Raw genomic sequence first — 144179 nt, forward strand, 5'->3', positions numbered from 1 at the left:
CTATGTCACGGACGAGTAAGACTACGTTCACACGATGCTTGGGGCGGAGCGCACAGCAGCCGTAAGAAAGTTCCTGAAAACTGAAAAAGAGTAATATTCGTTATTTTCTTTGGTACGAGTATCTGCTTCGCTATATTTTAAATGGGTAAAAAGTAGGTATATGTATGTGCTTTTACCAAATTAAATCAATAAATTTATGCCTATAGTTTTTCTTGAGGGAGATTTTCAGGCGCTTTTAGTCCATACACCGTTACTTTTCCTGTAAGTTCAGATGTTGATCACTTTGATTTGGACTTTATTTTTCAACTTTGACTTAAAAGTTTGCATTCGAACTCGGTAGAAAAGCTATTCAAAATCAAAATATTTTTCAGTTAACCCTTACAATATACTACTTATATGTGAAAAATTATTTATCAAAGAAAAATTTAAATAATGCTTAGTTCGACTTCTGAATATTCTAAGAAGCAGTCGAGGATATTATGCGTTGCACCACCATTAGATGACAATAAACCACTCCGATTATGGATTTCTAGTAAAATAGACGTGTAGTCTATAATAATTAGGAAAACTTTGTCTTATCGACAAATTATCAATGACACCTTAACATGTTATATGATTAATATTCAATCTTCCTGGTAGCATTATTGCAGTAACTATTTATAATAAACCATTGTTTTTATACGTAAAGTTATTCATTTTCCTGTGCGATAGGTGAGAAAGCCTACCTACTTATTTTAATTTTAAAGGGATGGAGTAATTTAAAGACTTAATTAACACACAATAAAGAAAAAAGTTATGACGACGAGGCTTTTCTAGTTGAACTTAGTACATCGATTGTTTTACTCTTTAGACTTTGATACAACCTCGCAAAAAGTGGTCCTGAAAAATCAAGGATCGTGGGAAAAATTCCGATATTTTTCTATTAGGTCATGCTTACAGGATAAAATTTCACCCGGGAATTCTGTTGCGAATAGTGATCTTTGTTTTTGTAATAATTTCAGCGATGACATAGCAAATAATTGAATGACGTTGATGACATTGGAAGCTAAGAGAGATTTGTATTAGATGATTTGTAGGACAATTTCCAACTTTGTATGATAGAAAAAGATAATTATGCATAAGGTCTATATCGACGCCTTAGAGTGAAAACCTCTTAAGTGTAAAAGAAGTATTTTTTCAGGCTTTTTATCCAGAATTGTTATATTCTGTACGATTGATCAAAATGCTGATGCATACTTAAATACGAGAAAAAAAAGCATTCCCAAGGTTTATATTCTAAGGCGATGATAATTGTTAAAATTAAAAAACGTAAAAGGTTAACTGGCAGAGAATGCTCAATGGTATTAAGTTCGCCTTATGTACCAGTTGGTATACCCATAATTAAAAATAAAAACACCCTGGGTTTTTTTTTAATGTTGTAATTACCCATAATATGTTATTGAAATATTATGAATTCATGATTCAATTTGAAAATTTTGGCAATTTCATTGGTAATCAATCATACTATTAAGTAATCATGACAGGGGTTTTTCAGGAAAAATTGTCAAGAGATTACTCTGCTCGTTTGTCGCATGCGCACGGTAATTAAGTCTGCGACATTTTTCACTCGGCATTGTTTGCAATTGCAGTATAATTGCTAATTGATTGCTTCATTTCGAACAAAATTTTGCAGAATCTTTGGTTCTGTTGATTTTAGTAGACTAAAGACCCAGGTATATGTTAACTATTATATCTCAACTAGCTGGTTAGGGAATGGATAAAATGTTTATAAATTTGAAACACCATAATCAAACATGAAACATTCCTAAATGTGGCTAATTTGTATCTAATATGACAAATTTCTCATATCTAATTAACGATTGGGTAAACTTTAATATTACATATGAATATTCCCTAATATGGTCGGTATAAGGTAGTAATTGCATATTCTCTACCTATGTGTCAGGCAGTATAATCATGTAACGCCGAATTATAATTAGCCTAACTATGTAATATGTCCATAAACGATGCAAGACATGACTTAATTAGATATGTTGACGTAGATACTATAATAGGATTCTAAATATCCTTATATGTAGAGGTAGATATGCATGTATATCAACATGCTACGCGTTGGGAAATACATATAGGTAATTACCTATTTGGGTACTTAAATCAATCGGGACTACACTTTTTCATAATAGTGGTCAGTATTATGACCGTTCATCAAGTGTTACCGATAATACCTAATTGAATAAAGAAATAGTTTTGTGTTCCATGGAAATGGTAGGAAAAGCGGACCTTTTTACTGTTTGCAAAAGTGTTGCATTTGTTCTAAGTGAAAAAGTACTTTATGCTAAAGACTTAACCGTTAGGCAAATCGTGCATAAATGATACGTGCACTTGCACGCAAAGCTACCCGCGGGGGTGTGCTTGTCTATACCACACTAATAAATGGGAAAACTGTTATAATGTCGTAAAAGCTTTTACAACTTTGTAATAACTAGAGAGTGATATAAAGCTTATATATATTATTTTGCATGTTTTGAACTGAATTTCAGTTTTTTCAATTAACATTGTTTTGTAGACTCCTAAATTAATTTTACTTGCAAAACTAACACAACCCTGATTCTTTGAAACAAATTTTTAAAAACTTATTACTCATCCGATGTGGAATATTATAATTGGATCCGCAGGTAACCATAGTACTTATGCTTATATAAATCAAAAGTTCTGACGAAAAGAGTTGTGAATTCAAAGTAGCACAGTAATCCTGCGGCGCGACTTCAGCCAAAAGCTCTGTTAAGTGCTTGGGGTGTCGTCGGAGGCTCGGCGTCCGCGGGGGGTGCCGGCGGCCGGTATTATAACGGAGGCGCGAGGCGCGGGCCCACACTCGCTCTGACACCCGGCCTGCGGTAGGTCGTGCCTCCGCGGCACAACGATCGCAGACAAACGCGTACTCGCACGTTTTCTTTGAAAATTCGCGCAATTGCAAAGAAAAAAGTGAACGGGACCAAGTGATCTACGTGTGCTGTGATTCATGTTACCACATCGGACACTCTATTTTTTTATCAATACACCGGTAATGCTAGTAGAGATACGTGATCGCACTAGTGGAACTTACGTTTCAAGTAGTAAGGATTGCGTGAACCGAAAACGGGACCAGTAGTTCAGGCAAGTTGATAAGATTCTTTATCATGAGATAATTTAATTAAAAACCTAGTTCATAGAATCTACTTTATGTTAAGTGTCATTGATAACTTTAGTTCGTAAGCTATCGAATTACCCGGTAAACACTAACATAAACTTTAAGCTAAATACTAACTATAGGATGGTAGAGTCTATGAATTAAAGTTACTTGATACAATAAATTACACGCTATAATTTATAATAAATATTTGTCATTAAAAATCATCACTTATTCATCTTTCAATTCAGAAAACAAACTAATTTCGTAAACTAACATGGACTCTACCACCATCACAACATTGAATAAAAACATAACGTCACGAGGTAATTAACCCAATGGATTTTCATGGAAGTATGCGTGGATGACCTACATTTCATATTAATATTTTTAACAAACATCTTTGACCTCTAGAACTAACTTCATAAAACTAAGAATAATTTAAAAAAAGTTACATTATGAGACAAAATTCCGATTGGTTAAATCAAACTCGTCACTATAACCATAATGGATGAATACTTAACTTTTTGTTGATGTCAATTTCGTGTGTTTGATTAAGTAGGTAGGTGCACAAAACATTTTCCTGTGTATTGTTATCATGCTTTGGGGAAACTCAGATTACAATAAAAAACACATCACAACATAGTGATTTTATAGTTAACTTATTAACTTACAGCTACTTCATGTCAGTATTTTAGATTTAATACGATGAAGGGCACATACGAGTACATACTAAAATCAAAACAAACATCATTTTGGTAGTGTTAACAACACATCCTATTTATTTGAACTACAGAACGTGTTATAGTAGATTCCAAATACATTATGAATATGTATGTATATAGAAATTCGTGATATGACGTCAATTTTCTTGACTAATAAACGTAGGTATCATCAAGATGAATACAAGTTATTCCATCAGAATGCGAAATTGATTTTTTCATACGATCAATGAAATATTGTATACGATCTATACTTATCTTAAAGTTTGAGAGCTTTAGAAATGGAAATATAAAGTTCATACTTAACCAACACCTGAGTTTTAACCGTAAGTATGCAATTAAACAATGCCCTGTAAAACTTTTCGTACAAAAGGTTTACAAAGCCAGCTGAAGTAACGACGTGTTATCAGATAGCTCTATGGATAAGGACGTCATATTATCTTGCTGATAACAGCCAGCAACTGATCTTACACATATTTAAAATGAGTTCATTCAGAAGTTTCATAGTGTGCTATCGTTTACTTTACGGTTCTAACTATTTAGCGAAAATAATAGTTTCATGAAAGTTATTGACAAATTTTTGGTAACACAACTGAATAGAGTCTGTTTTTGTGTAGTGTTTGTGTAAACATTTGTAACGTAAAGTTAAGGCGTTTTGGGGTAACACGTAATGTTGTCACAAATAAATTATCGTGATTGCCTTGCTCTTAGGATTGCTTCAATTAGCTGGTGAGTACACAGAAATGCGTATCATTCAAGTTATACTTTATCTTGACAAAAAATACTACACTCTCTCTCTCAGAAATAATTTAACTGAGCTTCAAACACAATTACTATAATGCAATCTAAGGTTCATACTTCTTAGTATTAGCTCATCATATATGTACATTCCACTGTTCAGCATCTTTGGAAGGACCTACAAAAACCCTTTATCTTTACAAGACGTACGTTCGTTGGCATAAAGGCTAACGCGGACTATGTGTCACACGCTTTCAAATAAATTGTGTCAATAAAGTAGAGCTCAAAGTAAATAAACAAATTAATGCTGTTTACTCTAACCACAAAGTACGCGATGATGTGACTCATTTATTCTACAAAAGGTGGCAAACTTGACCAATTTGACCATTGAAATATTATGAAGATGGATCAATAGCTTCAGATACACTACATTTTGATTCTTCATAGTTTGAACACTTTAATTCATAATTTGAAGGAAATACTTAAAAATATAGACTTAACATCATAAGAATATCAGCTAGGCTTTCAATTGAAAGGTAGTAATGTATTATAAACCTATGCCCGTACGTCAATCATCACCGTCAATGTAAAGGTTACGGCATTACTCATTCAAGAGACAAATACGGAAAAGTGGTTCATTTAATAGTAGCTCTAATGGTATTAAATATTAATTATTAAATGTTATCTTAATTGGCGATGATTGTGAATGTTATTTAAATTGCCAATTATTAATTATTTATTTACACTAATAAAACCTATGTGCTATGTAACTTGATAACTTACGAAAATCTAGACATACGGTTTTGAATTCGTATACGTGTATAGTCCTGAAAGTGTACGTATAGTCTTGTCTTTAAATTGTATTCATCTCAGTCAAAAACGGATGGATGACATAAACAGGAGGTCACAAGTGGCCACTTATTTATTTAAGCTTTACGAGAACTGGGTAATAACTTCAGCAGTAAAGAAATAGTAATAACCAATAACGAATAGGATATCACATTCGCAATAAACAAATACATATATTCATCACGGAACAGTTTCACAGGGTTAGAAACTTTTTTATCATATATATCGAATAAAGAACTTATTTTTGCAAATTATCAAAGAATAGAACTTCGAAGCTGTGTTATTTATGTTTGAACTTATGGTAAATACCTATGTATTTACTGATCTTTTACCCTGAGTATAAAATGTAGAGACGTATAAAATCAAAAGACGAATAATTATACTAGACAAGATGATGCTGAAATCGAGTTATTAGTATTGTCGCCGAAGATCCGGAAGCAGGAAGGGCCTCCAGGGTCGTGTCGATGCGTCGCGTCATCCCAGAGGGAGCCACTTGCGATGCTGAGCATACGACGCGTGCGCATTCAAATGCACACGACGGGTGATCAGTAATCGTAACGTTATGGGTGTTATGCGTGAGACGTGTGTACACTGTACATGGTGTTATACATTGTCATGATAATTAAAATAGATCGGTAGAAAACATGCTAGATGATATTAAAATAGTCTTTAATTAAATCTGTTTTTCTTAGAGTTCAAAAAAGTTAAATAGAGTCGAGTTTTACGTTCTAGGGAAAAATATTTGTTGGCCTTACAAAACTAGCAGTATCATGTAGTAACAAACTTAAAAGAACTGATTTTTCTGGAACTTTTGGAGTATTTATTGTATTTTTCTATTATATTGGAGGCTTACATGTAATGTGTGACTGATAGAGACATTCTTTGAAATTGTAATATAGTATTTTTATTTTCTAGCTATCTTCTGTTAACTAACTTTTGCATGAAACATGGAAGCTTTGTGTCCAAAATGTAGAACAAGAATGCGTCCGATGCACCAATGGTTTTTAGGTGACCTCGATCCTTTTGATGACTCAAACCCTAAAAACCTGTCTGAGATTCCTAACATCAGTTTATCGTGGTTTTATACAGCATCGTTTATTGAGAAGCTCGTAATTAATATCTTCAGGGAAATTGAAAAAATAACATAGGTACTTAGGCGTTTTAATGCATTTTACTACTGGGCAAAGATTGCCTGAAAGATCTTGTTTTTCAATAATTAAGAGTATATTATAACTTTTTATAATTTCAATAGTAACGGAACATCCTTCATGTCAAAATATGTTGTACCTGTATCTCCTCAAAATACTTATGAAACATTACTGTTCAAATCCACTATTACAACCGGTCACCTCACAATTTTTGCTATTTATAAACATAACGTTAGTGACATCATAACCATATTTGTGCGGAGATTTAATCTCACAAGCTATGGCGCGGAAGACGTCGCTGATAATCTGGAGGTTAAGCCATAAAGTTGCTATCACACCCATGGCTGGCTTCGAGGAAAATTTGCGTGCGATAAACTTTGAAAAACATTGTTTCTTGTTTATGCACAGAGGTCCATCTCAATAATAATCTTTTTTTCTTGGGATTGTTTAACTGAGTTCAATGCCCTTATAAGAATAGAATTCGTAATTAAATTGAATAACATTTCATAGTTAGATAGTAGCATATTGAAATTGTGACTCTCTCAGGCAGATTTTAAAGCAAAGCTACTTAAATATTGCACTCATTAAACGAATTGGGCATCATAAAATATAAGTCACAATAAACAAATGAAATAGCAGTAATATTTTGACAACAAAAACTCACGTTTACGGTTATTAACATTTTCTTTGCATAAAATTGGTATTATAAAGAGATAACAGTCTTTCGCATTCATGTCAGGTTTACTTAAATAATAATGTTTTACTCGTACTTACAAGCCGTCAAATAGTTTGAGATAATCGGTCATGCAAATAAGTTAAGTTGAAACAAAGAAATCAAACAAAACCGCTATTCACTTCGTGGTTAATTAGGTAGGTTACAACTATAGTGATGTTATACTCGAAAATTAGCTATGACCAAACCTTGTAAGTTGTATTAAAGAGATCTGTAATAATTGATTTGAAGATTCGATTAAAAATTAATCAATTTCGCGTCACCGAATAATCAGTGCTAAAATTTGCATTGCAATCGGTGGTTGGTTTGGGTAAAGAGTGCTATGGAAAAAATGTTTTGGTAAATGGAGTTAGGTAACAAAGTCCAATGTCGGTGAAACTGGTCACCTCCAGCGACACGCTTCAGCGAGCGCAACATTGCTGGCGACACCTCTGGTGGTCGCTTTCAGTTTCGGTGCACTAATGAGACAGAGTGATCATAACCTTGTTTGACTGTCATACTGAATTGTTGACCTAGCCAATTATGATTGCGAAATTCCCATGACATGAAAATTGATAAGCAAGCTAACATGTTAGAATTTTATTTTACTTCCTAGATAAAATTTACATTATAGTCTTCATTCAGTGATATTTTATCTCTATTTAAGAACAATACCTTTAAACAACATAAAATTAATGATTGCTTCTTAAAAGTTTCACCAAAAGTTGACATTTGTAGCTTATTGCATTTTGGGCTTTTAAAAAGTCATAGAGCTCTTTAAACTGATTTAAACAAACTTTTATCCAAAAATATTGTAAAATGCTGCACTGAAAAAATGTTTCAGTATCTAAGACTATTGTTCGTGAGCACTTGCTGCGGAACGGTTTATCTTTTTGATGATAATAGCGTTTGTTGACAAGCCCACCGTGTCTCACATTGTGTATGTAGGTCGCCGTGATTAGCCGCGATCATCATATTGACGGAACTTATCACTGCCGTCAGAATGCCACAATAAATATTTGTTTGCTTGACAGTTAGATTGCGCATTGTACAGTCGCGGAATGAAAAGGTTCGTCACCTTAGTGTCGGTTTTCGCTTGCACTAGGTACTGTAAGAGTCAAACCTGCCAACATAACAGTGCAAGAAACAGTACTGCTAACATTTAAATAAATATGACGTTTGCTAACGAATAAGGTTTTGCTTGTTTATTTTTCTATCCCATCAGTGCAATGCAGTGATGACATTGACCAATTGACAATAGTTTTTTTTATTTAATATAAATAATAATGGCAGGTTGAACCAACAAGAAGGTTTCAATCAATCATGACAATCTTCTTGACAAGATAAATCGTCAAACAACTTTGATCTGAATAATTTTGAACTTTACTTACGAACAGTTAAAGATTATTTTCTCTAACTCGAGATTATTCTGTAACATAGTTTCAAAAGGTAATATGTGCTCGCGATTCGTTGAAGGAATCAATTTGAAAACTGACGAACCTTTTCATTCCGTGACTGTACTTACTAAAAAGTTTAATTCATCTCTACCTGAATTTATTCATAGAAATTCCATTATGACCGGTTTATTATCGACTTTAAATTCATCTCGTACTTTTGATCTTGAATAAATTCCGGCATCAAACATGAGTCATCAGACATGACTAATCGAAGGATCATGACCTCTATATCTTAATACTTGCCACCTCTTGTTTATAGGTTCATGTGACGCGTGTATTAACGTCTCTTTCTTTGTTTCAGATAGAGTCACGACATATCAACGATAGCAATAAATGTAGAGTTTGAAAATCTGTAGCCATATTTGGTTAAGAGATATTTTTAATGACATATCCGTCCGTTTCGAGAAGATATTTTTGATAAAGATAGTTTAAGATATAAATGATTTTTAATAGAGAAGCCAGTATATCATTGAATATGGCTTTTGTAAGTGTGAGGATGAGTTTGAGGTTGCTGTGGACGGTGGTGGTGGCGCTGGTGTGCTTGACGAGGAGCAGCGCGGCGCCGGCCTTCGGGGGAACTGATAAAGCCATGGTGAGTACTTTATCTTTCCAATAGCGATATCTGTGGAATGTACGTTGCGTCACCTGTGTTAAGTAGTTGGACATTCGCAAATGTTTTCATAGCAAATTAATGTCAGCTGATACGAACTTACGAGTCGCATGGATTTCCAACCTCGCCAAAAAATAAAATGAAAATTGCTTTCTATGCGTTGAAACTCAATCAGCGCTAATAATATTATATAACCGGAAGTGACATAAAATGACGTGAATACAATATAGTTACTACAAATTTTCCGAAGACTGGAAGTACAATCTAATCACAAGCCGATTACTTGGCCGGTTAATCACCTATCGTAGGTATCATTCATCAGCCATTATCTCAGAAACGGAATCGGAAATGACTTGTGCTGTGGTGGGGCAATCTGCCTGACTCAACGATTCTCAGAAATCACCGGGCGCCTCCAAAACTAATTGAAAACACTCTTGTAGTAGGTAGTAACAGTATCCATTCATAAGATGCGAGACACCCGGCGGAATGATGTAGACCACCTTTTGCAACGACTCAAGAACGCTGATAATTCTCCTCTCACCGCTCACCTTATACACTTCATGAATCATTCTCACTATAGAACATGTGTGGCGGGCTTGGTCATTAGACTTTGTCAATGGGCCTTGCGTCATAGGTGTAGTATTTGTAAAATACGATAAAATGAAGCTGTTTACTTATGAATCAATGGCTACAAACCAATCGAACAGGATCCTTGGATTGTATCATAGATTGAATGTATTTGTTGGGATAAAAATATAATATAGTCATGTTGCTTTGATCCACCAGATAAACTTTATGACCAGGTTGTATACGGAAAGTTAACAGTCCTGTGATAATCTTAAAAATTTAAATGGTCTTGGTGGAAAGTTAATAACCAGTTGTGTCGGCACAGACAAAAAGGACGTCGACATGTGATAGGTTTAAGGTGAAATCATTGGAAACCGCTTGCGTGCATACGATTAATAAATGAATTTACGGGCGTGGTGGACTGACGTATGTCTATGGGTAGTGGATAAAACGATCCATCTATCCGAAGGTATAGCCATTAATTTCCAATGAAAACTAATCGCGGTTATTTATGAGATCAATTTGTTAAAAAAAATTAGGTTTAATATAAGTATCTCTACATTAAAATTTGTTTACGTTAAACATTTTAAAAACTACTAAATTCAATAAGATCCTGAACTGGAGGAAAATGTCTAAAGGCATTAAGTCCGCCTTATGTACACTTTTCTATGAGCATATAAGTTTGAATAAATAAATAAATAAGATCACTCAACTTGAGTTTAAACTATATTCATTTGTTTTGTAGCGTAAATGTATGTTTATGTAAATAAAGTTTATTTCATATGTTATTTATTACATAAACATATTTCCGTAGTCCTGTGTGAGTCAGCAGTTGACAGTTATGGGCTTCTAGAGGAAACGACAATAAAATCTCATAGTTTCTTGGAAACCGTCGTTGCGGTGAGTCAGAACCAGTCGCTCGCCGCAAGTTCTAGGTCATACGGCACCGGCTACATACGAATACATTGCGATCAGCATGTAGCTATTTACATAGGCGTATCATTATTTCTATACATTCTGCTTTTCCTGTACTTAACAAACTATTAAAGTATGTTAGTAACACAAGTTGGAATAAGAAGCTTGTTTTTCAATTTTCTGAATCAGTCAAAAAGTATAGAAGAAATGAAATCTGTGTAGCAGTAAATATTACTGAGGTTGTGCTTCCGAATCAATTTTACATGCTAGTTAAAGATAAATTGTACCGTATAAATAATACTCGGGTCAATTTGAAAGCTGCTATTTGCTAACTGTTGATATTGTAACGAAAATGAAATTGATTAACTTTTTTATGAGACTTAAGCGAACTGTGGGCGATGTCAAGGCAATAACTTGTTCTACTAACCTGCTTGCGTAGCGAATCTTTAATAAATCGATTTAAAAATGTATACGAGCATATTCATAATGAATCGACGTGAATTCTTCAATTAAAATCAATTAATTATGCAAATCCTTCTATGGCGTTATTGAACGAGTGAATGCTTCTATGATGTTTTTATCTTTGACACAATATAAGGGAGAGTCCGGTAATTTGGACCAGTTTTTTTCAATCCTATTTTAAACATAGTTTTCTTTTGTTTTTGCTAATGTTCATGGTATATAATAAAAGAGAAATTATTCAACTTACCATTTCATAGGTATGAATCAACATGATTGTTGTATATTTAGCACAAATCAGCAAAATAAGACTTCAGAGCTTCGGTCCAATTTAGCCAACCGGTTCGATAATTTGTACCACAGGGTTACTAAATTGGATTTCAATAAATTTCAAGCCTATAAAAAAACTATGGCAAAATATTATACGATACATTCTTAACAAATTAGGTAACGAAAAGGAACAGTAATTAATAACATAGACAATCGATATTGTTTTACACGTTATCACGATTTTGAGTAAAAATTTTGTAATTCCAATTATCGTAACGCACACTTGTACCTAATCTACTTTGCCAGTCTTTTGCTTTCATTTATTGTTAGTCAAACATAACTACGCTATTATAACTTCAAAATATGATTTACTAAAAAAAATTTCAAAATCCTTTGGTAAATTTCCATACAACTTGATGTGGTACAATTTAGCCGACTAGGTGATAGTGCTTTTGAAAAATCGGTAAAAAATATAGTTTAAAAATACCGAAAAATGTTTCAAATAATGGTAATCCGCACTAATTTACGCTTCTAAATAATATATTAGAAACACCCTGTGATTAAATTTAACAAAATTACAAACTAAACATGCATTGTCAAAAGTTACTTGAAAACAATGAAAAAATACTTTTCAAAATAAAACACACGTGTTTGTTGTCACGGCAAAAACCACATGGCCGATATTAATTGAATTTAGTTGTGTATCGCTGAGTGTTGCAATTACAGACATTCAATAAATACTTTACGAACTATGAGGGTGGTACAATTTACCCGGCGGTACAATATACCGAACTCTCCCCTAACTCTTCTTAGACGACGGAATTTCGAGATTTAAACTACTTATAATTACTTAAAGCAAAAATATATACAAATTATTAAATTATATTTTTAGTTCTGCTCACAGATCTGTCATTAAGCTTGATCTTTGAACATCGTTTCCAGAAACAGTAGTAATAATACGTAAATCCCCCTCAATTCAAAACAACTAAATTATGTGTCTAATTGAACTTTGAACACATATAATTTGAGTTTACTTTGCAGGTTTTTGCTCTCAGATTTACGTCCAAGGATATTATTATATCCATCATTAGTTAGAAAACAGGTTTAAGACCCTATGATTAACACTGTTCTTTGGTTTAATGGATGACTACTGTAGGAAAATCCTTCCTAGTAGGTAATAGTTAGCTAGTTGTTAACGCAAACTTATTCATACGCTTAATACATTTCTCACTTATGTATTAAAAATACATGTACTAGGTAGGTACGTTTCTGATTAATGAAACTGAAGCGTGTTTAACTGAAACGTACCCTGTACAATACAAAATCAGTGATACAATAAGTATTGAAATGCAGAAATCGTTACTAGGATACGGTTCAGTGCAGACGAATGTCGTGCGTAGCCCATTCCATTGGTCTCGGTCACGAAAATGTACCTATTTATAGGCACTATAACTTCGTTGCAACTTTGCGTTTCTTTTTTCTTAAAATAATAGGTCAATGCACCAATAGCCACCACGTGAGCGCTTTGTTTTGACTCTCATTCGCACATTGTCATGGGCAAGGTATTTCCTGTCATTTTCAATAGGTACTGTTATGATCAACCTGCCCTTATAAAGAGGGTCATTATCCTGACAGAGCTCGTGCGGAGAACAATGCCCTAGCCAGAAAGTGCCAAGAACCCGCGATGCTTTGTCCAGCATTCCTGCCTGACTCGATAATGCGAAATAAAAATTCGACTCATGCCTCACTGGGCGGACATTTCGCGTAAAATTTCCTATAGCTATGTTTAGAAGAACAATGAACTTAGAATAAAACATGTGTATACGCTTTGAACGAACCCATTTGTGTTGAACTTTGCGCATAACATAATATCATGGGTAGCATAGCATGGTGTACCTATTTAAGGTGGGGGCTAAGTTATGCTGCACGCGGCGCGCATACCTAACAGTAGCCAGGTGTCGGTCGGCTCCTTGTTATGCGTTTTGGGAAGCGTATATCTTGGTATCTCACGATCAGCCAGGGCGACAGCCTCAGATGAACGTGATGAAAAGCAAAATATTTTAAGCTCGCAAAGTCTTTAACCCTAGTCACGAATCACGATCCTGGGAAATATTTTTTTCGGATTTCAAAGAAGATTGCAGAAGCGGCGATAACTGTGGCATTGTCGGATGTCAAAATCGTGATTGTTATATTTCCGAGAGCCGAGGAGGAAAACAACATGTTCCGTAAAGTAACCTAATGCGCAATGAAAGTCTGGTCTCATTGCGCGATTATCTTGTTGTGTGGCTAGATAATGCCGATGGCTCGAGTGGAGATGGCGCGCTGTTGGACAAATAGCACGTAGCCCCGAACCGGTGGAGACAAAAAGCGACCCGGTCACCTCTCTAATACCGTAATCCGAATGAAGCTCTCGAAAATAACGGCTTCCGTTTGTCAATGCAAGTGTTAGGTAAGTGTGTATTGAAACAATCATATCGATGCCACACATACTCGTAACTAGTGTCGTGACACACTTAGTTCTTGTTAGGTTTATGTAGGTAGATAGAGCGGTTTGTTTTTCGGGAAGAATTGAATTTTAATTATCTTAAGACTTTGTGCAAAAGTTACTTTGTCTACAAGTACAGTTTGTCTACCAACAACCTATGCTTTGAAACTGGCCAAAAAGCTGCAAGTTTTTCCATTCAATAAAAAAGCAATCGTAATTAAGATAGACAACGTGATTTAGAGATCTGTCACTGGGTGTCGTCGCGCATGCGCGTCACGCGCGCAGGAAGCGCCGGCGACCTTCGGCGTCACGGCCCCGCTGATCGCGCGCATTGTCAGCCTGATTGGTCGCTGGTGTCTCGTGCTGCGGTGAACGACTTCGCCATTTCGGGCACGGTAGCAACAATGAACATCCACTGATATAACCACATTGTCCACTTCGCTGTAGACAATGTAACGCCATTCCGATGCGATTTTGACGCTCGAATGTCAAGTGCTTATTACTTACTTTACATGCTTATTTTGATTAGGTACTTTTCGTAATCGTAGATATTAAATCCTAATTTTGGGTGTAAAATAAGATGTTTTTCTTCAATCCTATTGAATCAATCCTAATACATAAACGGGACTATTCCCAAATCTCGTTCCCACCACTGCAACTCCTGTGTAGCCAGGATCTACAGCTTGACCGCCACAAAAACCCAACCAATGAAGGTCAAGTTTGTCCCGGGGGAAAGTTAAACTGTCATTGGACCCGCAACGAAATTAATCAGAAGAACATAGGAGGAATTCGAAATTAAGGTTATAATACTAATACATAGTGGCTACTACACGCAGCATCAAACTAACGACTCTGTAGGATCTTCTACCGTGCGATCCAAAATATCACAGCTGCATAATCCCTACCAGTACCTACACGTGTAGGGAACAGATGATTGGCAAGCAATCATTGGCGCAAAGTCTCAAAAGCAAGACAATGTACAGCTACACGTGACAAACGTGAGTGCGCCGGACAAAGGCTGCAGTTGCTCTGCTCGTCTCGATAAAAAAATAATTTTCTACATTCTACCGCGGAAAAGTGGTGGTTCACACGCGATAAATTCTATTTTAATCTTTTGACAATCGCCACGTAATTGAAACTAATTAAGGGGGCAATTATCCATTGCGCGTGCGGTGAATAAGCGCGGTCAAGCGGCGCGGGCGCAGACTGCCGCGCCTGTTCGTACTTGTCGCCCGTTCAGGGGACGCAAGTCGCAAGTGGACATTGAAAAAGACAATATGACAAAGTTATACAGTGGTATTCTACGGCAAAGTTACATTCGTGACTATTCAATTTCACGATTGCTTCGCGGAGCTTTGTAGCTACGATAAAACTGTCATGATTTCTTGACTTCTTGTAAAAAATGAAGCAATACAAAAAAATATACAGCCACTGATTTCAGGGTGGATTAATATTTTGTACTTACCATCACAAACTATTATAATTCTCATGCTACTAAATTGCGTTTTATATGTATAGGTAGGTAATTTTTTTGCGAAATTTGGCACAAAAAATATGTTATTATTTGACAAACTTCACGGTTTGTTGAACTCTGTTTGTGTAGGTAGAGCTATAAAACCTGGCTTGGGCTTGGGCAGGAGTGTTCTTTGAATTAAAAAAAAAATCCGCAATTATAATTTGAGATTGATTAAAATGTTAAAGACTTCTTATTGCATTGACATAAAAAGGAGATACACGACATAACAAACAACATGAGGATCGACAGATAATTAAACATTCATGTAATGTTCTATTGCGGACATTTAACTACGATTTATTTTTATATCGAAGATCCTACGATTCTATTAACATCCCATTAAACTGACATTCCTGAAACGGCTCACGTTCGAGTAAATAAAATAATGTTTGTATCATCCTATAATTATTGCGAAGGGACAAAGAGACCGACCTATTATAACTATTCTCTCATACATGAAGCAAACACGTTACATATTAAATAGTGTACAACAACACATCGTCTTTTATAAATATTCAACTGGTCAATAAATAACTTGATACGCATCTTTATATAAATCATGATTAGCATTGTGGTCATCCTTTTTTGTTAATGTAAATTGTCTACCTATAATACAGTACATAATATTACATTAAAGCTCCTTTACTAATAAAAGTTCCACGGGCATTGAAACCTAGTTTAAAGTGACGATTAGTAGGTATAATGTCATTTTAAACATTATTCAACGCGCGTGTAACTTTTTTATTACTGAAAGGGTTAATCTTTTATTTCCTTTAAAACTAAATACGCCACTTACATCACTTAGTAGGTAAATAGCTCCAATTAATTAAGAAAAAATACGACGCATTCCATCACCTGCACATGTATCAATTTCTAGTGTTTACATAAACAAACGCGCAGATCATGATCTTCAATAACATCATTAACAATCCAATAAATTATTAACATGTGGCCTAATTATGCCACACTTTGTTAATAGTCCACGAGTTGGCCCGACCCAGTTATGCGCAGGGACCATCACGGTATTCACCTACATGTGGACATAAATTGCAGGTTTTATGCAACTGCGTGATAAGTTTAAGTAATTGTAACTACTTTACATAACCGTATTGTTTACAAATAGTATAATTGTGATTGATTTAATAGACAGGTGCTTAGTTATTGATCTCAAATGGCAGCTTGGAATGTACAAATTATGTTTTTATTAAGTGGGAATTATTAGGTATCGGTTACTTAGTTTCAACTACATAGAGTTTTAATTTGCGTCATATTCGTCATTATGTCACAATTTTTTAACTCGCAGAACTGCAATTTAAGTTAAGGAAATTTTCCATGATAAAAAGTAAAAAAATAAAGCCACATTAGTTATTACAAATGTTTTATGTAGTTTTTATATTGCTAACGAAGGGATGTTTTTTGCATATTGGGTCAAGATTAATTACTTGTTTATTTTTAATTAGAAATAAAGTTGGTAAGTTTTTATCTAGACAAGTGTATGATAATGGTATCGTAATTGCAGATATAAACTGGATGATCTGCGGTTGCGTGGGTGCTTAGGTCATTAACTGGCTTAATGCACTCGTTATTTATTGCACTATACACAGGCCACTTAATATGGGGTTGACATTACGTTGTCACTTAATTGAAATAATTGACGGCTTTTGTTTACTTTTGAATTTGTTTGATCAAGTGTTATTCGAAGATAACAAGTTCACGTTTAGATTTTCAGGAACTAGAGTTAAGATTACAAACAAATAAATAAGCCAAACCGCATAGGCATGTTAACATTATTAATATTAATCAACTATAAATAAATAACTTAAATGATTAGGAAAAAAAATTCAAACTCAATATTTTTTTTTATAATATGTATAACCCGTATCTATTGGAAATTATAAAACTCATTTTGAGGTATTTTTTCATTTCCGTCGCGTATCTTAATGACTCCAAAAAGTTTCAGAGTAATTAAAAAGCTTATTAAAGCTCTACCTTATAAGTCACGAGGAAGTTATACACGTGTAGCATCTGTTCTCCTAGGCATATCGGTGTATCACTGCAGATGCACTTCCTAGAACGATGTTGCGTGCGCCCGCGCATCATATTTAACAACAACGCTTATTAGGGCTGTGTTTACTGATACAGAGCACCGTGACGTAGTCAGAAAAAAACTACAATAACATTATATTCCACTGTCATAATAACCATTATTTTCTATGGAATCGTAGGTACTTTTTATTCAAAGTAGCGTTACCGTTGATTCATAGTGTTGGTATTCGATAAATTGAGATGGCTGGTGATATAATTGATTGATTATTCACTATTTTACATCACATTAGTCAGAGATTTATAGCCACAAATGGAGCCAAAAAGATACTTTTTTTGCTTCATCAATCAAATCATTGTAATCAAATAAGTATGATGATATATCTAGTAAAATATCGAATATTATATAAAATATAATATATATAAATATTATAAAATATTCAGTAGTATAGAGTTGATCGATATGACTACACTCTCAGCTGAAAATTTCATAGCAAAAACTGTAGCCAAAAAAGTAAAGTTCAAGGGAAACTCAAAAAAATTGACCGCGTAAAATAACCTTCGGAACTTTATAAACCTGAATCGCCTGCCATACCAACCATTCAAACTACAATGTCAGTTATTCAACAATAACGACGTACGCAATCATAAACGGCGTCATTAAGTACCCTCATGGCTTACACGTAATCGTGTAGATAATCGTTGTGATGTGCCACATGTGTATTGTATATGCAGCAGTACAATAGAAAAACAGAATTAAAAGGAAAAATCTAGAATCAGTCATGATTGATGAACTTTTAATAACATAGTACGAAAGACTAAAAAGTTCCATTTAAGCTCATGTTATTGATGTATTTAACACCTTTGCTGCGGCAGTAACTTTCTAATACTTTCCATTCCTTCGGTACAAGGTCAGTAAACCTGGTATTAAAACTTACATTGTGGCGGCACAAGGCTTAAAGACCTTGTAACATTTAAGATATATTAATTTTATTTTTGGCTTCATGTTAATAGATATTGTGTTTTTTTTCTTTGAATATTAATAATAATGCATTTATTGACATACACCTGAAGGCGTTCGTGAATAACTTGTTTAGTATAAAAAATATAGCTATATTCAAAATACAAGGCATATGCACCCTGTGCCGCACTGAAGTAGGGAAGTCTGGTGGGTATTCTAGGGATGTGAAATACAAATATCGATAGTTTTAATTAAGTTTTAATAAAATTTTTAAAAAGTAACAAACAAAGATGTTTTAATAATTTAGTCTAAATATTTTACAAATAAGACAAACGTGCATAAATACTTAAATAAGCTATATTTAAAGAAAACATATTATTTAATAACATTTAGTTACAATTTCAAATGTTTGTCACGAAAAACTATTTAAATTAGCAATAAATCGTGTAGCAAATTAAATTATAATCAATTTGCAGTTTTGATTTTGTTTGTTTCTCTTATAATTATTTTCGTCTTTAATTTCAAGAAATCCACATTGAAATACGAAAGGGAAAAGGTTTTTACATTGCATAAGATAAATAATTTTTACCTGTTAGGTGTTTAATAACGTGCTATTCACACAAAAGGGGCTATAAACACAAATTTCGCAAATCAGTCCGAGTAGAGTCAATGCACTAATTTAAGGAATTTGTGAAGTTATTGTTGTTATTTAAACAAGATTAGTGTACCGTTTAAATGGGGATAGACTAGAGAAGTTTTGATAAAATCCGAAGATCGCTATCTCTTTTATTAATTTTTTTATAGCTATGTAAACTTAAATGTTCAGTGCATTTTTAACTTTTCGGAAAATTTCAAAGCTGAATTTAAAAAAAACTAGATGATATTTGTCAGTAAATTAAGATTTGATGCAACCCTACATCAATGCACGCCAAAACAAAATATTTACTTTGAGGCTACGCCTTGTAGTTTTTTTTTAAATCGAAATTAAATGATGCGATTTGGGTATTTTGGTGAAATTACTAAAAAAAATAATATAAAAGTAGCCGCCTGGTATGGAACGTGTTATGGGGGCTGAAAATATAGGAAATGACCCATTCTATCCACCAAATCATTTTGGCACACGATGCGCCAAACACCCTGTATATTCATCACATTCCTACACCGGACCCAATTGAAGTTATGCCTTTCGCACGACAAGGAAGACTATAATTTTCTTAGCCGCACGGTAAGCGAGACGTACACAAGGTCTATAGACCTGGTTTCGCACTCAACGTGTTAAACCGCATCTATACGCTACGGCAGGTTATACAGAAGACCGAAGAGTCTAACTTGCCTATATGCTTGGCGTTCTTAGACTATGAGAAGGTCTTTGAGCCTGGTTGAACACGAGGGCGATTCCTCTGCGATTCCTCTGCAGCGAGCTGTGAGGCAGGGAGATGTAATAATATGTCGAATTCAACTCGGCTGGGCAGCGTTCGGGAAACTACATAACATCTTTTCGACCAAAACACTTCAGTGCCTAAAGACGAAAGTCTACAATCAGTGTGTGTTACCAGTAGTGATAACACACGGTTCGGAAACGTGGCCTCTTACTATAAGGCCTTATAATAAGCTCAAAGTTGCACACCATGGTGAGAGTGCTATGCTCGGTGTTTCTTTTCGAGATCGAACCAGAAATGAGGAGATTCGGAAACGAACTAAAGTTGCCTGACATTTATAGCGATCGGATTACCAAGCTAAAAACCCAACTACGACAAAAAACGACGCTGAAAAAGTATAAAACAAGATTTTCAGAATACTGAACTGAACAAAGTTGCTAATGTAGTTGCATAGTAATTTTCACGTTTGGAAAGGCGTAGTCACACGTTGTAAAAGTGCTACGGTAGGTAGGTATATGTAACGTGTGACTACGCCTTTCCAAACGTGAAAATTACTATGCAACTACATTAGCAACTTTGTTCAGTTCAGTATTCTGAAAATCTTGTTTTATACTTTTTCAGCGTCGTTTTTTGTCGTAGTTGGGTTTTTAGCTTGGTAATCCGATCGCTATAAATGTCAGGCAACTTTAGTTCGTTTCCGAATCTCCTCATTTCTGGTTCGATCTCGAAAAGAAACACCGAGCNTATATTCATCACTTTCCTACTCCGGACCCAATTGAAGTTATGCCTTTCGCACGACAAGGAAGACTATAATTTTCTTAGCCGCACGGTAAGCGAGACGTACACAAGGTCTATAGACCTGGTTTCGCACTCAACGTGTTAAGTAATACTGATTAATATTACATCTGCAGATTAGCTAAGTAATTGCTTCATTGTTACGATTGTGCTTTAAGAAATACTTAAGACTCTTTTATACCTACTACGAAAATCTCTACAGAAAAAGAAGACCAATTAGTGTCATCATCGGTTACATCGTTAATGGATTGATTTCGATAATCTGACTAAGATCTCTGATGAATGATTGACAAATGCTTAATAGTCTTCTAATTACCTCGATAATTGCTCATCATTCTGGGATTTTCAATCATTCTATTTTCCTGATCACGCTGCAACATGAATAAGTTGTTATTATGATTTTTACCTTTATGCAGAAAACTGCATTCACAGACTATGGCGTCTACATAATAAAGAACCTGCTAGTTAAAATATGTGATGTTGTAACATTGAATATGGTTAGGATGGGTAATAAATTGTTTTTTATAAGAAAACTGGGTACAGTGAACAAACAAGGCATTTTTTCTTAGCAATGATTGGCTGTAACTTTAACTAAGGAGTATTTTAATAACATAAACATTGAAATAAAAGCTTCAGATATTGTTTCCATACAAGTACACAACTCTACATTTTTCTACAGCCAAAACCACAGATAATGATTGGTGTACACATAACAATACTACTATGTGTGTATATACTAGAAAAAAATCGCAGGATGTACGGCAATAAAACGAAGACCAATGAGTCATATTCACACTTGGACTAATTTACTTTGTTTTACTATCTCTCGATACGTAAGGTGGACACTGATTCAGCCACTTACGCACAAAGTAAACAAATGTGTGTCGTCCGGAAATTATTTACTTAGCCAGGAAGTAATATGATAAAGACCGCGATTAAAATTAATAGGCGAGGAGGATGTTATTGACATATTTTTGTTTACATTTAATTAGGGTATCGGAGAATAATAGAGTATTGAGTCAACCGCAAAATATATTATGTACCTTCATCTAAAATAGCTGAGTACCTACCTATTTACTATTTAGCCAACCACAAAACATATTTCCTTCAACTGAAATAGCTACATTTCAAAGGTATAACATATCTTTGAAATAGCAAAATCCCGATCCTTACTTTCTTCATTATTAGGAACCGTTTAATGAGGATCATTTCGATTTTTAGCTGTGAATGCAGATTTATAGGGCTAAGAAATCCTTAATACACAGTCCAAAAATTTTTGTTCTACGACAAAAATTGACGAAGTTATGGCCAAATTACTAAAAAGTTCACTGACCGCCCGGCGCGGGACCGTTGACGTCACTGTATCCGATTCGAACGCTGCCGGCGTACTGCGTGGATAGAAAATATTTTTTTCTAGCCAAACTATCAGTTTGAGAGAAAAACTTGTAATGACATATATTCATCAGAATAAAGTAAGCTATCGATAGGTAATTTTAAAAATAGAAATTGTGAAAAATAACGCAAAAAATCCATACGCTCATACGATTCAATGGAACGCAGAGACGCGATTGGGGTCTCCGCGGTGGTATATTTGGCGATTTATTCAAATAAAGTGTTCATAAGTGTTGTTAGAGTCACATCTTCTTCCAAGTAAAATATAAAAATGTATAAGTATTAATTTATTTACTTCTAACAATAAGGTATAGCTGAGGCAGATACACTCTGCTTCACAATTTTTATTTTTTAAAATTACTGGTCGATAGGTTACTTTATTTTGATGCATAAATGTTATTAAAAGTTTTTTTCTAAAACTGATGGTTTAGCTGGAAAAAAATATTTTCCATCCCAATAGTACGCCGGCTGCGCTCGATTCGGATATAATGACGTCACGCGGCCCTGCGTACGTTGACTTTTAGCGGCAAAAACGGCCTATGTTTATTACTTAATATCTTCGTAAGTAATGGTCCGATTTGGATAATTCAAAAAGATATATCTTTCTTATGTCTTAAAGATTAACGTAGATACTAGTTTTATTGAATTTTCTACAACAGTACTGATCCTCATTAGATGTTAACTAGACCTTCTTGTATATAAATTGTTCATTATAAAAAAAAAACCCAAGTGAAAAATCTCAACAACCGAAATTGTAAACTGATTACAGATGAAAGTAAACTTAAAACTTAAGTATTCACAGAAACAACTTACTTATTAACTGACACAGAAACGCTGTACAACTGTTGACCGTGTTCCGAGCAGATTTATTTTCGCCTTCCTCGAATTATAGGATAACCGATGCGAGTACTTTTGCCAATTAGCGCCGTCTGTTAGCTTTGATGTATGGACGTGAGTGTGTCTCGAGGCGAAATTTACATGCAAGTGGGTCTGTAGGACGACACAGGCGCAGGCTCCGACCGTTATGGGGGCACACTGACCCCGATATGGGTACGTCTTTGTTATACAATTGGGGAATCATTTGAGGCATTTTGGCAATTGTTTCGAATATTTTGAGTCATAATCTTGTAATGTTATGGAAGTTTCTTAGGAATATTTTATTTACAATGTTGGTAGAGCAATTGTTTTACAAAATATCGTTGTATTAACTACTTTTCAAGGAATTTCAGCCATTATAACGATTTTGCCACTTCCATGCTACTTTTAATATTGATCAGCGATCGCCGGCTTTGCATGTCACTGTTACATAAAAAAATACGCATTTTATGAACAAGCGTAGAGAGCAAGTGAAATAAGTTAAAAAAGTTATTTCAGTTGAACTTACTAATTATTAGGTGTTTATATTGTGACGATAATATGTACTTAGGTGCTGTATGCGTGTAACGCACTTTGCTTTTGGGGTCAACGGCCCCAAACACATTAAAAGGTACAAAATGAGGCACCTGTGAATCATCTAACAGTCATTTGAAATTAAAAGGTCGTTTGACAATCAAGCATTAAGAGTTTGCCGTTGGATGTAAACAGATGGGCAATCAAAGTAGTATACAACAACAACTAAGTTGTAGAAACTTGATTAAAGTTCTACTTAAATATAATTGGGTCCGCCTAAGAAAACAATTAAAGTCAGTATGAAACATTTCTATGGTATTATTTTAATATTATTAAATCATGTACTTTCATGGAAAATGTGAGAGAATTTGCATTTAAATGGTATTAAATATGGAGAACGATGATTCAAAAAGTTCTATCAAGTTTTTAATGACAATCGTGATCACGGTCCACGCCTTCAGAATATGATCCTTCGAATTGAAATAATTTTAACTTGAGTAGGTATTATGAGTCATGATTGCGTGCAATAATAATCTTGTGTGTGCTTTCTTGACGACTAAACGACATTAGCAGTTCGTCAGAACTGCTGTTGTGACCCATTTGTTTTTCAGACTGGATATTTTTAGCTCATTATCATCAAAATAGAATCAGATCGTTTGCTGCACAAATAGATAAATCTTTTAGTTTGTTAGCATTCACTCGGCATCGGCAAACAATAATAAAGGTGGGCTTTTGGGGGTATTGACTGAGGTGTTGTCACGTTATTGTGAATATTCCCCGGAGGGAGAACAAAGAGTTGTCTATACCAGGCGGAGATGCGTGCGCATTGTGATGCGGCGCACGCGCCGACTCCGCCTGCCACCTCCCAAGGCCGTTTATGTCTCCTTTTCTTGAGCACTTTGTGACTATATACCATCACTAGCTTTCCGCCCGCGGCTTCGCCCGCGTGGAATTTTGTCTGTCACAGAAAAACTTTATCGCGCGCGTCCCTGTTTCAAAAACCGGGATAAAAACTATCCTATGTTCTTTCCCGGGACTCAAACTATCTCTATGCCAAATTTCATCAAAATCGGTTGCGAGGTTTAAGCGGGAAAGCGTAACAGACAGACAGACAGACAGACAGACAGACAGACAGACAGACAGAGATACTTTCGCATTTATAATATTAGTTGGGATATCAACCACTTATGACTCATTTTTGGCTTTATGAAACTACCTACACTAACCATTAACTTTCTTCCTCAACCTTAACGATTACTCAAACCATCCGAGATAAAACAAAGAACGCATAAACCAGCTCGTATTTATAATGGTCCTAATAAACATTGACATGCCGTCGCCTGCGCTTGCGACGCCTAACTAGTTATCTTTATCAACCAATAGACAATGGTTGAGTGACCTTGCGATGTCAAGTGATAATTATCATGTAAGCACTACATCGGAGATAAACGAGATCTGTGCAAGCAAATTAGCGAGTTGGAAATCCATGTCGTAAAGGATGAGATTAGCTTAGTTAAAATTACCGTAATACCAACTGTAATTAAGAACGATGACTAAATGAAAACTTTCAAAACTCAAGTCAGACTTGCAAAATATTGTTCTTCAGCAGATAAGACAATTTCATCGTAACTGTTCTTATTTTGCTGTTCACGACTCACTGAATATTGTTTACGTATTAAATCGTAATAGACTTTGACTGTCATTTGGTAGAGTCGCGCCCTAGTTTCAGAGAAAATTTACTGCTTTCTATTTGATTCCATGTCCGCATAAAATGTAGTGATACCTTTGTAGTTTAAGTTAAACACGTAGTTGCACCTAGTTGCTTTACGCACCTGCACGGATCTGTGTGCATAAGACAACAGGAGCCCAAATCCATCATGGATGCGGCAGTTTGACGACGACGCGTATTTCCAGATGTACCTGGCGCAGTACGGGTACCTTAGCCCGTCGGTACGGAACCCCTCGAGTGGACACATCATGGACGAGAGTTCGTGGCGACGAGCCATCGCCGAGTTCCAGAGCTTCGCTGGTTTGAATGCTACAGGTAAGTTTTACATATCACCACTACATAGTGTTAACTTATGATTAGTCACAGTATTATCTTATTAGGATTATCCACATGAACAGCATGTGGATAGTTCGCAAGAAAATATTTAAATCTGATGAATCAGTTTTTACAGTAAAATCTTACATAGCTAAAGAGGAAATACAAAAACCATTGCCGAAAATTTTTAGACCGGATGAAATTAAAGAAATACCTAGGATAATTTTTGTAGATAGTTACATAGTAGAAGAACAAACTTTTTATTTTGGTAATCAGGTTTGATTTAATCGGAAAAACCCACAAACTTATTAAATCAAATAACTATAATTTATATTATAACTTCGATGGGAAATGCCAGTTTCGTTAATGTACCTAGATACTCACGATATCATTCCACTGTAACTTGATCTGATAGATTCAATCGAGTACAATTTTCTGCCAATCTCGGTCAGCGAAAGCGACCATAAACTTAAATCGATTTGATTTGCATAGTTACAAAACTATCAGTAGGTATCTATTGTTAGGTTCATTTACAGAAAGAGATTGAGCGTTACTCAATCGTTATTGATCGATTCTATTTCAACTGTTTGGGTTTTCATTTAGAATCTATGCCATGATAAGTTACATTGGCACTCAATCGAAACCTAATAGGTAAAGAAGTAGTTTCAGCTAATGCCTTTGTACCACAGCTTTGTTCATTTTTCGTATTCCAATCTACGTGACTTGTACCGCAAAATACATCTTCTGATTAATTACCGTCTAGTCAACCATTATGTAATTATAGTAACACACTGGTGTTCGCATAGCAATGCCACATGTCAACGTCGGAACATGACCGTGCGTTTCTTGGGTTGCGAGGGTTTACGTAATAATTAGCCCACATCCGTGGGGCCTTGACCTTGCATGCTCTCCGAGTACCAGCTCGGAAGACCGCTCGTTACTCCAGCTCTGCAATTGAGTGGCCATGGAAATTCTCGTGTTGCTGTAAGACACGCATGCGATGCGCATATGTAAAGTGCTATGGGACATCTAGGTATAAGATAATACCTAGCCTAATGCCAATATGACCAATATTATTCTACCTCCGACTTCTGTTTCCGCACGTTACCTATTTTCCTCACTTTGTTATGAAGCGTAATTCTCGATGCGAATAGTTAATGAATTTACTATCCAGGATCAGAAATTAGACTTATTTTAAAGATCATAAAAAAAATTGTAAGAATTCTTGAGCAGCGTCACGGTCATATTAAGTACCTTTTTAGTTTTTGGATAGAGGTATTATAACGTCGTTATAAATCCTAAAAACGACTAAATTGTGTACCTAGTGTGACTATTAGCATATAGACAGTGGCATTAAGTGGGCTGGACTCGTGTCGCTCAGTGCGCGTTTACGTGCCTTGACACGAGAAGTAGCATACATGAGTCCACGGGGCGTTGTTATGTAAGCAAATAACGCACATATACATAATTCAACACTGGTCATTGCACGAGTTTGACGGTATGCTACGGACTGCGCTATGAGTCGTTAACAATAAAGCATCTTTAACGAAGGCATTAGTGTCAATAGCACCTGCATTATGCATCGATTTGTAATAGTTTGCATGAGAAACATAATTATTTGATTGCGATCGTTTGCCATGTTCAAGTCAAGCTGAAATTGAGGAAACTGCTTCCATTGTCACCGGCTTTCGACATATTTCAAGTTCAAAAGTACCTTGATGACATTCTAGGTACCTACCTGATTGATTCATAATTTATTATGGTTATTTACCCGTGCCAATTAAGCTTTATTACTCATAGTGGCCTACCGATTTGCGTCAACATAATGAGTGTATGGAATATATTCGTTAAAATTAATGAAGATGCTTTAATTTTCCTGTCTTGCCTACGCAAGCATATCTATGAGGTGTTCCCACATTTGTAGCATTGTTTTGACGTATGAGTATTTATAAATTGGTCACAGATCAGAACTAGAAGCATCGGACCGGCGTCAATTGGCGTTGTTCCTGTTTGCTCACCGTTTTCCGCCTGTGGTTTGTTATTTATTTGATGTGGTCGTGTAATTACTTCCGCGTCATCTGTTGTGATAAAAACTTTGGGTTTTGTCCCTTGCGTTTGCAGATTTGCACCTTTTTACGCGTGTTGTGAGTCTAAAATTAAGCAGGCAGAAATAAATTGCGGACAACCGGTAAATTAACTATTAGTAGTTTTCCTCTAGGGTGGCATACAAGACAATAGATAAAGGTACATTATTAGGTTATGTTGAAAATAGGTACTTCTTGTTTAATTTACATGCTTTTGAAATATCGAAGATGTTAGGCATTCGATTAGATTACTTAAGCTTGTAAGAAATAGATAAAATTAACTCGAGCTTTTCGACACGACTTTACTAATTTAAAATGAGGAATATAAATCCTTAGAAACGTAGGTAGGTACTCTTACTTATTTCTCTACTTGATCAGGTATCTAAATAATAAGTGTTATTTACAGGTGAATTGGATGAAGAGACGACAAAAGTGATGTCCCTGCCCCGTTGCGGTGTTCGAGACAAAGTCGGCTTCGGGGAGAGCCGTGCCAAAAGATACGCCCTTCAAGGTCAGTAGCCACCCTTGTGACACTCCAAAGCTCTCACTTGACCGATTAAAAGTTTGGCCGTAAGCTATTAAGGTTTGAAAGTTAACGTTTTTGTTGCCAGCTGTAAAATAAAGATAAAAACTTCAGGTCTTATAACGGAAAATCGTTAATTGTAAAGAAACGATTACTTTAATACAATTCAACAACACGAAGTAGGGATCGATAAAGACGTCTTACCTCCTTCGTCTAAAATATGAGAATAGTATCCTTGAAAGGCGAATACAAAATAGAAAGCTTATCAACCTACAATCGCGAAAAACCTTGTCACTATTATGACCCATTTGCTTTACATTCCATGGACAAAGTATTTAAAAGGAAACAGAATACAAATATGTTCCCTTGAGTTATCAAAGAAACTTACAATTTAAATTCACGTGAATAGTTTATCTCTAAAAGAATAAAGAAGTGTGAGAAAATTATCCTTGAATAAGTAGGCGTTAGATTTAACAGATTGTGATACATACCTTACCTAAGCTACATTCCAATTACATTAAAAATTTTTCTTATTAAATATGAAACTATCACTCGTAATCTGGGAATAACGATTTATCATGATAGACAAGTCACAGTATTCTTTGATCATATTGATATTGTGACAGGTGTCAATGACAGCACCTTAGTCACATAATAATCGGGAGAATAGGGATTCGAATGTTAGAGGTATTTCGACCTAGTTGTATAGTCATTATACAAAAAAGGAAGGTCACAGTTTGTGATGGTTATTGGAAAAATTGTGACCATTCACAAAATGAATTCTAAGAATGTTTGAATTATAACCTCACACTCACTGCCGACCAACGAAAACTCAAGGACTCGCCCTTGGTAACAAGGGTTGTTAATTTTAATACTCTACATTTGCTTACTTTTACTTAAGTAAGTACTGTGTAAGAGTTTGTGAAAAGTGTGTTTTTAAAATATGTAATTATTTTTTTCTAGGTTCAAGGTGGCGTGTGAAGAATTTGACTTACAAAATTTCCAAGTACCCTTCAAGACTGAACAGGGCCGAGGTGGATGCTGAGCTGGCGAAGGCTTTCTCCGTGTGGTCGGACTATACAGACCTCACCTTTACACAGAAGAGGTCCGGACAGGTCCACATTGAAATTAGGTGAGTGATTTTACACGTTTTACAGATTTAGTCTGGATGCAAAATAAATATTCTACAGGAGTCAGGAGATAGAGTCTTGAAATATTTAAATTCCAATCGTTACGTCTTACGTTTATTTTGACCTGTAATAAAAGTTATATTTTGCTCGTCAAGAGGATGCACCCAAACTCACTCCATCTTTTTAACCGACTTCAACAAAAGTAGGAGTTTCTCAATTCGGTTGGTATACATTTTTTTTCTATGTTATTAGATACGCTGACGTATCTGAATAAAGTTTTTCTTCTTTTCTTTACAAAATCGAATCATTTTCCTTTAGCATAATATGTAAAAGGCACTATACCCAGTTCCCAAGCCACTAAAGAAGGATGCGTGTGATACGAACATAAAGTATGTTTAGGTCACCGCACAAAATGGTCATAAGCCAGATTCATGAGATAACAAAATCAGAATACGCAATGGCAGCAAATGCTACAATTGTATGGACGTTGTTATTGAATCGGTAATAATACGTTTTTCGTCACAATCCGCGGTAATCTGCGTTGAGTTACGCAACATAAATGGTTGTCATTGAGTTCCAGTAGGTACTTATACCATACCACTCGTACTTACCAAGTACAGGCTAGTTGTATGGGGTTTTCATTACGTCTTCTATAACGTACTTATGCAGAGGATTTACAAATCTGATAGTTACCACTATTTAAAAAAAGGCTTTTAGCACATTGACTATTTAAAGCGCAAGTCCGTATTTTACAATACTATTTAGGAGCTTATAGGTACAAGCGAAAAGTGAAAAATTTACTCATTTAAAACTAAACAACTACGAATATTGATTACCTAATTAGGGTTTTATAGTTTTGCTACGAATCATTTTGTTTTTAACCAGTTGTCATGAAATATATGTTTGTTTTATTGCAGATTTGAAAAAGGAGAGCACGGCGATGGTGATCCATTCGACGGGCCCGGTGGCACCCTCGCTCATGCATACTTCCCTGTAAGTAATTATTTATAATTGATATTCCATTAAAAGATAACATCTTTACTGCTAAATAGAAATAGAAAAAACAACGTGTATATTTTGTAATCGTGTATTTGTATAACGTACTTAAATGTGTTAAAAAACTCGTTAACTCTAATTGTACTTGACAGTAAACCATTTAAATTCGATATTTTTGTATTTACGCATGCGGAAGTAACGCATTATAGTTAAAATGGTGAAAGCGGTGTTATTTTATTAGAATAATGGAGTGTTTTGAATTGCATTTTATTGTACAGAAATAAATGACCATTTGTGTGTTACAACACTTATTTAACATTGCCTTTTGTTCAGGTCTACGGTGGTGACGCTCATTTCGACGACGCGGAGATGTGGACCATCAACTCTAGGAGAGGAACCAATCTCTTCCAAGTAATTATTTTACCATCCCTTATTTATTATTTTGTCAATCCTTAAAATGTTAGTCAAACTATTTTTTACACTATGGCTTACTTTATAAAATGTAGCTTAAAATATACAATTAAATATATAACTGTTTTATTGTAACTTTGTAGTTTAGATGATTTTGTAGATAGTCGTAGATTCTTGAATCGGTACTTGAAAATGAAGCATATATATATTTATAAATGGCGTTTATTATCGAGTTCAAATGTGCTTATACCTATTCACTAATAAATTATGTTCGTCCGGTAAGCTCATGTTCCTATCAAACATGACTAACACATTCGTGTGAATTTTTCAGGTGGCTGCGCACGAGTTCGGTCACTCACTCGGTCTTTCGCACAGTGACGTCAGATCAGCCCTCATGGCTCCCTTCTACAGAGGATACGACCCTGCCTTCCAGCTTGACCAGGACGACATCCAGGGTATTCAGGTTAGCAACGAACTCTTGAAGAAATCTTACTTATTACGCGAATATTCTTTGTGAGAATGTCTTTAGTTCAACATGAAATAGTTGGATGTTTGCTGCTGTACATTAATATTGTACAAATAAGCAGGTTGCCAATCAATTAAATAACGTAGGCTTATTGCTTTTAGATAAGATTATTTCTATAAGGTCGATAACCTCCAGCAAGAATAATTCCTTAAAAACTTACTTTTATTTACGTAATAGTTCCCTGTGAAATGACTCAATTAGTATCTGAAAACAATAATTCTGGAATGTAATTTTAGTTTTCCCTTTATTTTTAAACAAGGAATAGGCAGTGTTACTTAATTTCTTTCTTTACAGGCTCTCTACGGTCACAAAACGCAAACTGACATCGGTGGGGGCGTAGCTCCCAACCAGCCCACTGGCCCCCGCGTGACCACCCAGCAACCATCGGCCGAGGACCCCGCTCTCTGTTCGGACCCCAAGTTCGATACCATCTTCAACTCGGCTGATGGAGGCACTTTCATCTTCAAGGGTAAATTAAATTCGAAATTCGAATTATGAAAATGAACTGATACTTACTGGCCACTAAAAAAGAAAATTAAAAACTTTGAGGATTTGGATTTTCATTTGTAATTTCGACTGCATTCGAAATTTAAATTATTAGAACGATTTGGTACTGGCCGCTAAAAATAAAACAAAAACACTTTTGAAGATTTGGGTTCCAATTTCTAATTACAAAACAAATGAATGAGTGTCCCATGGAAAATGCTACGCTAGATCGTGGATAGATGCTTGTAGGTTAATTGAAGGTTCGACTCCTGCTGGGGACAAAATATATTGATGTGATAATCATAGGGCGAGGAAATTCAAAGATCTGTCATCTGGATTATATTACCAAGTGTATACCATTATTTGGTGCATAAACATAGTATGTTAAAACAAACTGACAAATAAAAATTACTTCACAAATCTCTCATATTTCTCCAGGCGAACACTATTGGCGGTTGACTGAAGACGGTGTAGCAGCCGGCTACCCTCGGTTGATCTCACGCGCCTGGCCCGGCCTGCCCGGTAATATTGACGCTGCCTTCACGTATAAGAACGGAAAGACCTACTTCTTCAAGGGCTCTAAGTACTGGAGGTATAATGGGCAGAAGATCGATGGAGACTATCCTAAAGAAATTAGCGAAGGTAAGTTTGTATTTACAAAAAAACAAAATGATAGATATAGTTATGTATAATCCTCTTTTGCTGTCCTGAAAGAAGTACCTTTTTAGACAAGAATAATTGACCCCGTTCCAAGAGTTGAACAACAAAAAGTCAACTCAAATTATGTAAATTCTAGACTTTCACAGTGACAGCTTTTTAAAACTTTACTCCGTATTTTCCAGGTTTCACTGGAATCCCTGATAACCTAGACGCTGCATTAGTGTGGTCGGGCAACGGCAAGATCTACTTCTACAAGGGCTCGAAGTTCTGGAGGTTCGACCCTGCCCAGAGGCCACCGGTCAAGGCCACCTACCCCAAACCTCTGTCCAACTGGGAGGGAATCCCTGATGGCATTGATGCTGCATTGCAATATACCAATGGATACACTTACTTCTTCAAGGGTGGATCTTACTGGCGGTTTAACGACAGAACTTTCAGTGTAAGTAATTTTCCAAAAGTTCGCTTAGTTATCTACTTATTTTTGGGAAACCAAGTTCCCTTATGTGTCATACTCACCTGAAAAACTCGATGAATTCGCTGAATTCGAGCTCACAACAAAATTGTAGATATACTTAATGTTTTTACTTATCCTATGAGATTTTATCTCACACGGAATGTTTGTTACTTAGTGTTTTATAAACAAAAAATTGAAGACGAATAACTCAATAATGATTCGGGAGGAAGCCTGTGGGAGAAGATGGGAATACCCCTAACTTATGAAAAAAAAAATCTTCTTAGGCTTTCATTATGGTAGCGTCTTTTGAACACACTTAGACTAACGTTAGTGGAGCGTTTTTTGACCACACCTTTTTAATATCACAAACACTCTTTCAACCTTCAGGTGGACTCAGACAACCCAGCGTTCCCGCGGTCGACCGCCTTCTGGTGGTTAGGCTGCAGCAGCGCGCCCCGAGGCACCGTCGGAGGTAACGCGAAACTGACGCACAGCGGCGAGGGACCGTCTGAGGATGATGTCGGGGACATCCTCTTCGACGCAGGTTGGTTCAGGGCCCAGGACGCCGGGAAATGACGAGGATGTACTGCTTGTGCCTAATGCAAAAGATTAGAAAAGTGATGCGATAGTTTAGATCAGGGATGCACAGATATTATGGGGCAAGGGGCCACTCGGGCAGATTATGAGCTGAAAGTGGGAAAGAAAATAAACACAACTGAATAAAGGTTCAGATTGTTAAAATTTTGTGCATCCTTGGTTTAGATGTAAGAAAAACGATGTAAATGTAATTTATTTTTATCAACAAGGGATAGGAGAAAGGAATATTGGTTAATTTGAAACAGCTTTTGTAGGCTTTTTGAGAATTAAAGGCTGAAGGAGACAATTAGCTACTTTGTAATTATTTGAGATATTGATTTAGATTAGATTTTGACAGAGAAGTTGTTTGGCATATATTTAAGTACTCTTACCTTGTAATATTAAAAAGTATTTTGTGATATTCATCAAAGCAGCTTTAATTTACATAATCGCAAAAAATATAACGAAATAGCTGAAAAATTAGGCACAAGCATTACTTTATACAAATTCCTTTAGTCCCCTAAATAAAAATATCTCCATTTGATAATATTCTAGAGGGACAACACCGACTCCACTGTTAAATGTACGCTCTATTTGTTATTTGTTTGTGATTGTCTATTAGTTTTTGTGTTTCCTCTTCTAGTAGTTATCATAATATTCTTTTCAACATTAGACTTTTTAGTTTAAGCTACATCCTATACTCAGTTACCATTTCTAAGTTTCTTGTTTTTCAATTCTATACCTATCTGTTTACTTGACTTTGTGTATGTTACTTCTATTCCTACTTTTAATATTGCGTTCTAATTCATTATCATCAGTAACTTTGTTATATTATTTTTAATACTAATCAACATATGAGTGCATTAACAGTTGAAGCAATAACCTACTAACTGACCTTTTATTTTTACTAACATACTAAAATTACTAATTGCAAAATAATTTATATATTCGATTCAGTTGGCAAAGCTGTTTCTGACGGTGGCATGCTCATGACGTCAATTTTTACGAAGTTCAGGCTTCTGACTAACTGGTATTGGTTTGATTTGACAATAATTGACATGTCAAAGTTAATTAATGCTTGCTGAATGGATTGGATATTGCTATTGGTGGAGCAGCAGTGGGAGACGGTGATCCTAATTCAAAGATGGCGGAGCGGCTTCTGGGCACCGCGAACCTACCTGCAGTATCTTGTCTGAAGTTTGGGGCTTAAAAACGACGTGATCGTCTGAAAAAAACGAATAAACAGGCTCCAGATTTCACTCACGACATTTTGCAATCCAGAACACACAAATATTTATTTAATGTCTATAAAATGCACAATTTAAGTGTTGTGTCAATAGTAAAGCACTATGATTTGTTTGTTGATCCACATTAAATAGAATATTTATCTCACTTGCACAATTTCACAATGTTTGTAATATGATATGCCTTGTTGAAATGTTGGCCGTAATCGATTCCGAAACACTCGTGTGGTCATTTTAAGTCACAGTGAATTTAAATTGTTAAGAGTAAAGTTAATTTGACGCCGATAAAAAATATAAGTATGAATCGTAAGTTGGAATCGACTTGTCTAACATTTGTAAAGGCGCTTTAACTGTGTTATCACAGAAGTTACTGATGTGATGTGTTATCAATGCACTGTGTGACGTCACAAGTCTCACTCACCTCGAGACATTTCAATGTTTCATTGTGATCAAAGGTGTTTGGGATGTTCACGTTTCGATATGTGCGTTTGTGTGTTTTTTTCTAGGTGTAAAATCATCCGCTCCCAGATCATTCTTCTGGTTCAGGAAATAGCCTCGGTGGAGAGTTCCTGAACATTGTACATAGAGAAATTGCATAAAGAACAAAGACTCAATTAGTAACTAGGAGAATATATGCGAATACCAGTGAGATTATAGACATAAGCGGTGATTTTAGAACCAGCGAGCTTGTCACACGCTGCCTGTACGTTTTTCTTCATTTCACTAAGCCTGTTTTTACGCTTGTAGCATGTTTGGGCTGACTTGGTGGGTCATGCAGATGCTTGCATGGGTGCATGACTTTAGATTTAAGATGCTTTGCTTTTCTATAAGTTTTCACCAAACTTCATCACGGAAATAAAAATCAAATTTTTTTTTTGGGTGGAATCTTATTACTTTAGTAAACGCACTTCATTCTTTTATATTTTCCCTTTTATTTAAATACTTTTGATTTATTTCATTCGTCAAAATCTGATTTTATTTTAATCACGCCGTCTGTAGGTTTTATTCAATACTTAAATAACTATACTGTCATTATTTTTACGGTTGCGGTTACGGGTTTGAGGGGTAGTGTGTGTTTGCATAGTGTAGAAGTAGTAGTAAATAATTATTTTGGTTTAAAGACTCTAATAATATATTCCGACTGCTCGGTTTCTAGATGTACTGAAGCATAAGATAAAGGTTTTCGTGTTGAATGTTTAACGACACTCGACGGGCGTCCTCCATGTAAGAGATGAAAAGAGTTTTCAAATGAATTAACTTGAGCACTCCCATGTTTTGTTTTATGGACACAAAATACTGACCATTAATGGAATGGAATCATATGACTTAAATAATAAGCATGTAGAAAATTAAACGTTGAGATGCATTAGTATTGTAACTAACATAGTGGTGTAAGACAATTTTAATTTATTTTATTTAAGTTTGGAAAATAATGTGTAAAAGGTTAATGAATTAACTCTTTACCTTAAAAACTTTTTGAAAGTATGAATTAACTATAGAATGACTGACTGACGACAAAATGCATGTAAATATGTGTGCGTAGATTAATAATGTACATTTGAAGTACTATAGTGTAGTTTGCACAGGGGGACCTGGTTGTGGTTGACTAAAGGATCCATCCTAAACCCAGTGAATGTTTCAGTGGTCAGCGTTCAGTCAGGCGGGGCTAGACTGTAATTGTCCTTGAGACGTGGCTCCGGCCGCTACTTATTAGGAGGTCACTACATCCTCCGCCGCGACATCACTCACCCGCATCTGTAGGTTTATTTTAATTTCATTTGTTTATCCGAAAATTCCTATTAACATTTTCATAACCAAACGGAATTTTCGGACGATTTTTGTTTTCGATTCACGCTTGGTGAACATTCATCACATTTGTCATTTGTTTTGTTTTCAAAATTATGTTCTAATCACCTGAATTGTTAAATACTGTTTGTGAATCACAATACGCACTGTGCACTTACACGTAATGAATGAAAACATTTTGTGTTAACATTTGTGAATACAATTTTCGCAGATACAGAAGAAAGTTCTGGCGGTAGAAGCGGTAATAACAGCGCGAATAGTGTTCAGATGTCGTTTGCGCTCGCGCTGGTAACGGCGTTTGTCGCGAGGATATCGGCGCGCGCCTAGCGACGCCCGACGCGTGCAGCGATGTCCGCGCGGGATGCGCGTTCAGTGTCTCGGTTGCGAGCTAGCGCTGGGCTGACGTCACATGGACGGTTCACGGATTCTATGTTATGTCCCAGCGCTACTCGTGCGGCCCCCGGGCTCCAGCCCTCTGTGTCACCGACTGTGATCGTGTGTTGTGTGCCTGTCCGCGTTCGGTATATTGTGTATAGCGAACGCTGTGCTGTGATGACGAATGAGTCCTTTTTATACGCGAGAACGATAATTTAATGCGAAGTCATAGTTTTTATACTTAATATAAATAGATGATGTAAGATCGAGTGTGATATTGACGTAAGCGAACATTTTTGTATTAAAATATTTAAACAAACGGAACATGTTTTTTTATTTATTTTCTTCATTATTTACTGGGCTGGGTTAATAATAAAACGAAACACTTGTATTTTAATCGGTTTATTTAACGTTTTTCTGGTTCTCCAATAATTCTTCTTAAGTTAGTAATTACAAGTTTATATGACAATATTTTTCGTTTTTATTCCATTTTCATAAACGTATTTTTTTAATAAACATCTCCACAATTCATCATAACACGGTCGTGCGACCTACTGTCTCAATCGTTCTAACTCTTAGGAAAATGCAAATAATATTAAATTTCAAAATCTGTCTACGATTATTCGAACGTGATTAATCTCGATGCTACATGCGGCGGAGCGCGGGCGCGGCTACGAGGGACACGCGCCCGCCCTGCCGCGCCGTAGCGGCTACGGCATAGCAGCGCAGGCGCGGCCCGGTTTGTCAACCGCCGGCCCGCGGCCCCGCGCGGCACACTAACAGATTTATAATCATTTAGAAGGCGTAACATAAGACTTATTACACGATCACTACTCGAGAAACACCTACGACACATCCTAGATCATATCAATATATCGGAGCCCCGCGTGCTGTGGCAGTGTCCGCCGGCGCCGCAACCCGCGTCGCCGACTTGTGCTTACCCTTGTAATTTTTTATGAGATAAGATTTACCCTACGCTACCTCTCTCACTATGAAATAGGCAACTTTAATGATATTATTTATAGCGATTATTAATTATGTCCAAGCGGTCCTCTGGACGTTTGACAATATTTTAATATTAATGTCCTGATTAGTGCAATGTATTCGATTGAAATGATATTCAAATTAAAGACTTCAAGTAGAATGCCTTTAAAGTCCTCTTAATCATATATTTATATGATCTAGAACTCATTAGGAATAATGGTATTAATGTGATGTTGGAGGAACATCGTTCTATTAAAAATAAAATCGTCAACAACGCCACTCACACTGGACTTCATGAAAGTATGTGTGAAATTAAAGAAATGAATAAAACATGTTTGGCTACGGTTTTTCTAGGTCCAACATAATACTATCAAAATAACACAAAACATTTATATTTAAATGGAAACGACACTAATTACATACATTATATTTATACTAATTTATGAACAGCCATGCAAACGAATGATTTTTATGCATAGTTTGAGATTTTCCGTTATTTAGCTAAGCTAACATTTTTATACTTAAGTTTCGGAATAAAACATCGACACAGCCTATTATTTATTATTGCGTTCACAGGTAATCAAGCGAGTGTGTTTACCAAAGAACTTTGTTATTTTGATGCGGGAAGCCTAGTTAAATAAAGGAATTCTCTAACTATTAACGAAAAGTAACTACAATACCAAACGAAACATCTATCAATTACAAAGTATACGAAACGCGTATTAAAATGACAAATACGAAAAACAAAGAGACATTAAAAGAGAAACTTTCGGGGCTGAAGAACATGGACCTTAACTCGCTTACTTATGTGCCGGTTAAAATAACGTACGAATTAGTATACCTATTAATTTAATATTTGATTCTTCATAAGACTTTTAATACATATCAATTGTATCTTATGTTACTAACCACCTTCATCTAAATATTGAAAAATAGAAGGCCATGTGTTTCTATTGTATTTAAGTACTTATCTCACTCAGACATCGTCACATACTAAGTGCACACTCAAGTATAAAGGGTTTCGACTGAACACTAAGATGACAGTCAAAGTTAAGTCTCTTATCGTCTGTCACTGTCACAACATCAGCGACGTGACCCTAGGCACAGTGAAGTATCTAATTAAACTGTGATAGTATTTGTAGTCACAATTGTGTCTTTTCTCTCTTCCTAGATTACAATATTCTAATAGGGTCAAATAGGCGCCATGTGACAGTGACAGCCGATGATAGAGCCCTAAATCTGAACATCGTTTTAATATTCGGACGCTATAAGCCTTGAGCAGTTATGTCTTAAAGACATACCCCAGACATAAAAGAAATATTACATGATAAAAGGATAAAAGCCTTGCTTAATAGCTCCTTTCAGAAAAAGATAGAACCCATTGTAATTCTTCACAAAACGTTCCAACAAAGCTGTAATGTAATTGTTCTTTCTCCTCCAGAAAAGCTTTATCACAATTTAAAGTTACACAGCAATAAAGGTTACTTTGCAATTTTGCATCAAAAAGTATTACTAATCTGAATTTACACTCTCAAATATTAATTTGGAAATGATATATTATATGCTACATAGCATAAAATAGACCAAATCAAAAATACAAGTTCAAACTATTGAGATCCATATTACGAAACGAAGCTTAGATTCTATCTTAAGATTGACCTAAATATTGAAATTCAATCCAACAAAAGCTTGAATGTGTGTTTAAAATTTAGTCGAGTGAGTCTGAGTTATTTTATACCTAGTGTACACTTAGCAAAATAATTGCAAAGAATCGAAGTAACAAATACACGAGTAACATGAAAGGATAATGCAGCCCACTCATTCACTTGAAGTCCCATTGCATTTGGTCACATTGTTTCATTCCAGAATGTATTTCAAGTGCCAACTTAATTTCCATCAAACCAGCATATATAAAAAATGTATTAACATCTTGTTCGTTGTCATAAGAACAGGGAGCTGTCTTCTCAAGGACTGACCACAGCCATATGTTCTATATTACATTGTACTTTTGCCGTTAAAGCAACATTAATAAATCCCAGTACACATCAACTTCCATAACGCTCTGTCATTGTATAGAAAAAAGAACAGAAGTCAGTCGTTTAACAGCCGCGTATTTACACAATAGTAAGGCCGTATACGTATAAAATAATTAATATATGTATTGTACAAACTATCAACATCAACATGATTGCGGACATGCTTCGGTTTCGATAATTAATTATATACTTTTGTCGTTATGTAAAAGGCTATCATTTGGTGTTTTCCTTACATATTATATTCTATATTGATTAGGACATTACTGTATCTACAACGATTCGAATTATTAACTGACACGTTGTCAGACGACCCCGAAAGCGAACTCTGTTTGTGCGTGCGTGACAGTCCGGTTGCTGCGTAACCTAACGTGAACCGCTTAACTTACCAAACAGTATAGCTAGTTAATTCCCTCATTATTGAATAATTTACAATGAAATGGACTTCGTGAGAACGTGCCGCCACAAAACTAAAACCGTTCACAAATAAAACCGAATTCGTATAATATGACAGACAACAAAATTAATCTTGGCAGCAGACGGAGCACTGAAGTTTCTAATTTCGTATTCCTAATAGATTACTTCTCAGTTACAGTTTACAGCTAAGTAATACATAAGTTTTCGTACACTGCTTTACAATTCAGCATCGTCTTTCATTATTTGTGCGTTAAACATTTACACTTTATTTATGTACACCAAAACGTAATTCATTAAATTTAATTAAAAACATAATACACACTATCACCAAACTTTCAACATAACATTAAAATACATCCGTACGTAAGTATACCTAGGAGTATGGCACGTGCGAGCGCACGCCGCGCCGCCGCGTCGCGTCGCAGTCGGCTCGTGGACGCCTCGTGGGTCAATGTGAAATCTACGTGATTAATCAGTTATTTACTACGAATTATTGCTAATTTTGTGTCCCTACGAAATCAATCTCACAAACAAACGGCAGTTTAGTGATCATGGTGAAAATCGACTCGACTTTTTTTTATTCATTTACACCTATTTATTTAATAGCTTCGAATCTCTCTTGGAGTACTTACATTAGTTACGTAGATAAAACTCAAGCTTCGACTTATAATTACGATGAAATTCTGTCGTATGCATGCATTTACGAGCAAACGGTCACCTAAACGAAAATGTTAATGTAAACAACATTCGAACCGAACTCCTCTCGTTTGGTCTTTTAACATCTACTCTAGAATAGATAGTGAACAAGTGAAGATATCAAGAATGTAGAGTAGAAACACCCACAAAGAAGGAATGCACGGCCAATGTGTAAGTTTTAACGAGTGCTCGAAATTGTTCCAATTAATTATGTTCTAGTAATTCATTCTCTATTACTAAATTTTAGACACCTTGATAATTAATTAATTTATACATAGATACACGTAGATACCGTGAAGAAGGCCCTGCAGCGCGGGCTATGAAATATTTATTAACACTACTCTGCTTTGCATTGACCTATTTAATGTTTTCGTGTTATTCGACTCTCTGAAGTGATTTTTGCTTGACACTCCACTTACGTACTATAATTTAGATGCTTACGATAGATCAAAAGAACTAGACCACAAAACCGATGCAAATGACGAGTTGGATGAGACTTTTTAATTTTATATGGGCATTTTGTAAACGAACGATTTAAATGTAGTTAGTGTATATTAATTTGGATCCTAATATCTACTATAAATTCCCTTGAAGAGACTCTATCTCTATGATTTGTAACGTTTTACTTTTTCGATTTGCCAAACAAGTTTTGAGTATTATGCATAAGTAATTAATATTCATTGTTTAGTCGGATGGATGTAAGTAATAACCCGAGAGTTGCGAGTGTCCTGCTGTGCGGTGCTTTCACTTCGGGAGAGTGAAGGCACTGGGGATCACGAGCGAATTAGATATTCGATTGAAACAATAACGACCCTCTTTTGTCACGGCACTGATCAACACCTGTCTGTCTATGTATATCTAGTCTATAGTCGCTGAAGTGGAACTTTCCTTTGAAAATACTAAGAAAATAGATGTTTGTATTCTGTGAATGCAATGCGGTTTATAAAGTGATATGGTGACGTCACCCGTCGCGCAGACGAAACCAGGCTGAAGTTAGTAACAAACGAAACTCCTAAGAAGCAGTAATAGACCATTAGCACCTTCGGTGACTTTAAGTATGGGAGTGGAAACAACAAACCGTCTTGACATATGTACACGATAAAAACGTAAAAAATAACTTACTTAATATTATTATCATTTATCATTTGAATACAACAACTACATCCCCGCCTGAGGACAATATTCATAACAAATGTCCATTCAATAAAGTCTTAATAACCATTAATTATACATGATTTTGATCACAAAATGTTCAACGATACCTCTATAATTTAATATTTTTTCAAAAATAAGACAAACCAACAAATACCGTCCCTTATACATACATGTGAACGACTTTACCCCCGTTGAAGTTTGCGTCATCATTATCATATACTCGACACGATATACATATACAATAATATATATTAAAAATCAATTCATATAAAAATCATTTTCAACCATGTTACATCTGAATAATGTTGAAGTTCATAAGACGGATATTTACATATAATTTTCATTATATGCATTAGTCATACTTTATTTCTTACAAAACAACAACTACGTTTAATTAACCCTATGTTATTTTAGTCAATAATATGTGTAGACCAACTATTTAGGCATTCGAAGACGACCAGCGACGAGAATTGCCAGAACCAGCTGCTTTACAGACCTGCGTCGGTCACGGTACTACTCATACGTAGCTAACAATATTTCAGCAATGGAAACACTGTAAATAAATTAAGCATTATTTTCAGCCTTTCCATTGATTACTGGCATTGTGTCATAAGCTCATTAAGGCTCTATCTTAAGATTTTCTCGAAGTTTTCCCAAAAACTGTAAGTAAACCCGCTCACAATTATTTAGGAAGATTTTCGGTATTAAATTGTTACATTTTCATTCAGGTCAACTGAATGTGGATTTTTAATAGCCTACAGAATATAATACTGTTCTTGTGCCATTCTCGCCCTGCGCCTATCTTTCATTCACCTCGTATATTGAAGTTACAAAAATAATTATCTACAAAACGACTTCAATTAGTAATAATAAAAAAACAGTAAATCAGGATTTCACTTTCAACTTTATCGGACATGAAGAATGCTGTCTGGCACATATCAACCATAATAATGTTTAATAACTGGAATTGTCATTTGTATAAATTACTTGCACGTATAAAAAATTCACACGATCCCTGACACAATTTACGTTTATACTTAACTTTCGTCTCAGAATTACGAATCTTATTTTCGGTAAGATATTGCTTCTATGAAACTAGTTTCGTAAACAAGTTCATCGTGAACACCTATGAAATTTGCTAACCGTAAACACTATTAAAAATAATATTTACGCTTGACGAAAAATACTTATCATGTGAATTTTCGTTTACAATTCGTGCCGAAAACATTAACATACTGGCCGGAACATCGGCGGCTAACAGCGCTTACGAGATAAAATGCTAAAGTCATTTTCATCAGGACTCTTGGTGTTTCTATTTTGTAGAGTGTATCGACACAAACCACTTACAGTCTATGCGCGCGGCTCGCGGCGCGGTCGTCGGGCCGCGCCGCGAGTCGCGGCCATCATCGAACTCGTAACCGCGTGTAATTTATTATCATAAGTACAGCACTAATAGAAGTTCCGATCGCAGTCCGACGATCGCGGGACGTGGCGGTGCGACGCACGTTAACGTAAAACTATAACCTCGAATCGCGCACATTCACTAGAGGCGTGGACACTGTCCAGTGAGTCCGTGGGAGGGCGAGGAGCCCGACGAGGAGTGCCGCCGCGAGGAGGGCGAGGTCCGGCAGGCGGCGGGCGGCGGCGGCGGGCGCCTGGTAAGGCACGGAGCAGGTGGGCACGCGCTCCTCGACCGGCGGGCACCACTCGGGCTCGGGCCGCGGCGCCTCGCTCAGCCGGCTGTCGCAGCGGTAGCACAGCCGCCCCTCGCAGTACCAGTAGCAGCAGTCGTCCGACCCGTAGTTGGAATTGTTGGCCTGTGCTCCCGTCTCCGGTATGCGCGGGTCTGGAATGCAACATGATGATAAATTTTAACACTAATACATAATATTACAGGAATGCAACATTGAAAAAAAATTAAAAATTCTTAACTTTAAAGGTGAAATAGAAAAGTCAGTTCAAGTTTAGAATTGGAAAGCCAAGAAATAGGAAGAAAATTTTACAGTTCACATAAAACTAAGTTATCTTCCTGGCCATTTCACAAGGAATGAGAAATTGGAACTGGGTAGAAAATGGTATTAAAAGGCTAGAAATCGCGTTATAATCGTTTTGAGCATGTGCCAGCGCGGTCTGAACGAACGGTTAAGATAGCGCTAAATCAAAAAGGCGTGAAGCAACAATTGGTCAAAGTAAAGTGGTGCTAGAGGAAAAAGAAAACGCCCTGGAGCTAGCAGAAGGCACTATTTGTTTTGTGCTTTCTCGTTTTGAACCGCAGCCAAGCGATGGCGGCCTAATCGCGGCTAATTCATGCCGGCCTGCGCAGCGTGCCTCGGGCGAACAACTGCCGCAAATTCCACGCCACTATTTTACCGCCGAATTACGAAGATAATCTAAATCTACTTTAATGACACTCCAGTGCCAAATGATTTTAATTTAGATTACTCTGGAATGATATTTATCTGCCGTTTCATGACGGGGAAAACGACGTTTCACGGTAATTAAATGATTACTCATGCCCATCGTACTTTTCAAAATTTATTACATAGTAAAGTATGCTTTACGTGAAACTAACATTTCTTATCAAAATAATGGTTAGTTTGACCGGTTGGTAATATTTTCTTATATGGATCTGCATATGAGATAATACGAATTAAATAACTATTTATAGTATTTTCCAAGGCATACAAGTATAAACTCGCCTGCATACACCGTGGCATGAGGTAAAGCAAGGCAAGCAACCATAGGACACGCCGGCTGCCATCGTATCGTGCTCTTCAAACTACTTACTTAACTGGGAGTAGCTAGGTAGCAACGTCCAAATTGAATGTAGAATCAAAGCTTCCGGTACTCTTTTGTATACAGATTTTCGTTCATTTTCCTAGTGTGAAAAGATTTATAACTAATTTTAATCATGGGTATTTCGAAATTCATCTGAAGAAACTTATCGACACATTGGAGCCAGTGTCTGTACCTTTTTTAAAACTCTTGATGGAGTCCAACGGCTTGTCACTTAGATATACGGTAGAGTTAGTCAGGTTAGTCTCAACCGGCACGGTCTTATTAAGCTCAAGTATTTGAGATTATTCAACTTTTTCCAAGGTAGCTACTCCATTCAAGAGGTCTTAGATATCAAAAAACTCACCGAGGCATAGGAATGTGGGTTCACCGGCATACTGCGTGGGGTAGGCTGGCGCCCGATCCGCCGGCAAGAAGTAAGGGCAGTGTTGCTCAACAAGCTGGCAGACTGAGAGGCAGGGCTTGAGCCTTGCGACGGGCCGGCCGGGTCCGGCGGCGGCGGCGCGCACCCACCGGCCCACCACGCCGCCGGATCGCCGCCGGTCGAGGTGGCCGACGCGCTCAAGGTGCCGCGCGCGCCACCGCGCCGCGTGCTCGGCCGGCGTGCGCCGCGACCTGCCGCTCTCCTCGCTGCCTTCCTCCGCGCCCTCCTCCACCCACAGTGGCACCATTGTGCTGCACGCCCACCTCCGGTATGTCTCCTGTAATGAGTAAAGGACTGCTTTTAATATTCAATGTAAAAGACAGTGTTTTCTTAATGTACTAGAACCCTATCAAGAAATACTTATTGAATACCTCGTAGTTATCTATCGGTAACGTACTGTTTTACCTAAAAATACAATGTATTAACGTCTTGCCCTACCTACCAATTTCATTTGAGTAGCGAAAATTTCCTATCAGGACAGTCACCCGCAAAGCCGAAGTAAGCGGCTGGAGGTAAGATAGCCAGTTCCTGCGGTTAAAGATTCCGAGTGAACCTCGCTTCCACCTTCAGCCTGATCCGCACTATCCTTCAGGTGTGATGCAGGCTATGAGCTTCTCTATTGAGGTTAAAAAATATAAATAACTATAATATGGTTTGTCACAGAAGGACATGCAATTCGGAGAGTTTTTAGTACTTATGTATGTGGTAAATAATGCTTAAATAGAACCATCCGTAAGAAAACTAAATTAACTGATATAGCCCGCTAATGCCGCTTAAGTGCCAGTTTGCAGACAACATAGCTTGTCGTAGAACTGTTGTCTGTTGGGGCAGAAAAGTTCTCGAGAGGTGACCACGAACCGGAAAGGAAGGTCTTCCACTCGGTAGACCGAAGATCTGGTGAAGGTCGCGGGCAACACCTGGATATGGGTAGCACAGGACCAGCTTTTGTGGAAATCCTTGGGAAGGCTTTTGTCTAGCAGTGGACGGCACTAAGCTGAAACGAACCAACGAAATAGTACCCCTGTTATTATTGGAAATAATCTTCGAAAAAGAGCGATACGCAGCAAGTGCTAAAATTTATTGGTTACTCCGTTAAGCTCGACGATTGATATAATGTTTATAATAGCCTTCCATAGTTAAAAAGTGCCTTGTTCTTCTATATGAATGCGTCAAAATACGAATATTGATCCAGTCAAATTGTTAAGCAACTCTTCGGGCTTTGCGCAAATCTGTCCGTAAACTAGCCACGAAGGAGGTTACGCACAGATCTAGGACGTTATAAGGGAACGTTTTGATTTGCGAGATCTCCCGACATTACAGAAATAGCGCTGAGCGCCGCGGCGACAGCTGGCGTGTCGCTCGACCCTTCTCACTTTTATCGTTATTCAGCATTTTTCACTCCTGCAGGAAATCACGCCGCGTACTGGAGCAGTGATTAATTATCAAGTGATTAGTATCAAGCGACCGCAACGGCAGACTCATACGTTCTCAGTCGCGTCGATTCATAATAAGTATTTTAAGAATATCCAAGGTTGCGTTTTTCCAAACTTTCTTAAAAGTTACATAGAGTTAGGACAAGTTGATAAGATGGGTCAAATATGCGATGATTTAATGATGATTGATCACTTACAGAGTTCAAAAAGTATAGCGATTATTTTTAATACCTATTTAAAGCTCAATTAATATAGGTATAAAATGGTCGTTTGTTTGTTAAACAGCAGCTTTTTGTTAATGTATACTATTGAAACAACATGAAAACAGATAAGGACTGTTTGCATTGCGGCAATAATTTAATGCATTCTGTATCGGTATGAAATGAACGGTAAATTATAGGGTTTTCATTGCTTTTGGTTGCTACTAATTCTCTCAAAACAAGATATGAGCAGTACGTACAAACAGAACAGCTCCCTGGAACCCCGTGTCTTGCTAATTTGTTTGAACGGTGTGGCACGCAAGGTTTAAAGCTTGCCTGGATTAAGGCCTTTCTGTTTATGACACAATCTACTGGGCCTGTATTTGAACAGCGACGGTACGGCATTTACAGTGTACCCTGTAAAGTGCTCACTGAATCGACACAATATCATTTAACTGCTAATGATAATGGCATTTACAAGGGTTATTTGGACTTCACCTATAAGAATAAGCAATTTATTTTTATTTTAACGTAACGTCATCTTCAAGCTTCAGTCTTTTTTGAGATATTATATTTTGCAAATTATTTTCTTAGGTACCTACTCGTACGTAGGTAAGTGTTGGGTGCCAGTAATTCTGTGGTGTGTGGTAAGGTATTTCATGAAGTGCATTTTTGTTCAGTAATTCTTTTTTTTTAAGTAACTTATGTTCACAGAAAAAATGTCGTCACTGCTACAATATGCAGAATATTTGCAAGCAAGTATTAGTATAAGACAAGCTTTCAGTTTCAAGTAAAGCTTATTCAAAGTTCATGTTTGCCTCCAACCCATTACCACTATTACTCAAGAAGATGACAAGTAAGTTATAGTGCAATCAATTATTCGTAAACTAATGTTCGTGATCTGAGTACGCCTAAACTGTGTCGGAGCTGCACAAGTGTGGCGGATGTAAACATCCCTCGAGAGCCTCGCAGTTCGCGTAGAGATGTACACCCACGAATTTTTGCATTTGATTCAAATCTTGTTTCTCACCTTGCTAAAAGTTAATAATTCCGATGTAATAAAGTGAGAAGACACACAATTGGATTCATACTATAGCAATTCTGTTTAATCACACGCAATGTACCTAAGTAAATTTTAGATAAACTCAGGTGTGAACCAGAATTTAAAAAAATATCGAATCAGCAATTACAAAAGATTTAACGGAACTCTATCGACGATAAATCGATTAAATCGTCACATCCCTAGTCACGCGGGCCGAGACGTGATGAATATCGGGTCTTGACGGAGACATCTTGTAATTAATACCCCTAGTTCCATTCTGAAACGGCTGACGAATACCGCTTATTAACATCACGGCTCGGGAACTGTAAAAGAGCTGTTGATTAAAAAGCCCCGGTCCACGGCGGATATTAGCAGTGCCACTGATGAGGCTACGGTTTATACGTTGCAAATGCTCGTAGATGGGGGATATAATAATTAGCTATTAATTTGGTATGCTCTTTCTCCCACTTCTGTGACTAGTAATACCTAAGTGATTCTAATTTTACAGAAAAACAAAACTATTCAAGTGAAGTTCAAATTATTTTCTTTCTTTGTGCCAATAAAGTATCTTTTTCTACAATTGGACGAAAGAAAATAAATTTACAAGAACAATGTTTAAAAATACCTGTACGTACATTATACAAAAATACTGCTCAAATCTATCTTAATAGCACAAATTGAAGTTACATAAATATCTTCGAGTATAACTATTAGAATAACACATTATTGGTTTACCTCTGCTTAATTTAGACCCCATTGCTTTAAAAACGGTGTCAATTGTCTGCGTAAAAATAAAAAAACAACAAATCATAATCCTGTATAGCAGCAAGAGATCATTTTAACGGCCAATATACCGCTTTTCCCAGTGGGACCATTATGGGAGTCTCGAATAATAATCCCTTTTCCGTTCTCATCTGTGTAAAAGTGCAGATTTTCGAATTTTGATATTCGTCCCCATGGGTTTGGTTGTATTAAGCTTTAACTTTTGGTTTTTGGTACTAGGAATCTCTACCAAAGCTTTCTACGGGTTTTAGCCGATGTCTAAATTTTACCAAAGTCAGTTACAGTTACACTCGAACGTAACATTAAGGCTGAGTTGCACCACCTAACTTTAACGGTAACTATGACGATAACCGGTGTTTTTTGTATGGAGTTTGACAGATTTTTGACGTTTGTCAGAGTTAAAGTAAGATGGTGCAACCCAGCCTAAGTATTCTTGAAGTACATTAGCGACGGTGCGCATCTAGTTTAGTGAGATTTGATTAGGGTAAAATGTACGCATTCAATGAGAATTAGGTATTAGCATAAAAATCTAATGATGCAAAGACTCTTTATAGCTAACGTCTATTTACTGCATTTGATAAAATGTAGTGTGTAACTTAATCCGATAAAAATTACCCACAATTTGTGTAGGTAAACGCATCCGCTCAAATCTATCATCTCAGAAGGCTTACACAATATATCAATATTCAAACGTCGTAATCGACTATCAATGATCGCCACAACACTGCATGGAAACCAGTCAAGCTAACACAGGCACAGACTACAGATGTACGGTGATTGCGGCCATTGCGCGGTCGGGTGGCCAGGTATTGTGTGGTTTGCAGGCTCCACGACGGCGATTAAGCTGCGATGATTCAGTTACGGGCGAAGCGATTGTCAACAACGTAACTACCTAAGTGGTTATCACAAACACATAAAGGCCCAATCAAACAATTCACACGTACCCATGTACTTACATTACTGTATGATTCTGACAATTAAATTAAAACAGTAAGATACTTTTAATAAGATACCACCTGATAATCAAATCATAACGTTATAAATGCCTGAAAATATCTTATCTCTTCTGGGTCCTTCTAATTTTCTGGATCTTATAACGTTATTGTTTGGCACCCCTAAATTTTTTATAACTTTAGTTTAAGGTAAAATTTCATTGCGGTCTATAAATCTGCTTCACTTCACGAATAGAGAAATCATTTCACAAGCTTGCTGTGAACAATAAATTATGCAGTGCAAATAACATTCCCACACGCTTAGACCCCTTGGGTTAAACAAGAAATAGTCCGTTATCACTTCAAATAGCGCAACCGCTCATTTGCCGAGTCATTACCCTATTAAACCACAACTATATTACAATGGCGACGACTGACCACTCCTAAGTTAACACATAAACCGCCATTAGACCTTTCATGAAACGTTTATTGTAAAACAAACAACACTTGCTAATTAGCAAATAGCAGCATAAAGTCCTTTCTTAATGCCTTCATCGTCACGATCACGTTGTTTTCATTCTTTTAAACCTTTGTTAGCTTTAGTGACTATGCGTATACAATATTGGTAGTAAGTAGGCCTACATAGATTTGTAAGTACTATGAGTTTAATTAGTTTTTATAACTGCTATTGGAAACTGAAATGAGTTCGTAGTTAGTTGTGTTTAAGTGATTAAAACAACTGAATCTCACATTATTCGTATTTCAGAAATAGTTTGCGTAAGATATATCACAACAAAAAGGAGCGTCGTAGACGTATGCCTAGTAAAGGTACAGTGATAAAATGTCATATTTATTAGAATGCTTAAAACAAGCGAGCTCGAACAATTGGAAATGATCACACATGCTAGGTACTAAGTTTTAGTTGCTCAATAGTAGCATGCTTTCGTGCTAGTATTGAGCATGTCTACGTGTACCTTTAAAATGCTATCTCGGTGAGGATCGTTCGTCGAGTTCGACGGCCCATGCCATAATTAATGAATAAAGTCGATAATTGAGGTCAAGGTCAACCGTTTGGCTAATGAAATATTAGCACGGCTAACTTTTGCGGACGTGCATTGACGTTATCTGATTCAATAATGAGTAAAATTCTACCAAAACCAGATTTATATATAGGTAAGTATGTATTAATAAAGTTTTATTTTTGTGAAAAATCATATGAAGGAGCTTTTTCAATATCGACATGAATCTTTTAAAGTTTTACTTTATTTCTCAAAAGTTATGACCGAAATAACTAATGTAAACGTCGTTAGCACGTGACTTTTCAATACACGCCATTACTAGCACTCGAAGTCTTAAAAGCGTGTTTCGCAATCCCTTTGTGCCGTTTCTAATCACGTAATGTTCGTCGGTGGCTGGTGTCGAACAAATCAGAACAAATGAGCATCATGTCAAGCAACGTTGTCTCGGCGGGCGGTGGGGCGCCGGGTCCGCTCACCCCTTCCCATGATCAATCATAGAGTGGGTACGATCTGTCGGTCGATAGCCGCATACATGTGCGCCCTTTTTAGGTGGGCGAATTAACTCAGCTTAGCGATGCTGTTAGACTTTTTGACGGGAGATCGAGTGTCGTTCAGCATTGAATGAATCTTTTCGGGTTTATTGACACGCGATTTTCACTAACATGACAGCGAATGTGCCTATTGAAACTAATATAAATAAAGGCATTTCAAGTTAAATGTTTCAGAATTTTGACCTTTCAGTATAGATGTAAACAAAACATTAACTACGTAAATATTATAGGTGAAAATTCCGACAGCGCGCAGCACTAGAATGTAACTAAATCGAACAAAAAACTTAGATCGACAGATCCATTCAATCATTCTATCAAAAGGTTGTATAACGGTCATTCTCACGATTAGGCGTTCTCAGCCTAATTACCATATCATTTTTGAAATTTGGCTTAATTGACTTAAACGCATTTAAATATGAAACACATGAAAAGTACGAATTTAACAATCGTTAAGGCGTCAAATTATTCCAAGCGGTTGTCGCGTAAATGAGACCCAAAAATTTTATGGTCACGGTAATTAGATAAGGCTAATACTTAATCTAACGGTAATTAGAAAAATATGTAAAATAGCAAGAAAACAATATCTTGCATTGATAAATTTGTATATGTTACGGTCAAAGTGATAAATGTGAAAATTATGAATAATCGCCGGTTATTATGAATAATTACCGCATGATTTGGTAAATGTGATTAATATGAGGTCATTTATGTGTGTATAAAACTAAATAGGCGGCTTAGGGGTGGCCCAAGGGCCACCCCCGCCGCACCTTAACCTATTTTTCACTTTAAATCAAAACATTATGTTATAGGCATCATGGAAAAGTAATATTATGCAAAAAACATTCCAAACTCATTATGCCAAATTATACTAATTTATGATATCAAAGCGTTCAAAAGTTTGGCTGTACACGAGCACGTACACAAGATGTTGTTCTCTTTTATGAAATTTGTTAGTACTAAGGTTGAATTAGTAAATAATCACTGTTAAATGTGAATAATTTATCACTTTCACCGCGACTGTCGGGAATTATTCATAATAACCGGTTATTATTAATAATTTTCAATTTATCACATTAACCGTAACATATATAAATATATAGCGTCATAAAAAACGCTGTAGGTACACTTAATAACCCTTTGAAAAAAGGAAAACACTCATTTCTATTATTTATTGTAGGTATCAAGATATTTTCAATATACTGCAATAATCGAGGCTATAACAGTAACACTTAGTTTCGGCCAGAAGGGGCTACGTGTCACATTTTTTCATCAGAATCTTAATCATCATTTATTTGATTTCAATGTGGTACAAACGATTTAACGTACAGATAATGGATCAGGAGATCTCACAAATTTGATTTTTCGGATATGCATAGGTATATCGAAAAATTAATTAATGATTTTAGTAATTTTTCCTCTTTTTAATCTATCTGCGATCAGCCATCACCCATTATCAGATTAAATTGAATTTGTAATAATGACAGTTCCAGCTCAGCATATCCCATGATTTGTCACCTCGATTCTTTTACAATAAGTTTTCAGATTGATGCTTTTCGCTATCTCCTGAGCCTAAATGCACAATTCTTAGAATTTAGAAGGGATGCAGCAAATAGATTGCATGAAGGTCTAGTCTTTGGTTGTAAGCTTTACAGGATTTTCCACACCCTCTTTGACATTTGGTATCACTTCAGTGGACTTTGTAAGCCAAGGTGCACAGCTCAAGGTTTTTAAAACTTTATTTTGAAAACGTTAAAGTATTTCTACATTTGCGAGGCTAAGTCGATGCCATGTCTACATGGGTTTTAGGATCCATTTGTATTAGTTTGTTCTCCAAGCTTCTGCTGTCCAGTACCCATTGCATATCATGAAGTTTTTTCTGTGCATAACAAAGCAGGTAGGATGCAGTTTAGGATGGTATAAAGTGCCTATACACTTGCCTTGAAAAGTCCCATTGTCTGTTGATTTGTTCTTAATGTGATCACGCCAGGTAAGTGTTACTGTTAGAAAATCTCATCTTCTTAGGGCAAAGGTATTATGATTTAAGATGTTAATATCAATTATACTAATAGTAAAAATAAATGTCTGGTACGAGACATGTTTCATGCAGGGGTGACATCTCCTGCCTGGCCATCAGAAAGCCCCGATTTCATTCCAAGTAACTTCTTTTTGTGGGGTCACCTTAGGGGTTAAAATATACTCTTAAATCCAACAACCATGCAGCAACTGAAGCTGAACATTTGTCATGAAATCGAATCTATTTCGAGGTTACTCTAACGAAAGTTTTTTTAAATTTTGATTGTCAGATTGGAAGAAAAGTCCGTACAGTTGTTATGCGAAAGTCTTGGTATATTTCATATTTTATCATCATACTTATTCAATCGTGAGGGCAATTTGTAGGTAATAATTTCATACAACGGTGATTATAAATATACGGTAATTAGTACATGGAAATTATAAAACGATAGTTTTTCTTCAAAATCTCTAAAATCTTCAGCGTATGCAAATACTGTCTTACTACAACGTATGAAGGCCAAAGTACTGAATCTATTTAAATTAACAACGTGGATCTACCTTCAAAAATCGAGTATAAAAATAAGGACATGGTAAATAGAAAAATTGAAAACCAAAGATATGGTAATTATACTCTTACGCAATTCATCGACGGTACGCCAACGCAATAGACGTCTACTTGCTAACAGGTCTTAGAACTAACTAAGGGCTCGCGCCGCGCGCGTAAATGATGTGTCAAATATTATTATTTAGGCTTGTGTGCCCAAAAACAGAAAACGTCACGGGAATTAGGACTTTCGCTCGGACAAGCAGTTTTTTAATTCTAATTATTTACAGAATGGTTCTATTGAATAGATATTTTGCTATGCGTAAGACAATCTTTTGTACTCTTTAAAATGTTGAATGGAGTAAACCAAATCTATACGACATAAAAATTACAGCCAAGTTTTAACATTAAGTCGGTGTGCGGACGCGTAACGGTAATTAGAGAACAGAGGTTCATGAAATTAATTAAGTCACAAATACTTAAAATAGAGGCCTATGATTTAATGCACAACTGGATGGGGTTGTTAAGTAACATATAAAAATACTTGCATGTCTCTAATTTGTCATTTTTAACGATTTAACAGCCCGGACACACAAAAACTAGCTCATCTGAGAATGGCCGATAAAATAGGTCAAACCTATTTTTAGGCCGATCAGATTAGTACTGAACGACAATTGAAATGTTAGCGGACTAGAAATAGCGAAAGCTTCGACATCACGACGAGGACAGCAGAGCTATTCCGCAACGCCGTTAACGTAGTTTTCGGTCTATTTGTCTCTGTCGCTCATGTTATGCATGAGAGGGATAGAGTCATTCGAAATATCGGATATCGTTTTTGGGAGTAGCCCCCCAGAGCCGCACCAAGTCCGAAAGGAGGCCAGCTCCCCAGAGGCCTTTGCCAGAAATCCCTAAAGTTCTTTCTTTCTGATGAGTTGGGATAATTATATGACAGCATCTGGAAAATTCTTATGGCTATTTGCTTTTAATAGATTGCGGAAATGCTGCCGTTATTTATTGGATGACCAAGCAGTTTCTTAAGTATCAGGAAAATATACCTTCAGTGATATTCAAGATATTACAAATAGGGAATATTTATCTTTAGTCAGATATTCAAGATATTGCAACTAGATAGGTACGGATTAGATTTGCAGAATAAATATTTTTGAGTTTAGTCAAGTGCTATTCTGCAAACCAGGATTAGTTTTAGTTTGACAGACCTTAAATAGTTTTAGAGTAGACATTTCAGAAGCATCGCCAACTGTTTCCAATTGAGTTTATTTTTAAACTGTTGGTACAATGATTAAGAAACGTCAACCCTTTAATTAATTTCGATAGTGAGACTCCAAAATAGTAGAGTTTGGGCATTTCTATTATTAACTAGCTGACCCGGCGAACTTTGTTCCGCCTTAATGGCAATAAATAAGCAGACTTTTTTTTATTTCGAACGGGATAAAAAGTATCCTATGTCCTTCTCCTGGCTCTAAACTACCTCCCTGACAATTTTCAGCTAAATCGGTTTAGCCGTTCTTGAGTTATAAGTGGAGTAACTAACACGACTTTCTTTTATATATATATATAGAAGTAGGTTAACCAACAAAACTTTCGCGATTGTTCGTCTTAAAACAAATTAAGGCTGCAAGTGTTTAATCTGGAACGGTCGTTATTGAAATCCTTGGGGGAGGTTTTTGTCCAGCAGTGGACATCATTTGGCTGAAACGAACGAAGGCTGCAAATATGTAAATATATTATATGCAGATCTAATATCTCGTGTCACAGTGTTTGTAACAAAATGTCCCGAAATGGCTAGATTCCTATGATTCAGTAGGTCTGAGATTAGGAATTAAAATATTTTTCATACCCCTTGATGATGAGGGCTTTTCACACGTACGAAGTCGCGGGCACAAATAGTATATCCTACTAATATTATAAATGTGAAAGTTTGTGTGGATTTTGATGAAACTTTACAGTATTATTGCTTATAGCCCAGAATAACATATAGTTAGGCTATAGGTAATTTATGGCGGTCTGTGACAAACTAAATTTCACGCGGGTAAAACCGCGGGCAAAAGCTAGTTATGTATAATATTATGCAGTAATACGTTTGTTGAAAAGGGAATTTAAAACATATGTAGGTCGTAAACACATTTTTGACTTCGTTATCCGTTTCACCTGTCTAGGATTAATGGCAGCGATCCATTACGGCAGCCAATACGTCGCTATCTGCTTGAATATTAACGTTTATCCATCATTGACATGGCAAACTAACTGTGGATGGAGTTAGAAAATTGATGCGCAATTCGATATCCTGTTTTGCCTTTGCTTTACATAATTTATGAGGAGAAAAAACAAAATAGAGGAAAGTAGGAGGACTTATTCTTTTGTTAAAGACATTTATAAACTTCCATGCACAACCAGGTGTTGTTATCAACATTTAAAACAAAATCCTTAAGTAACCCCATAAATATTAACTCTCAATAACCTAAACAGTCTTTAGCTTAAAATTTTGTTAACAATAGGTAATGAAATAATTTAAATAATATTTTAATATCGCATGGCTACTGTCCAGTTTGTATGCGGCGGTTGAATTTAATTATTATGACACTCATAATAAGGCAAAATGTATGTCCAACCCTTAGCTTGTATTTGTGTTTATCTTGTTGGTCGTCCTAAATAAATGAATAAACTCCCCCATAACAGCGGATGAATGTACGAAAAATATTTTTTATATGTTGGTATTTCAAAAACCATAGAGTAACTTTCGTCCGAAAAGGAAAACGTTTAATAGAAATTTGTTTAGGTACTCAACACTATTAGACTGATTGGATCTCAATCTATAAAGAAAGTAGTAAAATGACTTCCTTGGAAGTGAATGATATAGAACCCAGATGATTCGATGATAATAGAAACCAGACGTTAACAGAGACGTTTTCTGTACGGTCTATGTGCGTCCACTGTACATCAGTATATAAGTACAATATTGTTTCATTCAACTTTTCCACTTTGACTTCGTTATTTTCTTTCTTGAAACTTGCCACAAGCCCCGTGCTTGGAAGTTTAAAGTTAAAAGCTCCTAGTATCAATAACTTTTAACTAAAAGGCTGACCCTCTTCTTTGGTGAAGAACTGATCAGGTACCAAGTTAGCAAAACGATTTATCTACTTTTTCATGGAAAGCCTTCAAGAGCATTAAATAAACCTACTTATTTGTGTCATAAATCATTACAATTATAATTATAATGAAAGTTATTTCACCCATAAAATGTAATCGTCTTAACATAAAACAGTAAGTTCATTGAATATAGCAGCATAAAGGCTGTTATCGGGAAGTTTTGATCCCTTTATTAATTTCACTCCGTAGAATTCAGTAAGCTGCTGTTAACGGAAAACGTGTTTGCGGTTTCGATAGTATTGCAAATATTGTTTTTCTCCGTCACATTGATAAAGTCAATGAATGTATAATATTTTGTAAGCTGACAATGTATTCGTCACTTAACGCGTTCACTGACCACAAATGAGACACAATATTAAAACAGTAGAGCGTGTATACGAGACTGTTAACTGTTAAGTGTTTAAACACTTTCACCACTGCAAATATTTGACAATTAACCACAAAACTCCTCAAAAGCATGAATAAAAACATTGACTAAAGAGAAAAAATAATATTTTGAGTAAGGCAAGACCAGCAATGGCACGACTGACACAAGGAGTGTGACCTTAGTTGTTGCAACGCACACGATGAGAAGAAGATGCTTTGCCATCTATTTAGTGGTCCTAGACTCACTCTTTTCTTACAACGAGGAATCTCTTGGCCTGCTCTCACCTGATGGAAAGTATGATCAGGCCGAAGGTGGAAGCGAGTTTCATCTGAAATCGTAAACCACAGAGGAACTGGCTATCTTACCTCTAACTGCCGGAACACAACAATGCTGTTAACATTGTTGGTATGGCGACGGACTTAGCTAAGATGATGGTAACTAGCCAGGCGGACTTAGAACAAGTTCTACCCTACCTACCAAACCGGAAGAAAATCTGCTCCATTTGGAATCGAACCCGGAACCCCTGGGTCTGAAGTATGTGGCCCATTAGAACCCAGAGGTGGTAATGCATGCTAGGTGCGACAATTACATTATAACCTCATTTGTTACAATACATCGACACCAAAAGTCCCAGCTACAAATACACCGGTAACGAACAAGAACGAGCCGAGCATTTGTTCGAACCGGCTTATCTTTGTCCCGGCGCGGAAGCCGATCGGGCCCGAGCCCGGCGATAAGGGGATTATGCAGCTAGGTGGCTTGTTTGCCCGTTATTTATTTTGCTAATTTTACATTCCATGGTGCCGCGAAAGTTGTCTGGAAGCTTTTAGCATTCCGCTTTTGCCTGCAGACAATGTTTTCTATTTGAGATCGTGTTCATTTCTTTACGATCTCAAACTATGCATAACAGAGCAGATGAATAGGATTTTATCTAATTTTACATATTCTCACATAGGTGCCGTATCCTGTGGGCAAATTTTTATTTTGTGACTTTCTTAAGAGCCAAATTTTAGTCAAAATTGAAAACTAATAGTTTTACCTCCATCTAAGGCAGCAACTATGTTATTGTTTTCTCTTAAAAAATGATATGAATCACTGGACTTCAATATGCTTTTGCGCAAATAGTCATCTAGTTTTTAAAATCCTTTTAAAACTATTTTATTTAACAGTACCTACCTATGTTGCACAGTTTATGAAAATATTTCTCCTAAGGCCCACAAAGTTGGGCATGCATGTTTGATCAGATGATTTTATCCCGTAAAAGCCTCCACTCCTCTGCGGCGAGTAATATCCACGAGCACGCACCAAACATCTTGCTCCATCATTCATAATACGTTCAACTAGGGAATATCCTAACCGCTCGCAATGAACCTCGATAAATATAACGAAACCCACCATTAGGAGCCTTACTATCCAACTAAATCTAGTTATACATATAGATACAGTACTAACCTAGCTACATGGTGAATATGAAATTTTAGGAGCGACTCAAAATCAGTAACTTAATCGATTTACGTAAATAAAACATTTTTTTTCATATCTAATTATTTTTATCCGCTACGTGCGGTTTCAAAATTGGCACATATGGATAATTTACTTCATTAAAAAAGTAGACTAGAATAGACATAGTAATAAAAAAAAATGGTGCGCGAAAAAAGCCTTAACCTTTAAAACTTAAGGCGATTACTTGGCCGAACGACCTTGAGCATTAGAGCGAGACGACGTGCCTCTCACCGCGCGCCCGCGCTTCTGCCCGATATCAAAGAGCGCTCAGAATACAGTTGCGACGCGCTGCGAATTCTAATTTAACTGCCTACCGGAATGTTGACTCGATTTTAATTTACGCAGATCAAAAAAATTTGCGAAGCTTATTTTATGTTTCAAAAAAGAATTAAAAAAAAGAAAATAAATCTTATACAGAATAATAATAATTACCTAATTATCGTCAACATATTTTCAAATTGAAATAAAATTGACATATAATGATTAAATTTCAATTAGTACATCATTATACTTCAATTAGTACCATAACTATAAAAAATAAACAATTATTTCCTCCTGTAAAGATTGCACAAAATGACATTTAAGCAGTTTGATAAATTAGGCTGACGATATTCGTATGTTAAGTGAGCTTCTAAACAGTTTTTTATACAATGTATGCGTACGAGTACCTACCTAAATGTAAATGTCTCTCTGTGCAAGTATTCAAAATATTGGTCAATATTGAACATATTAATTATTGATAATTGAATACCAGGGGCCAAGCAGGGGGGACAACAGGACTGCACCGAAAATATAAGGGTAGTTTAAAATATTTAAATGATTCCGCCAGCCGCCAGTCTGCTTGTGATCACGGAATGAAAACTCCTTTTTTTCTATGCAGTTATTATTTTTGATTTGAATTTTGAAAGCTATGAAAAGCAGTAATATGAGAAAAGATGGCGATGTTTAAAGAAACTTTCTATGGATAATTCTATTCATCATCATCATCATCATCATTTCAGCCACAGGACGTCCACTGCTGAATATAGGCCTCCCCCAATGCTTTCCACATCGCACGCTTTCAATTTTCTTCACTAAATTTTAAAGTTTTGGCGAAATCCAATATCTAATTTACTACAAGTGACATAGTTATTATTATTGGAAAGAAGAGAAGCTAAATATGTTTTTAAATGATCTTCAAAACAATCCATTAACACATTTTTTTAATCAATTTCTTAAGTGTTTTATCGTGTTTTGTACTTTTGTTAAGCTTTGGCGGCTCGTAGCCTCGTAATTAGCTATCCAATCATTATCTAGATCTAAAATGTTTTTATTATTAGACTAAAGACATATTGGATATTAATAGCAAATAAAAAAGTCGGTTGAAAACACGTGAGAAAAAAAAGCAGTTTTAGGTCAAATTTCGGAAAAAATTAAATCAAAAATATAATTAAAAAGCTAATTTAGGGTTAAATGGGCGAACTTCTATTCAAAATGACCTTATTTACGAAGTTTGTTTAACGTTCTTCCAAACACCTGTATACTTTATAATATTACTAGCTTTTGCTCGCGGCTTCATACGCGTGAAATTTAGTTTGTTACATGTCATCATAAAATATAGCCTATATGTTATTCTGGGTTATAAACAATAATACTGTAAAGTTTCATCAAAATCCGTTCAGTAGTTTTTGCGTGAAAGAGTAACAAACATCCAAACAGGAAGTAGGATTATCAGGGATCGAAATAGGTGGTATTAATTTACCTTACCTTATTCGCGACGAGACAATTGAGCTGGATGAATCGAAAATTCCCTGGGAATAATTTAAATTTTTTTTGGGGACCAATGAGATAAAAAAACTCATACCAACCAAAACCAATGGACCAATGGAGTATCTTGCAAATTACCAATCGAAACGCAAAATGCACAAAAGTGATGTGATTGTTTCCACTAATGTGACTGTTAATTATAGAATTTATATAATTATTTGTAGGTATTTTTTGTTGTCTTGTGATTTCCTATACCTAAGTGCGTTGTTTTATTATTATTACCTATTAAAAATATGTCTCGTCTCGAAGTTTATATAAATTTAAAATAAATAGATAAATCAGACAAATAAATCTAGAAAAAATAAATAATCAGCATCTTGCGTACTATTTTTATATAATTAATATTATCTTAAAATTTGTATAATGCCTATACTTATTCAAAATGACGTACTCATATCACTGATTCAGCCGCCGAACTACTATGAGTACCGAGTGTGCCGTCTGCGCTATAAATTCTTTAAGGAAAAACAAAGGAGCGGAGCGGGCCGAAATGCGACACAGCCTCCCCGTGCGAACGCTAGTGAAAGACTGAGCTCCCGCTATCGCGCGGCCCGCGTGCGGAAATTACAGGGTATTTTGATTGTATGACACGTAATACATTATTTTTGAAAAAAAACGAACAACAATTTTTTAGACAAATAAATTTTCTATCATTTGGTGAAAGAATCATTAAAATCGCTTCAGCCGTTTAGGAGTAGTAGGAAATTTATTTGGTGAAATTAAAAGAAAGTTAAGATTTTTTTCTGTCAAAACTAAAAGTTGTAACAAAAAAAAACGAACAACAATTTTTTAGTTTCAGATATCATACATCTCATACATATTTTTTTTTCTTGTTTGGATCATCCATTTAGGAGGAGTAGGGATTCAAAGAGAGGTCTTTTTTGCAGTTTTGCCTCACCTATCGCCTTAAGATATTACATTTTGAATATTTTTGCGAAAAATACCACGATTAGAAATAAATAAGGTTAAAGTTTTATTGTTAAATTTTCCTGTAGAGTCACCCTGTATACTAAACACTCTACAATAAAACAACAAGAGTCGTCAAATATTTCAGGGCGCGGGTTTATTTATAAAATGTATTTTGGTGGTCGCCGTTCATCATTTATTTGAGTGATTTGTCAAAATTAGACCTGTCTGATGTTTATACGTAGGCAGCAATAAAGCGACATTTTGTGGAGCTTAATTGCTCTGTACGCGTGGATTTCATGGAGAGAACTTGGCAACTGGTGTAAAAATAGCGGAATAAAAGGAATGCAAATGCAATGCAATCTACCTTATACTTAAGCTGAGTTGCAACAAATTACTTTCACCGTAACTTTAACAATAACCGGCGCTATTTGTATGGAGTTTGACAGATTTTTGACGTTTGTTAAAGTCAAAGTAAGATGGTGCAACTCAGCCTTAGTTTATTACAGTTCATCTTACTTAAGGTTCGGCCAAATCAACGCGATCGTGTGTGCGATCATCCGGCGTGCAGCGATGGCGATCAATGCATTTGAGTCTGGTCGCCATCGCTGCACGCTGGCTAATCGCGTGTGATCACGTTGGTTTGGCCGAACCTTATATTTAGTAAAAACATATTTTATAAAAACAGCTATTTTAAAAAGATGAAATATGAAATTCATTTTAGCGAAAACCTTTTTGAACCAAATGGTGACAAAAGCCGTCAGTTTTTAATTAATTAACACAAAAGACATCGAAGGAAGCTGTTGCATGTCCCGAGGGTCGCCTTATCGTGATAAAAAAGCTCGCTGTTGCCCTTTTCACATCGTAAAAGTCTCTGCCGAAGGCAACTAAAAATCGATTTCTACTTTGCGAGGAAATGCTATTGTTCACGACGTTTGATAGATTTAAAATTGAACCCTAAGCACAACTTGCACGTTTGTACTTGCGACGGCATATCAAGCTAAGCCAAGGATCTTATGTAGTTATGATAAGTGCTATTTTGCAACAAAAGTGTATAGTCTGATGTCAACTCTAATGCACATTATGCACAATCAACGTTGTTAAAGTATCATCATCCCGAACAACAGAATTTGCTCCACTGCTCACCACCACAAATGTGCGTTTAAAGAAATGATAGAAAACAATGTATCAGACATGAGCATTGACCTAACTCTTAAAATATTAACTGTAATCTAATATTTTAGCAACGTTTAACCCCTATGTAGAACGTAAGTTAAGTGCAACCCTGATATCAATTTCCAAAGTTTGAAAACAATTTCGAGGAACCGAAGACGAAGCTGAAACTTCTTTTAATTTATTTGAAGTTAATTCTTAACTTAATTTCTTGAATAATGGACAAAAGCTTCCCTCTTATAAAAATTAATGATCGCTATCGTGCGTTTGACGTGGAACTTAATTGTTGAGTTTTCATAGCGGCAGATATTTTAGATGTCAACAACAAATTAAATATGATGGATTTTGCTCGTAGAAGATGCCGGCCACGGGATTTTGCTCCAGAAAACATTGTGTTGATGTTTGAGTATTTCTTTTTTGATAGACAAAATCAAATAGCCTAAAACCATGATCGAGGATTCTATTTCCTTGTCTTTTTTTTACTAAATGGACGTTTGTTGGTACATAGTAAAGATCAATCACATAAATTATGTGAACCCCGGTCTTCTTGATATAGTTATGTCAATAAAAACTAATAATAAATTGATTTTAAAGCATTTTGTAGTTAAACAAATAAATACATATTATGCGTATAAACTACACATGCAAACTTATGACACCACAAACGTATCGTTTATTAAATTAGAACTAGACAAATTATTAAGTTAGACTTGTTAAATACAAGCATGTTCAAGATATTCAGCGCGCAATTCTTGGAAAAGTCTTATAAATCAAGAATCTGGGCGTCTAGACTACAGTCTGTAGATATTGCTTAAACACATAAAATTCACATGCATCTTGAATTTATAGCGCTTTAATTTAACGATGTGTCGGCTCAGTGTTTGAGAAGCGAGAAATTTACTTACGAGTATAGCATATAAAATCTGCTATTTTTCGTAGCGTTCTCGTTCTATGAACCAAATTGTACCAACCCGTATTTACCAGCCATATGAATAAAAACAATAAAAGCAAAATAATACCTTATTATACAATTAAGAAGCTTCTGAATATAACCTTTCCATAGGCAATAAATAGTTACGCTGGATAATAATATAATTTCATTTGTTAATAATTATCATCACAAAATATCATATCACCAAAAGAGAAGCAAGTAGCATTAACAAACGATGAACATATCAAAATAAATATCAAAATAAACCGTCTGCTCGTTTGCCTCCTGTCACATAAAAAAAATACATATATTCTCATCACCGACATACAAGAAAACATTTGCATCGTGTTTTGCACAAATTCCGATCTCAATTCGTAACAATTTGTTACTACTTACCACGATCAAAACTGAAATGCTCCTTACAGCTCAATAAATAAATACCGCCGCTTTTCTTTGCCGCCTTTCCGCTTATTATGCTCATATATTTTTACAACAGAATCGAATACTAGCAGCAACAGTTGTAGACTCTCAATTCTCATAATTTGTCGCAAAAGCGCAGCGGGAAGCGCCATGAGTTTTCTTTTTAGATACCGTAGAAGTACGTTTGAACCTTAAAGTCAGGGTGCTAAGGTTTATTACGGGTATTTTAGTTGGAGTTCTCGCTTGCATAGTCGACGAGCCGGGCCCACGCTTTGTGCAAGTTCCGCTCGGGAACGAACCCGCCTCAATTTGTAATAATTTGAGCTCACACGATCGAAACTGAAACGCTTCTTACTGAGCAATAAATAAATGCCAACGCCTTCTTCCCCTATAGCTATTTGCATCAGGCAGATGCAATATTCAGGCAGATTTCCCGGTTGCATAACGTGATTCGCTACGTTACCTGCAGACAAAGTTTCGGCGTTCAGCGTGAATCAGCAAATGAAATACAAACTGTAACATGATTAAAATTGAGCAACGCTTTGGCTTTTAACTTTGTGATGGCGAGCCTGTTAACTTTTGGCGGTAGCAGTGCTCTTTTTTAGTCAGAAGTAGACAGATTTGAGTATAATTGTTAAAAGACCCTTTGTTTAATATAGTTAGATACTAGTTTGTCCTATACATAACATTAAAATATGCCTATATCGCACTGATCGCACACAATAAGCTTGAATAAGTTTAAACGTATTCAAAACGAGACCGTCCAGTTACAGTCTCAACTCGGAGGTGCGACTACCCTGAATTAATTATAAACAGAAGTACGAAGAGAAGTCGGCAGACACGTCACTAATGGAAAACACCATACTGCCTATAAACCGGGAGACTTCGGTGCTTTATTAAAATTTCCCGTCGATGTTCAAGTCGACGCGACGCAATTTAATAATGCATGCCATAAAATTGTTTCTCGACAGCAATTGTATGTGCCATTAGGATATTCTCGCCCGATAACGGAACTAACGCGCGGATCATTTGGCAGAATTCATCTACCTACTTACTCTTCTACAATATGTAATAACATTATTACTATTAACTTACTAACATTAAATGTAATTTCAAATCGGCAATGTGAGCGCTTTGGAGTTACCTGTAAGCTCACTTGCATTTTAATTAAATAAATAAAGAGAAAGGATTTGTTTGAATTGAATAAGCTCCTTAAAGCTCCGGAACTATTGGACTGCTTTGAAAAATTCTATCTCCATTAAAATCCTACATTACTCGTATAGGCTATAGAATATTTTGAAAAGCGGTTCTCCAGGCCAGTTAGACCATTATATTAACAATAGGGTTTAAGAAATGATCAATCAAAATACGTGTTCCGGGCTTAACCACTACTTTCGAGACTATTATGGCACGATTTCGCAACTGGTGGACATTTTCACGAGGAAACAGCGCAAGTTGCTACTCTAGGGCTATCATCTCTAGTATTTATCATCGTTCTACACTTTTATTCATTCCACGCAATTTAAGATGTCCAAACAGCGCGACGCCGTGATGCCCGCCCATTCAGCTGCTGAAAGACGGGATCCGTCGCGTCTCCCACCAAATCCATCAGCGCACGATTGTGATGCAGCGCGCGTAATGCCCGCGGCGTTCGCAATATCCCCAGAAAGCTCTCTCATAAACGTACTCACTTACTGCTTTATGACAAAATTTTCGACTTCATAACCCACATATTATATGAAAATGTGCGCAACATACGTAGTTTCCTCTTCTGCATCTCATCGTCAGGTTGGACCTGAATCTCCTGTAGCTATTATCGTGGTTTTCTTAATTTGACCTTAATCTCATTTAATGTTATGTGACGAAGACGTCTTAACTTACCACGCTTCTAAAATACATACTTATTAAAACTCGCAGTTTCAAATTTTTACGAAGGTTACGTAGCTTAATCCTGCCGTAAGAATCCGTACTGTCTTTAACGGTGCAGTGTTGTCTTTGGTTCCTCAATAAAACATATCTTTAAACAATAGGAATTCGATGTTTAAAAGTGCCTACATGTAATATGAGATATTATTGGTATCGTGATCTAGCAATATACCGAGTTCGCACAAAAGGTTAAACATTTCAACATACCTACACACAGGGCCGGATTAACCATCTCGGGGCCCCTAGGCACAGCTCGTTTTGGGCCCCCCTTTTTTTTGTCGCGGAGGAAATGCTTTGCGTACCGTCACCACTGCCGGGGGACAGGGTGGTGTGTGGGACTCCCGGCGCCCTAATAAGGGAAAAGGACGGGGTATATCTACTAAAACCTCCGCGGCGTTCCGTCGTAGCCCGAGTGGGGGTGTCGCGAGTATGCGGCCGTAGCCTTAGACTTCCGCGACACCACGCTACAGCGACAGTTCGCCTACACGGCGGACCCTACACGCCCCCCTTGTGGGGGTCCGATGGGAATGCCCGAAACGCCAAGCCGTTCCCGTCAGACGAAGGTGACAAGGGTGCCCCCGCACCCCCGGCCTGCTGGCCGCCACCTGGGGGCAGAGTAGAACGGTCGTACAACCGCCTTCTCCGGCCCCTTCTCCGTCTGCGGGGCGATGGGGCGAGAAGATCGTTCTCCCACTCGCGCTCCGCTGCCTCCTTCTGAAGGATGATCTCTTCGCAAAAGGAGGCGACCACCTTCCAGCATCCTTTACTTCCCAGCATGGCGATGACCAGGCTCGGAAGCGAAAGATCCCGGCCCACGACCGCCCACAGTGAGGACACGGCGCTCCCAGCCTGTGCAGACCGCGAGGGTGTGCTGCACCGTGTCATCCGCCGCGCCGCATTTGTGGTACGTACGGGGATTCCTGTCGCCCGATTCTATGCAGGTACGAACCGAAGCAGCCATGCCCGGTCAGCACCTGCGCCAGACGGAACGTGAGGAACCCGTGCGGTCGTACCGTCCAGAACAGGACCAATGGCGGCCAAACTGCGCGCGAGTCATGTCTTCGTGACGGCGCCGCACCGCTCCGGGGCCGGGCGCTTTCCACGCGCCTTCTGGTCTGCCATCCAGTGATAGATGACAGGCATGACCCCAGCTTCTAGCTCCCAAGGAGGAGTACCAGTGAGGACGCACGCCGCAGCGTGCCCTACCGTGCGGTAGGTCCTTGCGACCCTCTGCGCTATGACCCGCTGGGGTCTGCGCAGAAGGAGGTCTGCAGCATTCTCCCTCTTGTTGAGTGCGTCCGCCCAGACTGGGGCGCCATACAGCGCCATGCTCCTCAGAACGCCGGCATAAAGTCGACGACACCTCGTTTGTGGCCCTCCCAAATTCGGGAGGAGCCAACTCAGTACGCTGGCTGCCTTGAGGAGGCGTGGCGCTAGCCCGTTGAAGTGCGGGCTAAAATGCCACCTCCCGTCAAGCGTGAGGCCCAGATATTTCATTTGGCCTTTGACGTCAATCCTAACGTCCTCAACGCGTCGGGAGGGTCGCGCTGGCCCCGGAAAGAAGAGGGCCTCAGTCTACTCCAGCGCGACTTTCAGGCCGAGGCGTCGTATTCTGCGAGCGACTAATGTGCCGCCCGCCGACGCCAGCTGAGCCGCGGCCCCAAATGTCTTCTTCGGGCAGTGACCAGAGTGTCATCCGCATAGCATGTGACACTCATGCTCGCGAGAAGGACGCCCCGGAGGAGCCAGTTGAAGCCTAGGTTCCACAAGAGTGGACCGAGCACCGAACCTTGCGGAACCCCGCTGGCTACGCCGCGCCGTTTGAGCTGGCCGTCTCTGTTAACATACAGGACTTCGCGGTCCCGTAATCGGGGTTAGTCCCAACGGCCCCGGTGGATCTGCCCCGTCAACGGGGTGGATGGGAAAGTGTTTCAACGACCCCGGTAGTCATAGTCTTAGCGTTCAACAGGGTGGATGGAACACATCAAGTGTCAACCACCCCGGTATAATCGGCCAGCAGCGCTCAAAGGTACTGAGGCACTCTGTGATGTTGAAGCGCCTAGAGTATGGTGGGATGAGGGATGGTATAGAAAGCGTTGGCTATATCGAATGATACAGCCAACACACCCTCAGCCCTCTCCCTAGCCTCCACAGTGAGGATTTTTAGCCTCTGAAGGGCGTCGACCGTCGACCTGTCATGTAAACCAAAGCAGTAATGCCAACGTCACGAAAATTAATTAGGTTTCACAATATCGAAATATGACGATTGAATGTGTAATAAGGCGAAGTTTTGAGGTGGTTTGAGTTTTGTTGGATAAAAATCATCTTTAATTTTTTTTTTTTTTTTTTTTTCATTTTTTTATCGGGAGTGCTGGGCCCCTGGTCATAGTGGGCCCCTGGCCGTAGTGGGCCCCTAGGCACTGGCCTAAAGTGCCTTATGGATAATACGGCACTGCCTACACATTTCCGGATCAGCAGTAGCCAGAAACGTTTCGTAGTCATAGTTCTATTATTTCGTTATTTGAACGCTTGCAATTGCAAAGCGCCATGAATAACGTAAATGAGTATTAATTAAACAGTCACTAATGCACTGACATGATTCAGGATCAGTTAGTGAGGATTTCACATGCTGCATGCATTAATTAGAATGTAGAGTAGTTAACAAAGCATAGTGGACGCAGATCGACAGACAATGAAACACGGGGATTAATCTGCATTGCACTGCAGCGCCGAACGGCTGTCGTTCCACAATGCAACTCTCCATCACCGTCTTAGCCTATCCCTCATTGGCCGGTAGGGAGGTAATTGCGTTTGCAATGATAAATAATCTCGATAAGAGGTAGGTACCTACTCGTAGGTATAATAAATCACATGACATAAAATAATTTAACTATCATAATAATTATGCCTTGTTAAACAATGCATGATAATAAGTATGTAATTGATTTTCACTATTACCTACTTGTCTTCATTCCTTAAATAGTAAGATTTACGAGTGAATAGTAAAGTCATATTTTCTACTCTCTGTTTACCGTCTCTGTTTATAAAATGATGTCCTTGATGTATTAAAAACACATAAGATATTTCGGGTAGCTCGGGAGTCGAGACGCTCTATTCCAGGACCTTTGCTTGACACGCTAAATCATACCATATCATTGTCAAATAAAGAATGCGAGGCTATTTATTTTTACCCATGACATATCCGATTTCAGCCTTACTCTACCTTGATATTCTTATAAATTTCATTGTTATGCAGAGTTTATTTTTGTTACGAAATACGGAGAAAACTACAATAAATAAATGCTAAAATTTTTTATTGCTCAAAAATTACAATTGATGTCTAAGGTCATTCATTATCTAGAAAATATTTTATTGCATTGCGTTAAAATAATTCAAAACTCAATAATTTATTATAGTAGCTACAAATAACTAACATAAACAGTCAGGATTTCAAATTAACAATAGTTTAATTTGTATCCAAAACCCGAAGCGCTCAATATGCATTGCCAACATTAATTAACCAGGTAATTATGGCTCGCGACAAATTTGCGTCACATCGCATGCATTGCTGTCACACCTCAATATACCCTAACTGATGTTTAAACGGAAACATCGATCGGCTCGCACGTCGACTTGTTAAACCGACGCCCCGGGCTGTTTAGGTAAGAGCCGTAAATGCCTCATGCCGCGCCGGCATCCATCAAATATGCAACACACTTCCCGCCTCGAGTGGGCACCTCCCGACCTCTAGACACAACACCCGAAATGGAAATCTCGATGCCATCTTGACAGCTCGATACGTCAGACTTGCCTCGACATGACACCGACTTCGACTTGTCAGAAACTATTTCGGATTCTTCTAATAGGATTGGGATTTTGTTACGTATCTATCTGTTAGTATAAGGAAAACTCGATGCGGCAGATATCTTTGTTCGGTAACGCGATTACTTGAATGTATCTTGAAAGGCTAGTCGAATCGAGTCTAGTGGAGTATTTATATTTTAAATTCTAAGGAACATAACACACAACACAACGTAACATAGGTACGCTACATTTAACCGCGGGAAAATATCTCATTTCCATGAAAATCCATGCAACGCGGCTAAAGCTGTACATAAATCCAATTAAAAGTAAAGTTTTTAATTGTCTTCTAGAAACTTTAAAAGCAAACTTTCATTACTTAGTGGTAGATAATCACACATCCAAAACCAAGACTCAAAATTTGTGTTGACTTGTGTTATGTATTCCCTAATGTCAGTTCTATTTTGACTGGTAGGTATTTCTTAAATTAATGTCCTCTGAACTTATTGATAAACAATTCTTAAACCATAAATTTATATTTCCTGTAAAGTTTTAAAAGCAACATTACGACAGAGTAGCTAATGCCATAAAAAATCCGAAACAAATTGTACAGGGCCGTCTACGAAGGAAACTAGGGGCAAAACTTGGGCGACAAAGGTGAGTGAGAAGCCCGCGAGTTGATTGATCGGCCGGTCACGTGGTCGCGTCACGGGTGCGCCGCACGTGGAGGCGGGGACGTATCCAGGAATTACACGGCAACCCTTTTTTAAAGAGAGTCTGAAGTCTTGCAACTAAAAAATGGTTGCTATGCCAATGCCTTTGTAACAAGTCATTAAATGTTTAAAAAACTTTTTTTACTTTTTATACCTATTCGCTTAATAAGGTATGTCAAAAAGGTGATTTAATGTACTTCGGTTTTCCTCGGTTAGTTTCGTGGGAGAAACATGATCCCTACTTTTACAAAAAAGGGAAACCTGTCAAAGTTTATGCCGGGGTCGCTGGTCGCAAAGTTTTAGGCACACAATTTCTGCAATACAAATACATGGCTCGTTTAATTGGTTTTACGGTATTCGTTACTAACATAATTTTGAACTCGCTTTTGCGTGGTTTGTAACCGCTGATAGCTTTGATATATTTGCCTTTTGAGTTATTACAACACATATTTTACAAAAGTAAATACTAATACAGTTTATATTGCCACAACATTATGAATCACATTAAATAATTTATTTTAGTTTAATGTAGTAGTAAACTTTATAGTTCTGCATAGAGTTCGGCCCTGGTAAACTACAGTCCCAAGCGGTAATGATACTGCAACCCTATTATAGCTGGTCCCAAATGTAAGTTTACCTTTCAGTGTAAAACGTATAAGTTTACATTGGATATACCTACTCGTAAATGTTGTCTTCGTTTGTTATTATTCATTCAAAATGTACCTATAAAAATATATGTAGAGATGTATAAGTTTATACTGATGATGTTTGTGTCCTACAGATGAATAAAAATTGAATTAATTCTTGATAAGAATAACCAATTTGATTAGTAGAAAACATCTTAGTTCTGACTGAAACGATAACTGAGAACGTTAATGAATGCTGTGCAATAAAGTTTTAAATATGTAAATAAAGTTTCGTAAGCTGAAAGTCAATTTAAAATCAACTTTAAATAAATATTTTCTGCGTAAAAACACTTGCGGTAAACTATTAATGCACGGCGTTCCCGCCGCTATTCTATGAATTGACTGGCGGGGACTTGTTACGAAGTACGTTAAGCTATTAACTTATTTTGCTCACATTTTGTTTCGCATTTATTAAAAGAAGGAAACTTAATATTTTTGTCGTTGACTCTTGGTGACGCTGTTTAATAAAATTAACAACCGTTCCCGCGACTTCGGAAATTGCTTTCCGAGTAACTTCTACTAATTATAAAACCTCAAAATAAGGGACTGCATGCAGAAGAACAGTTAGAAGAGAACCAAGAGCAATAAGCAATGTAGGTATCAAATTGAGTGATATTTATTACACCCTTTTACTTGTTTCTGAGTCCATAAAAACATGCATATCGTACCATTTCAAAAGGCCAAAGTTTCTTCAGACTTATGTTTTCTAGAGTTTTATGAATCTACCATAGATACTCAATACTCAATACTCAAATCTTTATTGCATTACATTTTAAATCTCCAAAATTATTTCAGACTTTTATTATGATAACAAAACTCGACGTTTTGTTTTAATACACTACTTACAACCAACTTGGCAAGCGATAGCACTTTCATTTTAGAGAGTGAATTTTCCGCCGCTGAAATAAATTTCCGACTGATATTAATAGGCCAGTAGAATTAAACACAAAAATGAATTAAATCGGAAATAATTCCTACAAAAGATTTTAGTGCTTTAATGGCTTCATTAGTTGCCCATAAAGACTCTCCTAGGTTTTCGACTTCGACGGAGTTGTGCTTAAGTGGTGGGGGCCCCCGAAAGGGGCGTTTTTACGGTTTTCCGGTTATACCGCGTAAAGGGCTTACCCTATCGAAAAGTGGTCTTCCTGACGGTTGAAGGGCATTTAATCCTGAATTAAATAAGACCAAAATCATATGTTTTGAACAAACCGTTCTCGTGCAAATGTTCGGCAAAGTAGAAAATATGTGTATAATTAATGACCCTCTCCACGTTCAATGGATCGTTACCCGCAGGCTTCCAAGTCTTGAAAAGGAGAGCCTCAACCAGTGTAACCCTATCAAGGCTTACGAGCTGGATGCGCCTGTCCTTGTTTGTCCCAGCCGTTCCTTAACTGCGGTTACTGCACCTCTTCCTGGCACTCACCTGAACGACTCTGTGTTACCTACTGTGGCTGCCCCTCTTTCTTGTATCCTCCTGCACGACTACGTTGCCTAGCCGTATGCCTGGTCTAAGGTTCGACGCCAATAATCAACAACAAAAAGTTCATATTAAAACGCTGAAGAGTTTTTTGTTTGTTTGTTTGAACGCGCTAATCTCAAGAATTACTAGTTTGATTGAAATAATTATTTTTGTGTTGAATAGCTCATAAATTGAGGAAGGCTATAGAATATATACAATCACTCTACGACTAATAGAGGCGAAGCAGTAAAGAAAAATGTTGCAAGCACGGAAAACAGTATTTAAACTATTTTCACGTGTACGAAGTTGATTTTGTGGCGTCGAACCTTGGACCAGGCATATGGCTAAGCAATGCAATCGTACAGGAGGGTACAAGGAAGAGGTGCAGCCACATTAGGTAACACAGAGTCGTTCAGGAGAGTGCCAGGAAGAGGTGCAGCAACCGCAGTTAAGGAACGGCTGGGACGAACAAGGATTAACGAATCCAACTCGTGAGCCTTCACAGGGATACGCTGGTTAAGGCGACCCTTTACAAGGCTTAGGAGCCTACGGGTGACGAGCTATTGGACGTGGAGAGGGTCATAAATTATACACATATTTTCTACTTTGTCGAACATTTGCACGAGAACGGTTTGTCCAAAACATATGAATTTGGTCTTATTTAATGCAGGATTAAATGCCCTTTAACCGTCAGGAAGACCACTTTTCGATAGGGTAAGTCCTTTACGCGGTATAACCGGAAAACCTAAAAAGCGCCCCTTTCGGTTGCCCCCACCACTTAAGCACAACTCCGTCGAAGTCGAAAACCTAGGAGAGTCTTAATGGGCAACCAATGAAGCCATTAAAGCAATAAAATCTTTTGTAGGAATTATTTCCGATTTAAAAGCTAATTCTACTGGCCTATAAGGCGTAGACCCCAACTGTGTAAAATAAGTGGTTTCGTTCCCAAGTATTGCATGATTATAATGTTCGAATAAAAATGGCACGCGGCCAAAAACAAAAGAGAGCGAATTAACTGCGCATGCCTACCTAGGATTGGCCATATTTAAGGCCAATATCAGTAATTACCTGATTGAAGACGGTATTTGAGGACCTAGGGGAGGTGTAGCAATAAGAGGGGACTAAACATATTAAAAGTCTTGTTTCTTGTCAGCTAGTAAGACTAAGAACCGAGTATACAACGCGGCGGTTCCAACGATGGCAACCCTACAGCCCTTATCGGCACTACTGGCCTCTGAAGTCGATGCACATGCAGTCTCCGCGTTGTGTCACCCCTAGCACTGCGGTAAGACGTAAAAGTCCGTATCTAATCCGCAGATGGCAACCCTACAGCCCTTTTAAGACTTCACTTCACTTCAGAGGCCGAAGTCGATGCACCTGCAGTCTCGCGTTGTGTCAGCCCTAGCACTGCGGTTTTGTGACCTGCCGCATGCGCCACAACCGATCGGAATTCAGCTTTCGGATTTATTGCAGCTTAATTGGTTTTGAGGGCTACTGTGCAAATCATACGACAAAATATTACTGATATTTCCGTTCTTGGCAACGATATTTAGCTTTGAGATTGTTGTTGTTTTGCGGATATTATGACCGACGGATTTAAGATTTGGAGCAAAATGAGTATAGAACTAGGATGCCAATATAAACCAACGATAGCTGTCAAATTGTTAGCGTAACAAACGACTGTGCCAGCGATTTAGGTATTTGAAATAAAGTTCAAAACTCGATTTAAACTCAAAATTAGTTTTGAGCCTATGGTTGCATTTGCATTTCATTTAAACCTAGTGCAACCTGCATGAATCTAGTCTTCAATAAAGAACTAAATATGAATGTCATTTCATATTTCCTAGCTGCTAATGTTAGCTGAAAAAGTGTACTTAAATACACAATTAATTAATCGATTTATTAAATACAAATAAAAAATCTGACCATGTCCAAAAATCCTTGACTACAATCTCTAATCCATCATCGTTTACACAACGCTTTTACACTCTGACATGCGGAAGGAAAACTTTTAATGACTGAAAAAACAACAAAGCTCGCAGTTAAACATGTAGGGACCCGGCGAAATTATAAAAACTCTTAACAATAAGCCCACACTCGTAAAAATAAACTCTCCATTGTTACTGCATATTTGCCCAGGTGTTAGCGGTCAAACGTTTGTTCGCAAGTTCACAACACCTTTTGTTTTGCAAACAATAATAGCATGTACCTTGCGTTCCAATGTTTACTACGCTACTACGGTGTAGTTTACACTGAATGCCTATTTCGAGTGAAATTGGTTTATTCATCTCTCGGCAAAATACGTCAATTAGGGTGAAGTTGGTGATAGATTTCAGAGAATGTTGTAAGCTAAATGAACTTTGAAAAGATTTATTTTGAAGGTATTTGTCATATCGAAAAATAGCAGTACCTATTTTTTATTTAGAATAGAATAGAATAGAATAGAAAAACCTTTATTTGACACGAAAACACAAATGAAAATGAACAAATATTTGAGAAATTAATATTACAGGCTTGGAAATAAAGTTGTACTTTTACTATTCTGTTTGTTCTTTAAACAAATAAAACTTCCATTGTCAATATAACTGCATATTAACTTCTCTAACGAAACGCTTTTTACTACGAACAATTGTGGGCCCCGAATCCTTAAAACAACATCGAAAATGGATAGTTAGTTCATCGTGCAGAATGGATAAAGGATTTTAACAGTCGAAAAATAACTGCATAACTTTTATAACCTTTTAAGTGACTTGAAAATGGAATATCTTTTCCAAGTCTAGCGTCAGATAGTTTCTTTGCTTGGATATTTCAGTGTAACTTTACGGGCTTATACTAGTCGCAACTTTGTTATGAACTATTTTAAGATTGTCGCTGCTATTTTAGATAAGTTTCTTGAAGCTCGCTTTTCATTTGAGTGGGTAATAGACCTTAAAGTAATAGACATATTTTACAACTTTACTTGAGTATACTGACATTTAGTGTATTTTCAGGTCTTTCATAACTGGCTGAATGTAAAAATAACAAATGAAGTTTTTTTTTTCAGGGTCGCCACCGTGATGCCCTAGTAGATTCAATACGTAACACACTGATTTTACTTGACCTTTAGTTGTGACGTTTATCCAAATTTCATTCATTCTCAAAAACAACCTTGGTAAAGTTTACATTATAATTAACATTTCGGTTTCAAAATATTTGAACTCTTGTTAAAATACGAGGCCAATATTAAACCATAAACACATAACTTTGTATAAAACTTCAGCTCCATTCACGGGGAATGAATTCGGAATGCCATTAAGGTTGGCTTATTCAGTCTGGCACTTTAGCTATCAATGGAGGTCAATGAACATGGGAGGGGGAGGGGGTGGATAAGACCTACAAACCACTGTAAATAAAGAGTATAATTTTATTCAGACGTTTTTAAAATATTTTTATTTGGGAGTTACAAAAATCCATTTCATGTAATTACAACAACAACTATGAGATACACATTACTATCACGATTGCAAGAATAATATATCTTTGAGATATTTTAAAATGTATCTTTTTTTTTAATTCTCTGTAAGTAAATAATTTTATTTCACGGTTTATACGCATTTTATACAGAGTCGCTAAACATTTTCGTTTTCGTTTACATCATTTTACCTACCCAACCAAAATACGAAATCGTATTACTTAGTTAAAAAATACGTAATCGTATAGTTCAAAATACTAAAAACTTTTCACATAGACTATACACCAGTCTTACCAATTACACGTATGTACTCGTAAACGTTACATTGTAAAGTGAGAATGTAACATTCTGGCGAACAGCTTGCAAGTAACATTTAAAAGCTCTGAAGCTCATTCCGTCTGCCGTGGGTGGTGTGGGAGGAACTAATTAGATTCTAGTAACATTCCCAATTGTTGTTCAAGTCTGATCGTGTTGTGTTCTTGAAGAGATAGTGGAAGACCAAATCCGTGAAATACTAAAGAAATGTGATGCAGACATTATCGCATTATAAGCTCTTTTAAGTTACATAGAAGGGTAGGCAAACTGTTTGTGCGCAAGTGAAGTGTATATAAAAACATACAAAAGATTAAATTAATTATGCTTATTCCGTATTAACTTTTCTAAATGACATTTTTAGTACGTTTAAGTGTTAAAGCTTAATCGTGGATAACGTTTGGACTTGGAGAAACGTAGGTAAGGGTTCAAGGGTATTGTTCAATTACGAAACCCTGAAAATGTATATTCCTTTAAAATTGCACGTTCTTTTTGTGAACCTTCTAAATAAATAATTGTAATTTCGTAATGCTCATTTTAATTAGTCGCTTAAAGGGACTTACGATGTGACAAATGCCGGGGCACGGCGCCTTCTGAAACATCACATACACCGTGCCCCGTCTGAATTCTTTATGATTATCATTTATTAAAACGCCTGCCTCTCGCTGTTTGCGTGTACACGTTTAAAACGATGAAGCCTTTATAAATAATATATTTGCGTATGGGTATGTTATGGTCGTTAAATATTAACACTGATATCCATTCGCGACAGAAAGTAGCCACGACTCATATTGGCACGTACAGCGTGACCTTCGCGAAACAATTTGCACCCAATTCGCTGGGAATACGATTGCAAATGGTACTGCTGTACAATTTTTCCGATAAGTCTACGAGGAAAAATTTTGGCGTATTTAAGGAAAATTACTTTTAAGTGCTTAGAATTAAGGTTGACATCTATTGTGCATGGTTGCGGGGGTGGGCGGGGGTGCGAAGGGCAGGTCAACGTCCCGCCCCGCGCAGGCGAGCGTGGCAGCCTCGCGGGCCGGCTGCGCCATGTGATATAAGACAAGGCCTTATTGAGCTCGCAACTGAGTGCCAATGCCGGCATTACTCGTACTACTTTTGTCTCAGAACTACATATTGTCATATTAATATCACGATCCTGGATATTGACACTAAATACCTTCATGCTTAACTGTATTTGACAACACTGATTTATAAGTCGACAGGCCATAACGCCTCTCTAATTAACAAAATGCTAATATTTGCGAGCATTACGAAGCATTTGTGAATTTGCAAAACTTAAGAAAGAAACTGCCATATCATCATTCCTTCCGACCTTGAAACTTTCAGAAATTATTTATCGCCGTTTGAGATACGTAGGGAGAAAGTTGAACGTTAATAAAACTTTGCCTGTACGTTTTTGGTGGGCAAACGAAGGATAGAGAGAAAAGAATTAGTCACATTTGAACGTGCCGCTGACTTCAAAAGTAATTGCCGAGGGCGCTAGTCGTTTTTCCCGATGAGCAACAACGCAGGCGATTTGAAATTGAACATTTCTGTTTGCCTAGACGGTACCTACGAGTGCTGTACACTTGGGGATTCTGTTTGCGCTCTCCGATTGTCACACCAGACGGTTTCTAATCAACTCTTAAAAGGGTGATGACCTTGCACTTCTCTTTTTAATTGAACGTCGTTAAATTTTTCGTTTACGGATTGGAAATTTTTGAATCGAAATTTGTATTAAAGCTGCAAAAGCTTCTGGAAAATTATTAGTTAGTGAAGATTGCTTTTTCTTGTGTCTTCATGATAGATATTTAGATCGCCTCATTTGCAATTACTATAACACATAATTGTATGGGTAATATCATTCATACATGCATAATTGAGGTCAATCTAGAAAGATAGAAAAATAAAAAACTTTAAACCAAAACGCTCCAAAACAAACAAAGCAATGAAAAAACTATGTCACCTTTTCGTTACGTTTATTGAATAGCTAATGTGAAAATATCACTCGTGGAATACTTCCTTGATAAAATAACGTAAACATCGTTTCAATTAATATGTAAGGAGGTTGTTTGGCATAAATCTCGTGTCGCTATCTGTTAGAGAGGCGAGCGGCTATCGGGGCGATCGTTCGGCCCCGCCACTCACCTTTTTGGGTCAAGCGGGTCGGAACTAGGCCTACAGAACCTTTGGTCTTCTTTAACTAAGGATGTTTAGTACTGACAGTAAGTATCTACGCGATTTTTCTAATTTTAGGTAACTATATTTAGATTCAACTCGGTGACAAAGGTTATTGATCTGATAAGCCGTCACGTCCTTACCTGGCGTAAAAGGAAACGCGACCAATAAGATTTATTTTATCAACAGAAGATCTAAAATAGACGAGTAAGAATAGGTCCGAACACATTTTTAAACCATCTTAAAAATTGGGTTTGTTAATTACTTAGGCTGGGAAAAAAATACCACCTTGTTTACTACATATAACCGGTGATTTTTGTATGGAGTTTGACAGACTTTTGACGTTTGTTAAAGTAAAAGTAAGATGATGCAACCCAGCCTACATTTTAAATGCATTTTTACAGGTAAAAATAATGTATCTAGCGCTAAGAAGTATTTTCATTTTAAATACATACAAGCATTTCCCACCACGTAATAGTACACAAGCGTATGTAAACAACACCCATCTAATTGATTGCCCATCGTCGAGATCTTTTGTCGGGCTCTCGCATTAGTGACTTGCAGTTCATATCCAATATATTGACTGCACACTATATCGCTAATCGGCCATCGTTTAGCTTCCTGTAATTGCCCCATAGGAATACAAAGATACAGTAGGTCCCTAAAAAGGTCTGCATAACTGGTTATTTAGAAATAAATACTCGTACATTTTTGTGCACTGAGCAGTCCTGTTTAAATGATAAAACAATTTATTTTTGAAATTTCAGCTGCCCAGACTGCATAATATGTAGAAATCAATTCGTTAAGGTAATAAGTCAATGAAAAAACTTTAGTAAAAAAATAGTTTCTTCATTACATTCTTCAAGGCATCTGAGAAAACTAATATCTTACAATTTAAATAATTTTACAGCTCTTCATTTGTTTCTAGTTGACTTTTTTGTCCTATATGAAATTTTCAAAATATCTTGACGTTACGGCATTCAATGTCTATTGTGTTATGCCTTCAGAGAACTCAGTTTACTGTAGGTATTTCCTGGTAATAGCCTTATATTGGCGGATGTAACACCGAGCAGCGGAAATGCGAACCAATCGACTGTTGTGTAGATGATTAAATCAATCATGGCCTATGAACGGGAATGCGATGCTTGTAATAGATTCCTGAAATTGAATTGCAGTGTTATTCTGGTAACGGTACTGAAATTTAGTAGCGTGGCAGTTGTATTTAATGAGCGGTATAATTAAAGGGGTCTTGCAATTAACGGAATCTTTCTTGATCTTTAGAGAAAATGTAAACAATACTATCTCAAAAGCTAGAGAAAATGAGAGAGAGAGAGAGAGCTAGATACAACTTTAAGAGTGAATGAGGGTTAGAAAGAAAGAAAGAAAACGTGTTATATGGAAATGTAGCAAAATTATGCTAAATCAAAAACTAGGGTCAGGCCACAGGGTTAGTCCCTAGCCCCGTTGATGTATGTTCTGAACCATCTACCTATCTCTATCACACATAGCACAGAAAATGCTGGCATGAACAGCGCAGTCGGTTTTGGAAGAGCTTTAGCTGATTAAAAGATCTAAACTTTCCTTAACACTGTGGAAATAAATATAGAAAGAGACAAAAACATATCTTTAGTAGACCAAATGGGCGATAAATTAAGCTGTCACTTTTAACTTATTGTGCCTTAAAACGCCGAAAACCAAGTTGTTGATTTATTTAGTAGTAGACAAGCTTTTGTTTGCTATCCCAAGTCGTTTCAATAACTTTCTGAAGCTGCGGCTGCTCCACAGAAACTAAAATGTACACATGTATGTATTTTCAACCAAAAACACAACCAAACAATGCTGTTAAAAGTTTTTCGTTTGCGGTCGCTGTACGTCCTAAAGTTGTTTCATTACAAAATAGCTTCCTTACAATTCTTTTGCAATGTACAACAAAATTAGGTCAGGCTGTATGGAAAAAGAAATTGTGATTTCGTAACATACAATTGTACTCAAAAGTACGTTTTCTAGTGGATGACAAAATTGATGTAGCTGAGAGTTATTATCATTATTTTTAATCATATGAGGACCTCATTACTTATGAGAGGAACACATACGATATTTGAATCTCGTTAAAGTTAATGATCTTACGTAACGTCTTATTCAATTAAAATATTGAAGATAGCTGAAATAAATTTCAGAAATATAAAAAGATGAAAACCTCATTATTAATATCACCATGGAATATTCCAAGAAGAGTTACTGATCTGTACCATATTCGTTGTATTAAAACATTGTAGTATAACATTTTATTATTTTACTGTCGCATTGGGATTTTTCTGTTATGACATAAAAAGGTTTGTGTAAATTATCTATCAATAAATTCCTCAATCTAAATTCCAGTTTTAATATTCAGATTTAACACAGAAAAAAACATACATACTCAGATATGTAATATGTATATTAGATATACATAAATATTACATAATAAACATCCCGTTCACATCTGCAGATCTCTCGAAAATAACAAAGGCTGAATCAATGGCCGACGAAACTCGACGCTCGGGGCTCCCGCGCGAAATCTGACCGAGAAGTATCCGACTCGTGTTTTTTATTAGTTTAATTATTTCTTTTTCTGCTGATTTGGTAGCTTTTTACTATATTTTCTAGATTTTGAAAAAAGTCAAAGTAAAAAATTTAATACGACCTAAAACTTATTTGTTTAAAAGAATGTTACGGAATTAGAAAACAATTTGTAGCTGAGCTAAACGCTTCATGTACGTGTGCAATCGAAATACATATTTTTTTTATTTTTTTTTAGAAATTAGATGCTTAAAAATAGTAAATAAAGCCAAAAAGCATTTATTTGGAGGTTTTTACTTGACAGAAAATGCTCCGAATACTGAATCATGCTTTATTCTTATTGAGAAAAATTATTCATATACTTTTTTTTATAAAAAAGGCGACCAAAAAACTCAAGGCCGGATATTTCCCGGACTCGGCTCGACTCCAGAAGGCGAGTTTTATGGATTTCCAGTTTTCGAGTTGTTTGAGAAGTAATCCCGCGCATTGTGACCGCCGCTAAGGGCGCTCGACGCCGGTTATTACGCCGCGAGAGCGACTTGTACCACATTTTGTAACCTATTCATAAAGAACGCAGATTCCAATATTAATTTTGCGCTGGATTTCCGTTAATAGATCAAAGGGATGTTCGATCTGTTGTTTGGGACGTTTTTCGGGTGTGGCTTGGCTTTCGGTTCTGGATTAATTCACGGCAGAGGTGGAACGTGGTAGAGCAATAACTAAGCTAAATAATCTACAGACAATAACCTGCTATAATTTAATCGGAAGTTACAATAACATTTGATAAGTTTTTTGTTCAACTTCCTTTCTTCTTCATGTCATATTATAAGGAAACTAAATTCTCATTATTAGTGCTCGTAGTTTGAAAGGAAAATTCAAAGAAAAATCTACTATTTTAAAATAAATACATTAAATAAATAAATAAAGCGTTATATTTGAAAAGAAAAACAAGGTAGTTGTCAAGAATCGCTTCTCTATTTCTCTATTAAATGCTTAATTAAAAAACAAAACAGGTCCTGTATAAAAGGCTTGTTCCAAAATAAGTGGGTTGTGAAAGGATCTAAATATCTAATTGTAAGCTTATTTGCATTTAGACCGTCCTCGTTCCGCGGAGTTCGGAGTTAACTTGAAACGCTGCTAATCACGATCGTGGGTGTCACACGATATTGATGTGACGACTCGTTAATTTAAGAATCGAAATCGTGCAGCGCTAAAAGATTTTCGAATCGAAAGCTGATGCGAGTGTTTCAATAGCCAAGCGTGAGTTAAAAATTGTGTATAAGGTAAAATTCTAGAATTCTAATTAATAAATTAATTAAGCACAATCGGGTAAGTTTCAATAATGAGGATTCGACGGCAGAGTATTCCAATAAAACGCAAGCGATTCCGGTTTGAATTTTCAATTTTAAGAGAATTTATTTTTATCATTCATGCTAGAATTACTAAAAAGTCTATAGTTTATTACCAAATGATTTAAGAGTATGATTGTTTTACAGCGATGACCACTCTGGTTTTACTTAGCGCGGATTCCAAAATTTTATACAGCAGATGAAAATTTTAAATTACATTACAGAGTTGAAGACTGAAATCGAGTTAGCATTCGATTCAGGTGGCGTTTGGGACATATATTCAATATGAATCGAATCGTTGTCTCGGGAAACTTTATGATTGGTGTAATGTAATTATGAATTAGCCGCCGTACAGGAACAAACGCTATTGTCTGGTACATCCAGCGGGCGCCGCTTAATGGAGGTATTGATTTATCGGGAAGCAGAACAATGTCTGGCTAAATTGTAAGTATCAGCGTTTCACTTGTCTCCTGTTGTGTTATGATTTATTGTTTCCCCGATTGATGATTCCATTGTTCTCTGGTTTTGTACGATCAGTTGAAGGGTTGTTTTTTATTTCAGTCGTCTAGACTAAAGCATCTATTGCAATTGCCTGTTAAGTGAATTAAAATACTAAAAAGTATTCATTTATTATCTTAATCGGGCAAAGCGATAATGCTAATAAAATGACTAAAATTATCATAAAAAATATTTCTGTAGTTAACATTAATAAATGTAATCTTAACGAGACGACAAAAAAGACGATCATATTTCAATATCCTAAAAATGCATCCGTCTCAAGACAAATGACAAACTTTAATCTTCCTCAAAGCTTTTCAAACCTTAGCTGATTCGTGTACAAAAGCTTTCACAAAACGGATAGCTAGACAGTGAAATAGCCAATTGACATGTTATTAGGCGGCGGGGTAGGGCGGGCGGTCAGGCACGCGTGCTCAGAGGCGCACGTGTAGTAAACTCACCGGCGGATAAGGCTCGTGTTTACCGGTGAAGCAAGACGTAACTATGTGCTATTGTGCACTACGTTTTAACCCTAAGGGTTTGTTTTGTATACGGTGCGCTATGTATACGGACAAATTCAGTTTGAACTCAAGTGTGTTCGTAGTCTTGCTACGAACCTGCCGTAGCAAGTCTTTGTAGCGCTACGATGAGAAGTACGAAAACGTAGAAAAATCCTTCCGAAATTAATACTAACTGTATTCAAAATGTATTTTTCGTTTAATGACTAAAGTAACATGAATCAGACAATAAGCAAAATACGACGATATCTTATATTTCACTAGAGCTTTTAGCAAAGATAGGGTTGTTGGTTTTAATTTTACAACTAAAAGTTCCTAACGGTATATTGAAACTCAGTAAGGTATGGCCATGGTATCACACAAGAAGACCTTAGACAAATTATAAATGAATTAATTAAGAAAAAAACGAAATTGGACTTTCAATAAGTCTTATTTTTTATATTGTCTATTTAACGCAGGCCTGTAAAATCGTATTCTAAACAAAATACAAATATTAACCTTAACCAGCACAATTAATATTTCAATTACCCCAAAATATCAAAACCCCAGTTTTGGCGTAGCCACAAAAATGCCCGGTTTCAAAGCTCCTCGATAAAAATAACAGCTTGTCACATTATTGTAACGCCAGTGATTAGTCGACGTGAGCCTCATCAATCAATCGCAGCAGTGAACATTGAACAAAGATGTGACGCATCGGTACTTATTTCTCAGTACCTCTATTACGAAAAACTTTCGAGTTCGTTTCGTTTGCGTATTCAAAGTGCCATCGAAAAATTTTGTATGAAAAATTAAACAGCGCCCCCTAGGGCGGCTATAATATAGGGGGCGCTGTTTAATTTTTCATACAAAATTTTTCGATGGCACTTTGAATACGCAACGAAACGAACTCGAAAGTTTTTCCTACTAGAGGTACTGATAGTTGTAGGTCTGTAGACGTAGTCTGCTACGAAAATCGTAGCAGACATTCGTAGCACTACGTAAAAGCTGAGAATAGCGCACTGACACCAAAAAGTTATTTCAAAGCTTCGTATTATTTTTTTCTTTTTCACTTATCATTTTGTTCATAGTTATACGAAATACTTATATTGAAAACTTACAAGTATTATTTTATCCTATTACCAGTTCCAACTAACCTAACATTACATAAATAATTAACATCGAATAAAATAAAAATATGTATTTACTGACGACCAGCACATCAGACTACATAAATTATTTCTGTTGCAAAATAGCATCTATTACAACGATATAAGATGCCTCAAAATGCATAGCTTGATGTGCTGTCGTCTGAACATCGAAACATACGTATACTGTATGTATACGTAATTTTATACATAACTAACGGCCGCCCCGTGACTTCGTGCGCGTGGGCAATGTTTTACCCCCTTAGGGGCTGAATATTTGCAAAATCCCGTCTTAGCACCTACGTTCTAAAAGGAATCCCCATGCAAAATTGAGACTCCTAGCACTTATAGTTTCTGAGATTTCGTGATGAGTGAGAGAGTCAGTCAGTCAATCAGTCAGTGGCCTTTCGCTTTTATAAAAATAGAAGCCTAATATAAATTAATAAATAAAAACAGTAGAAATAATAGTATTCAATTCAAACTTTATACACGCACAAAACTAGCACTTATATCAAACGCAATCCACCGCAAGACGGTTATCGTCAAGAACTTTTAACTTCTTGCGAAAACACATTTTAACCCTTAAATTGGCACTCATTGAACCCTTGCTTCAAAAATGGTCAAATTTGGGATTTAGGTATTGTTTTGATAGATTAAGAAAAAAATATTCACTTTTTGAAAAAAATTCAATTAGTATAGAAGTTATGACATGTCACTCAAAACGGACATTGCCAATTATTTAGCATTACAACCATGTCACTTAGGACGGACATTGCCAGTTTAGAAAAACAAACGTAAAACAACTTTTCTTAATAACAATACAGGAATCCCTGATAATCATCCTCTGGCTAATCCAGCGCCTTTTGCAATTCATCTGGACTATTTACTGTTGATTTTACATAAATTTATCAAAAAATACCCTGACATACAAAAACAGAAAGTGACTGCCTGATTTATCAACATAAATCCGAAACCGGTGGGTATAAAGACACAAAGTTTGGCATGTGGGTTCCTTATTAGGGTCTAGGGGTGTTATCAGAAAGGATTTTTCCAAAATTACCCCCTAAGGGGGTGAAATGGGGGTCCAAAGTTTGTAGGGCGAAACAAAATTAGTTGCACTATTTAATTCGAAAATTCACAGAATACATTCCTATCGATAAATGAATAAACACGTGTTTCAGGTTATTTCAGAATTCAACCCCTAAAAGGGGGAAATTGGGTAAAAATGTCTAAAAATCAACATGAGTATTTATTACTGATACATGGCATTGTCCGTTTTAAGTGACATAACATTTGTAACCTTGAAATGAATGGAAAAAAATCGATATTTTTTTACAGTTTTGGCAATAACCGTCAGTTTTATTCTTTAATATTCTAAAATCAATCAATAAAGCACAAGAACAAGTGTAATACCTACAGTATTGCCACATTTATCAAGAGTGAAAACTTGACATTGCTATTGCATTTATTCAACTGTCTTTATTTTTAAAATTCGCGGCTTTTTATTGAACTGCAGCCTCGTGTTTCACATAAAATATCATGCTTTTTATAAAATATCCCTTGAAAGTCGATAAATTGCTTTAATTTAGATTCTGTAAGCAATTATTTGACATGTCCTTTAAAACGGACAAAAACAATTTAAGGGTTAAAACTTAAGTCGTCAAGTACATAGAAAGAAAAACATCCATTTTAAAGTTACACTCGGTGATAAGGAAGAGTGTTGCTCGCCTTCTGCGGTAAAAGGACGGTAAGAAAACAGTTATCGTGGAATGTAATTCCCATTTATGTTCACCTTTCAGATAAGCGAAGGTTTGTTTTTACAAATACAAATAACATTTACATATCTTCGTGTGTTTGGATTATCTGTGGTGTTTTGGGTGGTTAGTAAGCAGAATAATTTAAGGCTGGGTTGCACCATCTTACTTTAACTTTCACAAACGTCAAAAGTCTGTCAAACTCCATACAAAATACACCGGTTATCGTTATAGTTACTGTCAAAGTTAAGAGGTGCAACTCAGTCTAAGAAACTCTTTGCGATTGTTATTAATTATTTAGTACCTAGGTACTCTAAAAGTTTAGATCTTATAAGGAATAAATACCTTTTATCCTTAAACATACCCATAACCGTACCCATGATTCCAAAAACATTTGAAATGCATTAATCCAAGTGCTGTTATTACTTACAGAATTAGTAAATGATTTACCGTTTCATTGTAAGAAATAGACATTGGGGAAAACATAAAATATAAATATTTGTTGTTACTGTGATGACAGATTATAAATATGCGAATTGGACTCGGTAACTGGGATCCATATCTTTCTTCCCCCTATTTCCTACTGTTTCTGTTTTTTTAATCACCATTTCATTCTTACGATTGATAAAACAAACTTAAATCTGCACTTAAAAACCTCCATCTCCTATACTTTTCAACTACATTTAACTTTGTAATGACAAAAAGTGATACTTTTTTAAGTTTATTATTTTTCTTTTGTATCAAGATTTATAGCAGTAGGAGTCTATAAAAAGAGAATTGACTGACTAACAAAATAGACAACGAAGTATTTCTTCTAGAGTTCTTTTTTCCTTTTACTCTCCAAACGGGACAGTCTAATAGTCTATTATGACCAGTTATATTCTGGGAGGAAGACGTTTATATGTACCAGAAGCGTATATCATGTAATGCGTTATTATACTTTAGCAGGCGTCCGACTCATAACCGGCCAAGCTTTATGGCGAGCGGTGACCATACTGAAAACTGACGGCAGGACATTTTATTAGCTTGTAGGAAAATATGTTTTACATATTTTTATATTCATATTGAATGTGAATTTTACAATATTTCGATACTAACTAAGGACAATGAAAGTTCTATCAAAAGGTCTCGTAATGCCTTCATAAAATTAAACCCCCAGGAGTATACATTATTAACGCTAAATATGTCTAAGTTTTAACTTTACTTCTTATTAAAATTTTATGAAAACCTAATTTTATCTTTACCATTAAGTTGTCCAAAGAAGCTTTGACCGTACTTATTTAATATCAGGAAAGGTCTTAAAGTGTTTCATAGTCATTTTCTAAATGTAGGATGTCCTGACAATATGATTCAAAAGTCTTGACGCCCTAGCTGTGATGCAGCCCTGTCCATCTCCCTCGTAACTTTTAATTAACCACACTTTTACAAACTAACCTTGTTAATCGTCTTTAGGCCTCAACGCTTTTCTTTATAATTGCCAGTCGTAAAATTCCTTTGTTTATGGAAGCCTAACGACTGAGGTGAAAATTCAACCGTTCTTTAAGTTAACTGCTTAACCAGCCAGCTTAAAAATGCACCATTAAAAAAGCAGAGAATTGTTTGGTATCAGGAATGTTTTAATTTAAACGAAATTTCTTGGAAGTTCTCCACAGTAAAAGTATTGTTAATATTTTGGTGAATGATTTTAGACTTCCAACTTATTAACACATTTAAAAATATATTTAAACTTATCAACAGTTTTGCATCAATAAAATTGTAATGCTTAACTTTCAGTCAATTGGCATTGAGTTCCCAAATCAAACCTCACGTAACGCGCCAAAATAACTTACAGACTGCGAAGTACTAGGTGGGGGGGGACATAATCTATCGCAGCGCTCATGGTGGTCAAAAGTAGAAATAATGTAAGCTCTGTCATCAGATGTATCTGTCAATGGCAAAGCGATTCTACATAATACATTTTAATATCATTAATTAATCGCATGAAAAGGGTCCTACTGGGAACTTAAATAAAAGAGTGGACTGTATTTCGATAGGGCTGTTTTAATAGCCGTTTACAATTTGGAAATAACTAAACTATACAACGTGGTAGTACAAAAATGAGTCACAGTAGTTGTTGTGCACAGATGTTTGCCTTATGATGAGAGCGTGAATTATTGAACTCTGCCCTTGTTTTGTTCTTAATTCTTCTACATCTCGGACTTGTCCAGCCAATACCAACAACTTTCCTTTAAATACGGTTTGTGGTTGGAATTTGATATTGTAACTCTCACAAACCCGGTCTTCAAAACGATACTCATTTCGATCTGAAAACGATATTTAATTTATTACTAGCGATACAGAAACATTTAAATATATTTACTGTTATATAATGAAACCGTTAAAGTAGCTTTTTCTTTTTGTTTTACTGTAAAACTACAACTATAAATGAAGTAAACAAACCCTGACACAATCAAAATTAAACACACTTTTTGGACTTACCTCATTTGATTTGAATGACCAAAATGATTTCAAAACCTTTTTTCCACCCAAATCGTGGTATCACAACAATTTATTAGTTGAAAATATTTGTTATTTTTTCATTTCGATATTTTTTCACAAATATACGACCTAAATGTCAATGTGACAGAACCCACAAAGTTGTGGACGCTAGTTGGCGCTGTAATCGTGCACAGAGCCAATAGAAACAACAGACCATAAGTGAATCACAATCGTCGTAACTAATCCACCAAAATCAGAAAGAGATTACGAGCGTCGCATAACCGATCGCCATGAAGGAAGTTAGGAAGAGGAACGTCAAGTTTGCGGCCGTCGCCGCGTCGCGCGTCGTAGCGGCGTCGCGGGCCCGGGGCGGGCGGGGCGCGGGCGGGAGGTCACGGATCAGCTGGGCGGCGGCCATATTGATTCCCCGGCCTGTTTGATCGGCGCCGCACACCCGCGCACCCCCCACACCCGCTACGCTACACGCCGCTCCATGGATTAATAGACGAGAACAACTTTTATGATTTCAACTCAAACAAACCGACCAAATGTGTATAATATTACCCGTGGACGAAACCGTAACTGATAACAAAAAAAAACAAAAGTCCAACCGAATTAACCGAAGGCATCATACGCCTAACCTTTACCGCTATGTAGGCGACTTCTCTTGTAACTTAACCTTTTACCTTAATGGGCGCAATAAATAACATTACTCGTAAAATTATATTTATTTATGAATCAGTGGACTTGTCGATACTCATTTCGTAACAGAAAAACGGATTCAGGCGAACAACACAGCTCCCCGTGGACCGTACGCTGCCCGTCCCGCGCGCGGAATACAAAACAATCTCATCATCTAAAGGACATTTTCCAGAACAACTGCCCGTCGAGTGTACGTACGCAACGCATGTTAGCTGTAATCACAATGTACGGGAGCACATTTAAACTGCAATAAAAGGTGTTGGGGGAAAAAAGCATTTCGAAATTTGCGAACTTTTTCGCTTATTGTCGGTGTTCCGGACCGACGGAAATCGTTGTTTCAAAACCTGATCGCGCTTTATGTAATCAGAGGAATATCCGTGCCTTGTAAGGTTAATGAATAGAGCCTGTAAAGAGCGTGAGAAACGGCGACGCGACGCTTAGGGGATCTATTCCGCTCGCGTCGTCTTTATTAACCCTTGGCTACTACTCAAAATATTTTTTACACGGTCACTACTCAAGGGTCATTTTGACCCTGCTATAAAACTTTGTATATCTTCAAAACTATTGCGGATTATGGAGTAAAACACATTATGTAATAAAAAGGGTTTATAATGCAATGACATAACAACTTGAATTGTTAACTAAACAGTTTGGACAAACATTAATTTGAGCATGTGTTGCAAATGGGTATTTTACACGAAGAAAAAACACTGTTGGGTTTGCGACCTTTTTTATAGGGACAAATGCCGCAAAGCTTCCTTTTAGATACCACATTAGAGACAACTGGAACAGATCTTTCAGGCATAGGCAGTTTGTATATCCCTGAAGTTATCAGACGCAATTCTCGGGGAATCTTTTCATTGCAAATTCGCTGCTGAGCATAAGGTACGCAAAACTTCATATCAAGCCCTCGTAGGAAGTTTGGTCGATTTACTGATGCTGTGTAAAGAAGCAAAGGTGGAGGGGCCTTGTATCGTGGAAGTATCCACCTCATTAAAATCACCATCATCAAGCAACAAAACATTGACAATTTCTTCATCCGTGAGCGCATTTCTACCCCCATACCTATGACAAACCAAACCAAAATGAAGAAAAAGACGACGACAAAAAGCTACACAATCATTGCAAAACAAACCCTCAAACAAATAGTATTTTACGCATAAAAAAAAAACGTAAAAAAAATATCACAAAATATTTTTTTATCGCCTGTCCCTGCTACTCAAGGGTCACCGTGACCCTGTCTTTGCCATTTTGGCTCGAAAAATGCACCGAGCCACTGGAAACACCCACCATACGAAGCAGCGAGCGCCGTACTGAAAATACACGGGCGGGGGACTCGCAGTCGTTAGGGGCCATTGCCAGTAAACGTAGATTTTAAAGTTGGCAGGGTCTCACTGACCCATGAGTAGTGACCAAGGGTTAAATAACAAGTCTACTGTTTACAATGTTCGAATCCAGTTATTAGGGACGGATCTATATCGATCGGATCACAAGTGATCCAGTTTGAATCGCCTAGTCCTCGCTTTAATGCGCTCCTTTCGCAGGGTTCGTAATATAATAATACCATTATGTAAGCAGGTCAAGGGTTCGGACGCTGAATTAAGTTTAAATTATGCATAAAACTAACAGATTCTGTTTGTTTAAAAATGAAATAACATGTTATCTCAGCGTAGTTGGTCCAACAAAATTGTAATTACAATGTGGAACAATTCCAATCCCACGGACTTTACACACAGAATAAGTAATAGTACAGGTACAGAAGGATTACTCCGCAAGACGATTTAAATAAATGCGAGTCTTGCTACGACGCGATACAGTGGAATTCAGCTCGCACAGCACTACGTACCTACAATTTTATTCACCTACAAGTTTTGTCTCTTTCTATCGCGTGCCTCTGAACTCTTCTTACGCTGTTAGGGTTGCTGTCTAGTAGTGTCTAGTAAAAAAATAATTAATCTACTTATTTGTAATGAGGTACGTATGTAGGTAAGTACGCATTCATTATGGAAAACCTTGGAAGAGGCCTTTTTCCAGCAGTGGACGTCATTTATTTTGGCTGAAACGAACGAACGCATTCTGAGCAATAGTCATGGTAGGTTAGGTTCCTATACTATCCTAAGAATTATTGATTACCTACATGGTCAACATACCTTTCAGCATCTTTGGGAAGGGAAAAAAAAGATAAATCCGGTAGATTTCTTTTCGAATTTAAACACCCAAACGCCGCACAATAATATTTCTTTCTCTTTATGTCCATTTTTAAATAATACTTCGATCATAGAATTAGGTACTACAACGCACGCCAGCGTCCTGACGGGCGCGCGCGTGACACTCGACTGATATAATACCCGCCGGCGGGGCGCTTCGCTGTAGGTAATTATCGGATCACAGAATAAGTAATAGTACAGGTACAGAAGGATTACTCCGCAAGACGATTTAAATAAATGCGAGTCTTGCTACGACGCGATACAGTGGAATTCAGCTCGCACAGCACTACGTACCTACAATTTTATTCACCTACAAGTTTTGTCTCTTTCTATCGCGTGCCTCTGAACTCTTCTTACGCTGTTAGGGTTGCTGTCTAGTAGTGTCTAGTAAAAAAATAATTAATCTACTTATTTGTAATGAGGTACGTATGTAGGTAAGTACGCATTCATTATGGAAAACCTTGGAAGAGGCCTTTTTCCAGCAGTGGACGTCATTTATTTTGGCTGAAACGAACGAACGCATTCTGAGCAATAGTCATGGTAGGTTAGGTTCCTATACTATCCTAAGAATTATTGATTACCTACATGGTCAACATACCTTTCAGCATCTTTGGGAAGGGAAAAAAAAGATAAATCCGGTAGATTTCTTTTCGAATTTAAACACCCAAACGCCGCACAATAATATTTCTTTCTCTTTATGTCCATTTTTAAATAATACTTCGATCATAGAATTAGGTACTACAACGCACGCCAGCGTCCTGACGGGCGCGCGCGTGACACTCGACTGATATAATACCCGCCGGCGGGGCGCTTCGCTGTAGGTAATTATCGGATGTACCGCACGGAGTGAGCCAGGCCTGCTTTACATTATAAAATGCAAATCGAAGTGTCATGGTCGGGAGCGTGCTCATTACAAACGGTGCCGACGCCGTCTGAGCGTTCGGTCACAATTCAAAACAAGGATATCGAGATCGGGACGTGACTAGTCAACTCGACCGGGCTCTAAATTGAACGAGGCCTACGTAAAGTAGGAGCGAAGCGAGCGGCGTAGACGAATTTCAAGTGTTTCTTTTAGGTGAAGAAGGCGAGCGTGCATGAGTGGGAGGCACGCGCCCTCGCCTGTAATTTTCAAGTATCGTGCGAGGAACCGATATACTTGAGCATTGAGATACTGGAATGTTACATGATTTGGGGTCATGTTTATTGAGTACTTTAGATACTGCTGTGGAGCTTTGTGAGGGTTTGACATCAACAGACCTTTGGTTCTATGTAGCGGAATACGTTGTGTACTTAAATAAAAAACCTTTTTTAAATAAAAGATGTTTACTTTATAATATTAGTAAATTCTAAACTCTTCTAACTCAATATCAATCTCTCTACAGACTTTTGAGCCCATACCTATTTATTTTTTAATTAGCACTCAGATTTGGTTCAGGTCTAATGCTCTAATCATACAGTCTTGAAACTCCCTAAACAAAATATACTTCTGTGTTTAACACAACGGAGAATCAAAACCACCCAATCAAATTTAATGTAGCCATTTCAGCAGACATCAAAAATTTGTTTTTCTGCAAATCGTTCATTTGATTAATTGTCGAAGGCTGCACTCTCAATATTTTTCAAATCAAACAAGCTTAATGCTCCCTCTCGGTTGCGAGGTGGGATTCGACACCTCATTCATCATTCCATCCATTTCTGCTGCAAAATACTAGCCATTTATGTCTGGCACGGCCGTATCGGCTAAAGGACTTGTCACACTGGATGCGTTCTGCGGTCTGCGGTCAAGTCAAAGTGAACGCAGTCCAAATCATGTGTAAACAATATTGTCGATCTCTATACATTTTGTATCGATGCGATCTGACCGTACGTATACTTGCAAAGTACAAAAACCTCTCCGCTGACAGATTGTCTTGCCCAGACCGCTGTCCGATTGAACCGACGACAATGCTGTTCAAACCGTTCACTTTGACCTGACCGCAGACCGCAGAACGTATCCAGTACCTATGGCAAATCCTATGTTTGGTACGGATAAGCTACCACGGTTTTATTAATATAAAGCCACCGATTTTAGTATTACAGAAAGTTTATTATAGTTTATACTCTGCCAATTTTGTATCTACTGTGCTCCCCCTTCCCCCCACACCCTAAAATCGGGATTTTAGCTTGTTGCTGCTCCGGAACCGTTTAAGATATCATGATTTCACAAAAACTGTTTCGGTGCCAAAATTATTTCGGGAATCTTGCCTTCTACTTTAGCAATTGATATGGTACCTATTTATTTTGATATTGGATTGGAGCTTCAAAGATATGTTTATAAAGAACTTACATTTGTTTAATGTTCGTGACTGTAATTTTTACAAACGATTCATACACATCAATGTTACGGCATGTGGCAAGTATGTCACGTACTTATTATTTTAGGTATAATAAGTATATTAAACTTAAAATAATAAGTACATGACGTCTATCTTCTGTTGCTTCCTTATGCTAAAATAAAATTATTCACGTCTAGCTGACACCTAAAATATTCTTATGTTGATCAAAAATAATATAGAGTTCGAATGGTGAAAGGATTTTTCAAATCGGTCCAGTAGTTTCGGAGCAAATAATACAAATATTATGAACATACAATCAAATAGATATTTCTTCTATAAAACACTATGTATGAAAAATCTATTTCTCAGTTAAAGAACAAACGACTACTTGTCGTCGTATATCATCCGTCACTAATACAATATGACAAAAGCACTGTCTAGCACCACACATCATTCTTCACACCCTCATTTATAAACTATCAAAGAGGGTAGACATAATAAGCTCGTAGGAAGTAGGCGGGCACTAAATTGTGTGGGCTTCCTGCGCCAGGCGGCAGTAATTACTACGCCATCACACACGGTTTGAGATATTAAGCAACCAATTAGAAAAGCACCGAGACGTCTACACGCCCTAGTTTTAGGATACCTACATGTTTGTTCAGTGTTAAGAGCCATTTTACATTTTCGTGCGAATTTCTAAGATTTTGGAAGCATGAATTACTATCTTAAGCAACACCCAGAGATTATTTAATAACTGCGAAAGATAGGTCGATCCTTGTTGTTGACCATTAATGAAACGGATTTACTAAAACTCTTTTGCTTAATTAACAGTGCCCCATCTCCCACAACCATTTTACGAAAAAATTGCCGCAGACTCATTTTCAAAGTCCTGTATCTATTATTTATGCTCATATAATAAGCTTAAAAATATAAAGTAATCATCGGACATATATTCTTGTAGTTCATTAATGAAATAGATTCTTGAATTTCATTACCATTATTGAGTAAAATCTAAAAATAATTTGGCAAATTTGAAGAATAACGTCACATTTTGATCGTGGTTTTTGGTTTAAAAACACAGCAATAACTGCAATAAAAGTATCCCAAAATAAAGAATATTCATTGTAGAATTGATTTCTACAGTTATTGTTTAAATATTAGTAACCACTTTGTCAAAATATTGATGTGAATATCAGTATAAATTACAATGCGCAAGCCGACATCGATTAGTATGGCGCGAGCGCCCGTCAAGGCAGGACGTGTGTCATTTTTCCCGCCGTGACGTTTACGTGCGTTCGTGTCGTGAAGCGGTGATTTGTACGGCGACCAAATACATTTGATACTATGCCGAGAGGCTGTTTCGAGTCGGCCGGCCGAGCAGAAATTGAAATGATGAATTTTAATTTCTTTGACGGATCTGGGTGTAACTATGTATAATATGTAGGTACCATGTATTTAATTTAATAAATAAATTATAAAAAAGTATATCCATTATGATAGCACCCTTAACACAAGCATATTGGTTGCCTACTTTTGGACTAGATGGCGCTGTGAAATTGTCCAAAGATTTGTTTATTTATTTATCCGCTTTGAGTTTTGTTTCGTGAAGAAGAAAAAGAAGCGTTTTGTTCTGTTGTTAAATCTATACTAATAAAAGAGGAAAGATTTAATTGTTTGTTTGTTTGTTTGGAGGCAATAGGCTCCGAAAAAAATTTCTTTCACGATTTAGAATCCTAATTTTTTTCTATGTTGGCTATAAAATATTTTCAAAAACTTTAGTCCAAAATCTTTGATAAAATTCGACGTTTAATAAATAAATTAGATAACATATTAATACTTTTTTTTTCAGTACGATTTTAGTACTTGTTTTTCAGAAATTCTACGATTTAACTAAACTTCTAAAGTGTTTATATTTTATGCATAATTTATTAACTTCTAAAATATACATATATCCTATTGATAGATGACGTGCTTCGTATTTTATTAAAATTATTACCTGACTAGGTTAAAAAGGTGTGGAATGTTATTTTGGAGATAACTTGGTTCCATAGAAATATAGAGAGATGCTAAGTAATGCGCTGAGTTCGAAACTCAGTGTCGTATTAGAAATTCACACACACAAAGAAATCAAATTATGTGCTCATTATCCATTGCGGTATCAGTATTCAACGTTCGAATAATCTTTAGTACTATGCAAGCAATATAAACTGTTTACATAATGACGTCGCTACTGTCATCATTGCTTTCACAAGCAATATGTTCCAATTTGTCCCTTGTCACATTTCCCTTTAGTTTCTGTGATCTGTGCTTGTTTCTAAGTTGATATCAATGAAATATTCCTTAGTACTTTTGATTTAAATTATTTTTTTTATTTTGACACGTGTTTGAAAAATCAAGGTCAGATTACAATAAAATAACAAGTGAAAACGTAACATTGCATTGCAACTCGCAATTTCGCAATATTGATGAGGAGATTCCATTGGAAAGTCTGTATTCATTCCTAGGATTCCCCTAACACCATCAAATTCAAGAGAATTCAAGAGAGTGCAGTTTCCCATCTCATGCTTAGGGACCACGGTTTAAAATAGTGTGGTTGCATAGAGCCTGCAACGGGCAACCGCGTGCGCAGCTGCTCATACTAATTTTCGATACAAAAGCAAGTGTTGGCGCCCTCACGAGTTTTAGCGGAGTTCCATATGGTAGCGGGAGTAGACTTAATGGAAATCTATGCTTCTCCGACGACCAGTTGTATGTGGAATACTCCAGAGTATGCGCACACAATAGCCTGGTGATTTTAGCACCTGAAGGAAAAACAAAAAAACATTGTTTACAAAGAAATCTGCGGCAGGTGTAGTGTTTTAATTTTGTTTTAGAAAGATCTCATAATTTTGTAAGTATTCAAATATTTAAACATAATGATGTGTAGATTTTATATCAAAAAATATAATCATTTAACAAAATTAATTTTCTTAGAATATTTTAATTCTATTAGAACCATTTTCCACTTCATCGCAGAAGAAGTCGCGGGCAAAAAGCTAGTATGAAATATGTAGTATTGCCCGCGGCTTCACCCGCTTGAAATTTAGTTTGTCACAGATCGTCATAAATTATAGCCTATACATTGTAATTCTGGTCGACGCCAGGGATGGATGAGCGTCGCTGTCGCTGGCGACAGGGTCTTCTGGTTCAGGGTTCATGGCGTAGGTCTCAGGCAAAATGAAATCCACTCGTAGAAATTAATAAACTCAGTGTATTCACGAAAATAATTACACACAGCACTAGAGTCGTATCGGAACTGAGTGAACCAAAGGTCTTGCGATAGGAACGTCCGACCCGAGTGATAGTTGAACACAGACTGCCTAGTACTGCTGTACTGTACTGTAAAGTTTCATCAAAATCTGTTCAGTAGTTTTTGCGTGAAAGTGTAACAAACATCCAGACATCCACACAAACTTTCGTATTTATAATATTAGTAAGACTAGTAAAAAGTAAGATAGTAAGATGAATTATTTTAGTTATTTGTTTACTTATAATAATATTTATTTATTTATTTCTTAGCTCTGTCTGATAATGGATCTGGAGAAGATGCAATGGCCACCTCCGTAACAAAACAATAGAACCCTATGGAGTTAAGGCTTGTGTGATTCGCCTTGACGAATATTTCGTATCCAGGGTCCGATGATGGAGCTGTAAGGGGGCAGATATTTTTATTCACTATGTGACTGTCTTTATTTTGTACTTAATATATTTTACATATTATACCTATTCGTGTTTCATTATTTGTATCCAGGGTCCGACGATGGAGCTGTAAGGGGGCAGATTTATTTTTCACTATGTGACTGTCTTTATTTTGTACTTAATATATATTTTACATATTATACCTATTCGTGTTTCATTATGAATCGAAATATAAAAGACTTATTAAACTCTATTAAAAATTTAAATTAATTTATCAAGTTTGAATACCTCATTCTACCTTAAAATTAATAACTTAAATCAAGTCTTAATACGGTCACGGCTCAAGATTGTTTTGTCCATTTCAGCGTTCTTTTTACTCTTTTGACGTTGCGTTGACAGCTTTTACCTAAATTCGCGCGGAATATTTTTGTGAAATGGCTCTTAAATATACTCGTAGTATAGTAGAACCTTCGTAACTTCTTCAGGAACTTTTAAAAAGTTCGTAAAAAATAATGTTGACGTATTCTGTAGGCGCCTTTACTCCATTCCTTCGCTTCCATTCGATTTAATAACCTCAAATTGGATCTCAACCACACCAACTGAAGCGCTGAATAAAACGCAAAACGCCACCAAAGTGCAGCGTTTGAATGAAAATGAATGTTTATTTTTCGAGTAACGCTAAAGGGGAGTGGAAACTTTTCACTTTTATTTCGCCACTTTTCGTAATTGGCTATCGCGGCCATAAATTTCACCGTTGTTGACTACCTAATAGTTTGGATTATTCCCGACGGGAGCGAATTATAAATTTATAACATCGTACGAACAATGAAGTTTGTAGCGAGCTTAACGACGTACCTGCTTAATTTGAATAAGTGTGTTATAGAGAAGCTTTTGCACTGCGTCTGCCGGCGCTTTCGCGCTTTGTCTCATTCGGCTGTGTGAATTAGATACGGCACTTTGTGAATATTGCCATTATTTTAGCATCCTTTTGAACAAAAGTTTTCAGTTTTAGCAAGACTGATTTTCATAGAAACCAGTAGTCAATTAATGAAGTCATTGAGCTTCATGACTCAGAATATTAATAGGTACACAATGCCAGGTTAAAAAAAACGAATATCAATACATTTCATCGAGATGCCTTAGTTAGAGGTCAGTGTCACAGGAAAACTTTGATGAAATGACTATGTATGGACTTGAAAATTTAGTAGGTAATATAAACTAGAAATCAACCGAGAGTTTCCCAGTAAATTGCGCAATTCCATAGTGTTTACGTAACTGACACCGTCTGACATTAATTGCATACTCTTAATAATTTCGCGGGCCGTTTCCGATCCCTACGATGTTAGTCAGTCTGCTGTGTAATTGTTGAGTTATTAGCCACGTTTCCCCAGATGTGCGGGTAGGCGGCAGAATGTGATGTGTTATGTACCTTGTTGATTACGGATCTCACTTGTTGTAGAATGAAACAATTACTTTATGAATCGACGAAAAGTTTTTTGATAAAGATTACTTATTAGTAATTAATTTGTTATTGCACAAATTACTAATACTCCCATTAGCCCTCGTACTAAGCAAAATATGCTTGTGTCACGAATGAGCTCACCACAATAGTCGAGTGGCGGCGGGGAGCGAACCCACGTTCCCCGGATCACTAGTCGGCCAGTCCGACCCCTTCACCGTTCGGCTATCGTGGCTTCAAGGATAAACGAAGACAGACACTACACGGTGTAGATTTTGTCCCAGCTGCGTATGATTTACTTTATAATCTACCGCAAGCTCGTGAAGGGATTGTTTTAGTTAGTGACCGACTATAACTAAGCCAGATGTCAAAATAACTATTATTAACTATTCATAGCAAGAAGTGTTTTGCAAAAATAAACAAGGTTTTATTTAGTACTTTCTAACAGTGATTGACAGAAAGGGTTTAAAAACCGTATGAGTCCAACATAAAATGTGCGAACTCTGTCAGTCAAATAGAAAAATGTAAAAAGTTTTACATAAAACACTCCAGCGTCAACACACAAAAACTAAACAAAACAAACATGCGCTAGGTTAACATAGCGATAGCTGCGTCAGGTAGAGTCGAAAACTATGCAACGTTTCCCAAAGTTGTTTGATCGTATTTGTTTTTTCGTCCATCTAGGTATAAAATGTTTTGTTGGCATTATACTGTATGTAGTCCAGGCCGATATCGATAAGTTCATGTTCGGTGCTCCCTGCAGGCTGACCCTCCGCTGGCCCAAAGCCAACCTCCCCCCACTAATACGTTGACGTCGTTACATAATTGCACCGTTTTTGCACGCTGCAAGCCTTTCACATTGCATGTTATTGTTCTCATATAAATAGCGCCAGCTGTTTAATATAGCAGAAAATCGGATATCTTGAACATGACAGATTCAAATTAATATTTACTTAATTAAAAGTTCAAGGGAAAATATAATTAATGATGCCCCAATCACTTCAGTACTTTGGAGTCAAGTAAAAGGAATGGGAAAATGGCTGCAGCTCGAGACGGTTCTGTGTACTGAAAAGCACCGTACAAGTAAAATGAGATGTAGTAAAACTGAGAAATAAGACGTTCTAGTAAAACTGATGGTGAATAGCATTCTCTAAATAGTGTTAAATTTTATCCTTGACTATTTTATAAGCTTGTAAAACGAACCAGACAACGAATATAAACATTACACACTTAGGAACCTAAGTATATACAACTAGCTTTTAAGCACCAAACATTAACCTATTTAAAAATTGTGTAAATTTTCATTTTTAATTTTTCATACACAGAAAACCTTACTCATCATTACGGATAGACGAGCTAAAGAAAGCGATTTATTTTAATATTGAAAGTAGGCATCCAACACATTTGAAATCGTCAAGTCATTGCGAAGAAATAAGGCAAAGTGTCCGTGGGCAGAATGTCAGCTATACCAGCTATACCTTCGTTACAGCCAGCACTAAAACGAAAACGGCGCGCCCAACGATCGCGGTGTACACAACGTTAAATAACGGTAAATAACGATGCCGCATTACGCGAACGCAGGCCTATATCGAACATGTGCTGCAGTTTAACCTGGTTTGAAATAATCACTGATGTAAGTAAACCCTGTGTGTAAGTGTTGGCCCTTAACGTCTACTAATTCTATTGAAGGGACAGACGACTTATTTTGCAGTGTAAATGTGACGTTAGGCGAAGTTTAATTACTGCATACAAAAATTGTTTAAACATGCAAAATCCGTCTGCGTGCTTGTTTGCCTCCTGTCACATAAGAAAAAAATTAAAAACGCATGTAGAGTTTGAACTTTGAAAATACCTTTATCCTTACTTTTTTGACAATAAATAAAAATAAAACGTTACTCGCATAGTTGAACACTTAATTCGAGCTTACACAGAAACACGTAACAATTTACGCTGAAAGTGTTATTTTCAGTGTAAAGTTTATTCGAGCCGATTTTGCGATGCGTACAGTAATCCCCTGTACGTAGTACTCGTAAAATGAACAACATAAACTACATAGTGCAACATAATCCCAATGCGTTAATTAAACACAACAATGCTACGTTTTTCATAGACCCTCCGCTCTCTGCACATCGTCCCGCGTCAAAACCATAGCTTGCTAAGTACAGCCAGACGAACTTACTTTATTCATTCATAATTTAAAGTGCGATGATTTGTCTAGCTGTGTGGTAAAAAACAGCAAGGAGATAGGGACCTACTTGTGGTGTAATATTTTCATTGAAAATATAAAAGTATGATTTGAAAATTTTTGGTGTACAATTACCAAAATAGACCAGCGATTAACGGAAATAACGCTAAAAGGACGGACGTCACATAGAGTTTGGAAGTCCAATGTCAAAAATCGTGCGGTTACGAGTAATTAAACTACGAGTTTTACCGTAACAAAATGTTTGACATCCGTATGATATCTTTACAGATCCATATTATCATAAAATTTTGCACATCAATCTTACTCCAACATTTATTTGCACGATGCAAATTCTAGCGTCAGAAACTCAGCACTTTCTCCGACTTGTTAGAGTTGCTGTTATCTCCGCGCTGTGCCCCGAGCAACCGCAAAAAGAGTATTAATTTTCGCGAACTGCCACCCTCTAATTATAACGAGCAACTTTTGGCAACTCAGCTCGCGTTACACACTGCCGTTAGCCGCCGCTAACTTCTTTTTGAGCGATTCCTGGGGCTTTGAACGCTACAAAGTTGTCCTTTACTGGACAAACTTTCTCCGGCAAGTTTATTTTAATGCCTTATGTCAGCTTTAGGTTTATCTCGCGAGATCTCGTGCCAAACGTGCAAGTTCAGGAATAATTATTGTGGATTCAATTCAAGCTAGTGGGTCATGGCTGTATGTAGCGTCGGGCAAGCAGTTTTAAGCACTTTGATTATTATGCATCTTTCGACACTCGTAAATATGGTTTCTGCGGTTTTCATATCATTACCGCTCTAGTGCTGCAATGTACATAGTGTTAGTGGACATTGCCTTAATAAGTTAAAAACAAGTACCTAATTTAAATGTACCTACTCGTAGTAATACCTGTCACTATTTTTAGTGAGCGTGCAAAAGTATACACGTTATTTTTCACAATTTAGAGTAGGCACACACCGTTGATTTTTTAACACCGTTGGTTTAGTCGGGCAGTTGATCAGTATGGGCATGTATGGGAATGCGCACACTACGCTGATTCGATTTGGCCGATTCTTCATACAAATTAAAATCGGGCACAACTATCGGCCAACTAAAAATCAACGGTGTACGCCTACTCTTAGGCAATCTGCAGACCTGCAGGCCTGAACAATAATAGATGTTATTAAAATAATAAACGAATAGAAACATTTTTAGTAGTCTATTAAAAAGTTGGTTTAAAAAAAGTTCGAAGTTGTCACAATACTTCTTACAAAAAATGTCTACCACCTACGTACGAGTAAAAACAAACAATACTGCGAATCACTCCAGTGTAATTAACCCTTCATAAATAGAAACTGTAAAAATACTTATCAATGAGTCATGTCCATTCCCTTCAGTCTTTTAAAAGCATCGTGAGTCATAGGCCAAGGACAAAGTGAATCTAGCTACAGTCAAGTAATCAGTGTACTCGCATACGACTTCGATGCCTCGTTTGTAGAAGTAGAAGCGAAGCCTAACTATTTAATTTAACAATCACAACTATAGCGCTAGGCTGCAAATAAACTGACGTTAACGAACATAAGCGGTAGCGACAACGATTTCGTTTCATAATAACTCTACACTACCAAAATACACTTTACATGCTTTCAGAATAATACACTCCTTTTTACAAAACAGCTAGGGTATAATAGAACGCCTCATAACAGATAAGGCTAATTAAAATATGCTCAGGAGTTTGTCATAATGTGCCTGTTAATTTACACGCTCAATTAACCCCGACCGCCCGTCTCGATGTATCCTCAGTATGGGAGAGTTCCAAAGTATTCCACTAAGGCTAAGGCCTGGTAATTTCCAGCGCTAAACGAGACTTGCACTAAGTAATTTATGCGTCCCATTAATAAAACATGACTATGTAAAGGTGTTGACGCGGATCTGTTGGGCGGGCGGCTTGTTATGCAGCGTCGCCCACCAAAACGGAACCGACTAATCAGCTGCTATTTAACCCGTAGACAATAAGCAGGTGTTGGGAAAATTCGAGATTATAAGCATTTATTTCACAAAAATATGTAATGACTTAAACTTAAAATAAAAAAATTAAGGCTAGCTTTTTTAAACAGGTGAGTGAAAGGTTTCTCTGTGTATCGATGTTGTCGTCAGCGAATCCTTACTTTATTCACCCCTTTATAAAATAATTGATAGCCATAAACTGTTTTAAACATTCTTAGCCAAAGCCCGTGACTTTGTTTCCGTGAAGTTCCCGTTCGCGGGAGAGTGGGGAAAGAAGTTCTTTCCCCATTCAGGGGGGATTTCTAAAATTACAAAAACATTTTCAAATGTCCTACCTTTAAAGGGTTTTCATACAAACATTACCCCTGTTTTCCTCCTTAATTTCGGCCTATTGCAAAATAAATTGTTACCTGATGTTTTCATTTGTTTATATCCTAACGCCGAATTTTAGTTGGATTAAAGTCAAGTATTTCTAAGATTTCGTGGTCCTTTTACTTTTATTTTAAAATTGTGTCTAAATGGAATTCCATCATAGTAGATCGAATTCCTTTTCATCTCATTCACCGTGTTGTTAAAAATATTTGTGTGTAGTTTAAACGCGAAACAGGTTTTACTTAAATAAATTTAAATTTTAAGTAAGAGGCAGCCGGGGCTGAAGAATAAAAATTAGATTAGTCGAGTGGTGTCTGACGGCAGAGTGAATAGCACTCGGAAAAGCCGTGTTTCTTTGCCGAGATTAATAAAATGCGGGTGAAATGAAAGAGATAGCTCGGAGTACCTCGGGCAAGGAGTTTGGGTCATGTCAAGTTTCATCCCTATAAATAGATATAGGACTATTGTTAGATGCCACTCTTTGAAATTATATGGCTTTTAATACAACAATATGAGTGGATGCAATTGTCAATCGTAAAAATATATATTTTATTACACAAATACTTATTTATTTTATTTGTTGCTTCCTCGAAACCCATCTTCAAAATATGGTCACTTGCAATTTATGCCACTCGTTGCGGTATTGCATTGCTCATTCCGTTTTAGTTTGCATTTGCTACTCTAGTAAATATTACATATTTAATAATAATTTTATAATGAGCTCGATTTGTTTGATTATTAAAGTCATAGCTCATTGTTAAAATTGCTCTGATAAACGTTAATTTAAGGAACAAATTCATGAAACGTGTATTACATGCAACTGGTAATTAAAAACTTAATTTAGTACCATAGCACGTTTCCAAACACATAAAGAATATGCAAAGTAACTTAATAGCTAAGCTGTGGTAGTGCTTAAAATTTAACACCCTCTAGAGTGTTACCTTCGAGAAGGCCACAAATGTATGCAAAATTATTACAGAGAAGGCATTAGCTACAAATTGACAAAATACTTTACTAAATAACACAAAACTAGTGATGCTGTTTAGTTAATTAAATAATTGTGTAACTCTAAAATGATGTTATTAAAATGAAGAATACTACAATATTCAAACGCAACGAAAAAATTTTCATTAATATCAAAATCTAAAAGAAAACATTCTAAAAATAAGTATAAGCACATTCATGCATCAATCTTTTAGAACCTATAGTAGGTATAATAGGTATTTCTGTGAATCCCAAGTGTTATTCGTACACACATCATTTCACAGTCTTTGTGTTGCTTTATAGACGGCCATTTGCTGAGCCATTATGGCTCTTTGGCGCACATAAAGTCTTTGCGGTTAATATTTTGACAACCGCTGCACCGCTCCCGTATGCAAACAGGGCCCGAGAGGCTCTTACGCTGAAGACCGAGATGCCTGAACTTCAGTAATTTGCGGTCGCTGTAGCGCATGAAAATTGTATAATCACAGCGCTGACTGCACTGACACTGTATTTTGAGGGCGTTTTCGTAATTGTTATATTCATGTGACTAATTACGTGCTAGCTTTTAAATAATTGCCGCTTATTGAAGCCAACGGACTGCCAATTCAATATAGCTATTTCGATCTCGTCGGTCACTGGACTAAAGGGTCCTGTCATAGTACAAGCACAATATTTTGTTTTATAAATCTGGGGGCACGGCAGTGCCCCCACCAAGTCGAGCAAAAAAGCGGCACGGCCGTACCATCCTTTTCTCGAAGCAATTCAGGCCATTTTCGACCGCCTGTAACTTCGTTGTGGATAAAACTAGAAGGCTGAATTTTCATTAGCTATGCAGGCATTGTAAAGACACGGTATATTTAAAATTTCATTCAATTTGAACCAGTACTTTAAGAATTATAACGGGTCAAAGTTACTTAATTTTGTCACTCACTGACTCACTGACTCACTGACTGACTCACCGATCATCAAAATTCTAAGGCACTTCTAGCAGACCTAGAAGCTTCAAATTTGGAATATAAGTAGTGTTTGGTGTATGAATCAAGGAAAAACTAAAATATTTGGGGGCACGGTAGTGCAACCGCCAAGTCGAGTAAAATTTTTCAATTTCGGTCCAGTTTTCTAGATACATAACTGCTGTCTACAAAATACAAAAAGAAATGAGATCCCATCAAAAACAATACTTGTCAAAAAAACCAAGTCTCGCAACTCAGTTGTTCTACGGTAAAAAGTTGTGAGATCCATGTAATACCAAGTCCAGGCCAGGAAATCTTTAACGTTTTACATAAATATATTGACTTGGCCATCGCATGAAAACACGTGTAAATTAAATTATTTAGTGCGATGGCCAAGTCAATAATTTATGTAAAACGTTAAAGATTTCCTGGCCTGGACTTGGTATTACATGGATCTCACAACTTTTTACCGTAGAACAACTGAGTTGCGAGACTTGGTTTTTTTGACAAGTATTGTTTTTGATGGGATATTGTTTACTCGTATCTGAAGAGGTTAACGAAAGTATTAGAACACTACTATTTTTTTTTTTAGAAGAGGTCCAGACTAAGCCTAACTAAGCCTTCAAAGCTTCAAACTGTATTCATGAAAAAAACTCGTAAGATAATTAAGACAAGATTTAGCTGTTTTTTTTAACTAGATATCACAATCCCGCCGTCTGCGATTGTATTGTAGGCTAACCTAACTATGTGTAAAACTACAACCATAGTAGTTAATAAGTGTCTGTGTCTATAGGAGAAACCAAGGAAAGTTGTAACAGAGGAGATATGTGACATTCATTAACTATCAGCAAGCTCGCAACAACGCGTATTTGTTAGCTTGAGGTTTGAACTAAAAACGCGCATTGTTACGAGCTCGCTAGTTTAAAAAGTTCCAAAAATCGACAACGTCACAACTCTCCTCTGTTACAACTCACCTCGGTCTCCTTAATAAGAAAAAAAAACATACTAGAGTTGGAATTCCGTACTAGGTAAATAAGTAATAACAAAGATAACATGTAGTCATTTGACCGGCACAGTAAACGTTGCCCGCAATGTCTATGAAGTCGATGGAAATACGGCTTATCTCCCGAAGTAGGGCATCCTGTCGGGAAATCATTGCCTACTTGCTAAGCTTCTTAAGTAAACTGAATATTTAGTGGAGTGAAACACGACAAAACAAAGATAACAACATAAAATAAATGTTATTAATTGAAAAGTTGTTAAGTACATATCATAGATTTTTCAGGGCATGAAGCGTTTATTTTACATATTTGTATAGAGAACAATAGTGTCTGAACAAACCTGTAGAGGATTTAAGACACTATTTAATCAAAGATGTAACGGTTAAATATAGGTACGTAATAAATAAAGAAATTTCACATCATGTTCGTTACTAAGGATAATTTCAAGCTGATAAAGTAAGTAATTATTTTCAGGTCTTGGGGCTTTTATTCTACAGGTGCGGATAACGGTGAGAATCATCACCTCTCTAGTAGTACCTGTAGAAAAATGTTGCCTTAGAAAGTTTTTGTAAAATGGGTTAAGTTGAAAGTTGAAACTAATTTTATTTTTAACCGTCCACTTGCAACTATCAACCGCCAGCATCTTTGTGCGTGGGCATTTGATTTTTCGTCTCTCGGCTCGCATTAGATCAGTCGATTGGTTCGCTTTTGATCCCTCTACCTACCCGGCGTAAGCGCTCACTGAGTTCGAAACTACCCGACTGTGGTCGGAATCGGGTCCCCACGGAAACTACCGGGAAACTGTAATGAGCGTCTGTTGCTATGATCTTCTGGACGTTGCTTAACTATGAACTCTATTACTTTCGTGTTTAAGTCTGCACAAAATTTACTTTCGGAGAGTTCTTAGAAAGATTATTGGGTACTCGATTCAAGCTTCGAAAGCTGTTTTATTTCTACAAGATGTAGGTATACCTACTTCTATACTCTTAAATATTCTACTATATAAAAATAAGTCGGGTTTTCCTCCCTGACGCTATAACTCCAGAACGCACGAACCGATTTCCACGGTTTTGCATTCGTTGGAAAGGTCTCGGGCTCCGTGAGGTTTATAGCAAAGAAAATTCGGGAAAAGGGGGTAAAACGGGATCCACGCGTACGAAGTCGCGGGCGGCCGCTAGTTACATAATAAATATCATGTTAAAGATGACAAAGGAATGATTTAAAGTGTTGTTTAGTTTAAATAGGAAGCAAACTTTATAGCACCTTGCTATAGGTAGCAAGTTGCATCATGCTGCTGTTATGTAAATTATTTATTTATTTATTTAATACAAATTATCATTAACTATAATATCTAACTTAGTCACGGCCATCACCGAATAATAAACACCCAAACAAAATATAAATGACACAACATTTCACATTCTCCTTATGACCATTAGTCTACAATTTCATTCGGCACGTCCTCCGTGACAAGTTATATTAAAATTCCCAAAAGTGGGTCGTAATGCAAGTAGGTCAGACCGGGACGGAGACGGAACCCGGCTGCCACGCACCTACAGCTTTTAGAGCAAGATTATTTCTAGCCAGTTCTTTTTCAACCTTGATTTGGTTTTCTTTTTTGTTTTAGGTCAGCGTTTCTATTGAATTCCTTTTTTAAATATTATGAGCGCTAAGTATGAGACTCCATTCTAGCGTCATTTGTTTTTAAAAATGAAAATAAAAGAGATATTAAAAACTATTTCACTCAGACATTTTTTTTAGATTTTCAACATCAGGTGGTTACACACTATTCAATTTGAAATATGTTGTCGATTATTTCCTTTTTATGACCACACCACAAAATACTGAGAATAAATACTCGCACTTTACAAACTTCTTAATAAGGAAAGGTAAATAAAATCGTCGGTAATATGATAGCGTTGGATAAATATCACATTTCGCATCCAGTGAAACCCTTAAGACGGGAAGCAAACACATAAATTTTGTTCACAAACAATCCAGGTAGTCGTTTAACACCAATTCACCTACGTAATAATTAGCAGAAAATGTAGAGCGTAGACGTATTTATTTGAGTAATTCGATAATGAATACACAGTCTTTGGTGGTAAGTATCACTTATGAGTATCAATAACAAAAATAAGCCTTAGTTATGTTCAAAAAAGCATTTCCCTTATAAATAATTTAAATATCACCCTTCTTCATTTGCATAGATTTCAATAAATAGCAGTATCTTATGTATAAAACCTGCTAGAAATCCGTCCAGTATTTTTGCGAGGATTAACAAACATCCATCCACTTAAACTTTTTCGTTTATACAGAAGTACGAGTATATCTAAAAACCATTCCATTTTGTAAACTGGAAAGTCGCAATCTAAGCATTCACTCGCTAGCATAATAGACTGTGAGCAAAACGTCGAAGTGAATCATAAAGTTTAAAGACGAAATATTCCGCCTCCCGGCAAGCGGAGACAACAATTCGCCATATACCCCATCGCTCGTAGTCGCTACATCCGATACTCGCAACGTTCACTTTGTCGCTCGTATTCTCATTTTACGAATTTTTCAGCACCGACGGTAAATAAGTTACAGTCTAACTAAACTATTATTTTACGATAACATAAACTTTATTATATTTTTACGGGTTTGTTGCGGACTTTGGGTGGTTTTTTGGTGAATATAAAAAACAAAATACTGGGACCATTACGATCGGATTTTATTACCTTTTTGGTGTTCGGTATGCAAAAATACGGTAAAATGACTCTTGGGTTTAGGGCATAAAGTTAATAGCTCAATGACACGTTTGTATCGCATTTAGCCCACGTGGGAGGCATGCTGAGGTAGGTCATGTGATACAATAGCTAGGTGCTAATTATAAAATACGCTACTATCTATTTTCTATACACCTTGCGTAGAAGCCATTACGCTACTATTGTTGTTGTGACATCGCGTTGACCCTAGTTCGCTATGAGACTCGCTTGACTCGCAGCCTGGGAGCCATTCTTAGCATGCAAGAATAAAATATGGCTATAGTAGGAATATTTGGTAGCCAAAAACTCTACATTTAGTTAACAGCTACAGTAATAAGTTGTTGACAAAGATTCTATTCACAATCAATTAGCTCACTACCAATGCTTTTTGTGTTTAAGTTATTTTTTGTAATACAGAAATAATTCAGAAAGCTTACTCAGCAGGGTAAGCAAAATTCAAAGCTGTAGGTATATGTGAAACAGGCATTTAATAAGGGAAGAATTACCTTAATTAATTTCATCTCATTCCCCCAAATAAATGCTAACAATCCGCTTTGTACTCTCATGCAGAGATTAATACAGACCAAACATGCAAAGATTAACACGGGCCAATTAGAAAGCATAATTTGTGCAAGTGTAAGTGTATCTAATTACATAAGCGCAGATTTTAATGAAGGTACCACGAGCCCCGCTTGAAAGGCTTGAACCCTAATTCTTCGGTATTGTTCCTTTTGTCTCAGATTACGGCACCCCTCGGATCTTCGGAACGAACATATTAATTTTTTGGAGCCTTTTCACGCACATACACATAATAATTTGGGGCAATAGAATACTTGTTTTACGATGTTGGTGTAAGATAATTTGAATAGGAGTGAGTTCACACGCTACTAAAGTTTACCTACTCAAAAACTAAAATAAAAATAGGCTCTTATTTATACTACTAAATACAAACATTTATCTAACAACTAACATAAAGATGTGGTTAAATAAAATTGAGACACAACTAAAAGCAAACCACAAATAGGTTTATTTTCGTAAATAGGTTAATACCCTTCAAACATCGGGATTTACAGTCACCGTTGCAAAATTAGAAAAGGCCAAAATGAGGCTAAATATGTGGTTTTTCAAGTGGCCACACTGCCATAATAGTTAAATAAATAACATAGAAAAATTAATAAGTACAAACTCGATTTTACGATGGCAATAAAAATATCGCCGCGACCGACCGCAAGTTTTATCGGCGGAAACGCGGTGATGGTTTAGGAGCTGTATTAGATTGCGATATAAAATTAAAATAACTCAATTAAAATACGGTTGCTTTTTTGCCGTCCGAGAAAATTGTTCAAACGAAAAATCAAAATTCTACGGAAGATAGGTGAAATCATTGCGGGAGACGGGGCGGGCGCGTGCGCGGTCGGCACGCCTGCGCACTGCCACTTAACCTCAATCTCTGTCGTGTTTTTGAATGAAACTTCACAAGCCGGCCCACGGCCCACGGCCCACCGTACTTTGCTTTTAGATCTGCCACCCTGAGCTACTTAGAGGCGCCGCGGAACTATCCCCTCGTTATTAAGTTTGATTGCAGTGTTTACTGGTTATGTAACATTGATTTGGAGCACGTAATTAGTAGCTAAGTTTGTTACGGAAGAAATGCTGGAGTTTGTGTGATAGTGACAGGTTAATTGATAATCTTCATATAGCATTAAAATAATACGTAACCTCACTAGGTTTTTCACTTTTTCACCTACTAGGTACACTATTAAGGAGTTACCGGCAAGGAATAGGATCTCAATAGGAAAAATATCTGTCCTCCCTCAACAATTACACTAACTAAAGATTTGTAATCCTCTATCTAGTCTCCAGTAAAAAAAGTCAAGCAAACTTTACCTTCGTCCTTACAATTTATCAATATTTTCTGAATACATTTTTCACGAACAGGACGAACAATAGCAGCCCTCAAAATAATACAGCACGACTCATTATTTTCTCAGTAACAAGATGTTTGAATCCCCGATCTTATTGCAATATATCACTGGACCAGTTCTAACAAAAGCGGAACACTCGAGAACCGAAAGAAGGTCAATATCCAAGTAAGATTTTGTATAAGAAGTTGGAAACAAGTCTCGTAGTCAAAGCGAGGTGGACTGATTGCTTCCTCGACTGACAAATGAAGACGGACTACACTCGTTCAAAGAGTCTTATTATGCCGCGAACGGCTAGCCGAAGTCTTTATGCAAAACATATTACGGCTACATATCTACTTAGCTACTTTCTTTCTACTTTTTATTTCGTGCGTTGTACCTAATTTGTTCAGAAGAAATTTTTTTTGAATCTTCTGCATTTCAGCCTACATTACTTCTACTATAATTAATTTAGATAACATTATGTTCATGCATAATACGTTCAGTCCGTTAAAATACGGCTGGAACCGTGATTGTCCGAAAATATACCCATTCTTGCAAAAACAAACCTTATAATCTTACAGACTACTGTATGTATTATCTTGAGCAAAAATTTTATTGAAGCCTGATTTGCATTGGTTGTGCTTCTGAGAAACATTCCCCAATGAGGACGTACGCTCACACAAAACTGGGTAAATGAAAACTCGCCATAGACCTCACTTGACTTTAAATTACTCCATCTTATTCCGGGCTAAGCCCTAATCGGTTTCGTCAGTCGTCTTATTTCGAGCGTCCTATATTTTACTTGTGATAAAATTCCTTGCGAATTCTAAAGCAGTTTGGCACTCCCCCGGGACAGCTGGCTACATTGTTCAGGTTGCCGTTTTATTTATAGTGGCCGTCATGAATTCCGACTCCATAAGAGCAACCATGGCATAAGAAAGACGAGCCGAGACGTCAAATTAAATATTAATGCCCAGTCCCAACGCTGAAGCGGCTAAAATAAATATTTTAAACGGACTTTCTAGACAGTGCACGAATATTTCAAATGTCTGGCGATGAATACGAGTATGACTTTTGAGTTCTTTACAAAACTAAGTTTAATAATATTTGAGTATCAAATAATTATAAATTCGCCGAAATGGCACTGACCTTCTTCGTAAATCCTATGTTATTAAAACATCATCCTTTTGAAATATTCATTGACAAAGTTGTTGAATTCGACCTGAATTTCCAATTCCAATAAACCTGAACAATATAAAAAATACAAAGCCGTAGTTTCAAGAATCACAAGTTATATTTTACAAACTAACACCCACACAATGCTACGACAAAGCTCGTACTACGAATTTTACTCGTAAAAGCTGCGCGTAAAATAAATATGCTACTACGAATCTCGGTGCATTGATGTGTAACAATACGTCCCGTTCAACAACAGCTAATGAACTAACTATTTACATACCAACACCTACAATACTACTACAGGTAACGTTCGTAGTACAGCGTGTAGACACGACGGGATGATGCTACGACGACTACGACGCTCATTGATGTGTGCGTATCAAATACTATTAACGATGTATAAATACACAATTCACAAATGAAGCTCTATGGCTGTAGACACAAAGGCTATGAGTACAACCAATGCTCGTATTTTGATGTTGTAGTGTGTAAGAAATATATTTTACACAACATGCAAATTATTCTACAAGTACATACTTAGGTATTCATACTTTATTTATACGGTCACGCGTTGTTTTTAAATATGAATGGTTGTATTAACATTGATGTACTCGTAGGTATATGTTGCTTAAAGTGTCCTTCTACTTTGATGATATAAGACAAAGTTCTATGTTTTATTATCACCTTATGTAGTTTTATACTCACTTTTACATTGTTATTTCTTATCCTTATTTTTATATGCAACTACATTTAGGTACCCGATGATTCTACTGTTCTAATTCAAGAATCATTGTTTCATAGAAAGTTACCTCGGAAACGAAAGCTAATATCAAAATCTTTTATATTGATTTATAAGTAGCTATAAATAAATGCTTTCGTAATACAACACAAGTACCGCGCCAATTAAAAAATATTTCATTCCTAACTTCTTCCTCTTTGAGAGGATTACATATTTTTTCTTAGTCCCAAATAATTATTGTAATATCGGAATACAAATTAATGCTTTACACGTGCCTTCAATAACCTAATTGTTTTAATAGAATTATAATCTAGTTTGAGGGCCGATTGGTGTAGTGGTTCACGTACCGAACTACTAAACTAGAGATCGCGGGTTCGATTTCCGCACAATGCCAACATTTTTGGACATCTGTTTGCATTGGGCTGGGTGTTATACATATAAGCATAATGTATGTATGTAGGTATTTATTCAAAAAAGTATACAAGCACGTTTATTAGCTTTGCTTAGATTGGGACTTTGTTGACGCAGTGTATAATGTCCAAGAATATTTACCTGTTAATTACCTTTAATATGTAATGTGATTATAATTTTATAATCACTGAGTAAAATTAGTACCCCCAAACATCGTTAGCATAGTCTAATCAAATGGTTTCAACGGGTAGTGATCTCTGAATGGATCCCTCATTGAATATTAACGTTAAATACGAATCGGTCCACTCCCTCTAATGCCCACATCCATCCCGTAAGCTTTCAGCATGGATTGAATAATCGCTTTTATAGTAGTTTGCCACGTACCTTTAAGTTTAAGAAGCAGTCTAAAGGTCTGATCGTACGGTCAGGTTGAGCTTTTTTAAGCTTAAAAAGCTTCCGCTTCAATGTTCTTAGCCTGTACTCGGAAACCCTACTCTAGCTTTGTTTTATAACGGTACAATCGCCAGGATTTACATAACCATAATAACATTATAATTTCAGTCAAATACCTACTAATTTCTATGGTTGTAACTTTAATTTAATAGAATGTTCAAACGATGATGCTCAAAAGTTGAATAACTGTTCTATAAAAGCAACTCAAATTGTTAAAATCAACTCACACAAAAATGTATAAAATAACAATAATAACATGTTACCAACATCAATAACTATAATTATGTGTTATCAATTCTATACTATAAAACGCTTTTATGTATCTAGTACTTAATGATCGCCTGCAGGTCAATAGAACTTTCTATTTATAAAATGAGGTTGAAAAATAATTCAGGAGTTCTCATATTATTTCTGGTAGAGACTGTGTTTTAGATTGAAAAATATTGCAGCGGCGCGCGACGCTGGAGGGTTCACTAAATACTAATCAGTCCAATTACCGATTTATTGAGAGAGCATTACTTTCATATTAACGTGATCATGAAATAATGTACAACAGATAAAAGGTTAATAATAGTTTTGCATAGTTTAGAATTTATTATTGTGCTCTATCTGTCTCTACATAACTTACACCAACTTGCTATTAACAATTGCCTAGTAGGTATCGTTATTATTTTGTCAAATGGAGTCAAAATCTCTGAATAAAAAGTAGCAGAAACTATACTCGTAGTATTACAACTATTATTTGGCCATATAGCAAAATTAAACCGACAAAAAACTAGCAAAGAATTTTAAGGATACCTTTTCAGCATTAAAGTTTGTGAAAGGTAGAAGAAGTTAAACATGAAAATTGCAACGTAATTATATTAAACCAATCTCATTTATTAACTATTTCATGTCGCCCAGTCTGAATTCCATCTTTTGTCGTTATATTATAGTGTCATAAAAAAGTGTCACAAAGTCCCCTCAATGCAGCGACAGTTTCAGACAGCCGAGGTCAAAGGTAAGGAAAACGGATCTTGCTTGGCGAAAACCGCTTTTCCCATGACCCGCTCTCGAATACAGGTCATCCAGTACCGACTTATTTGTTTAGAAGGTATTGTTTACTGACGAAGGAGGACAATATGTTACTTTAGTGTCGCTAGATTTGTTAACTTTTTTTAAACTGCGTGTATCAGTAAGTAGGCCTACCTTAAAAGCTTAATTTGTTGGGGTGAGATTGCAGCATGAACCAACGGCGAATGTTGACATATTCTAAACAACACATTACTTATCACCCCAAATAAAAAAAAATGTATATAATCTCTTTGCTGTTTATTTTTAAACTCACACGTGAACTTAAAATGTGCATAAAATGTACTAAAAAAGTACCTTTACTTTTTGTAAATTAAAAAGAAGTTTATTTTACAAACCGCGTCAATTCCGGGCAATACAAAATGGTTTACAATGTTGTTAAACAACAATAAATAGATGGTTATTGTAGCAAGCACTTTGACAGACATAAAAATAAATGAAGCCAGCGGAGTGGTAAACGTTTGAAAGCTTTCAGTTGGTCTGCAGGTGACGTCTTGGAGGACGGAAAATGGCTACTGACACGCCACTGCCTAGTCTTACGGGCTGTGGTTATAGAACCGCCGGGAGCGGAGGAAGACGCGAGTTTATACCGTATTCTGTAAGAGAGCAATTGTAGTTTTAGTATGCTCTATATCTCGAATATCAAAATAAGAAAGGAAGGCTAGTTCAAACTTTTTAGTCAATAATCGTATTAAAATGCATATTTGACTATTAGAGGTTCTTAATTTGATACTTTTGCTAGGATTACATAATTATCATGTTACTTTTGTGTATAAAAATCTGTATTTTCTTTTACCTGTAAAAAGTACTGATGTATAAAACATGAAAAATCTAATCATTACGTAAATAATTAGGTAAAAATATAGTATTCGATTTGAAGACAACACAGATATCATTTTGGACTAGCTTTTGACAACCTTGCTTTCGAATAGGTAAGGTACAATTAATTAATATCGTCAACTAACTTTACACTACATGTGAAACTACTTTGAGCGTGATTTGGGAGTGTATGAAGAAATAGTGACAAATCGTTGCTAGCCGGGAGGTGGTTCACAGCATATCTCCCACGCTAAGATAGCACTCGTCGAGACAGACGCAGAGTATTTTTATAAATGGATTTATTCTGCTATACCTACTACAGAAGGGTATGCGTGGGCATCACTTCTCGTACGAAAAGAGTTGCCAACATCCTCCTCCATTCGAATCATGTTAAGTGGGTGGATTTGGTCAGCTTATTCGATTATACTAACTTTCATCTGCACGCTTTTAGTTTTGTTTTTCATGAATATTTATGCTTGTTTTGAATAGCTCCCGGTATTAATATTTGTTGTCTGATTAATAATTGCGATACAAGTGGGCTAAATTATTACAGTAGAGACAAGATTGCATGGATCCGCATACACGTTACACGCATTAAACAATATTTATGATCACGCAAAGAAAAAATGTTTTACATTTAATTTAAAGTACCTAATTAATTTATGGAATAATGGCGCGCGGTGCGGTCGGCAGATTTTTTCGCGTGCCACAGATTACACAGAGTATGACTTCATTGAGGCCGAGTTGGCGCGCTGTCACCCAGCTATTTTGTCATTACTAAATTATTTAATAACCTACTATCCTACTAATATTATAAATGCGAAAGTTTGTATGGATGTCTGGATGTCTGGATGTCAACATGTTTGTTACTCTTTCACGCAAAAACTACTGAACGGATTTAGATGAAACTTTACAGTATTATTCTTTATAACCCAGAATGACATATAGGCTATAATTTATGACTATCTGTGCTAGTCGAAAATAAATGAATACTTTAACTGAATACTTATTCAGAACTACCTACTACATTTTATTATTTAATGATTAATAACAACACTATTAAAAACTAAATTTGAATAAACGTGCATTTACGAGTATTTAACTAAGGGCTAATTTTTCAATCGTCGGATAACTTTTAACTGAAGAATAAGTTTGGCACATTGACAGTTTTAGTATGGGAAATATGTCAAAATGACAAGACTATTCGTCAGTTAAAAGATATCTGACGATTGAAAAATCAGCCCTAAAACGTGAGGAAGTAGAGGCACTTTACTATGGACGGATGTATTTGTTTATGAAATGTGGTATCATTTGGTGGTGTTCTATAACGAATTCTTAAGGAGTGTGACAATTTTAAGAGGGTGCAGTACAATTGGTGGGAAGTTGTAACACAACATTGTTTAAATAAACATGATTGAGGTTTCATTTAACTTATTCAAAGGGACAGCTTAACTCTCCCCTGGGACTAACTCAGCCTTTACTGTTGGGTTTCATAGGCGATCAAGCAAGCTACATGCCAAATAACTGCTGTTTTTAGGTGTGCAAACATGAAGTTGTTGCATACTTACTTTATCTGATGTTTATATTATAACTCATTACATTGACGAGCTTAATCAAACGTTAATGTAAAAATATTGAATAACATATTATTACTATGGCACGATTCAGCGAAGGCACCTAAGAATAAGAATACAATTTATTTACGTCAAGGCAATTCCATATAAATACTCTCCTTGCGTTGTTATCGTCCAATTAGGTTAATTCATAGAACTGAATTAAAGAAGGTCGTTCATAATAATATTGAGATAAATATTATTATCCTCTGATCTATCAACTGTGTCCAATACTGATATTGACGGTATAAACACGTGTCTGACCAGTCAAACAGGTTTAGTGCCGTGTCCAGCGGAAGGGCTTGATTGATGGATCGACGTCACGGGAAAATCGCCTTTCTTTTCATGAGCATGGAACACGAGTACATTGCAGTTTTGCGAAACAGAAACACCGTGATTTGATTGACTTTTATGGTGAACTCTGTTGTAAAAGTTTCGGTTCTGTTCTAAAAAAACAAAACAAAAACATTAATCAATCTCTATAGTCCATCAATTTATTTGCACTTGTATAAATTAACCTCCTTAACGTAGTGCATTTAAACCTAATTATGATGATCAAAGGTAAAATTATGATTATCAACAATTAAGGCCAAAAATCACATTCAGTAAAAATTTAAAGAAGTAGTGATACTCGCATTAATCACTGAGATTAGTACATAAAGATGGGTAATAAGAAGAAAGAGGTTATGAAAGGTATGAGGCTAAGTACTTACTTACTTATAACTTACTATAATGAACTTCTCATGTACTTGTAAATTTCACTAATTTATGAAAGAATGTAGAGCCAAATTCAATGACAATAACTATAAATATTAATGAAGGATATATTTTTCATAAACTAAACCGTTTATTCCTGAAGCCCGTTTTAGAGGAAGTGCTCTACAAAGCGCCTAGCAACTAGCAACTATGACATAACAGGTTCAAGCTGAAATGAAAGACGAATTTTAGAGGTTCCTATATCTCGTTAGCAACATGCAACAATACTAGATACGAATATGAAAACAATATTGTTATTATTTCAGTTATCATAATCACTTCATTAAACCTATAGCTAATTTTATTGGTTGTTTCAATATCGATGACGATATCCAGTATTTCCAAAATGTGAAATGGATGTTAGCGACGAATTCCAACGAAGAAGAATTCCTAACATAGAATAGTGTTACTTGACATACTGATCAATTACACTTATTTCATCACACAAATAACATTCCGTTAAGTTTTTTTCCCGATTCCTGATCACTTTAGATTAAGAAACGTGACTTGCCTAGTGGATCAATACACGCATATAATCGCCTAACCAGCGAACCGGGTCACGCGGAGCACTCATGGCCGACCCTGCCACCCTACGCAACCTCACCTCTTTCTCCACATCCTTCAAGCATGATTGATTGCCAGGCCATTCCGCGTGTCCGTAAACTCATCAAAATTACTTATCGCGTCAAAATGTCAGAAAGCTTCACCGTTCTTTTAACTTTCCCGGTATATCGTTTGCCATTTCTGAATGGCAACTGACATCGAGGTCGTTAAACGAGATGTCAGCGACTCGCACAACCGTTTTGGCGTTATCATAGTAACAAACCTGCGATTTGAAATCCAAAAACATAACAGCATCCACTTGGAGTAAACGTGCACGTGCTAAGCGGTTCACCGGCATGCTGTCACTCACCTGGCACTCGTCACACGTGTGTACGGAGTAAGGCTGGCTGCAGTCGTAGCGCGCGAGGATGTCGACGAAGTCGCAGTGCACGCGCGCGACCATGGCGTCCAGGCCGAGCAGGTCGTGCAGCGTGCGCTCGCAGCGCTCCCCGCCGGCGAGCACGTCGTCGCGCGCGCTCTGGTCCAGCGCGGAGGCGGGCGAGCGCTCGCAGCACGCGCGCAGCCGCAGCGAGGCGAGGCGCCGCGCGCGGGCACCCGCTCCGAGCGCGCACAGGTGCGGCACGTCGCGCCCCGTCAGGGCCTCCGCCGCGCCGCCGCCGCCGCCGCACGCCGCGCCCCCGCACTCGCGCCCGCCTGCGCCCTCCTCCTCCAGGTCGCACGCGCTCAGCCAAGGGTTGAGGCGCGCGAGCGGACTCACGGCCAGGCCCGCGGCCGCCATCAGCAGCAGCAGCAGCAGCGGCGGCGCTCGCATGGCGGGGGCGGCGCCGCTAGCGGGGGCCGGCCCGCCGGGCGCGGCGCTGCCTCATACCGCATCGCGCATGGCGACCTACTCGCGCGGCCCGGGCCGCGGGGCCGCCGCGCGGTGTGGGCGCGCCGCCATGTCGCTCGCTCGCCGCTCGACTGACTCCCCCCGGGCGCGCATCGATCGCCCCGCGCCCCGCGCGAGCCCCTGCGCGCGCTTGAGAAGCCTCCGAAGACGTTATGTAACCGTGCGCGCGCAGCCCTCGGCCCCGCCCGCCCAACCGCCGGCCCTCTACCGGTTGATGCTGGCTACGCCGCCCGCCCAGGCATACGTTTAGACAGCGGAATACGATAAAGTTAGCAGCTAAATGCATAGATGGCGCTATAACATAAAAGTTCTGCAAACAAAACTACGAGTAAGGCCCGTTTTCCACCGAGTCGGAGACAAAAGTAGATTTAATTTAAAAAATACTTCGGAGCGGGAACAAGGAGACTGAAAAAAAGATAAGAAATCTCCGTACGTCTCCGCTCCACTTTGGTGGAAATAACCTACGCGCTATGCCGCTGCTCGACTTCACACATCTCGTATCGCCTCCGCTTCGGTGGAAAACGGCCCTAATGTTCATGACTATTATTCTGTGGTATTAAGCGGAATACACACTGAGCCCGCCGGGCCGCCGACATATGTAGGTATTCTTTACGAGTAAAATAAGATTTTAAACCAAAGATGTAAGAACACTGCAGTTTTCTGAAATTGTATTTAATTTTGTATAATACCTACTCATTAGGCAAAAAAGTCAGTTTGGTGCCTACACAACATTCGGCTTCATCACCAAAATACGAATGCTCTGTCATCCACCCCCCGCTGCTCTCCTTCTATCGTGGAATCATTAATTGAAAACTATAAATGAGCCACCGTAGGTGACCAGCATGGCTCAAGCCCAAGGGACTGACGACTCCCGTACGGAATCATATTCCTAACCACACCGAGTGCAAATACCCACACGAAATGTCTTGTGTCGAATCGAACCCAGAACTTCTTAGGCTGGGTTGCACCATCTTATTTTAACTTTGACAAACGTCAAAAATCTGTCAGAGTCCATACAAAAAACAACGCTCATCGTTAAAGTTACGGTCAAAGTTAGGTGGTGCAACTCAGCCTTAGTCTATCTGAGGTCCCCGATTTAGAAAATTACATCAAGCCGCCAATTTCTCTTACATAAATTAAGAGTAAGTAGGTATCTCTAGCCAAAATCAAACAAAATATTTCATGATCATGTTCCGATAGGTACCTACTAATCGAATTTCATCAGTAGTACTTTGTAATCATAACACATTCCAATCACATCCATATCAGTGGTGGCGCTAACCAGAATTCAGATAACATTAATTGAATAATGAAGTACACTCATGTCTATAGCGCTAAAATCATTTGAATTGCTCTCTTGTGTGGTCCTTACGATGCAAACTTACCTGCTCATACTTGGTTTAACACCTTTGCTGCGGCAGTAACTTTCTAATACTTTCCATTCCTTCGGTACAAGGTCGGTAAACCTGGTATTAAAACTTACATTGTGGCGGCACAAGGCTTAAAGACCTTGTAATATTTAAGATATATTAATTTTATTTTTGGCTTCATGTTAATAGATATTGTGCTTTTTTTCTTTGGATATTAATAATAATGCATTTATTGACATACACCTGAAGGCGTTCGTGAATAACTTGTTTAGTATAAAAATTATAGCTATATTCAAAATACAAGGCTTATGCACCCTGTGCCGCACTGAAGTAGGGAAGTCTGGTGGGTATTCTAGGGATGTGAAATACAAATATCGATAGTTTAAATTAAGTTTTAATAAAAATTTAAAAAAGTAACAAACAAAGATGTTTTAATAATTTAGTCTAAATATTTTACAAATAAGACATACGTGCATAAATACTTAAATAAGCTATATTTAAAGAAAACATATTATTTAATAACATTTAGTTACAACTTCAAATATTTGTCACGAAAAACTTTTTAAATTAGCAATAAATCGTGTAGCAAATTAAATAATAATCAATTTGCAGTTTTGATTTTGTTTGTTTCTCTTGACGCCATGTCGACATGTGCGTTTCTTACGAATGCGAGGCAACACTGGCTGCACGAAGCTAGCGTGGGGTGCGGTACCAGGTGCGCAGGGTACAAGGTGCTTCGACCTGGTTTCGCATTGTGAAGACATTTTATTACTTCCGTGCGGTACCAGGTCTAAAAACCTGGTATTAAGGTAGGTACATCATTGGATTCTATTTTAAGAATACATCATAGATATATATTCATCACTTTCCTACACCGGACCCAATTGAAGTTATGCCTTTCGCACGACAAGGAAGACAATAATTTTCTTAGCCGCACGGTAAGCGAAACGTACACAAGGTCTATAGACCTGGTTTCGCACTCAACGTGTTAATGAGATTCATAGCGGGGAGCCGTGCAAAACGTACAAGTCGCGAAATAACGAGTTACCTATTACGGCATGCATTCTTTCACGAAAATGCAGATGTGGAGCTTTATTTTTTAAAATTTTACAATCAAAGCTCATTATTGTTTTTATTTTTAGGATTTGTATTTGTATGATTAGAGAAATAAACGAATTTGAATTTGTGAAGGCGTATAAAACAATTCATACAATATTTATAACAGTATTGGCTACTTTTGATTAAACTTTATGCTGATCATCTCTAGGTCGATCTCCAATAGAATCTACTCGATCAAAATTGACTGACACATCTCAAGGTTAGGCTAAGATGTTAATGATCGTATTGCGTATAGAGGTCAGTAACCTGTACCGTCCGTAGATGGACGATGTTTTCCTACACATATTTAATTATTTTTGAATACTTAACTCTATTTTGCAAAGCAACCGCCGGGAAGCGGCCATTGAGCCCGCAATCGTACAACGTATAACACCTGCAGTCCCCGTAATAAGTTTTTATAACCTATTTGGCTTCAACAATGCTTCGGCTGAACAATGGCTCGGCGAATATTTTCAGAGAGTATTGCCAAGTTTGGTGGAACGACATTATGAGAGCATTAAAGTGATCTGTACGGCTAATCCGATTTTTGGCAGGCTGAAGTTTCGTTTTTCAATCACGTTTCAGTTTCAGATCTTTGAGAAATGCAGCATCTCTACAAAATTTTCTCATTATGGACTATCTTCATAGACGAAAATGGTTAGCCACATCAGGCCTCCTAGACAAAGTAACATTTGTGAATGTATAATATCGAAATCACTTCGATCCGTCTTTTTGTTTTACGTGGATTACTTTACTTGTAATATAATTATAAATAGTGATATAGTACGTGTATAAAAACTTCATTAAACCTCCTAATTTGCATTAAAGTTAATTAAATTATGTATTGTCATTGTCACTGAGAAACATCTCTTTCAAAATTATTTTAATATTCCAGTGGAGAGGTCATTTTTTTTCTATGAGAGTCTATCTAGCTAGAGCTACCTACTAGATGTATAGATTAAACATACCTACTTTAAATAGAAAAGAATGCTACAAACTACTTCTTTCTTCTCTCAAGTATCTTCTTATGCTTTCGATGGCGTTCGCAAATCAATTTGGCTACTCAGGTAACCATTGGATAATGGTGCATGTACAGGGTGGCCCAGAAAGAAATTGACTTTTGAAAATTCAAGGAAAAAAATTCCTTGACGCTTACAACAGTCGAACAACATATGTACATAGTCCAGTCAATAAAGCATTATAGATGGAAAACTGTAGAACACAATTTCTGACTTCAGGACTTTATTTAGACTAGTTAGGAGGTGAACATAGCAAAAGTCCCCGCCCTTAGCCCTTGAGCCGACGGGGAGAGGGGGGTTTAAAGGTGCCACTTTTCGGTTTTTCGCTTAATCCTCGGAAACTATGCGTCCTAGTGACATGACTACTTTGAACCAAAAAAAGCATATTCAATTTGCTATAGATGAGATGGACAAGTTTTTCTATAAATTGTATAGTTTTCGCGGAATCTGCTCTAGAAGGTCTGTAATATTGGAAATTTTATTTTTGTCTTACATGTTCCATGTAAAAATGGCTTCATATTGCACAAAATTGGCAATAGGTGGCATAATAATGGTTACTTTTTTAGCGCCTAGTTTGAAATGTGATTGAACGATGACAACTAACAACAGTTGTCAGTTAGGTAAAATTTTATTTTAGTTGGAAAAAGACAAAAAGTGGTAAATGGGTTAACGTGCGGGGGCTGCAAAATCATGTTGTGACGTCACGCGCGAATATTGGAAATTTTTGAAAATTTTAAAAAGTCCGTAAACTTCTCGAGGCTCTATCTTCGGTAATACTGGATGGATTGAGGTGAAATAAAAACTAGTGTAATGTGTGTGATCTAAACTTTAAATTAAGTCATAATTTAACTTAATATTACAACTTATGCGTGTTGTCCATTCAAGTGTGGGCTAGGGCAAGCCCCGCTATCATGCACGCCCCTAGTTTGTTGGCGGCACGGTACATCATATTGTAGCACCATAAGGTGCGTATGGATTGCTCGTACCCTGGTACGCGTACCTACTCAGTTTACGCGTATCCGGAACGCCTAGTCCATGTATGTATGGACCAGTCCATGTATGTATGGCGTTCCGGATACGCGTAAACTGAGTACGCGTAACAGGGTACGAGCAATCCGTACCACGCACCTTTAAATTGATAGCGATATTTTGACAAAAATATAATCTGAAGAGCTATCGACTTACACTAAGGTTTTGTTGAGATGGTGGACAGCGGCGATAGTGATCCTATTGGGCGAGCAGATGGTTATTGTAGGGTAGGGCAGGTCCTTGATGGACTCGTACTGGTTCTCTATGGTGATACGCGTAGGCATGTCTGCGAAGCGCATGTACAGCAGATACGTGAGGAACCACGCCATCATAAACATCGCAGCCACTAGCACTGCCCAGAAGGACCTGTATGGAGGGGAAAAATGTGATAAACTAAATTCATGTCGTTTGTGATTTCAGCACAATCGCGAAGGATCATCTTACCTCACGGGATCAACTCGTACCTGATTCTGTTCCTTTTATGAAGGGGAAAGTATTCCCTTACATGAAAAGAACGGAATCTGATTCGAAAAGAAAGGTTTCTAGTGCTCAAACACCTATTTACAACATCTTTTGTATAGTAGGACCAAATAAGCTCCTTTCGGATTGAACTTAATTCAAAATTTACTCTGCTGTCGAACTTGGAAAACAAAATGTACCTATCTGTCCTAGTATAGTGTACCTTACAAAGAGTCTCGCTCCATTCAGCTGGGAACTTAATTTTATGCTTCTGAGGTATTTTTGAGACGCATTTGATTTTCAAGCGACATTACGATATTTATTTAAATGTAAGTAAATAAATGAATACTTTGCTAACAAACCTTGATATTGGATCAGGGTACACATAAAAGTACTTCATCACTGTTAAGCTGCCATCTAAGCAAAGTCTTCGAAAGAGAGTACGAAAATTGCCTTTCATTGTTAAAATAATATTATTAATGTAATTTAATAAAATTTTCTTAAGTGTATATTTTGTAGATGTCTACCGCGACGGTTAGCAGCTGCTATCTTTTTGAATACAATGAATGACAAAACATAAAATTTTGTATTAATCATATTAATGTGACACACGGAAATGCAATTAAGTTTAATTAAATTGTCCGTTGATTAGAATCATAGCAGCTGCGAATTGTAGATAATGTGACCTTCTATGTTGGCCTTGGTATAAGCTTTTATTTTAATTAAGTAATTTGACCAGATAGTGTGTTCTAAGCTTAAGGGGCATAAAATAAAACAATATTTAAGAAAACTGTATAAAGTGATTTTATTGAGAATTCTCGTTATTTTTATATTATAACAACATGCAGAGCAATCAAATATTTTAATCTGAAACAATTCCTCTAAATAGCATTCTATGAAATATATTCAAAACTATGTTAGTATAATATTTCTGAATTGGTAGAAAAAAATGCTACATATTTTACGCAAAATTATGTTATTAAAATAATCCGAAACTTTACAAGTAACAATCTATTATTGTAAAAATATATTGCTTTTAAAAAGCAAGAATAAGCTTAAACACGAAAATACATGTAAAAGATGTATTATTATGTTGGGATTGGATAAGTGTGTAATACCACGGAACACGCTTCTTATACATGTTAAATAAATAGCTTTTATTTTGCAAAAGACTCTTTATATATTTTTATGTAAGTAGTCGAATGTATCTACATAGTCATAATCCGATAAATTATCTATAGATAATTGAGAACGAATTGTTTATCCAAGAAAGCTATTAAAAGTTGTTTACAAATAGAACTCAGGTTACTATAATCAATATAAATCATTAGAACATTTATTTTATTGTAATTAATAATATCTTATTATTTGTTAAAATATTTTTATCTGAGCAGGTACTATTTTTTGGCTGTCAAGTTTATATTTTTACTAGAAGCTTATTACATTACATGTAAAATACACATTTCGTGTGAAAATTTAGTCCTAAATAGTTTTTATAGTTAGTTAGTTTAGGTATCCTGGAGGGACAACTATTTATTTATGAGCAAATACAATATGTAATTGAAGAGGTTTAGTAAAGAGCAATTCAAACTGTGATAGGTATAATAAGTATTAAAAAGCTATGCTACGCTTTATTGGTCGGTTAATATAATCTAAAGAACACACACTATAGATTGGGAGTGCCTTTAATAAATTTAAAATCATCTAAGGTTCATGCTATGAAACTCTGGTAAAAACTTGATCCAAACTCAAACATAGAAGAGTTCCTTCTGTGATTGGTTTATTTTGAATATTTATTACGCTTTTACACTTACACGTTTTATCAGTTTTTCTACTAGTCTAACTTTTACGGTGGCTTTTTCTGTATATTCAAAAGACTGTAATTCTACTAACGTTATACCATTAAATCTGATTTTTATGTATAATATTTGGACAATAATTAGAAGTATTTTCCCCAACAGCCAGACAGTTTTGACAGTTCCAACTCCTTGAAAGACAGTTTTTTTAGGGTAGCTCCCAAAGCCACCACGACCCAAACTTCATAATTCACCAACATTATATCCTATATTGGGAGCATACGCTGACATAGGGGTGTCCACTTTGAAAAAACATCGATGTTTTTTTCGATTCGATATATCGTCACCGTCGTGGCAGAATTAAATAACTGACAAAACCAAAGTTGCGAGATATTCACGATTTTGTATTTTTTTTCGTTAAAAATGGCGATAACTTTTAAGGGTAATAATATTTTACTGTCGGTCTTTTGATATTTTATACAGCAGATTTACCTTTATTATTTCAATATTCTTCGATGATGTTACTTTGTATTATTTTAAATAAAAAAATAAAAATGTAATTATTTAGTTTTGCCACAACCGTATTTTACAAAAAAGTTGCAGTTATTTAGTTTTTGTATGTCACTTATTTAGTTTTACCACAGCCAAGGTATTACAAAAACGAATATTTCCATTGAATAAGTACACTTGTTTAATTTTGCCACACTTTTATTGACCTAAATGTTGATTTATTCATTTTATTTTATTTATTTTGTCAATGCAATTTTGGTCAAAATCTGTAAAATTGTTATATAATACTAGAATATACCGACTTATTTAATACTTATAAATGTTTAACAAATTGGTAGGGTAACCATAAACATCAGATTCCTATAACATTGAAATACAATTGAAAGAACCAACATCGAAATGAATATCAAAATTAAAATAATCCAATAACAATAAAACTGTAATAGGGATCTCTCCCTAGGGATCCATAGGGATCCCTTACCCTCAACGTCATGGCAGAACGACGTTCAATGTCTCTGCAGATCTCTGTTGACGCTAAGGCACATCGGCAGCTTAATAGACAGATATGGAAGTCCTTCCGACATGATGTTCGCAACTTTAATACAAATAGTATTAAAGAGACGATAGAGCGGAACCAAGGTTCCAAAGTGTTCGCAAGAGACTACTCTATTGGGCGAAGCTAGCTGACAAAGCTGAAAACTGCGGAAGTTAGTGTAACGTCAACAAAAGCCGAGGTTCTGGGTGAGATTGAAAAGTTTTATGGACTATATACCTCGACGAAGATATTATGGATATCAGCATTATCAGCCTATACGAGATTAGGATGGCTCTCAAACACCTACTCAATACTCAATAGTTTATTGCTTCCATAATGTAACATAAAATAACAACAAGGCAACGGGGGATGACGGAATAACCTCTGAGCTTCTGAACGCGGGTGGAACATCGATGTTAAAGTCAAGTCCTTCAGAGACTATTTAACTTCGTCTTACTCCAGGGAACAACGCCAGAGGCATGGAACAGAAGCGTGGTGGTACTCTTTTTTAAGAAAGGGGATAAAACCTTGCTGAAGAATTACTGACCAATCTCGCTTCTGAGTCATGTCTACAAGCTGTTTTCGAAAGTTATCACGAATGATCTCGCGCGTAGGGTCGATGACTTCCAGCCTCCCGAACAAGCCAGTTTCTGAAAAGTATCGGTACATATCGAGGTGCTGAAGTGCTTGTACACGCCACTATGTTGGTCCGAGTACAGGAGTGGAGTACGAGGGCGATTCCTCTGCAGCGAGGCATGAGGGAGATGTTATATCTCCGGATCTCCGAAACTATTCACCGCTGCATTCGAAGACGCTTTCAAACTCCTTGAATAGAAATGATTCGGCATAAACATCAACGACGAGTACATCACTCACCTTCGGTTTGCCGACGATATTGTGTGGTCATGGCAAAGTCATTGGAAGACCTCGGCATAATGCTCGAAGACCTTAATCTCCCAAAAGGTAGGTCTTCGGGTGAACAACACGGAAAAACGAAGCTTTTGTCGAATGTCTATGTTGCGTCCTACCCAGTTTCGGTTAGGAGCTCGAATCTCGAGATTGTTGACAAGTATGTCTACCTCGGACAAACGTTTCAGCTAGGTAGAGAAAGAGATCGAATCCAACTCGGCTGGGCAGCGTTCGGGAAATTACACAACTACTTCTAACTTCATCCAAAATATCTCAGTGCCTAAAGACGAAAATCTACAATCTGTATGTGTTACTACTGATGATATACGGCTCGGGAACACGGCCTCTTACTATAGGCCTTATAAATAAGCTCAAAGTTGCACAGCGTGCGCTTTGAAGAGGGTTATGCTCGGTTTTTCTGTACAAGAGACAAGGCAAATAGTACGCAGAACTGACAGACGATGGGGCAGCAAGGTTCTGGAGTGGAGGGCACGTACCGGAAAGCACAACGTGGACTTCATAAAGGTAGCAAGAAAGCACTGGATGCAGACCGCTACCAGCCGGTCATATTGGAAAACATTGGGGGAGACCTATGTTCGACAGTGGACGTCCTATATGGCTGAAATGATGATGACGATGAAGGTAACTATCCAGATTCACACATCTGAGTAATGAACATTGAAATTAAAAGTAACATTTAAAGTAATTTTACAAAAATGAAATAAATCAAAAACACAATTGTACGAGTATTTTGAAGCAATGTTTCGGATCGAGTTGTGGCTAGAGATGGGTTTCCACCCGGGTAAAAACCCACATGAGGGTAAAAACCCAATAAAAACCCGTTTCATTCCACCCGTGGGTGTTTTCACCGGGTGAAAACAAATAATTTTATAATTATTTCAATTGGTATCTTTTCTTTATTTTTATTGAATTTTTCTCATTTAAGTTTATTAATTAATAAGGGGTAGTATTTAAACGAGTGACTGTAAATTTATGTTGTAAGTGTCAAACATAATTAATGTGGGCTAAAGAATTACTAAGTGAGCGACTGAGTGCGAGTGACGAAAAATCAAAAGAACAGCAACTTACAAAAAAGAATTGAGTTCCTTAAAATACAAAATGAGAAGCTTCATAATATTTNCTGGACTAACATCAAAATCTTGAAATGCGTTCGTTAGAATTCCCTCGAAACCTATTTTCCATTTTTGCCGAATCTTCAGCTTCAGTTGCTGCATGGTTGTTGGATTATAAAAGTATACTCTATTCTTAAGGTAACACCACAAAAAGGAGTTTTCTAGAGTGAGATCAGGGCTTCCTGGTGGCCAGGATATGTCACCCCTGCCTAAAAATTTTTTTTTGTGGGAACGTGTCTCTTACCATCTAAATGCTCTCATTTGAAGTGTGACACGTAGCCCAATCTTGATGAAACCAAGTGCTCCTGTCATAGCCTTGCGAATCTTTCCACTTTGAAATCAAAAAGCTTTTCAGTATGCCAGTATAGCGCTCTCAAAAATTTATCCTTTCGATTCAACAAACCAATTAAGCAGGGGTGAAATTTAGTTGCCACTAAGAAGCCCTAATCTCATTCCAGCAGACTTCTTTTTGTGAGGTTACATTATGAGCAGAGTATACTCTAAAAATCCAAAAACTCTGCAGCATTCATCCATCCTGAATCTATTTCAAGGTAACTCTTACGAAAGTTTTCCATAATTTTTATGTATGTTGACTGAATGTTGTAAACGTCAAGGGAATCACATGTACGATGAAATTTAAAAAAGAAAGTAAATTTAAAGATAAATTGCATGAAATTTCCTTTAAGTTACAATGGTTAAAGTTTTACAAAAATTTACAGTTTTCGTTTCCTTACATTTTCAAAAGTGAACTTTCTTCTGGGCCACCCTGTACTTTGAATTAATTTATATTATTAGTTCTTGTAAAACTCTTGCACATTTAACTGGGTAAAAAACAGTCATGAAATCAAATATAAACAGTTATAAAATATGAACGTGACAGTTAATAGTTTGGATGCTACGAGTATGATTCTATAAATCCAATAGTAAGCAGTGCTCTACTTACAGCATAGTTGGCTCACATTCTCATACTCTACGTACTTACTGAAAATAATACAAATTAATTCTAATTTCAGGCTTTGAAGTTTCATAACGTGAAGAAAATATTACATTAATGATAAATAAAAAGAATGAACGGCTCTAATTACGAGTGTTTAGTGCATAGTTTGAAGGATTTCATTATGCCGCAAAGTTGTATACAGCTGTTGAACACGAAAACATTTATGTTACGTGTCAGAGTAATTTTGCGTCTCTATCGCACTCGAAGTTGGAAAAGTTTGCGTCTCTCTCCCGCGTGACGCAATGCGCTCGCGCAGTAATCCGCGGTGCATTCACTCGGACCGTAAACTGCGCGAGATCACAACGTAGGTAACATCATTTCTCTATAGTGACAACTGACAATCGATTATTTAGTTCGTGATCTACAAAAAAAGTTTATCTGTTTCATAACCGTGTCTAAAACGCCAGTGACGTGCACAGTGAATATTTGTGGCAATAAGAAATCTGCGCGAAGGTTAAAGTTTTGCAATGGACGCGACTAGTAAGTAAACTGGTTTTAATATTATGTTTAATCATCGTTTACCTAATCAAGCATTCAAAAACAGTGTTTTTCCATGTAGGTACATCGAAGATAGTTTGATGCGGTATACAATATTTCCTAATAAAAACCCAAACATCTTATATTAGGTATGTGGTAAAATATAATAACTATGCGGTACATTTAAAATTAACATTCTCAATTTTCTTTCAGGTGAATTTTTTCAATAAGAAACGTATGTTCTGGATATACAAGTATTCGGCATTTTAAATGAGAAAAGACGCTAATAATTATGTTATCTTTTTTTAATTAATGCATTATTAATGCTTAACAATTTGAAATGCTAATTAGAAAACTCATACCGAACGATAGAGCATCAATATTTTTCAGGCACCCGCATAACTTACTTAATAGTTTTCTTTTTAAATACAATACGTCCATGGATATTCTTGTGTATAGTTCTTTACAAATCTAAAAATAGTCATTTTAGAAACCTACGTAACTTTTGCCTAAACACATAAGAGATAACATCTTCCTTCTACATTTCTGTAAAAATGGTAATCCAGAAGTGATGTAACGCGCGTAATCAATAACTTCTCGGAGTTACAATAGTCCAAAAGTTAATAAGACTACCAAATCGTTAAGCAAAATCATCCAGCCTATCACTTTCGATTCTCGCAAAACCTTGTGAGTTACGCCCTAAATACTGCGTTCTTATTTCGACATAGCAGTTCATAATCGCTTCTTAGATTCAACCAAAACCTCAGCTCATGGCCTCCACATGGAATTTAATTGATATTTGCCTTTGTCTCTAGCGCACTCATCTATTTTGCATCAACGTCTTTGTCTATATGACACTACATTCAAGGGCTGATGTAATAACAAGAAATAAGCTACATATCATTACCTTATATTATTATTACGTCTGCGTATCATTATTATAATTACGAGTATGATCGCAATTTTACAAGGGATTACCAAGTTTACAAGGGAATTGTTGTTAATCTATTCCAAAGTCTACTTCTATAGCAACTGTTTTTAAAAGTGTATCCGAGATATATCGTACCTATTTCAAGCGTGCACAAAACACAAGCAGAAATAGTTCTCTAAAGTTAAATAAGCGTTTAGAAACTCGTTACAAGTATAACTTTGTTCTTTACGATTAAAATTTCTCTTGACCTGAAATTGAATCGTTCGATTGTCTTTATAATTTTTTTGGTTTCCAACACTGCAATATAAAAATGTTTGGTGTTTATTAGTAACACCTTATGCAATAAAGCAACTTGCAGTCCAAGTGTTAATTGTAACAAAACTGGTAAAAAAACATTTTGAAATTGTTTGTGACTATTTTATGCATAATTTATTTCCTCCTAACCAAGGTTGAATTATTTTAGAAATCACAGAAAAGTATACCTAACTATTACTTTTCAATGTAGGCCCATGGCAAATCGTTAAATAAACAGTACCTTAATGATAATATTTCCAAATTTCAGTGGAAAACAAAATGGGTCTACCCCCACCGTACGAGCAGGCACATCCCAACCCGGCGCCTCCACCATCCTACTTTGGCAGTAACCCTCCACCACCACCGGGTATGGTCATCCCTCCGGCAACCGCTCCTCGAACCACCGTGATCACATCTCCACCTAGCTCCGGCCTAGCCCCAGGAAAACTGGGCCCAGGCCCCACAGGCACCACCTGCGTTACATGCAACAAATCCATAGTAACGCGAGTCGATTACGTACCCAACAATCGGACTCATATAATTTCTGCAGCGCTGTGCGTTCTGGCTGGGTGAGTTTATCAGTTTTCTTTTGTTAATTGTTCGCTGTGGTTGTATAAGTGGAATGCGTTTGTACTATTGTACCTAGTTATCATTTCAGCGAGATGAACTGCTATTAGTACATAAAGGCCCACTATAAAACTCCTCTTATAAAGAAATTGTGTTGATAGATACCGTGAGAAGTTTGGAAATGTTTTATCGTAAAATTAATCAGTGCAGTGTAATCAGAATAAACAATATCACAACTTTATCAGAAGTTCAAAAACCTTAATTCCTTAAAATATAGCAATATTTCTGAGATAGAATATTTATATTTAATGGAATGGAAATCCATAATTTCGTATTTAATGGAATAAGTACAATAAGCACGCAAGTTACATCACATGTAATTAAACAATGTGCAAAGAATCTAATAACTCAAGTTAATCAAACATTGTTTTAACGTATATTACAATATTGTTCTAATGCAATAACGTTATCAATGTTTTGATTTGATATCAATCGTCGACAGATGAACCAACTCTGTTGAAATCCCTACAGGTCACCGACGCAATCGGTCCTGATAAATGCGCATGAATACATACTCATTCTAGAATGACGTATTTGGTTGCCTCGATCGTAAATAAAAGCAAAGACTTCCATTTAAATGAGTACCATGTACAATAAAACATTCATGCAAAACTGACCACCCAAGTTGGCTCTACGTAGTTCTATACTACTAGCTAGTTACTTTGAAGTCATCGCTGTTCAAAAAATGAATTGATTGATGTGAATTAATTAGTTGAAGGACAGTCGACATCAAAAATATCTACAGAGAACTCAAATATTTAACTTAAGGTGTACTGGAACTGTTTATACGATAAATATACTAACTTTATACACGTTTGTATTGTAAAAATCCCGAACTTTGCAACAACTAAGTATTAAGAAATAATATTTTGAGCACTATAGTAAAACCCATTACTCACGTGTCAATCTTAACTTATATCAGATTTAAACCTGTGAATGGTAGAGTTAACTAACCACAGCCTTAAATATTGTTTTACGCTCGAATTTTAAGTGTCGTTTCATGATACGCCTAAAACTGTAATTTTTGCTGTCGACTGTACTATTTGCTAATGCACCAAGCAATGTCTTTGACGTACACACAACGAGTTGGCAACAGAATGCAAACCAAAGATGTCGAAACCATCAATATTCACTTAACGTGCCGGCCTAGACCGCCGAGAAACTTGTAGAGTTCAACAAAGATCAATCTTTCCGTCACGATCTGCTGAATATTTCCAGTTATTGTTGGTTACAAGATATTTTGAATTAGAAATTATACCTAGAAGACAAAAGCCTTACAAAAATTCAGAGAATTCTTGTGTAAACTCTATGTTATTTGAATTTAAGAGTAATGGGACCACAACTTCTTTTTTTTAGTTGAACATTTTAGAAAAGTTTGCCTACTTTGTAATTTTTTATTATTACACATAACATTAATTACTTATGACGATATCATTAACGTTAGTGCGTTAACTAAGCCGGATACTCAAATCGACGCTGCGTACCTACAAATTTCATAATTTAACAATTATTTCCGGGTAAAAACGTAGAGTCAATCACGTATTCACCTTGAAATTTATATGTATAGTAGTTTTGATGCTTCAGATATGATAGTCTTTTAATTTTAGTTTTAATTTAGGTATTTCAAGTTTAGTTACAATACGAGTGTTATCAAGCGTGAATTAACCTGGCTGTCCGAAAATAAATAAGGCTTTAGAGATACGTGATAGGGACGTAACGTCAGATTCCACAACTCATCCTACAAAAAAGTGTTTTTTTTTTTTCAGATGTTGTTGCGGCTGCTTCGTCCCCTACTGCATGAGGTCTTGTAAAACCGCCAACCACTACTGCCCGAACTGTCAAGCGTTCGTCGGGACGTACATTCCTTCGTGACTATCTTGTCGTTGCAAAAAATGATCTCGATTCGATCTCAGATGCTGTACCCACGTGTGACGTAACTCTGCCGGGCTAGGATGATGCGCACCGTGATAAAATCTTATCGATGATTTTTGACGACAAATGTATGGGCTTATCGCGTAAAATCGATAAAATGGTGCGAAAGAGCTTATCGCGGTGCGCATCCTAGGCCTACTGATCTTGTATGATTTGTCACATGCCTCAAGTAGGTACGTTTTGTGGCACATCATATACAATTTTGTAGCAAAATAGCTGTTATTACCACTACATAAGATGCCACAATGTTTAGCTTGATTTGTTGTCCTCTGTACTAAGCAAATACGAGTAGTCAAGATAGGTTGAAACACATCACTTATGTAGGTACAGCATCTAAGGCGTTTATAAAACATCACGTATAAAACATAGTAATATTTTTGTAAATATCTTTAGAGTATATTTTATTATTAAGTTTACCCCACATAATTATATGTCAAAATAAGAATGATTAAACCTTGTGGTTTAATTTCTATACATTTTTACAGATTACATTTTTTATAAAGAACTGATGATACTTTGCCCCTATATTTCTTGCCTTCTGGTAATGGAAACTTTTTCTATGGCAATTCAGTTATAGGTTTTCATTCTAAAAATTTAGATAGGTACGACTGAAAAACAAACTGGTGCGGCGTATTTGCGGAAAACGCGTTTGAGATCGTCTCAAAAGATAATAAATTAAAGATAAAAAATGCACGCTATAAGGTGATAAAATGATATTTTCAACTTATGTTTTCATATAGTGGTGTTTGTATACCTAGATAAGTAAGCATGTAATCGAACTCATTCTTCATTCAATGAATAAGCAGAGTATGTATTGTTATTTTAATATCAATAAAATGAGTGGACCAGTTCAAAGTACCTATGTAAGTAGGTATAATATTTTTTCAACTCAGTGGTGCCTCCATTTTCCCTATTGGCTTACCTACGTCAAAGTAGTCGTCATTGTAGAGTCATTAAACCTACCGCACTAGATTACTACCGTGATTTAACTTTTAAGTTGTTTAAAAAAATATTTATTTATAATTTTTGGTGTTATAAAATAATTTAGATTTTTTATTGATAAAATTTTCATTTTAATCATATAATTATTTTGTTAATATTCGAACATTCGTTGTTAATTCGACCGCACCGCTCACTCGTGAGCCTCGAACGATAAGTTTTGATTGTAACCAGTTTATCTGCAGTAAACTAAGTTCAGTTTATTTTATATAAATCATAAATGCAAAAAAAAACGAATACAATTGTGATGAAGTTCATTTACTCGACATTGTGGTACGAAAAACTTGTGCAGTCGACCTGAATTCCCGCCTAGATTGTAATAACCAACTTCTAGCATACTTGTAATCTCATTTTATACGGTACATCTATGTAAATAGTTAAAATAGTTATAAGTTTTTTGTAAAACTTATTAATTGTTAAGTATGCAAACGACTGTAAACGATTACAAGCTTTATGGAAAGGAAATAAAATATTTAAACTACAATCATATTTTTACTTTCATAGATGTTAAAAAACTATACACGGTAGATAGTCTACATGAAAAAAGATTTTCAGATATATGTAGGTATCTGCAAATCTAGGTATTATGTACGATTAATTACTATTCGACTCTATAATATTGTTTTCACTGCTGTTATACCTATCTGTTGGTAAAATACTTAAAAATAATAATATAAGTAGGTAGCCTGTACCTACTTTCCTAAACGTTTTTGATAAAACATAATTCTGTATAAATAAATATGTACTTTGCTTACTTCGGAGGGTACTGAATGAACTTAGGTTACTAAGTACTTGTATGTAGTAACAGACCTATTTTAAACTTAATAGAAAAATAATTTAAGTTTACTCAAATAATTGAAGTTCTAGTATAAACTCCAAGAAACTTCTTGCATCTTGGGCAATGGTGTTCCACATTTTTCCACCTTTTCACCAAATATGGTGCAATACAGCAACACAGCCACCTGGAAGGAATACGATTTGATTTAATTTTAAATAAGCACTTGAAACTGTTAGACAAGTAAGTAGTTGAAAATATTTTTATTTTTAAAATTTAACCATCACTTAACTATCAAAACATCGGTTATAAGCTATTGTAATTTCCAAGTGATTATACATTGTGAAAATGCGAACCTAAAGTAAATGAGCAGTGAGTGAGAGTTGTGAATTAAAATATCTAAAATCCATTACTATTCATGCACCATAACAAATGTAATGCAACTCGACTATAATAATGAGTCTTTACAATGGACTCTACCCAAAAATAGCACCAATAATGTACATTGGCCATCCTAATTAGGATAAATGGACAAAAGTCAGACGCACAAACGCAAAAAAATAATTGTACTGTACCAATCCGGTATATCAGTCCAAAAATCATATTGGTCAATCTTCGTATCAGAATCTAAAGAGCATGCAGTACCTACATTATTTGCGTAGCCTCGTAGCCTCCAAACCTACATAAGCTTTGAATTCGTCCATAACCCAGTAATCAAATACCGCCGCTGACACATATGATCGATGTAATGATGTAAATACCCATCAAAACGTAATAATACGAGCCAACAACAGGACATCCGTACTGTTTATTGGCACTGCCAACTTGCCAGTGATACGTAATTAAATTAGAATGTATGGATAAGTTGTTAGCGAAATAATAGATTCGCAACGGGAGAGCCTGAAAGTAAGTTCCTACTTACTTGTCTGTTGCCTGCCTTTGTTTACAACCAAAACCATCCCGCATACGTGAAAAATGAAAGGTAGGTAAGTAAGACACACAATAAATCGTATTTCTATCGTATCCTTAAATTCTTAATGGTTCAATAGTGTCTGACGCCCGTATTCACAAACATTACTATGATCACAGGGTCATACTAGGGCCACCAGTCACAGAGCTCTATTCAGCGCTGTGCGTTCGATTTGCTGCTTCACTTATAGCAAGCATCGTTTGTAAATACGGGTTAGTCTTACTTAACGATGCCAACGGGATGAGTGGAAATGATCTTATTCTACTATGCCGGAACAACCCTAATCTATTACCTAATTTACCACTTACCAAAAGAGGATTCCCATAATAACGGCAACAATATGCGTGATCCTTGCATTCTTGTATGAGGCCCTGGTCATGATATCTTCTTGGCAGTGGGGGCAGCGAATGCCCACTGGCTCAGAACCGACCTGTAGCAGGTCCAACTCTATCTCGCTCACATTGGAGCTCTGTCCAATCTGGTGATACGTGCTTGACTCCACTGGAAATTTTATTCGGATTAATTCGGAAAACCAAGGATAGTTTTCAGGAAAACAAACAAAATATGTTTCGTATTGTAGAGTTCAGATCAGTCAAGTTCTTCAGGCTTCCTGACCGTAGGTCATCTTCACAAATAGTGTGTCTCAGAAAACGTATCAAGGAGACTCCCGTTATATTATATTAGTCCAAATAAAATAACGCGAAAATGAATTGCATACTATCTATTTATTACCTTATGAGCACAGAATACTTGAAAAAAGGTAATTATGAACGCCTGCATAATATAGCTCTTTATTTTTACGGGGATACTTACTTTTGTGACTAATCTGTGAACTACACAAGATACCTACTTAAACACAAGAGTTTATGAGCCCTTGTCCGTCATTCTTACTAATTAGCACATCCTGTGCATGAGTGAGTTAAACGAATCCTTGACTATTCTATTAGGAGTAAAAACTTGCATTCTTAAATATTTTACTTTAATGATTTATTATTATAATATTTACTGACTTACTTTTTGTCATTTGCATAATGTTAGTACTTTACACTGTCACACATAAATACGTTATCACCACACCACGTCAGTGTTACGTACCTACTTATAACTTGGCAAAAAGTTATTTGTCTCTACCGCACTAAACTCCGTGTCAACTTCACTAACACACCGTGAAATAAGTATTAGTCGATAGTTTATTTGTTACTTGTAAATAATATTTCACAACTTTGTTTCATATAAAACTACTTGATACTACGAATGAGATCTTTATTGTGAGTAATAACGATAACACCGTCGATATTGAATAGATAACGTTTAGCATGTACTTAGTAGGTCATTTTGGTCGTCAGTAGGTAAGTACTAACCTAAACATCTGTTCACAAATAGATACTTTTATCAGATAATAAATTGTACTATAAATAAAACCAAGTAGTATATTTCACTGTAAGTGCAGCTCTATACCGATACATTACACCGTTCGCACCTGTAAGTAAGTAAATAGGCAAAGAATTAAAGCCAAATAAATAATACTGTATACTATAAATTTTATTAATTTAACATTAATGTGTTAATGAAATTTTCATTCCCTTGTTAATCTAATAATTTAGTACATACCTACTAATCCTACATTAAAGTTTACTCATAATGTGGTGTACTGGGTTCGATTCCAGTGGCTCAAAGAGAAGACAATACGACAGCAAATGAAACATATGCTATTACATATATTATATTATTAACCATGTTATTAACATTATAGACACAGAGAAAATAAGTAATTACTGCTTCGTGATTAATTCTAGGCATAAGTATTTAACTACTACGACGAGTATTTGGGTCATAAAAAATCTTGCTGTACCTATTTTATAAGTAGGTCATCATCATCATCATCATCTCAACCATAGCATAGGACGTTCACTGCTACACATAGGCCTCCTCCCCCAATGCTTTCCGTGCTATAAGTTGGTACTTAAAATAATTTATTAGCAATTAAATAGGTATTCGTTATTATTTTGAGATTGTCGGATCAGTCTATCGAACAGGGCGGGACATTTATTTATCTCTACAAAGACTTCTTGAAAATTAACTTAAATGTTTACTTACTGTAAATTATGATTGTTTTCATTTGTTTTCCTACGCTGATGCATATTTACGAATAGGTACGTAATGGTTAATAATCCACTATTAATATAAATATAAGGTACTAAACATTAATAAAAAAAATATTAAAAATTACAAATGCTATTCGCATTCGCTCTCACGGCTTCTCTTTCCCGCCAAGAAAAGAAGTTAAGTTTTTTTTTAAATGACAGTTCACGCAGTTTCGTTTAACAAAAATATTTCTGTGTGTATCATTCACTATACATTATTTGTCACCGCTAAGTATGTTTAAAGAAGTATAATAATATAATAGAGACAACGAAGTAATTGAATTTTTATAATAATTATAATAATAAAACATAACACTGGCTTTATTTATGTGAAAACCGAACGAAGCGAAGCCATATTTTTATTTAAAAAAGACTTCCAAACGTCAGTGTCACTGTCAAATCTGTCAAAGTCGTCAACTGAGCGAGCGAGCACGTAAATTTGGATTTGTGTTGATGTTGATTAAAAATATTCGCCAAAAATATATAATTTCATAAGGGGTATCGTATATAAATTAGAGCATAATATGTACTAAATCCCTACTAAAAAGTTATTTCGTAATTTGCAACAATGGACGTGGACTTACTCAGGCCGGGCACTGTGCCCATATCTCCTGACACTATTTTGTGGTTTGAATTCCTTCTTGACCCAAACCTTTTGAAGAAGCACCTTAGCAAGCCGAATCCAGGTAATTCCCGATATTATGCTTGAATATTAAGATGGAAAGTAACATAACCTTCTATGTAAACAACAGCTAAACTGTTTCTTTCGGAGCCGCCAAATCTGGTTATTTTCTATTTAGGTACTCATAGTAAAGTGACTTTTAACCATTTGTCTCAGTGGTAACACAAATTTTCTCCCACTTTCAGAACCATCAGCGTTTGATTTGATTGAAGAATTCTTGTCAGTTGACACAAAGAATCCCAATTCAAAACCAACAAGTGAGCGAGTGGTGGAACTCGATACACCTCCAAGTCCTGATGCATTAACAATTGCAACGCCAGTAGAATATTCCAGAAAACAACTTGCTCTTAAGATACTGGCACTAAAAATAGCATCTACCCTTCGCTGGAACTTAGGTCAGTATGTGTAATCTTATAGGGATCTTAAAAATATTGTTGTTTATTTTCTTTTCATCAAAAAATATACATAATTACTTCTCCAAAAAGTTGATCATTTAGTTTATATTTTAATGACTTGGTGTCACATGAAATGTATGTGCTATTCGTTATTGTTTTGTCCGCAGATATACTTGAAACAAAGCTGCCACCCCAAATTCAACAGCAACTCATGCAAGATCTGGTCTACATGGCCACTGATGGTTCCTTTTCTGTACCACCAACGGTAACTTACATTTTAATACACTTGTAGTTTGCTGATTTTTACCAGTTCCTTAAAATATCGTTTACAGTAAACCATATTGTCCATAACCATGTCAAACTTTAATTATTTCAGGAAATAAGTCAAAACCTCCTTCAGCAACCTCAAGTCCAATTTGCACTTACTTTATACCACAGATGGGTGCTAAGATTTCCAGTCAAATCTGCTCTGCATGCTAAGTCAAATAAGATGGCTTTCATGCATATGTAAGTAACAATGCAAGATCTTGACATTGATACGTGGGACACTATTTAAGTTGTGAGCCTAACTATGAAAACAAAGTAGTTTATTATTAAAATGGTATTGATTGCGTTTATTGGTATTGTCTTTCATGATTTATGTACTTTTTAATGTGTCCGAAACACTTTTCATAGCATTTTTTCCACTCAGCTTGAGGCACCTCCAAAGCATGGTTTTTGACCGCACCGACAGTTGCTTCTGGCTACATAAATCGCTGTTCACGCATTTAATTTTAATATATGGGTACCAAAAGAAGTGTTTAGATTCCAAGCAAGAATTTTGTAGCGTTGGACCTGTTTATTTCATATTTTGAGTGTTCAAATAGTCAGTTGTTTGACGAGACGTGTAAAAGCTCACATTTTCTTCCCGAATGGCGATTCGACTATGCTGGTCAGTTTCCCTTATTAAACTGAAGTCTTTTGAAAAAAAGTGGCTGTTTACTATTAAGAATTAACCATTCTAAATTTCTCTTGTGACGTTTCTGTCATATAATCGGATATTTCGGAAAAATAGGCGACCGTAAGTTTCTAAGTGTTCCGAGCGCATGGGACTTTTGTTGGAATTGGTTCATCTTAAAATACCTCCATATTTGATAGCTGTTTATTTTCAGGATCATTATGCATAGATCCTTAATTCGTCAACTGTCACAATTTTAAAAACGGCTTTTAAAGCTTTTTAAACGTATTTATCAAACATTTCCAAGGACTAAACGACACAAGCGTCCGATTGAGCGTTTGAAAAATTTTGTAACATCCAGCGAGAAAAAAACGTATTAACCATAATATGGTCATACAATATTTTATTACTGCTAGTGGAATTAATGCCTGGGATTATCTCAATCCTACGATATATCACATGACGAGGTTTCTCTTCCATTTTTCTGACAACATCAATGTTTTCCGCCACTATTAGTCATTTTGGACGACTTTCGCAAAGTTCACTGGTGAGCCAATGACATACAATATTATACTTCTTAAACTAGCGTTTTACAATGGTAAAGGACAGATATTTATCACCAAAAGTGAAATTTAGCTGACCGCTTCAGTTTTGTATTGATTAACCACGTCGAAAGTCATAATAAATCTTCGCACGAAAATTTCCGCAAGTCAATTCCATGTTTTTGTAGTCAAGATAATTTTCAATTCAATGTTAATAATACAAAACGTGCTCAAATGATAAAAAGTTTTGAATAAGGTTGTAGTCAAAAATGTCAAACTTTTCATTAAACGTATCAGATGTCGTCTAACAACACGTTATGTTGTCGAGGCTCACAACTTAAATAGTGCCCTAGTATTCTTACTACAGTACCCAGATTCCGATTTATAAAATTCTATTCATCCACAGGCCTGGGATTCAAGCTGACAGTGCATTTACTCCCCTAAATCAAAACTTTGAAAAAATTCTGAGGATGTCTGAAGTTTCCAGAATGCAAAGTATCAGATACTTGGAAGACATGCTAGCATTTTATGAAATACCACCAAATGCAGCTCGGAGAGAATCAAGGAAAATCAAAATACCAGACATGGAAACTTTTGTTACTCTTACCGAAGATGAAGATGACATGACTCATGATTGGAATGCAGGGGACATCATCATAAGCCAATATGAATTTGCCATGCAAATACACTATGACTTGTGCTATAACTACTTCTTTTATGGACAGCATGATATGGCAAGAAAACATAGTCTTGGCTGCAAGGAAAATTCAGCACTGCTGGAAAGAGAAGTTTCACTCTATGGCTACGGCCCACACAAGACTGTGCCTTGGGGAGAATTATATTATGCAAGCATGACTAAAGAAGAAATACTCGGTTACATAAGAGCTCTAAACCTTGGGCATGATGTGCTAAATGAAGAACCTTCCCTATTGCAAAAGCTTCAAGAATCGGTTGCAAACCACTACACTGGAATTATTGCAGTCTTACAGGCAGACAATCTTGCCAGAGAGATACCAATGGTACACAGGCAAGTTGTTGAACTGGATATTCAAGGATCTGCATCAAGTGGGGCCTTTACTGTGGCCAGGGACTTACTAAATAGAGTATCGGCGTTAAATGCGGTCCGATATGCGTTAGAAGGCGGAATCCCTTCCACTCATCCAGATTTTATCAATAAGTTTAAAATAGTTGGTATAAAATTCTTTGATCTTCTATTCTGGGCATTTGCTCCAGTGTTAATGTCTAATCTTTCTGAAGGGGACTGGAAAAACCTCAGGATATTTTTCCTCCATTTGGCGACGTCACAATGTAGAATTCCAATAGAAAGAATAGATGAGTATCTAAAGAAACATGTCGGCGAAGCGGCCGACAGCATTAGAAGAAAACTGATATCAGATGAACATTTGCGCACAATTTTAAATGATGCACTGAATAATGATGATGAGAACATGGAAATTCCTCAGGAATTGTTGACTGATGACTGGGAGACTCCAGATTTTGAGTGCAAGTCAGTGCCGGAATTGGAGATGGGTAGACTGAAGAAGCGGCTGATCGAAGCGTCGACAGCGGACGATGTGCGAATGTGTTTGGTTAAGTTAGCTATGATGTCGCCGGCGTCGCC

At 36.6% G+C, this 144179-nt stretch overlaps 5 protein-coding genes across 15 annotated transcripts in view; 3 read left to right on the plus strand and 2 right to left on the minus strand.

Annotated features, from left to right (window-relative positions):
• The first annotated feature begins 2854 nt into the window (after nucleotides 1-2854).
• Mmp1 (matrix metalloproteinase 1) lies at nucleotides 2855-37189 on the plus strand. 11 transcript variants are annotated; one of them, XR_003656232.1, is made up of 15 exons: nucleotides 2855-3153; nucleotides 9094-9384; nucleotides 25488-25617; nucleotides 28108-28212; nucleotides 29188-29356; nucleotides 30272-30347; nucleotides 30684-30761; nucleotides 31093-31224; nucleotides 31582-31756; nucleotides 32212-32415; nucleotides 32616-32872; nucleotides 33275-33431; nucleotides 35214-35410; nucleotides 35864-35931; nucleotides 36350-36464. XR_003656232.1 is itself a non-coding variant. In XM_028309968.1 (14 exons), exons 2-13 carry the CDS (start codon nucleotides 9232-9234, stop codon nucleotides 35905-35907), a joined length of 1680 nt encoding a protein of 559 aa, XP_028165769.1. In that variant the 5' UTR covers nucleotides 2855-3153; nucleotides 9094-9231; the 3' UTR covers nucleotides 35908-35931; nucleotides 36350-36464. The 11 variants fall into 11 exon arrangements, 8 of the variants coding, with proteins under 8 accessions (XP_028165769.1, XP_028165772.1, XP_028165768.1 ...); XR_003656231.1 differs by lacking the exon at nucleotides 35864-35931; XM_028309968.1 differs by lacking the exon at nucleotides 35214-35410.
• A 155-nt stretch (nucleotides 37190-37344) lies between these two features.
• Nucleotides 37345-119625, minus strand: Mid1 (calcium-permeable channel component Mid1). Its single transcript, XM_028309974.1, has 3 exons — nucleotides 119459-119625; nucleotides 45316-45670; nucleotides 37345-44019 (listed from the first exon to the last, which is right to left on the minus strand). The coding sequence occupies exons 1-3, from the start codon at nucleotides 119549-119551 to the stop codon at nucleotides 43691-43693; spliced, it is 777 nt and encodes a 258-aa protein (XP_028165775.1). The 5' UTR covers nucleotides 119552-119625; the 3' UTR covers nucleotides 37345-43690.
• A 10860-nt stretch (nucleotides 119626-130485) lies between these two features.
• On the plus strand, nucleotides 130486-136551 carry LOC114356660 (lipopolysaccharide-induced tumor necrosis factor-alpha factor). The gene is made up of 3 exons (XM_028309953.1): nucleotides 130486-131333; nucleotides 132824-133124; nucleotides 134949-136551. Exons 1-3 carry the CDS (start codon nucleotides 131321-131323, stop codon nucleotides 135052-135054), a joined length of 420 nt encoding a protein of 139 aa, XP_028165754.1. The 5' UTR covers nucleotides 130486-131320; the 3' UTR covers nucleotides 135055-136551.
• LOC114356661 (cell death-inducing p53-target protein 1 homolog) lies at nucleotides 136480-139153 on the minus strand. Its single transcript, XM_028309954.1, has 3 exons — nucleotides 138873-139153; nucleotides 138167-138359; nucleotides 136480-137075 (listed from the first exon to the last, which is right to left on the minus strand). Exons 1-3 carry the CDS (start codon nucleotides 138886-138888, stop codon nucleotides 136961-136963), a joined length of 324 nt encoding a protein of 107 aa, XP_028165755.1. The 5' UTR covers nucleotides 138889-139153; the 3' UTR covers nucleotides 136480-136960.
• A 1243-nt stretch (nucleotides 139154-140396) lies between these two features.
• The window catches only part of IntS8 (integrator complex subunit 8), a 7439-nt gene continuing 3656 nt past the window's right edge, over nucleotides 140397-144179 (plus strand). The window contains exons 1-5 of the mRNA XM_028309938.1: nucleotides 140397-140688; nucleotides 140870-141079; nucleotides 141247-141344; nucleotides 141456-141586; nucleotides 142965-144179. The exon at nucleotides 142965-144179 is cut by the window's right edge and continues 382 nt beyond it. Of these exons, the coding sequence (XP_028165739.1) occupies nucleotides 140571-140688; nucleotides 140870-141079; nucleotides 141247-141344; nucleotides 141456-141586; nucleotides 142965-144179 (1772 nt within the window). The 5' untranslated portion in view covers nucleotides 140397-140570. The remainder of the gene's footprint in view (nucleotides 140689-140869; nucleotides 141080-141246; nucleotides 141345-141455; nucleotides 141587-142964) is intronic.

The sequence above is a fragment of the Ostrinia furnacalis genome, unplaced genomic scaffold, assembly GCF_004193835.3.
Source record: "Ostrinia furnacalis isolate ACB-3 unplaced genomic scaffold, ASM419383v2 OfSCF2847, whole genome shotgun sequence".
NCBI classification, from domain to species: domain Eukaryota; kingdom Metazoa; phylum Arthropoda; class Insecta; order Lepidoptera; family Crambidae; genus Ostrinia; species Ostrinia furnacalis.

What these genes read in the sequence shown, in the direction of transcription:
- LOC114356661 (XM_028309954.1), bottom strand. An exon ending in ATTATGGGAATCCTCTTTTG is followed by an intron (nt 137,076 to 138,166) that starts GTAAGTGGTAAA and finishes TATTCCTTCCAG; the next exon opens with GTGGCTGTGTTGCTGTATTG.
- Mmp1 (XM_028309967.1), top strand. Translation starts at nt 9,232, where the DNA reads ATGATTTTTAATAGAGAAGCCAGTATATCATTGAATATGGCTTTTGTA. An exon ending in GGGGAACTGATAAAGCCATG is followed by an intron (nt 9,385 to 25,487) that starts GTGAGTACTTTA and finishes GCGTATTTCCAG; the next exon opens with ATGTACCTGGCGCAGTACGG. An exon ending in TTAACGACAGAACTTTCAGT is followed by an intron (nt 32,873 to 33,274) that starts GTAAGTAATTTT and finishes TTCAACCTTCAG; the next exon opens with GTGGACTCAGACAACCCAGC.
- Mid1 (XM_028309974.1), bottom strand. Translation starts at nt 119,551, where the DNA reads ATGGTCGCGCGCGTGCACTGCGACTTCGTCGACATCCTCGCGCGCTAC. An exon ending in ACACGTGTGACGAGTGCCAG is followed by an intron (nt 45,671 to 119,458) that starts GTGAGTGACAGC and finishes TACTCATTACAG; the next exon opens with GAGACATACCGGAGGTGGGC. An exon ending in ACCCACATTCCTATGCCTCG is followed by an intron (nt 44,020 to 45,315) that starts GTGAGTTTTTTG and finishes GTTGCATTCCAG; the next exon opens with ACCCGCGCATACCGGAGACG.
- LOC114356660 (XM_028309953.1), top strand. An exon ending in GCGCTGTGCGTTCTGGCTGG is followed by an intron (nt 133,125 to 134,948) that starts GTGAGTTTATCA and finishes TTTTTTTTTCAG; the next exon opens with ATGTTGTTGCGGCTGCTTCG.